At 38.7% G+C, this 106,170-nt stretch overlaps 13 protein-coding genes and 1 pseudogene across 30 annotated transcripts; 8 read left to right on the forward strand and 6 right to left on the reverse strand.

Moving 5' to 3' along the window:
• The first annotated feature begins 2,277 nt into the window (after positions 1-2,277).
• Positions 2,278-3,774, forward strand: LOC135627878 (WRKY transcription factor WRKY71-like). 2 transcript variants are annotated; one of them, XM_065134286.1, is made up of 5 exons: positions 2,278-2,505; positions 2,577-2,831; positions 2,902-3,018; positions 3,115-3,386; positions 3,468-3,774. In XM_065134286.1, the coding sequence occupies exons 1-5, from the start codon at positions 2,413-2,415 to the stop codon at positions 3,502-3,504; spliced, it is 774 nt and encodes a 257-aa protein (XP_064990358.1). In that variant the 5' UTR covers positions 2,278-2,412; the 3' UTR covers positions 3,505-3,774. The 2 variants fall into 2 exon arrangements, with proteins under 2 accessions (XP_064990358.1, XP_064990359.1); XM_065134287.1 differs by having other exon boundaries at positions 2,378-2,505; positions 2,567-2,831.
• A 353-nt stretch (positions 3,775-4,127) lies between these two features.
• Positions 4,128-10,888, reverse strand: LOC135627876 (two-component response regulator ORR24-like). 2 transcript variants are annotated; one of them, XR_010492723.1, is made up of 7 exons: positions 10,220-10,888; positions 9,778-9,930; positions 9,151-9,549; positions 8,920-8,996; positions 7,230-8,489; positions 5,294-5,476; positions 4,128-4,380 (listed from the first exon to the last, which is right to left on the reverse strand). XR_010492723.1 is itself a non-coding variant. In XM_065134283.1 (6 exons), exons 1-6 carry the CDS (start codon positions 10,344-10,346, stop codon positions 4,309-4,311), a joined length of 2,088 nt encoding a protein of 695 aa, XP_064990355.1. In that variant the 5' UTR covers positions 10,347-10,888; the 3' UTR covers positions 4,128-4,308. The 2 variants fall into 2 exon arrangements, 1 of the variants encoding a protein (XP_064990355.1); XM_065134283.1 differs by lacking the exon at positions 5,294-5,476.
• A 5,599-nt stretch (positions 10,889-16,487) lies between these two features.
• Positions 16,488-17,105, reverse strand: LOC135627880 (mitochondrial import receptor subunit TOM9-2-like). Its single transcript, XM_065134299.1, has one exon. It carries the CDS (start codon positions 17,036-17,038, stop codon positions 16,691-16,693), a length of 348 nt encoding a protein of 115 aa, XP_064990371.1. The 5' UTR covers positions 17,039-17,105; the 3' UTR covers positions 16,488-16,690.
• Positions 16,488-20,960, reverse strand: LOC135627879 (uncharacterized). 9 transcript variants are annotated; one of them, XR_010492724.1, is made up of 7 exons: positions 20,750-20,955; positions 20,183-20,313; positions 19,457-19,659; positions 19,142-19,330; positions 18,372-18,431; positions 17,827-18,074; positions 16,488-17,738 (listed from the first exon to the last, which is right to left on the reverse strand). XR_010492724.1 is itself a non-coding variant. In XM_065134296.1 (6 exons), exons 2-6 carry the CDS (start codon positions 20,274-20,276, stop codon positions 17,934-17,936), a joined length of 633 nt encoding a protein of 210 aa, XP_064990368.1. In that variant the 5' UTR covers positions 20,277-20,313; positions 20,750-20,960; the 3' UTR covers positions 17,749-17,933. The 9 variants fall into 9 exon arrangements, 8 of the variants coding, with proteins under 8 accessions (XP_064990368.1, XP_064990362.1, XP_064990367.1 ...); XM_065134296.1 differs by lacking the exon at positions 16,488-17,738 and having other exon boundaries at positions 17,749-18,074; positions 19,142-19,276; positions 20,750-20,960; XM_065134290.1 differs by lacking the exon at positions 16,488-17,738 and having other exon boundaries at positions 17,749-18,074; positions 20,783-20,956.
• A 456-nt stretch (positions 20,961-21,416) lies between these two features.
• On the forward strand, positions 21,417-23,887 carry LOC135582442 (LOB domain-containing protein 15-like). 2 transcript variants are annotated; one of them, XM_065134298.1, is made up of 3 exons: positions 21,417-21,872; positions 21,974-22,220; positions 22,311-23,886. In XM_065134298.1, the coding sequence occupies exons 1-3, from the start codon at positions 21,859-21,861 to the stop codon at positions 22,698-22,700; spliced, it is 651 nt and encodes a 216-aa protein (XP_064990370.1). In that variant the 5' UTR covers positions 21,417-21,858; the 3' UTR covers positions 22,701-23,886. The 2 variants fall into 2 exon arrangements, with proteins under 2 accessions (XP_064990370.1, XP_064990369.1); XM_065134297.1 differs by lacking the exon at positions 21,417-21,872 and having other exon boundaries at positions 21,879-22,220; positions 22,311-23,887.
• A 1,012-nt stretch (positions 23,888-24,899) lies between these two features.
• On the reverse strand, positions 24,900-28,910 carry LOC103970703 (pentatricopeptide repeat-containing protein At3g09040, mitochondrial). Of its 3 annotated transcripts, XM_009384594.3 has the most exons (4): positions 28,315-28,910; positions 25,862-28,209; positions 25,596-25,733; positions 24,900-25,488 (listed from the first exon to the last, which is right to left on the reverse strand). In XM_009384594.3, exons 1-2 carry the CDS (start codon positions 28,763-28,765, stop codon positions 26,342-26,344), a joined length of 2,319 nt encoding a protein of 772 aa, XP_009382869.2. In that variant the 5' UTR covers positions 28,766-28,910; the 3' UTR covers positions 24,900-25,488; positions 25,596-25,733; positions 25,862-26,341. The 3 variants fall into 3 exon arrangements, with proteins under 3 accessions (XP_009382869.2, XP_018675728.2, XP_018675727.2); XM_018820183.2 differs by having other exon boundaries at positions 25,905-28,910; XM_018820182.2 differs by having other exon boundaries at positions 25,862-28,910.
• A 2,908-nt stretch (positions 28,911-31,818) lies between these two features.
• Positions 31,819-51,217, forward strand: LOC135627881 (sorting nexin 2A-like). 3 transcript variants are annotated; one of them, XM_065134301.1, is made up of 7 exons: positions 31,819-32,967; positions 34,083-34,292; positions 34,400-34,657; positions 35,905-35,991; positions 37,254-37,330; positions 50,698-50,738; positions 50,952-51,217. In XM_065134301.1, the coding sequence occupies exons 1-6, from the start codon at positions 32,023-32,025 to the stop codon at positions 50,729-50,731; spliced, it is 1,611 nt and encodes a 536-aa protein (XP_064990373.1). In that variant the 5' UTR covers positions 31,819-32,022; the 3' UTR covers positions 50,732-50,738; positions 50,952-51,217. The 3 variants fall into 3 exon arrangements, with proteins under 3 accessions (XP_064990373.1, XP_064990372.1, XP_064990374.1); XM_065134300.1 differs by having other exon boundaries at positions 50,698-51,217; XM_065134302.1 differs by lacking the exons at positions 50,698-50,738; positions 50,952-51,217 and adding an exon at positions 40,855-41,293.
• Positions 51,218-53,072: 1,855 nt separating this feature from the next.
• On the forward strand, positions 53,073-55,946 carry LOC135626183 (ferritin-4, chloroplastic-like). Of its 2 annotated transcripts, XM_065131304.1 has the most exons (8): positions 53,073-53,520; positions 54,067-54,150; positions 54,243-54,303; positions 54,380-54,467; positions 54,902-54,963; positions 55,049-55,114; positions 55,440-55,503; positions 55,604-55,946. In XM_065131304.1, exons 1-8 carry the CDS (start codon positions 53,087-53,089, stop codon positions 55,654-55,656), a joined length of 912 nt encoding a protein of 303 aa, XP_064987376.1. In that variant the 5' UTR covers positions 53,073-53,086; the 3' UTR covers positions 55,657-55,946. The 2 variants fall into 2 exon arrangements, with proteins under 2 accessions (XP_064987376.1, XP_064987377.1); XM_065131305.1 differs by lacking the exon at positions 55,440-55,503.
• Positions 55,947-56,849: 903 nt separating this feature from the next.
• On the reverse strand, positions 56,850-63,247 carry LOC135627883 (protein TIC 56, chloroplastic-like). The gene is made up of 5 exons (XM_065134303.1): positions 62,471-63,247; positions 60,647-60,844; positions 60,117-60,399; positions 57,948-58,110; positions 56,850-57,293 (listed from the first exon to the last, which is right to left on the reverse strand). Exons 1-5 carry the CDS (start codon positions 63,150-63,152, stop codon positions 57,057-57,059), a joined length of 1,563 nt encoding a protein of 520 aa, XP_064990375.1. The 5' UTR covers positions 63,153-63,247; the 3' UTR covers positions 56,850-57,056.
• A 2,262-nt stretch (positions 63,248-65,509) lies between these two features.
• On the forward strand, positions 65,510-68,916 carry LOC103970948 (ubiquitin-activating enzyme E1 1-like; annotated as a pseudogene).
• Positions 68,917-69,046: 130 nt separating this feature from the next.
• Positions 69,047-70,306, forward strand: LOC103970707 (uncharacterized). Of its 2 annotated transcripts, XM_065133269.1 has the most exons (3): positions 69,047-69,787; positions 69,920-69,980; positions 70,072-70,306. In XM_065133269.1, exons 1-2 carry the CDS (start codon positions 69,359-69,361, stop codon positions 69,944-69,946), a joined length of 456 nt encoding a protein of 151 aa, XP_064989341.1. In that variant the 5' UTR covers positions 69,047-69,358; the 3' UTR covers positions 69,947-69,980; positions 70,072-70,306. The 2 variants fall into 2 exon arrangements, with proteins under 2 accessions (XP_064989341.1, XP_009382876.2); XM_009384601.2 differs by lacking the exon at positions 69,920-69,980 and having other exon boundaries at positions 69,071-69,787.
• Positions 70,307-78,597: 8,291 nt separating this feature from the next.
• Positions 78,598-81,918, reverse strand: LOC103970708 (ran-binding protein 1 homolog a). The gene is made up of 4 exons (XM_009384602.3): positions 81,717-81,918; positions 81,481-81,632; positions 81,281-81,406; positions 78,598-79,070 (listed from the first exon to the last, which is right to left on the reverse strand). Exons 1-4 carry the CDS (start codon positions 81,857-81,859, stop codon positions 78,868-78,870), a joined length of 624 nt encoding a protein of 207 aa, XP_009382877.1. The 5' UTR covers positions 81,860-81,918; the 3' UTR covers positions 78,598-78,867.
• A 5,375-nt stretch (positions 81,919-87,293) lies between these two features.
• LOC135626377 (probable DNA helicase MCM8) lies at positions 87,294-90,223 on the forward strand. Its single transcript, XM_065131612.1, has 6 exons — positions 87,294-87,513; positions 88,188-88,328; positions 88,417-88,534; positions 88,625-88,847; positions 88,936-89,099; positions 89,913-90,223. The coding sequence occupies exons 1-6, from the start codon at positions 87,328-87,330 to the stop codon at positions 90,221-90,223; spliced, it is 1,143 nt and encodes a 380-aa protein (XP_064987684.1). The 5' UTR covers positions 87,294-87,327.
• A 5,391-nt stretch (positions 90,224-95,614) lies between these two features.
• Positions 95,615-105,266, forward strand: LOC135627502 (probable DNA helicase MCM8). Its single transcript, XM_065133627.1, has 18 exons — positions 95,615-95,834; positions 96,509-96,649; positions 96,738-96,855; positions 96,946-97,168; positions 97,257-97,420; positions 98,234-98,494; positions 99,741-99,836; positions 99,981-100,133; positions 100,378-100,448; positions 100,543-100,661; positions 102,481-102,610; positions 102,806-102,857; positions 102,929-103,085; positions 103,172-103,346; positions 103,979-104,149; positions 104,238-104,351; positions 104,868-104,936; positions 105,026-105,266. The coding sequence occupies exons 1-17, from the start codon at positions 95,649-95,651 to the stop codon at positions 104,916-104,918; spliced, it is 2,382 nt and encodes a 793-aa protein (XP_064989699.1). The 5' UTR covers positions 95,615-95,648; the 3' UTR covers positions 104,919-104,936; positions 105,026-105,266.
• The last annotated feature ends 904 nt before the right edge of the window (positions 105,267-106,170 follow it).

Genomic DNA, 106,170 nt, shown 5'->3' on the forward strand with positions numbered 1-106,170 from the left:
TTTAATACAATAATACAAATTTTGACATTTAAAGAATTGATAAATATTTTTAAACTATAAAACTATCAACATTTAAAGAATCAAAATAAAAATTAAAACTTTTATTTTTAAGAAATATAGGGAAACATACTTCTCGTTACGGTGTAACTCATCGTTCCTCTCGTTGTTAGGCTTGGCTAAGTGAGTAACGAATAAGAGAAATCTCTCCCCTTAAATAGGAAGAGGTGAACCTCTATTAAAGAAAATTTATTTTTATTTTTATATTTATTTAATATAAATTATTTCTATTTAACATACTAATAAATATAATATCATCCTATTTGAAATGCTTAATAGTTATTTCCTAATTCATATTAACAAAGAAAGAAATACATTAAGATTTCATAAATTACAATGACAAGTAAAAAAAAAAATAATTTTTAACTTAATTATTTGATTTGATTACATCAAATCTTAACCCTCTAGACGAGAGATGATCAAAATTTATATTCTTATCAAAATTTATATATTCTTATCATAAAAAAAAATGAAATTTGAATCGTGTGCACGTGTGTGTGATATGGTAAAAAAGTTTAGAACTCTCACTCTGATATCAACTATTACTATCCCACTTATTTCGAACTAATATCACCTTAAATATTTTATGGTTAAAAGCTAAGTCTTTATATCTATTCACTCGTATTCTCCCTAATATAACGTGTTATTTATTATTGAAATACCTATATTTATGTCTTAGATTAGTGCCTAAATTCTTACATCATCTTCGTTGATCGATATTTCGTTTTAAGAAAAATAGAAGAAATTTTCATTATTTTCCCATTTTTTTGACACACGGATTTGGACGTAACAATATACTAATCGATGATATGTATTGATGCGCCCTTCCATATTGAGAGTTAAATTGGTTTTCTCCTCAATTGTTTATCTCCATTGATAACAAATCATTGGAATCTCAATTTAAACTTCCTAACTCCTAAAGTCTTACTTCGCTTAGATATCAAAGTGAATTAATTCTACATGGTTCATGTTTTTTTTCTTCTTTTGTTGCAACTCAAATATCAAGAAATTGGAGAGACATATGGTCGTCACACTCCTCCTCGTGAGTCAAGACTTTGGTGGTTTAGGTTGGAGACTTAGACAGTGGAGGTGTGCTTTCTAAACACAATTTGCATGAGCCAAGGCATGTAACACATTTTTAGAGTGATTTCCACAACTTTTCTTCTCTCACGATTTGTTAGTACGATGGAAGACTCGAAGCAAATCTTTCCAACTCCTTGAATATTCATTCAAAAGGAAGAAGGAAAGTGACATGAGATCCAATGATCTTTTGCTTTGTTGTGACCACTTGAATTGATACATCCCAAGAGGAAGAATCTCTTATAGGGCACGTTACACATTTTCAATGTGATTTCTTGCTACTTTTCCTGAGTTTTATTGGGATTCTTTTGTCGAAATGATGGCCTTTTCTTTACTTAAAAAAGGTAGAAGAATTGAGAACAAATCACTTTCAGAGCAAAGGAAAGAAATAGACATGGAAAAGATATGCCTAACATCTCAAGATTAATAAATCACTTTCATACGATAAACTTGTATGGAAATTTTCAATTTAAAATTTAAAATTTATTGAATTATTATGATTTTAAGATCAATCTTCTACCTTATTATAATTCTTCATCGAGGCGAGGATTATCATATACCTTTCTCGTTTCTGATCTTATAAAATTTTAATTCACTCTCGAGGTTAGATTAATCTGTTATATTTTTTTTTCTAAAAAATATAAAAATAATTAAATTTATTTATCATTTAAAAATATTTAAAAAATGTGATAAATTAGTTGACAATACAAGTTATTATAAATCATTTTGATGCGTAAAAGGTATATCAATAAATATACAGGAACCCAAAAAAAACGTGCTCTAATCCACGTGGCGGAAGGTCCAACGATCACCGACCGGGGGCCCCGCCCAATGCTTTTTTGCAGCACGTGCTTTTTTAGCACGTGTTATTTTTTTCTGACCTTTTCCGCTTCTTCTCACCCACTTGACCCCTGCCGTGTTCCGCGGGTCCCACCCGTGTCTTTTATTCTAGCACGTGGGTTTAATTTTGGTGTGCGAGTGCGTCGGCTGCTTGCTCTTGTAGCTTTTTCTTCTTCTTCGCCTTCCTCCTCCGGTCCCATCACCGTCCACTATTTCGAAGAAGCACGAGGCAAAGATAAGTATCCTCATCATCTCATTCCTAAATAAGACACCATCAAGAATCCACATCTCAATACTACTACGCAGGCAGGCAAGTCTCATACCTGAAGAAGACAAGCTCTCTCTCTGTCTCTCTCAATCTACCACTGTATATATAAGTGTGTATATATATATATATAGCTTCAAATCAAGGGGAGGCTTACCAGTCGGCAAATCATGGACCTGACGTCCTCCGTGGATCTCGATCTCACCATCGGCTCCCTTCGGTTCGACGGCGAGAAGCTCTCCGTGGAAGAAAATAAGAAGGAGGTGAGTCAGCATCTTCATGTTCGTCAGTAGTCGATAAAGATCTGATTTGGTTGCTCTTAAGTCCGGTGAAGGCATTGGAGGCCGAGCTCGGCCGCGCCAACGAGGAGAACAAGAGGCTGAAGGAGATGCTCTCGGACATGGCGGCCAGCTACAGCACGCTTCGGAGTCACATGACTGGGGTGGTGATGCCCAAGACCTCGTCATGCAAGAGGGACGATGCGAGGAGCAGCTCAAGCGAGGAGTCGTCCAAGCGGGTTAAGGAGGAAGAGCGTAAGCCGAAGGTTTCGAAGCTGTACGTTCTCACTGATCCATCGGATTCGAGCCTCGTGAGTTCCCCAAACTCCCTCACATGAACCTACGAGCTTCTCATTGCTGACTCGAATCGATCTTGTTTAGGTGGTCAAAGATGGGTATCAATGGCGGAAATATGGTCAGAAGGTAACCAGAGATAACCCATGCCCGAGAGCATACTTCAGGTGCTCGTTTGCCCCAGCTTGCTCTGTCAAGAAGAAGGTGATGGATGAATCCGGAGAAGAAATGAGAACTCCTCCCTCCATCAAAATGCTGTCTACTGATCTCGCTTGATGATATCGTGTTGTTGCCTTGCAGGTCCAGAGAAGCGCGGAGGACGCGTCCATGTTGGTTGCGACGTACGAGGGCGAGCACAGCCACGGCCAATCCTCTCGTCCTGAAGCTCCGGACGCATCAGGCCGCAGTGCTCCTGCACCACCGAGGCGGCCGCAGGAAGTAGAGCCGCCGAATCCGCAGCGCAGTTTGGTGGAGCAGATGGCTGTGTCCCTGACGAACAATCCAGATTTCAGAGCTGCTATGGCTGCTGCCATTTCCGGAAGGATGTCTGAGACATCTCCTCCTCCAACCAAGTAACAGCCTCATCGTTCCATGTGTCTTCTCCATGATGATGATGATGATGATGATAATGATGAAGAGCTGGAATGTTTCAGCAAGAGAAGATATTTCACTGTAAGATCGGTTTCCTGAGGAGGCGAGAAAGGGATGATGATGCTGAAAAGGAGGAGAATCACATCACACCAAAAGAAATCCTCATGGAAATGCTGTATTGATGCAGCATTTGAAGGATCGTTTCAACTGCAACAGTAGATATGAGAAAACATCATTGAGGTCATCTACTTGATCTAACCCTTCATGTGACTGTGATCAGAGAAGGCTATGTATTCCTGTGCTCAAACATTGTTGAAAGTTTCATATTGGATGCTTAATCTAATGGTTTGGGAGTAATGATGATTTCGATCTCAATCATTTCGATAATCTATCAATCAGTATATGGTGATACTTGGACCGATACGTACTGTGAAACCATAGACAGAGTAGCCACATCACAATCAATGAACTTGTAGAGATGAGTGGTAGATTGAGGAGAGACTCTGCTCTCAGCTTGCTTTGGGCAGTCGTTAGAGAGAGAAATGATGAACCAGCTACATTATAGCTCAGTCAATTCAATAACCAGATGAATGAAGGGAGAGTCAAACTAATACATTAAGAAGCTCAAAATTCTTAATGGCCATCTCAAGCCATCAAAGGGAAGAAGAAAAACAGTGGCAGGTAGGTCGAAGAGAACAAGAAAAGCATGCAGCAAGAACAGGTGAAAGACAATGGTCGGTATCATTATCCACCCAACATAACACACTCCTCAGCTACACTCATGTTCATCGTTCTAGGAAAAATAAATATTAAAGGATAAACAAGCTTGACCGTGTGTCGGTCGTAACAATGCCCTGCCTAAATTCCATCGATGATTGATGGAGATCGTTTGTGAAAAGACCTTCACATGCAAGTACCTAAAGCGTAGACATCACATCCCAAGTCCATATCCGCGAAAGCAATCTCGTCGCGCTCCTGAAAGGCAGAGAATTAAAAACAATTACACATCTGAAAATATCTTATTCTGGTATATAACATGATTAGATATAGCACCAAAAGATCTGAAATTGTCCACAAACCCAATTTACATACTGTTGTAGAAAGAAAAGACGAGAAAAATGGATTTGATGAATGACTAAAAGAGCATGGCCAAATTACTTCTACAAGATTTGTCGAGGAATCTGGGTAATTATGTCTGTCGAGGAATTGGGATTACAAGCTAGTATAAGAGACACAATCTTCCTCTTCCGATCCATTTCCTCCTACTTTAGATTACAGTACAAGACAATTTCAAGTTCTTTCCACTATTTCCTGTGTCTAAAAGATTTGAAAATTATGAGATGAATTTATGGGGTGTGACATGATTTGGAACCAATATAGGTAGTCAAACTGATGAAAAGATGTCCAAGAATACAAAATCTAAGAGTTCAATTGGTGCAGACAAAGGATAAGTATCTACATACACAGATGACCAAATTCACAAAAGCTACCAAATGTTCGCCATGTGCATAGGAAGAGATACAACCAGCAAGAGCTAGACAAGTGCATAGGAACTCAAATAGATAGGGAGTAAGCAAAGGGATAAAAACAAAGAAACAAGGGAGAGAAGTGCACATGGCGTAAAAAAAAGGATGCACAAAGCACCATTAACAGAATCGAGCCCCTAACCATGCAAACCTGTTACCTATTTGTCGAGCATGTCAAGTAGCTGAGCTTGTTCACCAAATCATTAATCTCAAGATATCACTTCGGTTCAAATAGGTGATTATTTTGTTTCTGGAGTGAAAGAAAAAAAACCAAATGTATGTTGAGTTCATCACCATCTATTATTAAATCCATCTTCATAATTGCTAGCAGAGAAAAATGAATATCTCTATTCAGAAATAACCTGTTCTTCATATTTGAGGCTCATAGTCTGCTTCATACAAAACCTGGTAGCAAAGACTTTCATAAATTGTGTCATATTCTGATAAATGATAACTCTCCATGTAACCCAAAATGCCCCATAAATGTTCCACATTCAGTTATTCTCTGCTTTAACTCAACAAACCCATTCCTAGAGTTATAGATTCTGTGAAAAGGAAAAAAAAGACAGTTAGTCCACTTGCTATGATTGGCAACTTGCGTTCTCACCGTCATGCAATAAAGATATCAGCAACATTCTGAGTGAAGATTGTTATGGAAATAGATGACAGACTGATGATCAGAAAAGAGATGTAGGACTATAAGAGGTTCCAATAATTGATGAATAGATAGAGATATTCATAGACCAGAGTTTTTTTCACAGGTGATATAGACATTTCCATCCTTTTATTGGATGCAAATCCATGACACTCCCTCTTTAGTTGAAAAACCCAAGCTTGCCCTAATGTATGTTGGTTTCAATAAACTAGTGGTTATTATCTATGGCCAAACAAACATAGGTAATATGTTTTACTTAAATGACAACAATGTCGCTGCTGATAACATTATCTTTTTTTAATTACTTACCTCAACAACAATCGCATCTTGAGATAGGCCATTTATGAACTTGATCTACCATGCCACAGCATATTCCAATTTTGAAGATCTAATTGTTTATATATTGTAGTGTTGTTAGTAGCCATCACCTATCCCAGTGTCCTTGAAAATAAACATACAATTGCCATATATTAATGCACATACACCTTCTTTTCCACTTCATCGGTTACCATATTATCTTTGTTTTTCTTCTTATGTTTGCTTTGTTCCTTCTTGTTTTCCTTTTTCTTTTTTTAAATTACTATAGGTAGTGCAGTTATAGTGATTTGATGAAGAAACTTGTTGGGAAATTATAAAAAAATGATCTAAATCTTATTGTAGTATGAATATTGTACTGCCCTGGTGTAGGTGGTATAGATTAAATATCCTGGCAATTGGCAATATGGAGTTGAAGGACAGCTGTAAAAGAGTAGTCTCAACAAGGTCATTTGACCCAAAAACAGTGAAGCAGCAAGTTCTTTTTTGCTTTCAGGAACATTAGATTGAGCTCTTATTGGAGTCAGTTATTTCCTAGGGTTTACATGCACAAACAGGGAAGAAATGTACAATTCAGTTGGCTCATCAAAGAAGAGTCACAGCTAAAAATACAGAAAATGGAAGAAGGGATATCGAGAATCAGCGAAAGGAAGAGAGTGGGAATTCTGGATGTCATGATACTAACTTTCAGTCAGAAGATTTCAGAATTACGAACACTTTAGATGTAGCTCCTGTCATTAGAGGGTATTCAAAAGGATGAAACTATTACTGTGTAATGACAAGGAAAGATAACCCTATCATAGGGATGCTTTATATTCAGAATCAGTCAGCTTTTTTCATGGGAGATGAGATATTCTATAGCTTACTATGTACATATACTAACATCTTTGAAGTAAATACATTCAGTAACTCATATTAGAAACATTTCATGCAAGGTGCCTATGCTCAGCAATAACACCGGCAAGTTGTTCTAAAATCCCCTTAGATATGGAAAAGACTAGAAGTTTAGATGCCTTATTCATCATCATCTTTCTAACCATCTCAAGGTGACTAGAACTTCATGACTGCTACATTTCACAAAAGAAAACTCCATGGATAGACAGTTCTGAATTCTGATGTGATTATGACATTCCTGAACCAGTGTCATAACCAAAGGGAAAGTGGTGTCTCACATATAATACCAACCGTGTAATGCTGATTGTAAACACCCTTCCATCTAGGTAATTGAACATTTGACTAATTTAGTCCATCTATACTAGCATTATCATAAAAATAAAGAAACAATAATACAAAAGATTGACTCAAGGGTAAAGGGAAAAGATACATACAGGTTTAATCATGGCATTCACGAGATCATCCAAGCTGCAACCAGCAGAATTTAGTCCACTCTGAAAACTTGTGGAGCCGTATTCACCCTTAAAATTCAGCTGACTCTCACTAGTTGGCTTATCAATCATGCAATTCTGTGTTATGAGTGGAGAACCAAAATTCACTTGGCCTATTGAATCAACATCCAAATTTTTATTAGAAAAGACAAATTCTGATGTCTGACACTGAGCAGTTGCATCAGTAATCCTAAGATTGGGCAATGAAGAACTTGAGGAAGCACTTGAAACGGCATTTGGATTAAATGTGTAATCCCATTTCTGCTGAGAGTTGCCTATTATATTGAAATTTGAGAACTTTGGATCTTTGTCAAGAGCTGTGGGCACTGAGCTCGCACTAAGCAAACGAACCTGGTTTACACCATTACTTGTAGTTGGATTACAAAGAGGTGCAACAGCCTTAATGTTTGGAGATTCATCAAGAGTCCTGGTGACTGGATGTGAAGTTACCGTAGAAATGTTTCTTCCAACATTACCAGGAGGTATATCATTATGATTATAAGGAGCAAGTATAGGCAAGGGATTTGCAGAATACTCAGTTGATGCAACAGCACCCTGCCATGAGCCATCACATCTACTGATACTGGAAAACTGAGAAGCATCTTGAAGATCAATCTCAAAAAGCTCTGAGCTCGAGGAAGGCATTCTAACTATTGAAAAATTGTCTAATCCTCCTGATTGATTGTGTTGCTTGTTAGCTTGCACTAATAGAGAATTGTTAGTAACATTAGGAAAAGAATTACTGCAAGGACCAGCAGCAAGTCCACTATCAGATAAGCTTGCAGGGAAGTGGCTTTTTGCTTCCTGCATTAACTTAGGTTGTGGAAATCGCTTTAACTCCAAAGCCGTGGGCACCCCCTGAAGCAAATTGACTTGATGATTTCCTTGTAAAGTGATCCCTGGTATCTTCCCTAAATCATTGCATGGATTGCTTGCATTTTTGTGTGCACCACCAAGCTGAACTGTCTGAGAAGGTAGTAGTGCATGCATTCCTAGCATAGGACTATTCATTCTACCAAACCCATTCTGTTGAAGGGATCCAAGGATTGGCAGTTGTTTTGATCCATTGATTGCACAGTAATTTCTGAGACCATTGAAAGAGGCCATATGAAGATAGGATGGATTTCTAACTCCGACAGCTGCAGTGATGCTAGCTTGATGGCCTGCCACTGCGCTGAGCCTTTTCAGATAGAGCCTATACTTCTGCAACCACAAAGATAGGAGAGTTAGAAGAGAAACAAACAGGCACGAGGAAGTGTGATTTTTTACAATACATATTCTGATCCATCAATTATGAGCTTGATTGCAGAGTAAAAGGGTCGGTATCAACATTCATATATACATATTCTGATCCATCAATTATGAGCTTGATTGCAAAGTAAAAGGGTTGGTATCAATATTCATATATATTTTAGGCATCCAAAACAGACTTTCTAATTAGATAATTAGATCGACTCGTGTAGATCCATCTTCAGGTTTCTGAGAACTAGGTTCATAAAGTGTTCACGACAGAAACCAGTGAGGAACCAAAACCAGGAGCAACTCTTAGTTTGGTAGCCTTTTACACAACCAGGACTTGTTAATAAAACTTACAATGAATCTTGTTTGTAATAATTTAAAGCAAGAAACATGCCTGTAGATGGCTTGCAACATTCTCCCTTGTTAGTTTTTCCACATTCATGAGATCAAGTATTTTCTTCGGTACAGCCTCTGCAAAAGGAAGAACAAGCGGAGAAATTATTTTTTAAGTAATTGCCAAGACAAGCAAATGTCAACAAAACATTTGTAAAGCACACGCCCATTTTATTTTATTTTTTCACCTTTATTAAAGAAAAGTAAAAATTATGGCTGAGACGATACTTACTGTCGACACCCAGTTGATTAACAGCAGCAACAAATTTCCTGTGCAGCTCAACAGTCCAAACAACCCTAGGCTTTTTCTGGGCAGACGGGTCTTCATTATCTAGCATGTTGTCTTCACTATCATCTTCATCCACTTCACTCTGATCCTTCCGTTTCTTGTTGATTTTTCCACTGTGATCAGCTGCCCCTTGGCCATCTTCGGACTTTGCAACTTGAGACTTTTGGCCATCCTCCCTACCGTCAGGATCGTTGTCGCATCGTCTTTCAAACTTCCTCCTCCTAATGACATGCTGCCATATGTTTCTCAGCTCCTCGATCCGCACAGGCTTCAGCAGATAGTCACAAGCTCCATGAGTGATTCCCTTCATCACAGTTTGGGTTTCACCATTTGCAGACAACACTACATCATAAGCTCAATTTTGTTCAGAAACCACTCACATCATCCAGTAACAATTAATTATTATTCTACATTTGATTTAACAGTATCAAATGTCACATATAAACATTGAGGGATGAATCATTCAGTTATAAAGGATAATCCCAGATGCAAAAGCATATACTACATGACAGCAAAAGGTTAGTCTCGATGGATAACCACAACCATCCAAAGAAAGTTTCTAAGACTTACTAATAACTGGCAGGTCCATCTCCAGGCCGACAAGCTCTAAGAGCTTGAAACCATCCATGTCCGGCATGTGGACGTCGCTGATAACCAGATCGAACCTGTCTCTGTTCTCCCTCAACAACTTCAATGCGGTGATCGCTTTATCAGTCGTCGTAACTGAAGAACACAGACAGACAAACACCCATGATTCCATAAGCTCCGGAACTTGTCCTCAGACTTAACAAGATTCAATTTTTTTTCTTCCAGGTAACACGAAGGACTAATCAAGAAAAGAAAACCAATATTTTCAAACAAAAAGTAGCAGAGAATTAGGTTTAAATGATAGGAAAGAAATAGCACGATCTAGAAACACGAGAAACAATTGTTCTCGAGAGGAAACGATATTCGATCGGATAAGAAGAATGCTCGAACGAAAAAGGAAAAAGATGCAAACTTTGGCACAAACCATTGTACTGGCAGCGGCGCAGCAGGGCCTCCAACAACCTGAGACATATGGGATCATCATCCACCGCAAGAACACGCATGCCCACGGGGAACTGATCTCTGGTCCCCATGCTTTCTTCAATAGTCATGCTCCCAAATCAACCCTTTGCCAACCCAGAGCAAGTCAAACAACACACTTATCCCAGGAACTGCAAGAACACCCCAAGGGACACACACTGCGGTCAAAGGTAGGAGGAGACGGCCAAGAACAGGGAGAGGGAAAGATGCAAACTTTGAAGAAAGATGTAAATAATTGGACGGTGTAGAGACAGAAAGGAGTGGACTTTGGACGCGCGCGCGCGCGAGAGAGAGAGAGAGAGAGAGAGAGAGAGAGAGGAAGTCAAATAGGGCAAGAAGGAATGGCAGAGGGTGGGAATCGGAGGAAGGAGAAGAGAGGGTGCTGCCTCAATTCATGCACCCATCAAAATGGGAACTTTCCTTTCTTCCTCATTTGGAGGCTCACTCCTTTTTGGCCTTATCTCCACTTTGCCATGAATGAGCACCAACGATAGGCGTCGATGAAATCTTGCAGGGGCTGAGATCTATGAAAACTATGGTAGAGATCAGACCACCTTCTTGTCCTCACATCAACTTTTGGCTGCCTTTCTTCCTAATGCATATGTGCAGTAAGTAGTCTTGCCATGGATAAATATGTTGCTTCTTCTTCTTCTCATTTAGTTTGCTAAGACGATCTCAGCTTTCTCTTTGATAGCGACTTTTGTTAGTTAGTTTCCTTAATTCTTTTTTTTGTTTTAAAAAAATAAAGAAAAATCAAAATCTTTATCGACTAAACTACTTAAGTCTTCAATTAAAAATAAATAATATTTTTTTTATAAAATAATAATAATAATAATAAATATATATATACATCATAAATTAATATTTTTATATACTAATTCTTTGTAATATTGGGCGTAACATAATTCGATTAAGACGAGCATTGTGGGGGATGGTTTCATTCGACCCCAAACCTTTCCTAATATTGGGTTCATGACATCTTTGTAAGAGTCGCTTGCTTGCAGTGGAAGTGGGCGGCCCCCACCTCATGGCGCCAACCAATGTCTCTTCTGCTTCGGTGGGTGAATGCCACCAACATCGCAATGGTGGAGATATATCTATATATGCAAGTGTTTGTCTCATGTTGGCCAAGACGAAGAAAGGCTCATCGAGAAGCCTCATGTGTGCGATGTAGTGTTGTGCGTGGACAGGGCGTAACTGATCCGATAACATGAAATGGATCCGTAACTGATCCGATAACATGAAATCGTAATTGTCGCCGAGTTGTGGTGGCATTATTACCGTAAGCTCGATCGTGCGGCTGAAGTTGACGCTGCTCTTGAGGAGGCGATCGGACGGTCGTGCCGTCATCCTCTCCGGCGTGTGGATGACAGCTAATGACCCGTGACGACGCGTTGCGCGAGACCACTGGCCGTCGCTTGTGGGACCCACGACGCTTCGGGCCTTCTTTCTCCCCACTAAAGATAACTTAATTTTCGCTTTTCTTTTATTATTATTTTATAAGGCCTTTATAAGCAACCCATTTTTTTATTAGTAGCATTTTTATTATCATATACAAGAATCCTATTTGGGTGATTTGCCAAAAAAAAAAATTAAATTAAATTTTTAATATTAAATTTAATATTATACATTAAGTAAAACATGTAAATCTATTCAGAAACAATTGTAATGATGTAATCTAAACATTTTGAAAACAAGAGAGGCTTTAATATTAAAGATAAATTAAGAAAAAATAAAAAGAGGTCATTTTATGGCAACTCAAACCCACAATTAGCTCAATTTAAAAAAGCTAATTAAGCTAAAATCGCTATGCATAGAATATGGTAAGTGTTATTAGGCTTTACACACTCTATAAGTGTTATTAGTAATAAGATCATGATCATATAGGCTAATTATATAGTATCCTCTATAATTACATTTTTTTTTTATATTTTACTTTTTATATTAAAACAATCATATTAAGATCTTTATATTTACGAAAGTAAAATATTTAATCTTATTATTTTAATAAAAAAAATTAATTATATAAAATTATCGATTTTAATATTTTATTTTTGTAAATATAAAGATACTAATATAACTTTTAAAAATATAAAGATCAAAAAATTAAAAATAATATATAATTAGCTCCGTGACCATAGCACCTTTGCTTTCCATCCTTTGGAAAGGATAAACCGATTGACATCGGTATTGACAGCGCAAAGCTCCCATCTTCAGCACACTTTCATGTATTCAACGCCCCAAAGCTCGGTGGCTTTCTCAAAATCGTGACCGCAACACCTTTGCATGGCGTAATTTTAGTCAGGTGGTGCTTAGGTAATCATTTCGGACCCAAAGATGGCACGAATCACGACGCGAGTTAGCACCATAACAAATGGCGAAGGGTGTGCGCATCGAACCTCTCTCATCCCTTAGTATATAAAAGCCCTTTAGATCTTTGGAAGGGGTGGAGGAGGATCTTATCATGCCTTCTTTTTTATTATTGTGTGGCAATGGGCCCAATTCTATGTCTCTATTGTTGCAACGAGGAGAGAGAGTTATAGCGAAGAGGAAAGCTTGGCATGTTTTCATGTTGTTGTTGAAAGCAAATGAATTGTTTAATATGTAAATTAATGTCTCATGGCTGGATTTTATATTATGGTGATTGTTTTATCTTTGTGGTGACTGAGTGTTTACTTTGTCTTCTTATGTTGGGAAATTTTATTTCCTTATTTTTTGTTAGAAATTTATTCATACATACATATATATATATATATATATATATATATATATATATATATATATATATATATATATATATATATAATGATTTTATAATTTCTCTAACTTTAAGTTAGAATTTATATATGGTTGATATTATAATTAATATCCATATATTGAAACTTCAACTAACATCCATAACCTCCAAAAAATACAACATAATTATCCCTTCTAAATTAGCATATATATATATATATATATATATATATATATATATATATATATATATACACACACACACACACACTCCTAAAAAGAAAGAACTAATAGTTGATTAAAAAATAAAGAAAAAGTAGTAAATTAACTCTATATGTTGATAAAGGGCATTTAGGTAATTAAAAGAAAAGAAAAAAACCTCAATGGCAACCATGATTGGTAATAGTTAACTTGAGTTTAAAGTGGTAAGGATGGAGGATTGCAATATTTAAAGTGATACATACATATGTAACATTATATTTGAAGGGATGTATATATAAGTGAGTGTGTGTGTTATGTAAAAATATGAAGGGGCAAATAAAATATGCTTATTTCCAACTGGAAAGGATAGATATGCAGAACAAACACCAAAGTAAGAACAAACATACATGGCTCCCTTGCTACCATGTGCTGCACATACTTTCCAAGAGATTCCCAAGTCCAGCTTCTTTCTCTATCTACTGCAGCCACCACCAAGTTGGGTACTTCAATCTCTTTTTTCTTTTATAGGAATTAAATTGTTCTGTTCCTCCTGTTCGAATGACTCTTACTAACATTCGGGATAGCTCTTCTCTCACGGCCATGAAGAATTCGAATTCGATGAGCTCACACAGCACACTTGATCCATAGAATTAGATGAGCTTTGAGGCTGATCCGTGGAGCTTATGCTGGTTATTACACTTGAAGACATCAGAGAAACTTTTGAGATGCTGCTTGCGCTGTCTCTTACACGATTGCATTTTCTTTTTTTCTCTGTCTCTTTCTCTGAGAAGATCCAATGGGTTGAAGCTTTGACAACAAGCAGGATGATGCTGTGCTGTGCTCAGTTGGGCTTAGCGTATGTATTGTATGCTTTGTTGTCGGAGTTGTCTTTGGAGAACACAGCAAGTCCTTCACATGTAACCAACCCTGCAAGTCGATCTACCAAAGCAAACTTGTGGCTTTGTCTAATCAAAGTTAGTAGTCAAACCTGTGACAGGTGTAGTGGTTGCTGCCATCAGTTTAATATTTGATCCATGCATCACTGACCCACCACCGCATTATAACAAATGTGCAACGAGTCCTTCACATGACATTTAGTATAATGTCATCATACAAGTAGATTTGTTTCTTCTTTTACTTCCTTGTCCCCTTTAGATCATTTTGTCCATGCAAAGTTGATTGCATAATCCCAAATAACACTGTTTAGATTTAATCTAATGAAAATAGTTTATACTTAAAAAGACATCTCTAAGCAGCAACTATGGTGGAAAGGCACCGGTAACCGACCACCCATCCAACGGAAACCCAGTGGTGACTTCATGCCGTGATGAGTCTCTAGTCTCTATCTACATAGAGGTCTTTCATACCTAAATCCTCTCATCTCATCGTGTCTTAATACTAAGTTGGTCCGATACCATTTGATATCAGCAAATCTCGATTCATTTAAGATGATAACATCGTGGTTAAGTCTTCATGTTGCAATACATGAAGATCTAATATGAATTTGTGATAACTCTGGACCTAAAATTATCATCCTACAGATGATGACATTGTGATGCTTACCTTTTTTTACATGCATGCAATTTTGATAATGATTGTTGGGCTATTTCAAGTGTGTGTTGCATATTTGCTTCCCCTTTTTATACACTCTGAAGCATACAACAGTGACTGTAACAGTTGAAATCCTTTTGTGTAGCCCTCTCTTGTCCTTTCTCACTATCAATAGGTTCTCTTCCCTTCCCTGATCTTTCTACTCCCAAGTATTCCTTCCATCACCCTTCCACTATAATTTCTGCCACTATAAGAACAAGTCTGTTTACTGCTAGTAAAGTGATTCATTCAGCTTTCTTTTCTTTCCTTTTACAACTAAAGATAAACAGTATATTAGCAGCAATCATACTATTATTTTGTGTCATCAACTACAATTTCTGTGCTTTGGAGAACAGCCAAGACTGAATAGATTGGACCACCATGATGGTATGTGTTCTTAAGACACATGACTAGCTACATTAGAAAGGTAACAATGAAATCAATTCACCCACAGCACTGAGGATGAGAGGTAGGAAGTGTGAAGTTGAGCATGAAGAGTTCAAAGATAAGATTAACAAAAAGTATTAAATCATAAGAATAGATGGTGAAAACATTTATTGATGAAATAAAGACTTGGGGTTTGCTAACCAACCAGAGGAAGAATCTGAACCCAAAAATCCTGAACTCATTATCGCTAATAATATGTCCGAGGTTGCAGAAAAAGATTCTGAAGCTACAAACTGGAAGTGTTGGAGAAAATTAGAAACAAAAGATGTGATCACAAAGTATTCCAACATGAAAGAGCCTATGTTACACCAACCGACACAGGAAAGACCTGAAATCGTCTTTAAAAACCTCATGATACTCAAACTTAATTTCCAAATAGGATTTCTACCTTTGAAACAAGAAATCTGAACACTTCTAGGGCTACTTCAAAAGAATCAAAAAATCACAACGGAATTTAAGTGAATATATATATAAACCCTAATCCGATGAATCATAGCTCATTAATTGGCTTTCTTAACTACTTAGCTCAGTCAAGCCTACAGCTCATATGACTCGATCTAAACCTAATGTAGGCACACTCTCTATTAAAGATCCATCAGATGGAACTTGTATGAATAAGAGATAACATCACACAGTAGATGAGGGATCAAAACCGGTTAACAAACAAAGAAAAGAAAAGAAAAAGTATATCAAACTGGTGAACACTCTAGACAGACAACGTAGTTAACCGAAGCTATTGAGTAATTCAGAGTGCAGAAAAAACAGTGGTTGGAGAAAGATATCTGGCAGTATTTCCTGATAATAATGATTAAAACAAGGCATTTGTTATTAGCCATCAGTCAAAGCAGTAACAATCGTCAGAATCAAGCAATTAGGATAGGCAAAGATCAAAGACACCAAGAAAGCATTCGTGACCAAGTGACATGAGCCACAAAAAAAGGCATAGAAGAGGCCTCGTTTATTCGTAACGATGCTATCCTTATAAGGACTTCTTTCAAATGATTTGTATATCCATGCCTACTAAAATCTAAGGTAGAGTGGTAAAGGATTTCAACACCAAACTTCAAGTATCTGCTTACAAGAAGATGCATGCAGGTAAATTGTTGATGCATCAAAAATTGACATTGATCCCTTTTAGCAATGTACAGGTAACCACCAAAGATTCAGTTAATTCTGTAGTCCGCATACCATTGCTAAAAAAGCATATAAGATGATTCTCCAACATAATTGCATCATCATGAAACCAAGATGAATATTTTGATTCAAAAAGAAAGAGAAATTTACCAGTTCCTAACAAAACCCTAATTCATCAAACCGACACATGATAGTTCCTTATTTCCAAGACAAGAAGATGACCGCCGACCTAAGCCCCAAGAAGAAGCATATGATCCGCAGCGGAGATCAAGGGGGGCGAGATCGGGCGCTGACCTGATCGTCGTGTTCACTTGGCGGGGGCCGCGGAGGCGTAGGGCTGAGGCGGCGTGGGGGTGCCGAGGAGGGTGGACTGTTGCATCTCGAGCTCGTTGAGCTGCTGCTCGCGGTCCATCTCGATGATGAGGGGGACGACGAGGACGAGAAAAGTGGTGCCGGCGATCCAGGCGGCCTTGCCGGTGCTCCGGAGGAGCTTCTTCGCCACGGTGCCGGTCTCGGCGGCGGCCGCCTTCCCCCGGGCGACGATCCAGGACTGCGAGATCGAGCTCGACACGCGGGCCAGGACGCCCTCGCTGGCGCCGTCGGCGACGCCCCGCCGCGGAAGCGAAGCCCTTCGACTCGAAGAAGACGACGACATACTACGATTCCTTCGGCTTCGGTTCGCGAGAACAGGCGGGGAGCGGCGGCTCGACCTAAAGAGGTCGGGCTGTTCGTTGCCTGATCGGATTTCTATCGGCTGATCGGATCCACGCGTACCCGATCCGTTTATGGATCGATGGGAACATGATATCATGGGATGGTGGAGCCGAATTCCATGCCCAACTCTAATCGGGTCGGATCCGACCCGAGCCGGAGGAGGTGGGAGTTGACGGTCAAAATAAGTCACATAGGAAGACTGTGTTGATATTTAATAGAAGATACACATGATATTGAAGTAATGATCCAGACTGACTTTGTCAGACACAATGTCAGATTAAAAAAAATATTATATATATATATATATATATATGTTTGTTTTAATAATAATAATAATTTATGAGAGGGTAAAAATATGCAATGAATATGCTATCATTTACAAGTCGATGAATTTGTATGGGTTAGATTAGCTGAAAGGAAATTTAGGACACATTTATACCAGTCAATATGGATGGAAATCTGTTTTTGTCTAACATGGAGAAAGACTCATACCCTTCTCCGTATAATAAGTGGCCTTCTAATGTAGCCAAGGAGTATAGCTTGAAACAACCTCATTTGTTGTGCTTCTCAATACTTTGGATCTGTATCTTCAGTAGATGAACAATCAAGCCTCGTGAGATGGATGCAAACCCAGGTCACAACTAGAAGAGATAGACAAAAACAAGTTTAGTGAAATAGAAAACTGAAGGTTGCATCCCAAACATACAGCTTACAACTGAATAGACAGACAATTATCTTTGATAATCGGTTAGCTGGGTCCATGCATCTTCATGATTTATCATTTCACATTTTCTCCATGTGGGTACGTTGTGTGCAGTATCATGCTATAAGGATGTTTATGCCACCAAGGCAGTGCTGACGAGTTCTGCTTGGCTGGTCTTGCATGCGTGCATGGCAGCACAAACATCTGTGCTCTCTAGGAATTTTTCGCCGTCGACCAGTATCAGAGGGCCATAGTGGAGGACCATCTTCTTACACTGTTCAGTGAAGAGGAGAAAGGATAAACAAGTAACAAGTTTATTCAGTTAAGATGATTGGAAAACCAGATATAGGCGTGATGTCCATATGAAAGCTAGTGAATGACAAGATCTAGTCAAGTACCATGAGAGAGAGATGCTGATCTATCAAAGTGAAATTCCGAAACTTTCATGTGTTGAAATAAAAATACTAGGTTGGTCACAATACATGACCATTATTTCAAGTCATACATGTTGATTTATACTGCAGGTACCTTTTCTAAACCTCTTACAAGCGTTTAGTGACTGAAAGCTTACCTCTTGGACATAATTCTCCACCTTGTTGCATTCCTGAAGTAGCATTTTAATCACCTCGAACTGTCAATTTATTAAAACATTAATATTTAGTTAGCATTTGGAGGTATTAAAAAAACTATAATTTGGAATTTTGCAGTATAGTATTAATCTGACAGGGTATCATATGCCAATACCACTGTGACTGACCAGACACCAGCATGGAACAATTTTTTTTCAGATGCGACAATTGGTATTGGACTAGCAAGATACCAGATTAGCATTTTGAACCTTGGCATATAAAACAGAGAATCTAGCAACAAAAGCCATAGTGGAAATTTCTTACAAGTCTAGGTGCGTTTGTGTCATGTTATGTGAGGGACGATAGTGCAAACATGTAAAAAAGGAAAAAGAAAGAACTCATCCAGTACCAGGGGGCTTGCATGAATTTGTAGTATGAAAAAGAGTCATTTGCTACATGCAAACAGATCACAAAAGCATGATATAAATATTTGTGTACTGTTAAAATATACTCGTCCCCTGTTGAAGAAATGATATTGAGTCCAAATGCTATTTCAATTAATCTGATGAAATAATACCGGCATTTGATGTAAATTTAGGCAATTTATCATTAAAAAAATCCTTACAGTAACAGTTGCTAGTCAAAGAAGTTTATTCAAAAATGATTTTATTACCATAATCTCCACTCTGGTATTGCGGACACAGGGTAGAATGAAATGAAGAAGCAAATGGAGTTGGAACAACAAAACTGACACAAAAAGTCCCTCAATTACCTGTGTGTCAGGATCTTGCAGTTTCATAAGTAGTTTAGCAACAACACCATGACACAGAGAGCAGGCATCATCACTCTTGACAGATAATCTCTCCTGACAAAGACTGAACTTTGTGCAGAACTCCTCCGGATGTATCTTAGAGATCTCAACAAAGAAAAGTGAGGCATAGTAGTCGACCAACAGAATGCACTGCCAGAAAATGTGATGCAAGCCAAAAAGGAATCAACTATCATGACCACATAAGCAATGAAAAACTTCCAACTGGTCAGGAAATTCTAACCTGCAACAATTTCTACTCATGACATCAAGAATTACCTGATCCTTGAAAGGCTTCAGCTCGGAACATGCTTGATGAAGTGTCTCAATTATCTCAGTTTGAGTCTTGTTTTCTCCAAGATATTGGGTAGCCTGTGCAGTAAAGTTCTCACACAACTTGCACAGTTGATCATAGCCCTCGTCTACTTTGGCTACTTTACTCTGGCTTTGAGGTCTCTCGATGCCTGCTTCTGTGATGGGAACTGTCAGATAAAGATTACTGTTTTCCTTTTTTAGAAGCTACAACCAATTCAACTTTTACAAGTCATAGGCGTTTGGCAGTAGATAACTGCTGGAAAGCAAAAAAGGTAGCTTAGGAAATCCAATCATATAAAGGTCTGCTCTCAATCAAAATCTTAAAAACACAAAACAACAGAGTAAGCGTAAGTAATGCTGAATGAAAAAGCTTCATGAACAAAAATGGTTTTACTATGGCCGATTCCTAATCTTATCATCGGTCAGAAAACTTTGCATACAGAACCTGTTACAACATAATTCTAAGCTCCCATTGGGCTATAATTCTATCTGCAAGTTCTTCATGTACGACTCTTATGTTTCACAGTACAAAGAAAAAAAATTCAATACCAATTTAAATCTCTTGCTCAACAAAATTACATGAATGTCTACCAGTAGTGTTTATAAGACTGGCAAAAAGAAAAATGAGAGTAGAAAAGACCAAATGTTATCTGCAATAAAACAAAGGGAAAGTGTATCATCATGCCATACCCATAATATCAAAATTGTTCAAACTTCTGGCATCAGCACTTGCCCAGCTCATAACAAGTACAAGAAGAAGGAAGAACCCCTCTCTCAAAGCCATCGATCTTGTCTATAACCAAATGCACCTGATACAAAACCTGATAACCGAGTTATAAGTACCATTAAACAGTTCAATTCCATGCCGACAAGACCACAAAAAGCAGCACGTTAGCAATGTCTATAACCAAATGCACCTGATAACCGAGTTATAAGTATCATTAAACAGTCCAATTCCATGCCGAAACGACCACAAAAAGCAGCTCGTTAGCAAACCCTAGTGAATTTCTCATCGGCCCCTTTAAGCCAACTCATATGCCAAATTCCCAGTGGAAGTCACCAATTCATGCCTCAATTACGGTGATTTACTTAAATCAATAAGAATTAGAAGCAACAAACGAATTTCATCGGATGAAAGTAGAAACAAACACAGCAAAAGACGAAAAAAAAGGGACGAAATTAGAACTCCAATCGTAAATTAATCAATAATACATCAGGTATAACGAGACGAAGAGGGGCAACAGGGTGGGGAATCACCGGTCCGCTCGATCAGATGAGGAGAGGACGTACGAGAAGAGCGAAGAAGGTTTCTTGGCGGCGGCTGCTCCGCTTCTATCTTCCCTCTCCGATCCGAGTTCTTGACGGGGATCGAAGGAGAGAAGCGGACAGGCCGTCGAGGGGCGATCGCGAGCACGTCCTCCGATCGGGACGGAACACGAAGCACAATATGGAAACGGAACAGCGGTGCAAATCCGTATTCGACTCGTATCACAACAGGTTTATAATTCTCGTGTCCCTTAAGAGGCAGCAAACATGGATAACGGCCTCTAATCTTTGCACAAATGTAGCGGGGACCGCTGTCCACTGCAGATCGGAAGATCCTAACCGTTGAAAACTGTAAGCTATCTGTTTGCTGATCCCCACGCTGAGCCTATAACCCGCCTCGTTAGTGGAGAAAGATTCTGGACCCACGTGGACCCCATGGTAACTATCCTCCGAACACCTTCTGTCCAAGTAATCACCGTCTAATAAACCGGCCGGGTCGATCGAAAAGATTAGAGATAATCAAATTATTTATCGGTTCGGTTCGACTGCAGGAATCGGATTGAACCAAATCCAATAGATTGGGTTCTATGAAATATTGCCTCTCTTATCATATTGCGTCTGTAGCAATCATTCTGAATTCAATGCATGTGTCTTTTTGGTATACCAATTCCTTTTACAGAGAGTGCTTCCAAGCTAATCGTATGTCTCTATTCATTCCACAGAAAGAGATGGAAGAGACCTCTCAAAAGCTGAGCATCTGAGACTTTTCCTTTGGTTTCTTACAGAAGTCAACGTCGGAGGTGGCATGACAGATTAAGCACACCTCTCTCTCTCTCTCCTCATAAGCAGAAACATCAGCAGCTGCAACCAAACAAGAAGCCAGCAGTCCTTGTTCTCACCATAATCTCACTGTTGTCTTCCCTTTACGTATCTATCTATGATTTAAGCTTCGGTCCAGTGTCCTCTAATACCTCGCTTCCAAGTACTCCTTCCTTTGCTCATATTCCACCTTTGTGCTCTCACATTCCCCTTTCTCTTTGCCTCCATTCTTCTTCCTCCCTGTCCCCAACTCCATAGCCAGCGCAAAGGAGCATGCCTCAATGTCCACACCAAGGTGAGCAGAATAGGAGAGGGGAGAATGAGCCTCCTTCTTCAAGAATCTTGCACTAGAAATTGATGGTGTTCTTGTTGTTGGTTTATGCCGTTGCACTTCAGGGAGAGGATGGAAGAGGTCGGCAAGAAGATCAAAAGAGAAGCTGACGGCATCACCGATCGGATCGGCAGGCAAGTAGGCCCCGTCGGAACCCTAAACACCATCACCCCATGCGCCGCATGCAAGCTCCTGCGGCGGCGGTGCGCTCAGGACTGCCCCTTCTCTCCTTACTTCTCGCCTCACGAGCCTCAGAAGTTTGCCCTGGTGCATAAAGTCTTCGGTGCAAGCAACGTCTCCAAGATGCTAATGGTTGGTCACAGCCAGCTTCTTCTCTTCCTGCTCATGTCTCTGCAGGTTCTTATGCAAACCCTGTGTGTTGTTGTCGTCGTCGTCAAGCAGGAAGTTCCCGAGCCCCAGAGAGCTGATGCAGCCAACAGCCTTGTGTACGAGGCGAACCTAAGGCTCAGAGATCCCGTGTACGGGTGCATGGGGGCGATCTCGGCGTTGCAGCAGCAAGTCCAGGCCTTGGAGGCGGAGCTGCAAGCGGTGAGGGCTGAGATCTTGAAACACAAGTACGGGCAAGCAGGTGGTAACATCATCCCCACCTCTCACGCTGCTTTGCTTCCTCCGTCGGCGGCGGTGTCTGTGGCTGCACCACCACCTGTGCCATTGCCATCGCTGTCTCCGGTGACCGACGCCGCCTCCTCTTCCAACTACACTTCCCTTCCTTCCAGCTCCACCAACTACAGCTCCATTACCACGAACCACAATGTCGCATACTTCGGCTGAGATTGCTTGGCACATGCATTGGAGAGAGGTAACATCGTATTGTTGTCGAAGGGTGATCCCAAGTGAGGGGCTTCAATTATCCCTTTTGTATTATGTTAATTTCTGCTGCCAATCCATTCTTGACTAGGTTACTGCATAACTGATGCAGCTCCATTATGAACACTAAGCTTTACTGTTCTTCTCATTTTGGTGGGAGATGAGATGTGGATCTATGCTTGGAATAGTGTCGAGTAGGTTAGATCACGAGCTTTCCCCCCACATGTCAAGAGTACAGAAGTGGTCTTCTGCTAGGAACAGCTGGTCATGGAATCCAAGCTTTAACAAGATAAACAATCTTTTTTCCTTCTTTCTGTCAATGGTTCTTCTTCAATGAACAAGTGGAACAGGGCCTTCTCACATGTTTGTCTGTACCTTTAACTCTCCCTCTCTCAAATCCCAGGGGGGACAGGAAGTATGCTTGATGGATCCTCCCTATGCGAGAGAGAATAGAAGCTTGTGAGAATTTGGTCATGTGGCTAACCCACTCACACTGGGAATCTTCACAGCTAACCTGACCTCATACTCAGAAAGGTCATCCTCTTTGATGTATCAACATGGAGGAGTAGGTTTTGATCTATCATTCTCGGCAAAACCCAAGTCTCTCATCCTGTGATGGAACTGTTGCCTGGTTGGTCAATGGGATTTGCCAGCTACTTGAATTCTAAAACCAGGTGTGTTTCCTTGGCTTGCAGACTTCCACAAGCACAACTAAAATACTCATGGGGAACTGTGACTTCACAGTCTCCTAGCTTTCCCATCCTTCCTTGCATTCTTCTCCTTCCACTGGTAACCCTAATATATTCTCACAAGGGGTTCTACTGATGTGATGGGATTTGGTCCACCGCCATGGTTGCTTCAGTTTGTCGCATCAGGACCTGTCTTCACTCTCAATACACCAGCAGCAACAGTTAGACTCTGCAACAATATTAAACCATGTCATGTTCTTAATTTGTGTTCAAGATAACAGCTCACTCCTCATGCAGCAAAGTTTGAAATGTAGACTTGAAGCCACAGAAATCAATGGCTTTGTTTGGGTTGTAGGTTGTGAAGACTTTGTGGATGTTCTGTAGGGTGTGGTGTAGTGCAAGCTATTGTCCTTTATATTCATTATATATGTACTGTTTTCACTTAATCAAAGAGAAAGGAAGGGTTTCATCAACCACATTGTTAAATCGTTGGGCAACACATGGAGATTTTAAATCATGCCTCCACTGCATCAGCATTTATGTGAGGCATTGACTTTTCAGGGAGTTAATAGTGCCTACAAAGGATTCAGATGACATATATAACCAGAACTATACTTGTTTGACCTTAATTTCATCCAGATATTTAGTAAATATTGTAAGAGTATTTGCATTGATTGTGCACATATCACTGGAAGTAATTTCTTGTAACTTTTCTTTTGTGGAACATGTGTTCACAAATTATTCAGTGTTTCATGACAGAAGTCAATGCAGCTTCAAGCTACCTGAGGAAGAGAATCCCTAGGTTCATTTGAAGCCACTTCTGAATGAATTCTTTAGGTCAAAGAAAACCAGAGTTGGATACCTAAATCTTTGGTGCATTTACCCTAGAAAACAATATTTAGAGAGGAAAAGATCTCCAAATAATATGGCTTAGTATATTACCAACATCTCAAGGACAAAGATGAGAGACAGTAGTAGTAGAGTTTGCTATGTTCACCTTGGTGAGAGGAGTTCGTAGAGCAGGTGGCGATGAGTGAATCAGTGGATCCTCCATTGAAGAGCTGCTGTTCTGAGTGCAACAGGCCCTTCTTGTTCACCAAATACCTGAAATATATATTACATCTCTGTAGTCATTGGAATGATACCCTTGGCAAAAAAATTAGGGTAGACATACCTGCTTTGTTGTGTTTGCTGATAGTTTCAGATCCCCCTTGCTGAATGAAGAACACCACACTCATATTCCAAGAATAATGGGAAGAGTAAGAGTTCATTTATGACAATCAGATGCAAGTTCATCCAAATATACATTCTTCTTCACAACATGGTGACTTAGAACTGCAGTCTTCTCTCTGGTAAAGCTGGATGTGCCATTCATCAAGATTGATCCATCACAACACTCTTTGCAGTCATTGAGGACATCATTTTTCCGTTATTCTAAGCAGTTCAAAAAAGATAACTCATATAACCTTGGAGATGAAAAAAATGGATTCTTATAGCTACATTAATTAACTTGTAAGCCTCATATTATATTCTATGCAGAAGAGAATAATCAACATAAATAAGCTTCGGAATGGATTGTTAGGTCATGTGTTATTGTCCAACCTTTTTGAGGTTATCAAAAGTTTAGTTCTTCCAACTCCAACTAGGAACTGACCCTATAGATCCTGTGATGCATATAAAGCGAAGGATGGAAGATACAAGGTATGGCTCCTAATCGATCTTGCATTAACAGAGAAGTCATGGAAATTTGAGATTAGTGAAAGCACTGCATTTCGTCAACAAGCTCAGGCGCTTTGCTCAACTGCAGTAGTGCATGGTGACTTCTATTTGCACGTCGCCCAAACTTGGAAGCTTCTTCAGCTGCATTAGCTGCCTTCAATCATGTGTTTTATAATGCTTGGTGTCTTAACATCTTGATTTACTTTGCAGTCTGTTGTTACTCGATCAGAGTGGATATGGCATTTGACATTGCTAGCTCAGTTTCACTGCATGCTTGAAGGGACTCCCAGTTATGGTGGATCGACAAAGAAGTACATCCTTTTGACTGCTTTTCTTCTATCTTCCTGACATGGTGCACAGAAAAATCAAAGAAAACGATCTGATGAGTACCTGCAATGGACACTGCCGAAGAATTTGACAGTAAGATGTACCTTAGTGTTAAGTAATTTACCTTTTGGCCAGTTGCAGGAGAGAGTGCAGCCCAAAGAATGATCTCTCTTGGCATGTCCAAATATATGACATTAGAGGCCAAAGAAATCCTAGCACTTGGAAGTGGGGATATGGTGAGGACAGCAGAAACATCTTAAATCTTGCATAAGAAGGAATATAGGAATATGTCAATGCAAGTCTAAAGAGTCAGTAAATTCTGCTTCCAGAATCTAATCAAAACACATAAAATGATTGCTAAAATTCCTAGGAATGATCTAAATCACCTACATGTCTTATCGGCATTGGGTGAAGACAAAGGATTGAGGCAAACCTTCGTAATCACCGTTTTGGCAAACTTTCCCAAGTATCTTTTGTTTGGCTGGTGCAAGGGACACCAACTTAGAGACTTTGCAAGAGACTTTAAATTCTAGTCTCTTTTGTCTTCAAAGCTAATTACCATTGAATAGGCATCCTCTTGTTGAAGATCCAGCCATCAGCTGATTCCTAAGCTTTTTACATCAGCTAAGAATATACATGGGGAAGTAATGTTCTGCAGGCAACTTGTTCACTGTTATAGCAGTGTCTCTGACACCAGTTGATCAACCTCACGACCAAGAGCATCTTTTATTAACTTCAACTGATAACTTTAACATATGAAGGTAAAAAGTTCCATAAGCTGCTCCTTTGCAAAATTCACCTCTAATGACATCTCTGAAACACTGAATCCACATGATTGTTTGCAATAATTTGATTAATCAGACCTGTGGCTTAGGTGGAAATTATACTATATCCACATGCCTTCTGAATTCTGTTCATTTCCATTTTGATCCTCATTCTTTCAGCATCCTTCCATTTTTCATCTCCTGCATATACATTTGCCATTAATGCATAGGCACTGTCATTATCTGGCACTAACTTAAGGATCCGTTCAGCAGCCAATTCCCCCATCTCTTTATTCCCATAACTACGACATCCACTTAATAGTGATATCCAGATAGAAGGCCAAGGTTCAAAAGGCATGCTCTCAATGACATCTTTAGCCTTTTCAAGAAGTCCATTTCGTGCAAAAAGATCAACCAAGCAGGCAAAATTACCTTTCGAAGGTGACATCCCATAAACATTGCTTATGGATTCAAACACAAATCGCCCTTGATCCACTAGACCCAGATGACTACAAGCTGCAATAACTGCTACAAATGTGGCTTGGGTAGGATACGAATTAGCATATTTCATTTGTTCAAAGATTTCAATGGCTTCTATTATGAGGCCATGATGTGCAAAAGCAGCGATCATGGTATTAAAGAGGATGGCGTCAATACAATCTCTTGAGATGTTCTCAAAGACCTTCTTAGAGCTTGCAATGTCTCCACACTTTGCATAGGCATCTATGATAGCACTTGCTACACATAAATGCTTCCCAAATCCTCTCTTGATTATATGTGCATGAATGCATGTGGATTGGTCAAGCAAAGCAATATTAGCACACGCATTTAGAGCACAAGACAAGATGACATCATCTGGCTTTTCACCTGAATCTCTCAAGCAATTTAGAAATGAGAGGGCTTCACTGCTGAAGCCAAGTTTTAGAAATGCAGAAATCATGGCCCCCCAAGACACCAAATCCAATGTTCTAATATCTTGGAAAATCTTAAAACAGGATGTAACCGATCCAAAACTAGCATAAGCATTAATCATTGAACTGCATACAGAGCAACACGAATCAAAACCCAACTTGATGATTCTGGCATGGATCTGCTTACCTGTGTCCTGATGTTGGATCCCCTGACAAGCACCCAAGACGTTTGAGTATGTGAATTCATCTGCTTCAATATCTGATTCAATCAAGCTGCAAAATAGTTGCAAGGCCTTTATGCCATACCCATTTAAGTTGTACCCTGCAATCATCTCGTTGCATAGGATGATATTCCTAGAAGGGTGACTAACGAACAAAAGATCAGCACTGTCCATCAAACTGCATCTGGAGAACATGTTTATCAGTGAGTTGACAACCAAGTCATAATGGAAGTATCCAAGATGGTAGGCAAAGCAGCAGAACTGAAGCCCCAGCAGAAGACCATCTGTTGCACCACAAAGCCTGATTATAATGGAGAAAGTAACATGGTCTGGTCTAAAACCAGCTAATAACATACTAGAGAACAAATTCACAACTTCACTCACATCCTCCTCTTTGGCAAGGCCAGAAATTACTGTGTTCCAGGAAGAATTGTCTTTATCCAGTACATGGTAGAAGACATTTAAAGCAGAGTTCTTCCTGCCAGTTCTGAAGTACATATCAATAAGAGAATTCATCACAATGGTATTTGATTCAAACTCATTTCGCACAATCAAGCAATGAACTTGTTGCCCATAATTCAAATCCCCCGTCACTATGCACCCTTTCAAAGCACTAATGTAAGTAACCTGGTCAGGAATCAGCCCCTTCCGGATCACAAAAACTAAACATTGTATCACATTGTGGCTATAGCCATTTAGTGCATACCCCTCAATGATTGCATTCCAACAAGCCAAGTCTGGCTCATCTATACTCTCAAAAACAAGCTCCGCATCTTCAATGTTCCTGCACTTAGCATGCATCCAGAGCAGCGCACTACCGACAAATCGGTTTGTGTCCAGTCCTAGCTTCAAAGCAACACAATGAAGAGAAAAGCCAAATTTGATTTGGTCAATGATTGCACATGCACTCAAGACACTAGCAAGAGCGAACTCGTTAGGAATGAAACCTGATCTCATCATCTCCATATATAACCCTAGACCCATCTCAAGCTTATTGTTATTGACCGATCCCGATATCATGGAGGTCCAAGAAACGAGGTTCTTGTCAGTCATTTCATCGAACAAGTTGGATGCACGATCCAAAGCCTTACATTTGCAGTACATGGTCAGCAGGTTATTCTGGGAGTAGGTGTCCGGGGAGAACCCGGACTTGATGACCTGGGCATGGATCTGGGATCCCAGGATGGACGAGTTGGTCCGCCAGGAGAGAGTTAGAGCATGAGAGAGGGTCTTTTGGTCCTTCCGAGCATAGAGGTCGGAGATTGGCACAGGGATGCGATGCGGATGACTGGTTGAGCACGAACGGGCACGGAATGAGGAAGAGAGTTGGAGCGATTTGGTTGTGGAGAGCGAGAATGGATTGTAATTCGAGGGTAAACAAATCCTGATCGCTCTCATTGCAGGAGAAGGTTGACAGAGGTCTCATGACCGAGGCAACTAACGCGCTCGGGAGGGGAGAGAGAGAGAGAGCCCAATACCTTCCCGCCGAACTTACCTAACTCGTGCTTCCATAGAAGATGTGGGGCCCGCAGAAGCGAGAGAGATAGAGTCAGACCGAGCTCGACGACTTCTCCTCCACCCAACTTTCTTTATCTCGTGGTGATTCGGTGCAAGATGTGGGACCCGCCGACGGGAGAGAGAGAAAGCCGAACGCCTACCGCGACCCAAATTTCTTGTCTCGTGTCGATTTGATGCAAGATATGGGGCCCGCAGAAAGGAATCAGAGAATGAGAGCGACCCGCAAAGCGATACCCACCCACCTTTCTTATCTCGTGTTGATTCGACGCAAGATGTGGGGCCCACAGAAAGGAAAGAGCGACAGACGGAGTGAGCGACGCGTGCCGCGCCCAAGTTTCTTATCTCGTGGGGATTCGATAGATAATGTGGGGCCCCCATAAAGGGGGAGAGAGCGAGAGAGATCGAAACGCCTTCTCCCGCCAGGCTTACTTCTCCCCTGTTGATTCGAGAGAAGACGTGGGACCCTCTGAAGGGAGAGAAAGAAAGAGAGAGAGAGAGAGAGCGCAACCCCTTCCCACCCGACGATCACACAGCCACTTCCCCACCTCGTGATTATTCGAATGAAGATGTGGGTCCCATAACGCTTCTCGGATCAAGTGTGGAGGGTACGACGAGAGTAAGTTGCGTCTGGTGACCGATATTGCCAGTGTAGGAGAGGACAGAGACAAGGAACATAGTTTTTGGGGGTCTGAGGGTACCATAAAAATGTTATGTGTGCGTGCCGATAAGTAGTTCAAAAATATATGACTACATATAGCCCCATATAATTACGAAATAAATATGGAACTACGAGAGAGAGAGAGAGAGAGAGAGAGAGATGGCAATGTCGACGTTTGGAGCTTTGGAATGATGTCAATGTCATCTCTTTGTTTTTTTCTTTTTCACCCTTTTCCTTAAAGTGATACTGTACTTGTGATCTTTCACAAAGAAGAAAGTGATATCCATTATGGTATGATTGGTATGGACGTCTACATGGATGACGTATAACGATATGTCATCACAATAGCACCCACTAGGGTGAGTGCAACTCCTCTACGGCATTGTCCATGGAGAACTCTACAATGCGACACTTTCAAATGAGTCTAAGTCGTCACCCAAAAAAAAAAAGGAAAGAAAAGTGATTGTTAAAAGATAAAATTGTGTCTTTGTTATGACATCTCGATTGATACTATATTATCATATAATATGTTTTGATAAGTCTCATCTTTGAATTCATATAAAATCATCTTGTAAAAAAATTAAAAATATTAGCAAAATATATAAATAGATATTATATATAAAAAAAACATTCGTCTTTGTCAAAAACTCGACATGTAACAGTCTAATCAAATCGAGATGACCAATATGATTGAGTCACATGAACATTAACCGAATATCAAATATTAATTATAAAAACTCGTTAGCTCACTGTATTTAACATTTACTTGAAATCTTCACATTGTTTTATTACTAACTTGAATACCTAAGGGATCATATTGAATACCTCACAAAATCTTAATATTTACACGTGTTAGCATCCGATAGATTTCTTGTTCGTACGAGTTTGAAACAAATCAGATTGATCCAATATTCACTGATATTTTCCCATATCATTCATAATATTTTAGCACTTGTATCATATATTTCATATTTCATATATATATATATATATATATATATATATCTATATATACGGTAATCATCGATATAATTACTTTAATTTTTCGTTAAATATACATATATAATATAAATTTAACTATTTTTTCTTCTTAAGAATGTGTAATATTTTTAAGGATACTGAAATATATCTAAATACCTAAATTGGAATTGAAATATTTATGAGGTTTAGAGTATTTTAAAATAGAAAAGTGTGTTGGTTCGAGTTTGTATAATAACAATATCAATAAAGTCACAAATCTTAATTATTTAGGATCGATTACATGAATATTGTATTATCGTTGAGATCCATAAAGAATATTTTTAATTAATTTAACAATAATTTAATATTGTGTATCATTTATAATAAAATCTTTTTAGTCTCTCTTAATCTCTCCGGCATCAATCTTTCGAGGTTGGAGTTCGTGTACTTCATAATTATTTTGAAGTCTGAATTCAGGTATATAATCCCCATCATTCTTAATATAAGTAAGAGATGATAGATTTTTTTTACAAATATATAAGTTTATTTATTCAAATTAAACAAAGTTTAGGAAACCTTTAAGTATTTTTAGATTAATTAAGATAGGATAAATGTTAATTTTTCTAATTATTCATGTATTTTTACAAAATATAAATAGTAAAAAAGGATGTTCAAATCCTACATTTTATGATATATTATTAAAATATTTACCAATTAAATAAACACACCTTTGCAAATGATGAATGTGCCAACCCTTAATTACATGCAACTAAATATCACATGACTCACCATAATAGTTTGACATGCTATGTTAAATGCTACAAGCATTTTTGCCGGAGAATAACTTCAATTATTAAAGATGGAAGCCCCAAATTGTGGATTCCATCTCTTAATGGCTGTTCAAAAAATTATTTTTTTCGGTGAATAATAGCTCGTACTATAATTAAAACTAGAGAGAATATTACATATTTAATACTTAATTAAAAATAAATATACTAATTATACTTTAACAGTAATTAAAAAATAAAAACAATTCTATTTTACATCCCATAAATCATATCAGGCAAAGCCATATATATATATATATATATATATATATATATATATATATATATTATATATATATATCCATGGTGGGCAACGTGATGCTACATTGGGTCAAATACCAAACTCTAAATAGAACCAATCATGAACAGAGATCTAAGTAAATTACCTATTTTCTACCTGGGGTCTGATTTGCTGGCGTTATTTGACTGGTCAATTGGTCGACGATGGAGACAACTCATGATCCAATCCGTCCCCCGTCCGTCTGATACACTATCCGGCTTATTCCGTTCCCCGTCTTCCCTAACCCGACGCTCCGTCTTTAGATCTCTTCGCCGCCGTTATCCGGAACGCCGTATTCCGCCTTCGTTACGCCCGCCCTATCCCGCGTCCGCTATCGACAGCTGATGTCGTCGCTGTTCTTCTGGAGTTAATTTAGCGGAGCAGAGGGAACGAGCGATTGGAATAAGGAGAGATGGAAGCCCTACCAGTCGCCGGTGACCGGCGAGGCATCCTCTCCGCGGTCCCCGCCGCTCTGAACGGTGGCGATCCCCTCCTGCACCCCTCTCCGGCCCCCGATTCGCCGCCGCTTCCCTCCGCCCCTGGCGCCCTTGACCCCGACGCCATCTTCTCCCTCTTTGACCCGTCCGAGAATGGCGGAGATGACGGCGATGACGGCGGCGACGCCCCCGTCTCACCCCGCGGCAGCGATGCGCCTTCTCGATCCGCCCGATCCTCGGCCTCCGAGTACTCCAGGATCACCGTCTCCGATCCCCAGAAAGAACAGGAGACCACCTCCTCCCTCGTCCCCGGCTCCGGCTTCTATGTCACCTACCTCATCACCACCCGGTTCGTCAGCGGCAGCGGCGGCGGGCTGGTGGAGATCCGCGTCCGGAGGCGGTTTAAAGACGTGGTCGCCCTTGCTGATCGCCTCAGCGAGGCCTACCGGGGGTACTTTGTCCCGCAGCGGCCTGACAAGAGCGTGGTCGAGGGCCAGGTGATGCAGAAGCACGAGTTCGTCGAGCAGCGCCGATCCGCCATCGAGAAGTACCTAAACCGGCTGGCTGCTCATCCGGTGATCGTGAAGAGCGATGAGCTAAGGGTGTTTCTTAGGATGCCGGTGAAGTCGCCATCGCCGAGCACGGAAGTGGCATTGAGGATGTCGGATGGGGTGGGGGCACTATCAAAGCAGGTCTCGGGGGAGACGAGAGGGAGGAACGTTGCAGTGGCGACACAAGGTGTGGTGCAGCCGGCAAAGGGAAGGAGGGATTTTATGAGGATGTTCAGGGAGCTGAAGCAGGCAGTGACCAATGATTGGGGAGGTGTGAAGCCATTGGTAGTGGAGGAGGATAAAGAATTCTTGGAGAAGAAAGGGAAGTTGCAAGATTTGGAGCAGCAGCTCACAACTGCTTCCAAGCAGGTATGTGTTGACTGCTTATAATTAGGGAGGAAAATTTTTAGTTCATTTAGTTCCCTTGACCATATGGAAACTGCCTCCTTTTCAAATTTAGCTTCTTAGTAGAATTTAGGTTGACATGTTTATAAGTTTGTTCGAGATTTTGTGAAATTGTGGAACTTACCTTAGAGTGAGCGGTTTGCATTGCGATAAAATTGCTCGCTATTTAATGTTTTAAATGTAATGACCATGGTGTACAATATTTAGTCATGAGTCATGGTGAGTATACTTTTTGGGATGTCTTTAGTACTAAAAATGAACATAGCACCTATTGACTAACTAGGCGTGCCTGAATACCAGCTGGAGGAGGAGAATTAACTAAGCAAGTAACAAAGGTGTCCCAATTTTGTGTAGAGAACACATCTACACATCCTCTACTTAGATCCTTTATTTGAAGTTCAGAGAATCAGTTGAATATGCACAATAGTGATCTTGACATTCTAGATGGTATAGAGAAATATTATGCAATAAATCAAGAGCTTAATCTATTCCATATGTGAAAGGTACGTGAAACTATCGGTGTGTGGCTCATGACACCCATGTGTGGCAACCACATCAATCATGCCTTGCCAAACTTCATGACCCCTATGTGTGTGGTTTCTGTGATTGACCTGACCATCAACCAATTTGAGCCTGGTCTAAAATGTAAGGATGAAGTAGCCTTGACTCAGTCGATCAATACAGTGTAGCCTTGTTCTGAGAAAGAAAAGCACAGGGTAGTGTTGCTGGATTGAGAACCCCAGACAGGGTGTCAGTCAATGAACAAAAAAGGAGCAGGGTTGTTATTTGCAAGGGCATTTCGATATTATGTAGTTTTCCTAGGTTAGTAGGGTATTGATAACAGAATAACATAAGTTAGTCTATGAGCTACTAAACTACATTAAGAGTGCTATTTTTCTGCAATTTTCAACTACAAAACTAGTTTGATTTACTCTAATCCATTTTCTTCTATTCCTTGAACTACAGAACCACTAGTAAAGAAGCATATCTTTAACATTCAACTTATGTTCCTGCATGTGTCCATTTTTATAAGTTTTGTTGAACTAGAAGAAAGGTTTGCTTCATTTGTTTCTATGCAGGCTGAGGCACTTGTGAAAGCAAAACAGGATATTGGAGACACAATGGGTGAGTTGGGCCTTACATTCGTCAAACTTGCAAAATTTGAAATGGAAAATGCCACTTATCATTCGCAGAGATCACGGGCTGCGGAAATTAAACATTTTGCAACTGCTGCTCTGAGAACAAGTAGATTCTATCGAGAATCAAATACACAGACGGTCAAACATCTGGTAGTTTATTACAGAGCATGTCTTTATATAGATACAGATACCATTGTTTGACGGAATATTTTTCTTGATGTTGTATGATTACATGTACCTTATCATCTTATTGGCAGGATACTCTCCATGAATATTTGGGCCTGATGCTAGCTGTTCACAGTGCATTCTCCGATCGTTCAACTGCATTGTTGACAGTACAAACACTTACATCAGATTTGTCTTCCTTGCTTGCAAGGGAAGAAAAATTGGAAGCATCTTCAATGAGATTTGGTGGAGACAAGTCCAAGATCCATAGAATTGAAGAGTTGAGAGAAACAATCAGAAATACTGAAGATGCTAAAATCTGTGCCATAAAAGATTATGAGTGTATCAAGGTAATCCTGTTGTTGCTATTGTAAGCCCACAGAGTTGAATAAGGAGTTACAGCATTCTTAAATGACAAAATAATTTAACCTTTTCCCTTTTAAATTGTTTGATATATAATTGTTTGACCCTTTTGATAATCCTAGAATCGCCAATATTTTGAAGTGAGAGAAAGTTTAACCAATCATTTTAACTTGTTAGCAGTTTTTATGAACATGATAAAAAGGACACTGTAGCATGTCGATATCTTGTATGCATAAAAAAGATATGGTGTCTTTTCTTCTTTTTTTTTTCTGTGCCACAATTTCATGTTCTGTACTAAATTTTGGAAACGATTCAATGCATAATGACCAGTACGAGTCCCAGCATTGTTATATACCTTTGAAGTTCTAAATGTAACCAAGTTGCTCTAACTGTGATTTGTCATGATTTAATTTTATTGCATATGGCTACCATTTTGTCTGCATTCTAATCATACTAGAAATATCACAAGTTATTCAATTTAACCTTTGATATTGTTTGGGCTGCTGTTCTGTCAACACAAAAATTCTTGCATTTTAATTTTGTTCCATTTTATGGTTCTTACTGTATTTTAATTTCATTCCATTTCTTCAATTAAGGATTTAAACACTGATCTTGTTCTAATTTTCTCATTAGATGAATGCATACTAAAAGTTGAACAGATATTGTTGCATCTGTTTTGTTATTCAAGTTGGAAAATCTTCTATTACCATCAAAACCACCTATTTTTTATAACATGTTTTACATAAGTTAGTATGTATATTTGTTTCTATGGTTTAAAATAATGTAGATCATGCTTCATGCCATTGATCTGCAATATAGGCTCTCTGTTTGATTTTAAGGATTGAAATTCAATCCTCCTGTTAGGGTACTAGCTCAAATCTACAGATGCACCAACACATATTCATCGAGTTGCTCCATGTTTACATTGTGGAAACTGACATAAGAATGTTTGTTTCTACTTGCATCATGCATTTTTAAGTTCTGGAGTTATGTTTGATATACTTTAGGATATTTGAAAAAGGATGTTGTTCAACAAAATATCGTATATTCTACTGGCTTCATTTTTCTTCTAGCTATCTGAGGTCTGCTTTAGAAATCTAGACTGTAATTTATCCAGTTCATGAATTCATTTGAAACTGCAATTTCTACTGCAGCATGATTTATGGTGTTTGAGTTGAAGTGTTTCCTATAAACTTTAATGGATATATCTTATTCAGTTATAGTGGTAATACAGGAAAACAACAAGAATGAACTTGAGAGGCTAGACAGGGAGAGACATGAGGATTTTCTAGTGATGCTTAAAGGTTTTGTCAGTAATCAGGTACACTCACTCTTGATTTAGTAATATCTATCGTTGTCAGAGAATTTTAACTACCTAATAAGCTTGTCAAGCTTTCTTTCAAATATTTTGTGTGGACTATGCGTATGAGTAGTGAAAATACAAGTTGTGATTGAAAGTGACAATAAATGAAGAGAGCAAATCGGTAATTTTTCATTATTTGTGTTTTGGTCTTAAATTGCTTTATGAAGTCGCTCAACATTAAGGAATATGAATAATTCTAGGAAATATTGTATGAATAGCAAATAACTTAACCTCACCAACTCCGATTATTTCAAAAATGTATGGAATGACATTTGTTCCTGAGTTGCTATAAGACATAATGCCTTGTCTTACAAAAAACTATAGGACCTATTATTTGAGCATGTAGGAGTAGGGTTTGCCTTTTTGGGTACGGGACCCCTTCCAGCAAATTGCTGGAACGGTGCATACTGGTCTGTACCGGTGTATCAAGACACGGTACACTAGCGTGTACACTGTACTAGTGGCTCCGCAACGAAGAAAAAGAAAGAGAAGTGGAAGGTGCGATAGAGGAACAAAGGAGGAAGCAAGAGGGAAGAAGAGGAAGAAGTGGAGGAAGAATGAAGAATAAGAAAGAAGAGGAGGAAAAGAACGGCGGCAACATACCTAGGAAGCAACGACAACAATAGTGAGGAGGCGCCATCTTACGCGACGGTGATGTGATAGCGACAGCAGTAGGGAAGTGGCGATAGTGAGACGGTAGCATGTTGCTCAACGACGAAGCAACAACGACAGCAGAGGCAAAGTGTTGATGGCAAAACAAAGACACCTTATGCAATGGCAAAGTAGTAGCAGCAGCACAGGCGAAGCAGCGACAGTAAGGCCGCGACACCTTACACAAGAAGAAGGCTTGTGTTCGCGAGCCCTAATCTCTTTTTTTAAATGCTGATTTGGACATGGGTCCCACCATTTCTTTGAATATTCTATTAATTTAACCGGATTGCTCGGTATAGGGTGGTTCGCATACCACTTCTTTGTCGGACTAGTACATACCGCCTATACCAAGCGATAGACCGCCGCATCACAAACCATGTGTGGGAGCCTTGTTAACATCATGCAACATCCTTTATGGTAGTAAAGCATCAAGACATCGTCTATGCAAATGATTTCAATGTTTTGTGCTTTTTTTATAAGAAGATTAACTTTATGCACGTCAAATGAGATTGTCACTTGGACATATTTCCCTTTCCTCTATGGGTACTTATGAGGTCATGATATTTCAGGTGATTTACGCAGAAAAGATTGCCAATGTGTGGGCAAATGTTGCAGAAGAAACAAAAGGATACACAAGCCAAAGCAAGTAAGTAGGAACATGTATAGTTCAGATTTCAGCACTTTTCTTTTGTACTCAAGCATGTAAACTAGCTTTTTCTGGCCAGCAACTCCAAATAAGCACATTTCCTTGGAGATCGGTTTGTGCAATTTTGTGATTTTTCAGATCTGTACCATTGGGTCACTAGATTTTGAGTGTGACCTGGCATCTACTATAAACTGTTATTTTTATTCAGATCACCGCAACATTATATGCAATATTTGATATTAGAAATATTAATTTGGTGGATTATGTTCAGACATCAAATTGCTATGATATTAGATCTGTGCTTAAGCAGAATTCAGAGGTTTCACTGACATTACAGATACGTGCACTAGATAAGGCATGGGATATCAATTAATTTTAACATAACTGATGATTATATTAATTAGTTAAATATATCTTGTAGAAATAAATTTATCCATCTCTACTTTCATCCATAATTTTATGATTTCTTTGATCCCCTTATTCTCATCCACGCCCAGAGCTAACATGTGTGTGGAAGAGAACACTGGAACTTTGGAAATCAAGGTGGAATTCTCTCCCTTCATATATTATTATACTTATTCATTATTATTTTGTCAATAAGTATAGATGGTGTGATGAGAAAGTAGAAAAAGACAAGAAGAGACTCTCTCCTCAGGTCTCTCTCTCCTTGTATGAATCAGGATTTTCTAGTTTCCCAACTTGCTAGGCAGCTTACCAAGTCTTCCAAGTCGACAATACTACACTGGGTGAGTAAAGGAAAACAATTTAGATATGTGACCTGACATGATTAAACAATCAATGAGATCATCCAAGATGTGAGAGGAAACCAGTTGAGATTAGAAACTTAAGCTAGATACACAGTCAACACTTTGGTCTTCCTCTTCTTCGTTTTATTAAGAAAAGGATTTAGCAACTCTCTGTCAGGGATACAATGATGCTGAGGGAATATTATCAAACTCTTAAGATGGATCAAAATGTAGCAGTTCATCTATTAGCAAGTCATTCTGATGGTGATTCATATCTCTTTATAAGGCAGTGTTAAACAACTTTTCTCATTCGTTTTTCTCTTTTGAAACTTGCTCTTCATTCTCTTTTCCATTTGGCTTTAAATTATTCTCATTTCTGCACTTTCCTTGTCATAAAAATAAGAAATATTTAAGTGGAAGACAATTGTTTTCTTATATTCACACACACTGCATATACTAAAATATAGAATTTAACTAATCTGACTTTAGGAATCATGTGGCAATAATTGGTGATTTTAGTTGTAGAAGTTGATCCACTAAGTAATAACAAGGTAAGAAACTTGTGCTTCTTAGATCATGCAGATCTTTGAAGAGTTAAAAAAGATGACTACATGGAACAATATCTATGCAACATTCTGGCAAATATTACAATGTTCTTTTGTTCATGCTGTACAAATAGTTCACTGCAAACCAGATGTTTTTTGTTCATGCAGTACAATAATCCACTGCAAACCAAATGGTATTTATATACCAAAATAGGCTGTATATATATTGATATATTGGGATTTTAGTAGTAGATTAAAGACCATGAAAATGATGTGATCATTTCCCGAGGAAACGAAATGAACACCAAGTTTCTGTGAAGTCAAACTTTCTTTTGTCTGGAAACCAACTTAGATAAAGTCCCAAGATTGTGAAAGAAATATATCTGTCAAACACCACTTAATTTTAGGTTTTGGTCATTATCTGACAACAAGAAAATATGGCATAAAATGAAGTCATGACTCCACCTTCATGATCTGATATGAGCCATGTCCCAAGGAAGAAAGTTTGAGATATGTCTCTGTCAAACGAGGCTTTGGTCATTATTGACAACAAAAATAAAAAGTCATGACTCCACCTTCATGATTTGATATGAGTCATGACTGCTTCAACAATTTAATACAAAATGGACTTCTTGATTGAGCGTTACTAAAGTCTTATCAGGAAAATTGAAAGTCTAATCTGCCTGCATTTTATCTCTTGAAATATATGCAGTTCTTGCTTTCAAGTATTCAAGGTAAAAAATCATGGATTGACTTGCATTTTATTTTCTTCCTTTTACTTTGTTATATTTATGTTTCTTCGTTTAGAAGTGGATTGTCTTGTATTAGTGTGTGGATGGATGTGGAACTATTAAGTGTTAGGACATGTCTTCACTCATTGTATTCTCATTTGTTCTCTCTTCTAAGCTGCCAAAAGTTAGATGAAACCATATGGAGATCATCATATATATATATATATATATATATATATGAATAAGAACTATTGAGATGCTTTAATGCCTAAAAATGACTAGTAAAAAGGTAGAAAATTTGAGTCTTTGCAAGTATTTTTATAGGAGCTGTTGAAGTCGAAGCATGGTAGGAAGTGAAACCAACACACTATTTCAAAACTTTGTTTCTTGTGGACAATTTGTAGGCATCAACAGGGTAGATATTTTCTTTTTTTTGAATGAAAGAAATTTAACTTAGATTAAAGAGTTCATACAAGGAGCTAGGAGGCATATCGCCACTCCAAAAAAAGAAACATTATGTAGCCTTGCAAGTTTTGCTAAAATGTGAGCCATTGTGTTCTGCTGTCTTGGCATATGATTCCATTCTATTACATTAGTCTTCTTCACAAAATGGAAGATGTCTAGTGTCAAGTTTGGGTCGAAGGGATTTTGTTTGATACATGCGGGGTGTGAGAGAGAGAGAGAGAGAGAATGAGTTACTGGAACTAATTATCATGATCAACTTATATATAGAGAATAATATTGAAGAGAAGAAAGAAGATTTTACCAAGCCATCAGATGTCTCGAATAGTAAGGAGAAGCCATGAAGCTCAGGATGGATAGCGCATTGGATGAGAACTTGGGAGTTCCTTCCTCATCTTCTATGGCGCTATCCCTCCTGAGCTTTACAGATTCTTCCATACTTTTTTCATACTTCATCCTCACAACCCACAAAATGGCCTACTATATAGTCATGAGGGTGATATGGTGCAGGTCTCTCCACTAAACTTGAGAAATCAGGGAGAGAGAGAGAGAGAGAGAGAGATGATTGAGGAAAGATTGTGACCAGGAGGGTCTATTTATAGTTGAGTCCATGTGTGGGTGGTGACTGGCGAAGAGAGATGAGAGAAGGGATAAGACAAGAGTCACGCCTCATGGGCATAGGAACCTAGTATTCAAACTATTTAAAATGCATATACTCTATGTAGAGGTGTGGCCGGCAGTCCTCCTCTCTCTTTTCTACAGGGAGAGTAAACTTCTCTCCTCCTGTGAAGGTTCTGCAACCAGTAGGAAAAGCTCTACGGCTTTTCTCCCTGGACGATTGACATTACTATGCTCTGCATGAGGTCTATGGATGGGTTGGTGGAAATTTAAGCTGCACCAATCATTTCCAAATAGATGACTGATGCCTCATGGTAGATGGTGGGAGTTTTCTCTCGACTTTAGTCCTTGGAAGGGCCAGGCATTTCATCAGAGAGCTGAGCTTTGTGAGATCAATTGTTTCTTTTGTTTTTTTTTGTCAGATCAAGTTGAACATGTGGGCTTTACAAGCTTTGGTGCTTGACCTTTGGGTCCGTCAGGACAGTAATCTGGCAATAATGAGATCATCAAGAAATAGATCTTGTAAGTGGTTTCTGAATCTTCGTTGTGTTTTCCTTTTTGCCTTGTGCTTCAGACTACACCAGAATACATCATTGCTAGTTTTCCAGGTTTTTATATGGTTAATGTTGAGCTTTAACCCCTTCCATCTCTGAGATGTTTCTGTGCAGTCTCACTCACAAAGTCCTTGGTCCTCTCACATGTACCAGGGGAGTGGACAACTCCTACTTAGCTCAACTTATCATCACTATCCTACAGAGATACATCAAACAATATGTGAGCATAACCATGAAGTTTTCTTTCTCTACCATTCGCATATATGAAACTCATTTTTGCTACTTCCTTTTGTTTGCCTTGTTCTTCATAGTAAAATCCAGAACACATCATTTCTAGTTTTCAAGATCTTTTATGGCTTTCCTTCCATCTCTGAGTTAAATTAGTTCCTTCGTTCTTAACATACCATTACTGTCACCATGAGTTTTCTTTCTCTACTGTTTGGTGTCTTTGTTCTTCAGGATACACCAGAACACATCATTACTAGTTTTCCAGCTCTCACATGACAATGCTAATTTGGACCTCTTTAACATGTACAAGGAGAGTGAACAGCTCCTATATTTAGCTCACATCACAACATAACCATGAGTTTTCCTTCTCTGCACGATATCAAGTCATTGCAGACATTATCATTGTCAGAGAGAAATAGATGCCAAACTATTGCTGATAAGAAGAATGGGAAGGGGGGTGAACGGTAGAATATAGTATGTCCTCGGTAAAAGAAGAGAGCCTTCTACATAGATGAGTGGGGTAGAGACAGGGATGAGAGAGTCAGGGGGCAAGAAATGGGCGTTGTTCCCTTGAGGACAAGCTCCCTGTCCTCGGACTGTCTCTCGGGACTTGGGGCACCTCCGTTCCCGTGGCTCGTCCGGCTCTTCTGACCCCGTCGTACGTACCGCCTCCGCCTACCCCGGCGTCGTCATCAACACCGAGGACGTCGCCGGAGTGGGAAGAGGACATACATGCCTGCATGCATGAAGGCAAGCCAAGTTGGCCCCTACGCCGCCCCCCTCCCCTCGCCTTGCCTATCTTTCCGCTGACACGCACCAATTATTTATGCGCCTTTGGCTGCACCTATTTGGACGTTCTTGACCTTTGCTGTTGACCCATCTTCCCTCCTTCCCTCCCTCAATTTATAATTGAAAAAAAAGGGAGATAATTTCCCTTTTTTTAACAAAGCAAAATTAATCCATCATGAGATCCAAATTTCGATCGCTATTTCTCTCTCATGAGTCAAACTTGGGCCCGTTCTTATCAAGTCCAAGCTAGTTAGATGTTTTGTTGATCGAGGTAAGTCAAGTAAAGTTACAATAATAGTTGTCAAATTGGGTCGAACCAAATTACTGTTCACTGAATTGATTGAGATAGACCGAGTTGAATTGAACTATGATTGACATCTATCGATATATCATTTCCGAACGAGCCGGCTCTTTCTAAATCTTGTATATGATTTTTGTGCTTATCTCGTGTATGGGTGGAGGATCATAATATTTGCAAATTCATATGCAAATTTTAGAATTTTATAGAAATAAATATGTTTTTTTTCAAACTTTAGGAGGATAGAGATGTAAATTACAGGTTATCTCTCATAATTAATTATATTTAATATCTTAAGTCCTATATTTTCAAGAGTTGTATTAAGATCTTTATATTTATAAAAGTGAAACATTTCAGTCCTATTACTCTAAAAAAATCTCTCATGCTCTTAATTTTTAATCTTATGAAATTATATTTTTTGATTTTGTATAAGAATCTCAATGTTTTATTTACGTAAGTACATAGATACCCATATAATTTTTAAAAATATAAGGATCAAAATATTAAAAATAATTAATTATAAAAAATAATCTGTAATTAGTCCATTAACCCACATGGACCATACTACATAGTGGGTCGGATTCAGATCGGGTAAAGCTCACGGCTCAAGAAGAAATTCTGAACGGTGAGATATTGCTGTAAGATTTGCGCTCGATCAGGTGCTGCTCCGGACACGGTCGGAGAAGCGGTACGAACCCTATACCTCTTCGGCCGATCTTTTGCTCCCCCGTCGAGTCGTCTTTTCCTCTGGTCGCGCTCGAGGCCCAGGGTTCCGATTCGCAGTGCGAGGCATCGTATTAAGCGGTAAGCAATCATCTCCCACTTCAAATTTTACGTGAATCGGATCAACATAGCTACTGCTCTCGAGTAGATCCGTGCGATTCATTGAGAAAAAGCAGGAATCTTATTTCTTACTCGGGTCGAGCTCGTGAAACGTGAATCTTGACACCTTGTTCTTGTTATAATTTCATTCAGGTTTTTCGTTCAGTAATTCAAGAAAGTTCGAATCTTGTTCTTGAGTAAAACCCTCATCTCTATTGGTTTGATCGAAACTAGAAATACAAGAAGCAGGATTTTCTCTGCTCCTTGCGCTCCCATTCCTTTAGTTTGGCTTCGAGGCAGACTCTTTAATGTTCTTCCTCATGAACCCAGGAAATGGCCACCTTCTTCTCTGGTAATTGGCAGCCGTTCTCATTCTTTCTTATGCATCCATCTTCGGATATTGTCTACTACCAAATCATTTTACTTCACTTAATAAAGCTCAGAATTTTGGGTGAGTAGCTGATGCAGAAGTAGGTTTTCTTTTCCACTGCTTTGGGTGCAATCTTATTTGTTTAAAGATTTCTCTTCTGGCGCCACTATATAGCTTTTTTGGATTTCATGTCAGCTTTAGGCTCATCTTGAGAAGAGTTGTCTGTGTCAAAATCCATTTGCATTTTTTCCCTGACACAGAATTTTGTTTTCATGCTGAAGCATATTCCCTTTATAGAAGTATTGCTTTTAATATTTGAAGGAGAAATTCATTTACTATTTGAAGACCAAGTTAATCTTGAATTTTGACGATAAAACCAATTGATAATGTTATGATCTAATATGTGTTTTGAATGACGTAGGACTAGCTTCATTCAGAAAAGGTAAATTGAATAAAGCAGAAGGAATCATATGTTGGACTGAAGTTAAACATGTCAGAAAATTGAAGGGTCGATCGATGTATCGGCAAAAGGCTTCATACCGTGAATTCGGGCATCGAACCGAAGGATTGGACATTGCGCCAAGGAGATCGAAAGTTGCAGGTGTCAACATGCCAATTGGGCAATACGCCGAAGGAGAGGACGATACGTAGAAAGATCGGACGAAGCGTCGGAAGAACCAAAGATATGTCGAACAACAGATGATTCGTGCTTCATAATAATTTGTTTAGATTAAGTTAGTTAAGGTTGGTTTAGAATGTAATTAAGTTAACTCAAATAAGGGCCAACTTGGCCCAACGTGGAGCTGTTTTGGGCCAAAAGAAATGCCCATTCACTGACCCAAAACTTGGGTCAGGCAGTGGTACCACCAGACTAGGCGGTACCTTCAAGCGGTGGTACCGTCCAGACACAATCTTCTAGACTGTGTCAAGCGGTGGTACCACCCAATGTCAGTGCTGTAGGCGACAGTACCGCCCAGCACAAGTGGTGGTACTGCTAGGACCGGGGAAACCCGAGATGAGACCTTTTTTGGCTCTCATTTTGAAGTCATTTGGTGTCTATAAATACCCCAGCTATTTCTGCATGCAGAAGCAATAATTTGAGCAGAAAGGGGTTATTATTCTAAGTTGAAAAAGTGCTAAGTGTCCTCCTCCTCTTTAAGTTTCGGGCTTAGTCTAAGAGAGGTATAAAGCTTGTAAGGGTTGTCTCCCAAACCCGTGAAAAGGAGAAAGATTGTAAAAGGGTGGTTGGTCTTCGCATATTAAAGGAAGACCGGTAGTGGAAGCCGGTGGCCTCGAGTGAAGAGGAATCTGGAGTGGATGTAGGTCACGACGACCGAACCACTATAAATCGATTTGCATTTCTATTTTGCTATTTTCCTTTATTCCAAACTGCTTTACTTCCTTATTACTTTAGCTACACACTCTTACGAACATTTTCAAAGTTAAACATTGTCGAAACGATTTTATCGTACGAAGATTTTCGACTCAACGTGATTTTTACGTATGCATTAATTCACACCCCCCTCTCTCTCTCTCTCTCTCTCTCTCTTAGTACTGATTCGATCCTAACAGTTGGTATCAGAGTCACGTTTTTCTCATTTGATTTAACACCAAAGAAAAATGACTCTTTTGTATGAAGCCAAATGAAACTATTGTTGACATGTACACCTATTTTACGGATGTCGTCAATTATTTAAAAGCACTTAGTAAAAGTTTTTTAAATCTTGAACTTGTCAATAAAATTTTACGTTCTGTTCCTAAAAATTGGGATCCTAAAGTAACTACAATACAAGAGGCAAAAGACTTAAACAAGTTCTCACTTGAAGAACTTATCGGGTCATTAATGACCTATGAAATGATGTGCAAGACACATGATGAACTTGATGAACATGAGAACAACCTTTCAAAGAATAGGAAAGATTTGACACTTCAAACAATAGAATACCACTTGAGTGATAACTCAAGTGATGATGATGACGACTTTGAACTTCTCACAATAAAGCAAAAGTTCTTAAAACAAGAATCAAAGAATAAAAATAAACTTAAAAAAGAAGAATATGCCAAAGAAGAAGAAAGTTTTCAATGTTGCTTGGGATGAATCGAGCTCATTCGAAGACGAGAATCAAATCAACAAAGACAAGGTGACGAACTACGTCTTAATGGCTTTCGACAACGAGGTAACCAAAACTCCCTTAGTTTACTATGAAATTACTTGATGCATTTCATAAGTTGTTTTTAAATTAGTATATAAAATACGAAAAAATAAATGAAAGAGGATCATGCTTTTCTTGCTAGTGTTTTTGAAAAATTAAAAAAAATTAATTATGATATTTGCATTTCTTTATGATAAAGAAATAAAATGTTAGATTTAAATCTAATGCTTGTACAGCTAATAAGATTACTCCTATGTATGTTTTTAGGAAGCAATAATGTGTATCTTGATGATTTTTGTATTGCTTTTTAATTTTGATTGAAAATGCTTTATGTTTAATAAAATGATGTTTTAATGATGTAATGAAGTAATAATATGTATATTCTCATATTGTTTTTCAATTATAAATAATGATGCATGGTCTTTGTATGAAAAACTAGATAATGAAATCAATCACAAAATTTGAAACTAAAAGAACTTGAATTATTTTTAATCTTATAGGAATCTATCTACGTTGTTTTCATTTAATTTTTTGAAAAGTAATTTTGATGATGATTCGTTTTAATAATGAGATGGTATATATCCAATCGAATTGTTTATTGATGTTTGCGACATGAGATGTATTTTATATGAAATATTTTTTCTTGATTCACGTATGATTTACTTGTCTAAGAGAAGATTTATCCAAATGAATCTTGATTCTTGATATTAAGAATTTAAGATTTATTTGAATTAAAATATCTTATTTGATCTCCTATGATTCTATTCATTATTTACTAAAAAAGAGATTTGTGAAGATGAATCATTCACAAATTGATCTTTCATATTAATATCTTTCATATCATTATTTTTATGACTCATTTATAATTATGATTTGTATATCTCATGATATAATTGAATCATTGATTAAAAAAAAAGATAGATTAATAAATCTATCTGTTTTTTTAATAAATCTCTTGAAAATAATTTTGATGATTTGATGATTTAAATTTGAATGAGTCTTATCTATAACATGATCTTGATTTTTTTGGAATTATAACATGACATTTTTTATGAATCAAGATCATTTACTATAATTCTTTTTTTCGCTATTTGAGTCATTAAAAAAGAATCATAATTTTTCTCTTGAGTTTTCGACATTCACAATTTGAAATTTGGTTCATGACTCTATTCATGAAGTATATATCTCATCATCCAATTAATTTTTTTTTATATTTTTCATGTGATGATATGAAATTATGCATGAAATACTCATAATATTATGTTGAAGCATATAAATGAGAAGTTATGATCTATGCACGGTAGGATGCAATGTAATTTGACATTTTGATACCATCATGATTTAAAATATTTATGATTTGGAATGATGCATACAATACTTATGATTTTTTTATGAAATGATGTGAAAGTCAACAACTATCATATTCTGAAATGATACCTTATTTCAATATGCCATATTGAAATAAGATTGATACTTTATCTTTCTCATGATTTAGAATTTGATGTAAAGGGAAAAGAATTACAACATTGTATTCTTCCCTTCTTTTTGACAATGATAAAAGAGGAAAAAATTTTTGCTAACTTGCATATTACAAAAGGAAAACTTGTTAGGAAGCAAATTTGCTAGATTGCACTTCTCAAAAGAGAAGAAATAACTTGCTATTTTGAACATCACCAAGAATTACTAGATTGCAATATCAAGAGAAGTAAAAGTGTTATCTTGCTTATCTTAAGAAGCAAAACTTGTAAACTTGCATAACTCAAAAAAAGAAGCTAAATTTATAAACTTGCACAACTTAAAATTGTTGCTAGTTTGTATGTTGTAAAACTTATACATCTTAAAAACTTACTAGATGCACTTCTTCTTTTTGTTGATGACAAATGAGGAGAAGTAATGATGATGATTTGAATCATGTGTGGTATGATGTATTTTTATATTTTGAAATATTGCATGATTTTCTGAATTTAAAGGTTCATATGACGTATTTATAGGGGGAGTTAAGGTTAACTCCGTCATCAATTGGTTGTCATCATAAAAAAGGGGAAGATTGTTGAATCTTATATTTTGATGATGAAACCAATTGATAATGTTATGATCTAATCTGCATTTTGAGTGACGCAGGACTAGCTTCGATCAGGATAGACAAATTGATTAAAGCAGGAGGAATCGGATGTTGGGCCAGAGTTAAACATGTCAGAAGATTGGATGTCGGGCCGGAGGATCGGTCGACGTGTCGGCAGAAGGCTTCGTGCCAGGAATTTGAGCATCGGGCCGAAGGATTGGACATTAAGCCAAGGAGATCGGAAGTTGCGGGTGTCAACATACTGATTGGACAATACGCCGAAGGATTAGACGAAGCGTCGGAAGAACCAATGACATGTCGGACAATAGATGATTTATGCTTTGTAATAATTTGTCTATCTCGAGTTAGTTTAGGTCGTAATTGGGTTGGTTTAGAATGCAATTAAGTCAACTCAATTATGGGCCAATTGGGCCCAAAGTAGGGCTGTTTTGGGCCAAGAGAGACACCCATTCAATGACCCAAAAATTGGGTCAAACGTTGGCACTGCTAGTGGCTCAGTCTCCGAGACATAGTCTCCAAGATTGTGTTAGGCGGTAGTACCACTAGACTGAGCGGTGGTACCACCCAGACCACCGCCTAGTATAGCGGTACTACCGCCCAGACATAGTCTTCCTGTTGAATCTCAGATTTTGATGATGAAGTCAATTGTCATTTGTTATCTAATCTATATGTTGAGATAAGTGTGTAGGATTAACTACGATGAAAGTGAGACATGTAGCAGGAGTTGCGTCGGAGTCAAGACAATGATCACGTTGGGAGTTCGAGAGTTCGACCGAAGTTCGGACAGTCGTCGGATCTGCGGGAACAAATCCGAGAAGTCCATAAGCTTGCCAAAGAAGCTCGTCGGAACTCGCTAAGTGAATCGTCGCAAGTCCAGGAGTTTGCCGGAAGTCCGCAGGAGCATCACCGAGGGTTCATCGGATGATCGACGGAAGTTCGCCGGAAGCTCGCCGGAAGAAGCGATTGACGCACTGGAGCAAGTTGCAGTAAATGTCTTAGGAAAAATCGTAGTTAGCACATTGATTAAGTTGGAAATGGGAGGTGATCCCATTAACTTAATCTTCGGGCGATTGGGCCCTTGAAAAACCTAAATTGGGCCGAATGGATCAACCCATTCGGACCCTGATTTCTGCCAAGCGGTTGAACCACCCACGGCAGGAGGTTGCACTGCCTGGGCTCAGTCTCCGAGCGAGACTGGGAGGTGCAACCGCTCCAGCCAGGCGGTGGCATCGCCTGGGGCTCAGTCTCCGAGCGAGACTGGGCGGTGCAACCTCCCCTGACAGGAGGTGGCACCGCCTGAGCTCAGTCTTCGAGCTCTGCCAGGCGGTGCTACCGCCTCAGTCAGGAGGTGCAACCGCCTGAGCTCGGTCTTCGAGCTCTGTCAGGAGGTGCAACCGCCTGATCCCGGAATTCCGGGAATTGACAGTTTTGAGCTCCAAATTTGAACTGGGTTGGGGCCTATAAATACCCCACCCATTCAGCACTGAAAGGTAGCAATTTAACACCGAAATCTTGATCCTTTTCTGTGATTCTTAGAGCTCAAAATTGTTGTAAAGGCCAAAAGTTCTTCTCCCTCTGTTCTTCTAAGTTCTGAGTTGTAAAGAGAGGAGAGAAATTTCTATAAGGGTTGTCTCCTAAGCCCGTCAAAAGGAGTGAAACTGTAAAAGGGTGGTTGGCCTTCGCCTATTGAAGGAAGGCATCTAGTTGACGTCGGTGACCTCGTCGGTGGAGGAAGCCAAAAGTGGAGTAGGTCAAGATTGACCGAACCACTCTAAATCTCGGTTTGCATTTACTTTGAGCATATTATCTTTTACTACAAACCTCCTCTGAAGCTTACTGCTTTCTGCGCATATACGATCGGGTTTCAAGCCTTGCACTTTCCGAATCAGCGTTTAGACGTAAATCTGCTTTTTCGTACGATCATCATATTTCAGATTGCGTTTACGTTTTGATTTCTACCATAACTGCAAACTGCCTTTATACCCTTGCTTAAACTGCATTTCGCCTAATCAAGTGATTTACGAATCAACATTTAGACGTAAATCAGTTTCTTCGTACAAACGTCGTATTTCAGTTTGCGCTTACATTCTGGTTTTCATCATAACTGCAAACAGCCTTCATAGATTGACCTTAACATCATCTTGCTTGATCTTAAGTTAAAGTAATCTTAGAATCGGCTTTCACACAGAAATCGTTTTTATCGTTCGAACGCAATTTCGTTTTAATCGTAGAAAGTTTTCCGCTGCACTAATTCACCCCCCCCCTCTTAGTGCTCCTGATCTTAACACTTCCAAATTGTGTCAAGCGGTGGTATCACCTAGTGACGCCTAGTGTCAGTGCTGCATGCAGTAGTATTGCCCAGCACAGGCGGTGGTACCACCAGGACCTGGGAAATCCGGGATGAGAACTTTTTTTACTCTAATTTTGAAGTTATTTGGGGTATATAAATACCCCAGCTATTCTTGCATGGAGAAGTAAGAATTTGAGCAAAAATGTATTATTATTCTAAGTTGAAAAAGTGCTAAGTGTCCTCCTCTTTAAGTTTCGGGCTTAGTCTAAAAGAGGTGTAAAGCTTGTAAGGGTTATCTCTTAAACCCGTGAAGAGAGAAAAAGTGTAAAAGAGTAGTTGGTCTTTGCCTATTAAAGGAAGATCGGTAGTGGAAGCCGGTGGCCTCAGGTGAATAGGAATCAAGAGTGGATGTAGGTCACGATGATCGAACCACTATAAATCGATTTGTATTTCTGTTTTACTATTTTCTTTTATTGCAAACTGTTTTACTTCCTTATTACTTTAGCTACGTACTCTTACGAACGCTTTCAAAGTTAAACATTGTCAAAACAATTTTATCATATGAAGATTTTTGACTCGACGTGATTTTTACGTACGCACTCCCCCTTTTTAGTACCGACTCAATCCTAACATAGTTTTTTTTCTCTTTTTCTTGGGCATCCTTGTTCAATGAACTAGAAGTCATGCAATGCATCTAAATATTCCACCATGACCAAAAGGTATGACTCTTCATCTTGTGCTTCAATTTCTCCACTAATTGGAATGAATGCCTGCTTTGACGCCTGAGATTCTAGCATATCATTAACCCACCAGTCATCGGTTCATTGCGGAAGTTAATATTGTATGTTCTTTTAAGAAATTGATGGTTGGGCATTTGCTCAGCATGTTTTGCTGTACTTTATGGACATTAATAGCCTGTGTTGTTTCTTTAGTGCTTGACAGAATTTGTATCCATCAGTTTACTACTACCGGTTGTTTCAATCTTATGTTCCCTAAAGCAGCCAAGGATATATCTGATGCTCCATAGAATCAAACTAGTATCATCCTGATGCATCTGTATAGGCCAAGTCTGATGCTTTTAGTTTCTGGTTTTGCCTTCTCCATTTGTCTCCTGTATTTGCCTGAGGTTTTACATCTCAAAGATGATTGAAATTTGATGAGCCTAAACTACTAAATCAAAGTTTATTTACTATAGTCATCTAATCCTATAAACCAATTCAGTTTATCCTATTAACTAATATCTGTTCTGATAATAATTATCATAATCTCGATTGATGAGATAGTTGATTTATCACCATGTTGCGTATAAACCACTCAAGTTGAGATAGTTTCATATAATTCCTATAACTTAATTCAATTGTTCTCTCACATCTGATATGAAGTTTAAATTGGAGTATCACATCAAATAAGTTTAGTTATGTTTTTTCTGTTATATATTCAGAAGCATTTTCTTTCTTATTTGTTTTGTTTTCTTAGTTCTTTTTTAGGTGTAATTCTGGTTGGAAAATAAACTAGATATAACTTTACGTAGGATTTTGGGGGATATGTATGTATGTATGTTGTATATACATATATATACACATACATATATACATATTTATGTATATGTGTATATATACATGTATATGTATGTATGTATATGTGTGTGTATGTATATATATGTATTTATGTATGTATATATATATATATATATATATATATATATATATATATATCATTGATTCTACGATGAACTTAAAATATATTTTTAAATATTAAATATCTGAAAATATGCGTAAATTTCTTATGATTTCGATATTAAATAAAATTTGTTCGCTTTTGTGATTGAAATCCAACATCAATCAATTGATGGACATTATTAGCTACAAAATTTTGTATATTATATATATATATATATATATATATATATAATAGGTATATTTATTTAATTTAACTTAAAAAAGAATCATGGAGTCACGAAAAAGGCAACAATTATCATTAAAAAAAAAAAAAATATATATATATATATATATATACACATGTAAAGTAATTAAACATGAATGGATTCAAAGCTTCCCTCCGGTCAAATCAATGGCCAGTTGCTTGACGAATAACAAGAACAAAGCTTTCTATCAAGCGCTAGAAGCGTATCATTATCTTGTATACTCCAGTGGCCTTTCTGTCTTTTGTCTCTTCCTCCATGGGCGGTGGACGCATGAGCGTGTGGAGGGCCACATGCCCCGCGGAAGAAACCTCCCATGAAGGCAACCACCGAGGGAAGGCCAGCCGCGCAGTGCGGTGGCCAGCGACGTGCCCCACATGCCAACAACCGCCCGCACGGCTCCTTGGACCTCACCGGGCGCAAAAGTTCCTCAGCAGGGCACGGGGCGTGCACGCGCCTTACGTCGAACAGCTTATCCGCCTTACTCTGCTGTTTCGGTCATGTCCACCAACCCTCAATCATATTGGCTCTTCCCTGGAAACATTTGCATCTCCATCTTCACTGTCCGTTTGCCGTCGACAATAAAGGGCAAGAAAGGAATATCTAAGCTTTAAATAATCAATTTGGTAATTTTTTAATGGGTGGAGAAAATAATAATCACCAATAAATCGTGAAAGTTAAATTTGTATTAAAAGCCTTTAGTTACACTTTTTCTCTACAAAATATTATATATTTTTCACTTTTTTGTATTTTACTAATTCCTTGATATGGGTAAAGAAAAACTTGAATAGAACGGAGAAACAAAAGATGGAAAACAAGAATTGCATTCTGAAACCCTAAAATTGAGGGTTTTTCTCTCTATAAATCATCCAAAAATCTAAACTAAAATTAATATATATGTTGCTATTATATCAAATTAATAAATAACTAAAATTAATATCGGATTGGGATTTAAATCCTTACCTTTAAAAAAAAGGAAATAAGAAATACAGCTCATAAAACAATTCAATTTTTCGAGAATATTGTAACCGTACGTACCAAAAAAAAAGAGGATATTTTGGGAAAGATACCCCATCCGGAATCCACCCCCGACCCCACCCGCCAATCACGAGACGGCCACAGCCGTGTGATTGCCACGAGCCCGCCATGCGCACCTGTTTCCAACCCCATCGATCTCCACCGTTCGCTTCGTCTCCCCGTCTCCCTCCTTACTATATCAACCCTTCGTTTCCGGTGTTCCCTCATCCCAATCCTCTCCCTTCTCGATTCACCGGCGCTTCCTCTGACACTATGCTTCTCAAGGCTTCTCATCCTCTCCCTCTCCTCTCCCCCACATCCTCGGAGGCCTCGCCGCCGCCTCCTGCTTCCCTCCGCCTCGCTCTGAGCCTTCCGAAAGTTCAGACCCGTCGCGGGCGCGTGGTCGCCGCTTCCGGAGGCCACGTCATCACCGGCGTCGTCTTCGAGCCCTTCGAGGAGCTCAAGCACAGCGAGCTCTGCCTCGTGCCCACCGCCCCCGATCAGTCCCTCGCTCGCCAAAAGTACGCCGACGACAGCGAGGCCGCCATCAACGTTCAGATCAAGTATCCTCTTCCTCCGATCCGTGGATCACTTCTTTCTTCTCTCTCTTTTCTCCATTTTCGTCGTCTTTTCCTTTGATATTTCCTCCATAAGATCGTACTTTTTTGCAGTCTGGAATCTGTAGCAAAGAAGATCTAATTTTGTTCTTTACCGGCTGGCCTCTTTCACAATATCTCTAATCTTTGCACGGCAATCTCGATTTACTATGACTCTGAACAGATCACGTTGATGATATCCCCGGAGATGTGGCGTTCTACTATTCGAAGAGATCACAGATGCAACCTTTGTTTCTATGATTTATGGCGCCAATGTCTCTGAGCGTGTTTTCTTGACGCTCTGTTACTCCCGAGAGGAAGAATCCATGTTTTTTTTTGTTAAAGTATTTGTTCTATTATTTTGATTCTGAAATCTTGAAGCTAAAAAGACTCCATTTTTGTTCTTACTCTGTTGACTGGTGTTTGAGAAGCTCGTAATCTTAGAAGAGTGATTTCTAGTTGCTATGTTACTGACCTTTTTGTTGGTCATCCTTTTGGGTGCTTTAATCTCAGCGTGGAGTACAATGCATCGTATGTGTACCATGCCATGTTTGCCTACTTCGATCGGGACAATGTTGCGCTCAAAGGCCTTGCCAAGTAAGTCTTTGGCGAACCTAAAACCTCTTCTTTAATTCATCTCCTTTTGGGGGTGCAAAAGGGTGAGATCAGTTGTGCTGCTGCTTGTTCAGGTTCTTCAAAGAATCGAGCGAGGAGGAAAGAGGCCATGCTCAGAAGCTGATGGAGTATCAGGTGTTTACCAATCTTCTAGTCCTCCATAAACACTCATATATGTGTTTTATATTAAGATGTATGTTTTGTGAATCAGAACAAAAGGGGAGGGAAAGTGAAGCTTCTGCCAATTATTTCGCCTTTGACCGAGTTTGATCATCCTGAGAAAGGCGATGCACTGCATGGTGAGTGCTAATTCACCGCTATAATTGGTATTTTCTACTTGTTCGAGATACAAGATATGTCTTTGAATTCTGTGGCATGGAACTTTTAGATGCTTATTGATATCAGCTTTTGCATAGATCTGCAAATTCACATGTACCTAAGTGTACTGTACATGTCAAACAGCCATAAAAAAGTGAAGTTGTAGGATTTCAGATGCATTTTGTTTCTGCGAAAAAAATGTGATCGAGTTCACACATGCTTCTATATTCGACATAGGTTGCCTTTGCTAAATACTTATTCGACATATTAAACAGTGTAAGGCATGAGTTTCCTAGTGATTCATTGGACATGTTTGTTTACGGCTCGAGTTTGGTTATGTCTTCTTCATTTCATCTTTAAATCTTTTCCAATCATGCACCTGTGAGAATACCATTTGTGGTATTATCTGTTTCAGCAATGGAATTGGCTTTGTCTATCGAGAAGCTGACAAACGAGAAGCTACTGAGTCTACACAAAGTGAGTGACTCTGTTCTCGAATGCATTGGCTGGTTGTTTAGCACTTGGTTTGTTTTATAATTAAGTATGAAATTTGGATGAACAGGTAGCTCAAAAGTGTAATGATGCTCAGATGGCAGACTTTATCGAGACCGAGTTTCTTGGTGAGCAGGTGAGGCTTGCTTCCCTGTTTCTCTCTGGTTGTTGCCTTTTAATTATTGTCTGGCAATACTGCAGTCATATGGAAACTTAGTTCTTTAAGGGCATTTAGGACATTCTGACCCCTGCAGCTCTGAAGCTTTTGGCTTATTCAATGGTCTCGACCTTATGTTATCTGGTCCCTAACCACATCCGATTTAATTCGGATGGTACTAACAAAACAATGAATGCAAGATTTGGATTCTTGTGAATGTGAGGCAATGGTGTGATCTTACAGTGCACATTTAGGATTTCACCTATTGGTTTCTGCTTTTTTTTTTTTTCTTTTTTACTTTCAGGTGGAAGCAATTAAAAAGATCGCTGAATATGTTGCTCAGTTGAGAAGAGTGGGAAAAGGACATGGTGGGGACTTACTCTGTGTGATACTAGAGAAGAAGATATATCGTGTATTGAGAATAATTAAATCTGTGTTTCTAATGCTCTACTATGAACTATCTTTCAGGAGTCTGGCATTTTGATCAGATGCTTCTCGATGAAGGGGCTGCTGCTGCATGAGCTTCGCGAGGAACACGGGTTGTGTCGAGTCCGCCATCATCGAAATCGCCTTAGTCGTGTCTAGTCCATCATCATCCTAGGAGGGTTGTAATTTCTCTCTCATCTTTGTTTCTAATGTGTTTTGGGTATTTGGCAGTGCAGTAATTAATGTGAACAAAAAGAATGAGAGTAGAGAAGTCAGAGACTGAATCAATGTTCTTGCTCCAGTGAGAGTAGTACTACCTTTTCAGGTGCAGTAAGTATGTTGTTGATAAGAATCAGTTAATTAGTTACCACTTAGAATTTTGCCAGTTTTGTTGATCTTTTAGTCTCTCAGATGTGGCTTTCTTTCTCTGGAGATCAAATCAAATCAACCTCCTAACTACCACCATTTATTTATTCTTCAGATTCTGTTTGTCCCCCCCAAAAAAAAAAAATCATAATTAAGGATAATGTTTGATCATATGATCCTTCTGGTTATGTCGAATTTAAAATAAAAAACCAAACTGATTTTTTATGTTTCTTCGATTAATTATTTATAATTTATATTATATTTTTATCGGTTCGAAATTAAACCATCGAGCTAACTAATTCTAGTTGGTTATTGATTCGATTATGTATGTTCTTGTCCGGTTTTGATCGATTCACTTTGGGGTGGTATCGATAGGAAGAAAAGTCTTTGAGAGGGATGACGCGAGAATGGTCAACAACAGGCACACCAGCGAGCCGCGCGAGTCCTAAAAGAAACAAACAGCCCTAAAAAGTGCAAACATCATATGCCCGTTTATCGAAAAGAATTAAATCGGATCGTCCGAAATGGGACAATCCGAGCCGGTTCAGATCGGGACCGGACGAGCGTTAAATACATTCCGACCGATCCGGACGGATAAGCTAAGTTAAATAGAAGAAACCCAAATCATGTGATAAGGACTAATAATATCCGTCGACCAATTATTATCAGAGACCAAACTATATGCTGGCCAGTTGTCTTTGGTATTAACAATCTCAAGTAATGTAAATTAGCAGCTTATTTTTGTGCTTATATGTAATTTAAAGGACTCTCACCTTTATTGATTGAAAAGGACAACTAAATGTCTTGACCTTTGACTCATGCAATCAGCATGACTCTGTTTGATCTTTTTTTTTCATGGGTTAGGAGATGCCTACATAATTGATTTTGGCCATATTGAATTTTATTGGTTTGTGTCCCTGTCTTGAGTCAATCTAATATCATAAATTATGGGAGGAGATTGTTGTACCACTTGCAATGTATGTATCCAATAAAAAATTTGCAAACAGATAGAATAGCAATTCTGAGAAGGTAAAGAGTTGATAACCCACACCTGGAACAGCAAATTCTGTCTGTCATCAAGAGTCTTTGCTGTGTTATGTTCACCTCGGATCAAAATGCTTCAAGAAACCTAAGGACTGACACCAGCATCCGTGCCTCGGCTATGGATCGCGGATGAGACTCGTCGGCCATATATGGCGGCTTCAGTCTCAGCCCTCTTCTGCGCTTCCCTCTTCGCTCGACGCCGCTCATCCCGTGCGGCTGCGTCGGCATGCACTTTCTCCATTACTTGGATAAAACCAGGAATCCTCCGCACAAATTTGTTGTACACTCTGTAGCTCAGGTTGTAGAAGATTGTGAACAACCTCTGCGGATAAAGACAAACATATTCAACAATGAGTTTGAAGTAATCACTGTTTTCTTGTGCTGACAGTGTGACCTGGTAAAACTCTTCTTAGGCATCCACGTTAGTTGGTGAACTAGACCTCGATCAGCAGCTGAATCAAAGGTAATAAAGATTCTAAACAGCCTCTGAAGACAACCATGTTGGGCACAAGACTGACATGATCACTAATTTATTTTGCTTACCGCCTAACCGTGATAAAACTCTTCTTAGAAAGATGAACTGACCCACGACTAACAACTGCATCAGATGGCATATAAAAGCAAATATATCAAACATGCAGGACACCAGATTCAAAATGCAATCAAAGTCATGACTTGATCGGGTCATGACCTTTTGGCGTTCTGAACACCAGTACTTATTTCAGATTGATCTTTTTAAAGTGCATGTTACATTATTCAATTTCTTGTATCCCTGTGTATTTTCCTATTATAGCTGTCTAACATAGCACAAAGACCTTAATCAATCAGCCTTCATGCCATTGTTGTGAAAAAACCAACATGATTGGATAACTGCTACTACCTCATCAGAAAAGAAAAGGTTAAGTTGAAGAATGACAAAGATTTCAAGGTGAAGGCAAATGAAAAAAGAGCTTCTTCTCAAAACAAATGAGGCTACCTTCACGTCGCTATTCCACTGCTTGAGATATGGTGGACCTGTGGTGTATGAACCAAGAGGTTCACGGTACCAGTCTCCGTCGTATGTTATTTGGTCCATGGCCTGTTCTACACTTAAAACTTCCCAAGGCCTTAATCCAGGGATTACTTTTGCAAGTCGGTACCTGTACATGAGATCAAGATCTCACTCAAAAACTTGCATGCCTTTAAGAAGATTAAGAAATAAATTCCACCAAGAAAAACCAACTCAAGCAGAACATAAGATTTATATTTCATGAAGTTATTGCAGACTAATTCAGAAAAGAATGCACTGCATGTAAATGTAATGAAGAAAGATAATAAGCAACCAATAGAACAAAAAATCTTCCACGGCATACTAGAAATAGGAAAAAGAGGAGTGTAACCAAACCATGTCCCTCCGCAGCAGCTAAAGGAAGTGCAAAAAAATCAGAATAGCAAATGACTAACTGCTACTATCTCTTCCTGCATTTATACCAACAACTGCCTGCATATCACTCCTTTCTTTATGATAAGTAGACACTCGAAGGGGAGGATAAGAAAAGGTTTACTTGCTACTAAGACTGAAAAAAACAAACATACAAGAAGGGATCATTCGAAAAGAAAAATGCAAAGGACCACATTTATAGATATATGATTTCTATTAAAAAAAAATTGAAAATCTTAGAGACAAAAAGTTGGTGTACTAAAGCCAAAATGGTCTGCAACATCCTAATTTCGAGGGACATGGTCTGCAGCCAAAATGGACTGCAGAAATCTTAGAAACATGGTCTGCAACATGTCTGTGGCCAACAATCTTAGAGACATCCTATTTAAAAGATATATGGTCTGCAGCCAAAAATCTTAGAGACATCCTATTTAAAAGATATATGGTCTGCAGCCAAAATGGTCTGCAAAAACCTTAAGAGACATGGTCTGCAACATCCTACTGATCCAGGAATGGAATAAGGTGGATCCAATCATGAAGTCTACTAATTTCATGGAATCAGCTGTAGCTTGGTGGATACTCAATTATATTCCGCCAATTTTGACCACATTCCGCTATTCAGATGGAGTTTGGCTTGTTCCTAGCAATTCCTGTTAGTTTCAATTTCTTTAGGAGGCCGAAGAAAGACTAGTTAGCCTGATGCTATATGATCTCTGTGGGAAAAGTTCCCGACCACAGCTTCAATCAAATCTCAATTTGTTCCAACTGATTCCAAAACCAACTTATAATCAATTCTGGTTATTCTTTCGAAGTTTTCAGCAATCCCTCTGATTCGATTGATCCAGATAATTTATCCTAAATGTTTACTGGATCAGATTTGTGAAATTTGACAACTTACATGACAGTGAACCAATGGAACTACAGTTACCACAGTTCCTGCAATTCAACAAATGTATAATAAGGTTCCTGCCCAGTGGCATCCAAATTTTCTATTCTCATTCTACGAATTTGCTTAGAGATGACAATTGAGTGGACCAACTACAAACACAAATTAGTTTAGGCCTTAACTAACAGACAGGATACAAACAAGCATTAGAATAAAAACTAGAGGTACAGTATTGAGATGAATGAGAAAAAGAATAGTGATTCCACGGCCATTTAACCAGGGTATCACACTGAAAGCAAAGTACCCAGCCAAGTCCTATTGACGTACATGATCAAAGTTTGTGGTGCTTAGAAACTTAATTTTGTGACAATGTGGTCTAGATGATTTCTAGTAAGCTTCTCAAACCTATTGTACAAAATAAAATAAAAGCTTAAGAGCACCTTTATAATTTAATTATATTATGAAGCCTTTAACCAATGTGGCATGCATTGGTATAATGGTAAATTTGCTCTTTTGTAACCTGGATGAATTGAGTTTGGCTCACAGAAATAACCTGTCTGCAAGTAGAGATAAGACTGACACCCCATACCATGCATTAGTGTGAAACTCCTACACTGGACCCGTCTTTTTCTGGTCTGTAAGCATCAAACTCAATAACAAAGCAAGTAAAATACAAAATTGCACAAACTCAATCCATCAAAAGTTTCAAACAACAGGCACTGCCTAATACAAAACTAAAATAAAGAAATGATATGTGAAGAATGTGGAAAATGATATATAAACCGAAAGGGAGGATCTGATTCAGAATCAACGAAGAAGAGAAATTAGGAAGGTGATACCTCATCTCTTTGGGAATATATTTGTTAGGCATGTGATCTCTTTCCAAGATTGTAGTGAGTTCGGAGCCACTAGCCCAAAGAAACATCGCATGGCTAGGAGTTCTTACACCAGGCCATATGCCACCGTTGGCTTGAAGTACTGCCATGTCACGTTTTTTGCTCTCAATAGCCTCTTCTTGTAATTCCTTGTAAGTCTTCTTTTCAAATCCCTTTAGAGGAGTCCAGGGAGATATGCCTTTCTGTAGTTTGTGAAGGAAAGCTGTTGCAGCAGCACCTAGTCTGACTGATAAAAATGAACAATGCATAATTCAGCAGCAATTAATCAAAATACTACCTTACAAACTATTCAGTTATGATAAATCATAGAGAAGAGTCAAGTAATTAACATTTAATCTCTAAAATGCTATGCATGAGAATTCTTGGGTTGGGTAAAGCACACTTAACTAGTAAGCATACAAGCTCATCGCGTTCTAATATTGCCTACAAAATTATCAAGCAAACCATAATAACTCTGTCAAATTTGAACTAACCTTCCCAAGTGGCAATTGCTTTCTCTAAGCCATAGACCATTCCGATAGGTGCCCACTCATCCATGTCTTCGCCCCAGATAAATGTGTGTGTATCAATTATCCCAGCAGCCCATGCAGTTTTAAGAGTTATAAGCTCTAATGGTCCTCTGGTACGTCCTAGCCTGTCCTTGTAATACCAGCCGCCGCTTCTCATGATAACTATTGCATTCAGAATTGTGAATAATTTCAAGAAATGGATATAAAAAAGCATAAGTTAAGAACAAGAACAAACCCACATGTAACCAAAATCACATACCAAGAGATAAAAGGAAGATAGCTTATCCAAGAACAATCTAGAAATACCAAATTACCATACATATAACAATTTATAGAGAATTAATGACCATTATTCTCCACTACTACTATTACATTAAAAAAAAAATCAGAAAGGAGCATGCCAAGGGGCACATGATATAAGATGAGCCAAAAAGAAAGTTTATAAATAAAGACCCATTTAAACTCAATCAACCACACCAATGAATTGTGCATAAGAGAACATTATACTGCGATCAATTCTTCGGTGCATGGTAACACAGAGTGGATGGCTTCATAATTATCTCAACATTGGCATGGAAACCATTATTTACATGTTAACAAGACCATAACAACCATTCGTGAAGAAAGGCACTTGAAAATGCTTGTTCTTATTGTGTACGTGTCAAACACCAATTTGTTGAATACCTTTAAGACCTTTCAAAAATTAGGACAAGTCCATCATCCAGACTTTTGTTAACATATAATATATAGGACTCATAAAATCCACATAAGGCTTCTAGACATGTTGAATATTGGAGATAAGCATGTATTTTGAACTTTTTAACTCAAAGTGACGGTACCTATCTCCTTAACCTTTTGCATACATGTTTGAATTCTATGGCAAATGGTTGTTAGGTAATGAATATAAGTATACAATGGATGTAAGTTGTCTAATTGTGTAAAATATATCTTCATATACAAATTGATTACCAATATATAGAAGATATAAAACCACTGATTCTCGTCTTGTCCAATGTTGACCTCGGAATATCGCGTTGTGCCAGTGACCCATGTCCATGACAGAATTCCTTAGCAAGCATTATTACCCAAAATTACATAGTCTGTTAGCTAATAAGTAGAAAATGCAACATTTTACAAACAACTTTAAGCAAACTATTTTAATCTTAATGCAACTTTAGAACTTCAAACAAATGAATCATACTGACTATTACCTTGCAAACCAAATAACAGCCAGCAGAGCCGCTACCAGATTTAATTGGTAATAAGCTTCACTATAACTAAAAGCCAACACTAGTGTTCACTAAATCTAGTTGAGCCTTTTACAAGTTTCCAATAAAATCTAAAGCACTAACTAAAGGGCTAAGTATCGTGCCCATAAAAAACCACAAATGCAGAACCCACGCCCGCACATGCACGCACAAAAAGAACCCTGAATCTTTCTATTTCAATGCTGGATATTTTCATCCCTAAAGATTTTGAACTCAAAAACAACTTGCCAAACAACCACCCACGATCTGATATTTTCATCCCTATAAGTTTTTGAACTCGAAAACTACTTGCCAATTAACTGTTTACAACCTTATATTTTTCATCCCAATAAGGTTTTGAATTATAAAACTACTTACCAATTAACCATTTACAACCTATGTTGTCCCTCTAGTCTCATCAGTCCACAAAGGGGTTTAACACCAAATAAGTAGCAAACAAATGAGTAAAATGGAGAGTAAATCACATCAGGATCAAATTGCTAAGTTGAATTTGTTGAATGCACCAAAGCTTATGACTTACAGTCATAGTACCGCTTCTCCAGCCGCTTATACCCGATCGCTTGTGCCACATCGATGGGCCGCCCGGGAGGGTACGGACGCTGCTGGAAACCCCACAGCCCAAAGAAGAACTGCCTGGCGAAATCCCAGAACTTGTCGTCAGACTCCTTCCTGGTCCTTATCGACTTCCTCGGCATCGGCCGCCCGTCCAACCCAGGTACATGGGGGAGCTTCTTCCACAGATCCCGGTCCTCTCGCCGGTAGGGGTGCTTATTTTTCTCGAGCTCCAGCTCGTTGATCCTGTCGGCGATGACCTCGGCGCGGCGCAGGAACTCGACCACGGGGTTCTCGTTGAACTCCTCCCACCATTCCCGGTTCTCTTCGACCTCCTCGGGCGTGGGGTTTTCCTTCTTGTCGAAGCAGGTGTCGTCGGCGAGGATACGCTCGACCTCCGGCGTGTGGCGGAAGTCGGGCCGGTGATCGCACTCCCAGAAGAACTGGTCCAGCATCTGGGAGTACTTTCCAGGGGCCTCCTTGGTATCTGCGGGGGCAGAGGAGGAGGATAAGGAGGCGGTGGGGTTGGATTTGGGATTGGGGAAGGAAAAGTTATGGCTGCCGATGCAGGCGAAGAAGGGGGGTTTGGAGGGCTTCGGGGTCTTCGGAAACCAATTGTCGCCGATCCATCCGAGGTTGATGGACGCCATGGATGGGGTGATTAGGGTTTTGCGAGGTGGGGATTACGGCGTCGGGCCTCGCCGCGGGAGGTTTCGAAGGAGAGCAGAAGATAGGGTCGAGTCGAAAGAGTTCAGAACGAGACAGAGAAAGAACGATACTCGTTCGAAGACCTGCGTTGCCATTCGACACAGGGTGGGACCCAAGTGAGAGCTTCGCGAAAGAGATAAATTGGGGTAAAACTGTTTCAGAACTATGCGGGCTGCGCTTTCGACGCCCACAGAGAGAACATCACTCCTCGAGATACCAGCATTACTATTGGATTTACAGTGGGACCCGAGGAATACGCGGGCTGTGCTTTTGACTCCCACAAGGAGAACGGAACAACAAAGACAAAGAACATGAATACGTTACTCGCAAGTATACCTGCGTTATTATTTGAGGACAAGTGGGACCCGAGTGAGAGCTACTCGAAAGCTATTAATTGGTAGGAAACTGTTTCGGAAATACAAGGGCTGTGCTTTACACGCCCAAATCATACCCAGAAAGCCAACCATTGTGAGATCGGCGTCGAGTAGAATTGCTGATGGCGTTGACGGCTAGGATTATTCGGTATCAGCACGGGTCGTTTACTTTTGTGTGAGAAATCATTTAGCTTGATTAATATGCCATGATACATCCCACAAAAGGCATTAATCAAATGCATCAACTATATAAGTCATATTATTAATTTTTACTTTTTTTTAATATATAGTGTTCTCCCCCCACTCTCATCATCTTGCTAATTTGTGATCATATTAATCACAAATAATGATCCAATCCATATCCCTATATATCAATTCTCTTTGTGAAAAAAAATTCCACTCATGTATTTAAAAATTAAATTATTTTAAAAATATATGATAATATGTGTATGTAGATATCACTATATAAAGTCTCGCATGCTAAATTTGATTAATGCTTATACTGGATTAAATCTCAAGTTATTACCAAGCTAAGTCTCAAGTTATACATTATATGCACTATATTTATATTAATGTTTGATTCTTAGTTAAGTTGGGATATGGCTTTATTATAATATTTGATTTTGAGTTAAATTGATTTAATGTGGGATTAAATTAGGATATTACATTAGCTGAAAAACAAATTAAAGCATGTCAATAACAAATTTTAAGTAGCTTTAGGTGCACTGTATAAGGCAATGAATGCCCCTTGGCATTTATAATCATTCAAGTAATGGATGCTTATAAAGATGATTTTTCTTTTTTTTATTGTGAATGCTTATAAAGATGTTTTCCTTTTTTTCCCCCACAAGATGGAAGTCATCATAAATTATTTATTGAAGAGCTTTTTTTTCTCTTTTTTTTATGTAGCACTTACCTATCTATTACATTAGTAGGCTAAAAAATATTTTCCAAAAAATAACATCACAGAAGAGTTTGCCTGAATAAAGCAAACATTATCTGAAATATAACAAATAATAACATATTATTGAGAAATTTAAGATTTTCTGAATCATGATTAATTTTTAATCATCATAAAAATGACTAACTCATTAATAAACCGAATTAGCCGAAATCGAAATTTAATAATAATAAACGTGACTTTATAAAATGAATGTCTCTCTATCTATGATAGATGTGAGACTAAATTGGAGTATCAGAAAAGAACCGACGAATGTAGATTACAATGATACATAACAGAACCATAATTGCATCGATTTGGATATTTTATCAAGAATCAAATATAGTTAAAAATAAAATAGATATAATCCATAAGAAGAAGAAAAAAAAAAAGTAGGAGAATCTCTCCAAATTAGTAGAGCATTAGGGTATCATTGCACCCACATAAATTATTGTTGAATCATTTAGCTAACATATATAATTTATTTTTAAAAATATTTAATTAATTTTAGTTATAAAATATTATCTATTATTTATTTATGGTGAAGATTTTAGCTTATTTCTTTCGCTTCTTTTTTCACCTTTTTTTTTCCTCTCTATTATGAACATATCTCGAAAAACTAGTACCATTTTTACATTATCTAATTGATGAATTCTTGAAAAAATTTATAGCTTTATGTTTTTCATACATATCATTGTGTTTTAGGTTTGAAAAATTCTAACATAACGAATAAATTATTTTACCTATATAATATTTAAAAAATATATCATTTTACCCTTAGTTGCTCGTGCTGCCAACCGTTACACATTAGAGCTGTGAGTGACGACAAGAACTCTTATGTGATGATCATAAGCAAAGGGGGGCGACCTCACACGATAAACTCTGGAGGGTCACAAGTAACAATAGGATGACAAAGATTGATACCTGTAGATTGATAAATCCTTACTTAGGGTTGTAAGCGACGATAACCCCTCGCACAAGGGCTATGAGTCATGACGAGATTGCAAGGGCCGACGATGAGCAATGGTTAATAACAGAGGACACTAGTAGATGAAGGACAAACGGGTAAATATACTTATTTTTCTGAAAAAAAAGTTTCACTATTAATGTTTTCCATGAATTCGCCCAAATCTAATTACTTTTATTTTCTTCCCTGACCCTGGAAGCATACGGGGATTCCCCACCGGCCTTGTAACCGGTTGCTGTGAGCTCCAATGGGTTCCACCCTGACTCAAATCAGAAGGCAGGTAGTTATTGTGTAGGTTGCCGTAGGGTGGAAGAAACAAACAGTTTTTACTATCGTTCAAGATTAATTCTTCGACCACCTATTTTTACTCATTCCTGTCTTTATAGTTGAGTTTTATGTGGACCCCATATGATATTTGGTCCAATCAAAGGTCAGGTATTTCGAAGGATAATAATAAACAGGTGGGAAAACATCGCCTTCTCTTCCGGAACCGTCGATTCTCACGCCATGATACTGAGGCAGTGTTGGTGGTGACATGAGACCGGTCGATCGAGGGCGATGGGATTCATCAGAGTCCAATCTAGAAGGAGGAAGAAGACGAGGCGCGCTTCCGACCCCTGCGGTACGTCTCTGTTTCTTCCCTCTCTCTCGATCGACCGATCGAGTTCGGATTTCCGTTTGGGTTGGTTTCGCGGTCGTTCTTGAGACCGGGAACTGTTTTTTTATATATTATCGTTTCTGATTTGTTGGGTTGTGAGCAGCGTGCCGCTCTATACGATTTCGAGGAAAAGAGCAGTGGAAGCCGAGATCGACGAGGACCAGGCTGCAGCAGCGGCGGACGAGACTTTGCTGAAGAAGACGAGGGGTGCCTCCCTGATCTCTTCCGCGGCTGCTGAGGGTGCATCGGCGATGGATGAGGAGAACAGCCAAGCAAACGGAATGGAGGTCGACGTGAACGGTTGCAACCAGGCCGAGATCGACGAGGACCTCCACAGCCGGCAGCTGGCGGCGTACGGACGGGAGACCATGCGCCGGCTCTTTGCGTCGAACGTTCTTGTTTCGGGCCTTCAGGGCCTTGGTGCTGAGATCGGTAACGTTTCTGGATCACCGATCTGATATTTTTGTTTGAATTCTTTAGCACTTTTTCTCTGGATATAATTCTGTTATCTGAAGGACCTCATATTCTCATCATTAACGATTCACGGAAATGCACTGTGTTTCTAGTCATTGTGTTTGTTGAACAATAACTTCTGTTGCAATATTCATCTTTGTTAAGTTTTTCTTCTTGACAATTTGCAGATTTGTAATATTTGCATGAACACAAGTTGAATTGTCGAGGTTATTTGATTACACCAATATATCAAAGTGGAAGGAGCGATGGGGATATTAATTTTTTTTTTCTTTATTCTTTTGAAGTTTGTTTTAATTGCTTATAAAAAATTAAAAAAAAATATCTTTTTTAATATGAAAATTAAAAAACACCCAAATGCATTTTAGATAGAGTCAACGCATTCCTATCTAATCCAAATGCATATGCTGCTTCTACGAGGAATGCTGGTGATGGCCAGGCTAGGGAACTTCTTGAACGTGTTCTCGAGTGCCTTGATATGTTAACTGGGCGCGACTAAGGTTACCCTCAGCATCTTCTCTTGTTCTTTTCGAGGGGGAATTTCGGACTCTTATATTGTATATTACTAGGGCTTTGTTTTATATGTATGTCTCGATGGCCACTGATAATGATTTTTATTCAGGCAGAATTTGGTATCTGATACTTTTGCGCAGACTTCTTTTTTATCATGCAATTATATTCTGTTCATGTTTTTATTTTTTATAATAGTGTCCTCTCAGGTTTGAAGATTGCTTCTCCAACCGTGTGAAGCAGTTGACATTTACTATCCCTGAGGATGCCACCACCAGCACCGGTCCACCTTTCTGGTCTGCTCCTAAAAGATTTCCACGACCATATCAGTTCTCATCTATTGATCCCAGCCACCTTCAATTTGTCATGGCTGCTTCCATTCTTAGAGTTGAGACATTTGGACTCTGTTCCTGACTGGACCAAAAATCCAGAGAAGTTAGCTGAAGCTGTTCATAAGGTATTAGTCCCTGATTTTTGGCCCAAGGCAGATGCTAAAATTGTGACCGATGAGAAAGCTACTAACCTGTCCACTGCTTCCAGTTGATGATGCTGCTGTCATCAATGACCTTATTGCAAAGATTGAAGAGTGTGCCAAGAAGCTGCCCCCAGGATTTCATATGAACTCAATTCAGTTTGAGAAGGTTAGTCCTCTCTCTCTCTCTCTCACACACACACACACATATATATGGCATCTCCTAAGGATATATGCACATATACTTTTCAATCATGTTGAAACTTCAGGAGTTCAATTCATAATGAGATTTGCTCTTGACTTGCTTGATTTCTCTTATGATGGGCATACTTTGCATATTTTGAAGAGTCATATAATGGTTTCCTTTGGGTCAAATGATTTTGATACCATTCAATACTTGAAATTTATATTGTTTTGTACACAAAAGGAGTTTCGCCCTGGGAACTTTGGCTTCTAGATGACCCAGTTTTCTGTAATCACATCTTCCCTTCTTGTATACTTTCAGACCTTTGTTTTGTTGAAATGGTTATAATTTTAGTCACTTGTTGCATTGAAAGAATGGATTTCATTTGTTGTCATTTTGGTTCCACCTTTTCTTTTCACTATTGTTCCATTTTTGTTCCATCTCTCGTATTATTCTTATCAACCACTTTTTGGTTTATTGTTCTACTTGGTAGTCTTTAAAGTCTGCTTTTCTATGGCGATTTATTGTGGTTGTTGTATTCATAGTCAGTGTAGCTGAAGTGATTGTGGACTTGCAATCCTGTATCGATTTGTTAAGCTGACATGTTGTTGGTCTCTGGAAAGTGGTCCATTCTCTAACTATCTTTTGCATTTACTGGTAATGTACAGGATGATGACACAAGCTACCATATGGATTTTATAGCTGGGCTACCCAACATGCGTGCAAGGAACTATAGCATTCCCCAAGTAGATGAGCTGAAGGCAAAATTCATTGCCGGGAGGATCAACCCGGCGATTGTCACGTCAACGGCCATGGCTACTGGCCTCGTATATCATCACGTCAACGGCATGAGACTACTACTGCCGTTCGCTGGCTCCTCCTCTGTTGCGTTTATGGTTCCGTTACGTGTTCTCAGGACCATGGTAAATGTATATTACTCTATCAGTGACATGTTTCATCATTGACAATAACCCCCAAGTTCTCTCGCAGCTTAAGATTGATTATGTCTCTGAGATCCAAGACCTTTTTCCTCATTGAGCCATTCATATCTGTCATCCCCAAACCGGCCGTGTCGCCTTCCACCACCCCGTTGAAGCTTCAGCGGGAGGGCTTTTACGAACGAAGAGTCGGATGTCACGCACATGAATTTGACAGGGGCTGGCTTTCACTTACGAACTCTCCCTCCCGTGTTCGGTAGTTATCAATCGGTATTGTTCGATAAGCCTGTGAATTTGGTTGTGATTTCTCCCGTTTGTTCGCTTTATTCTTCTGAAAAGTCTTTTATTTCACATGGGGGTTTCAGCAAGCGACGTCCATCTGCTGAGTTGGTATCATGCGGTTGGATACTGACGTGGTAGATCAACAGCGACGCCCCGCGACCGGAACCGGCAAATGGCCTACGTCCATGGCGCCGGAGAGCTCGACGCGTGTCCATGAATCATCTGCTACGTGCACCGAGCTCCGCAAACCTCCACCTGTTGCCTCAAGCTCACGAACGCAGGCCTATTAATCCCGACCGTCGTGATGTAGCTTCAATCGTCTTGCAGCGGGAAGGGAAGGGAAGCGGTCACGATGGCGCAGGAGACGCTGAAGCTGGTGTCGCCCTCCATCGGCAACGAGGGGCGGCTGCCGCGCAAGTACACGGGGGACGGCCAGGGGGCGCGCAAGGACATGTCGCCGCCGCTGGAGTGGTACGGCGTACCGGAGGAGGCGCAGTCGTTGGCACTGGTGGTGGAGGACGTGGACGCGCCCGTCGACTCGGACGGCCCCGGTGTGCCTTGGACCCACTGGGTGGTGGTCAACATCCCGCCGGGTCTCCGAGACCTCCCCGAGGGCTTCCCAGGCAAGGAGGAGGCTGTGGGCGGGGAGTACGCGGGCATCAAGGAGGGCAACAACGACTGGAAGGTTCCCGGGTGGCGCGGCCCCAAGCCGCCCACGTCCGGCCACCACATCCGCTTCAAGCTGTACGCGCTCGACCAAACCTTACGTCTTGGCAACAAGGTATTTATTTATTTATATACGTTCCATTTATTATTATTATTATTATTATTTGGAAACAAGTTCGAAAAATTCCTGAAAACAAATTTAAAAAATAAAGAAAAGAAACGTCGTCTTAAGAGCTTTCGTCTATAGACAAAAGAAGCGGACAGACGAGTTTGAAACGCTATTTCTTCCACCTTTCGGCGGAAAAGAGGTTGTAATTTTCTTTACTGTCGCCTTCTGACCTCTCTCTCTCTCTCTCTATCTATTCTTCCTCCTTAGTTGTTTGTGCACGTTTCTGACAGGTGACAAAGGAAAGGCTGGTGGATTAGATGGACGGACATGTTGTGGGAGAAGCAGAGTTGGTGGCCATGTATTAGACTACGAAGCTCTGGTGGTTGCTGGACGCTACGGTTCCCTCACGTTGGTTCTCTTTTCCTTTTTCTTCTTCTGAAAACGATACAAAGGGAAGTGTTGTCTCAATGCAAATAAAGTCGTATCAGATTCTCCCTCTCTCCTCCTGTACAGGAAGGGATATCAGTAGGTGTTTCAAGATCTGCTTCTGCCTCGTCGCTTAATAAATAAAATATAAGATAAATGTTTATACAAAATGTTATTTTTGAAATTTTTTAATAATTTATTTGAACTTTCAAAGACATTTTCGTATGATAGTTTTTCTTTACCATTGGTTCCGTCGAACTTGTCATTATCTCCGTCGGATCTTTTCGTCGTCGATGGGATTTGCAGAGACAATGATAGAATTGAGGGGGCAAAACAGAGGGGAGGGATAATGAAGATAAAAAGGTAAGTTAATTTTTTTACACAACAAATGTAAATTAATCTTTCTACATAAGAAGCGGTGTTGTGCCCATGGTCAGTGAGTCGCTGTGTATCGTTTATAGTCGACACGTCTACGATAATATTAGTATGATCTTCATCGTCGATCGTAAGAACATATGTTTTCTCTTCTCTTTAATGGTGATAATAATTTAGTGTTGTTGGATCCGTAGACGTCCAACATGCAACAAAGAACTTACGTTTTCTCTTTGATGATGATAATGAATATATGTTTTCTATTTGATGATGATAATAATTTAGTGTAGTTGGATCTGTGGAGGTTCGACATGCTCTTGGAAAGAATAGATGCTCTTGGAAAGAATAGAAGATAAGAAGAATTATTGAAGAAGTTTTATTAAAGAAGTTTTATTTAAGAAGTAAAAAAGTTTAAATATATTAACTATTATGTCCCCGTAAAATGGTGTTTTTGTTAAGGATATCAATCGTTGCTGTTGCTGCGGTTGCTATTGCTGTTATTGTGGCTGCGATGACGATGACTGCTAAAGGAGAAAGCTACAGCACTGTAGCAGAGAAAGAAGCCACAGTAAAGGAGGAAGCTGCAACAAAGGAGAAAGCTACAACAATAGAGGAGAAAGCTACAACGATGTTACGGTGATGCTATAACAGTATCAAGGAGGTGAGAGGTGGGTGATTACGGTGGCTTGAGTTCATGCATGCAGCAACGATCCACGCGGTGTTGTGCGTGGCACGACTATACGTATATGCGAAGGAGAGCGCATCGGACTATTGAGTCCCGGCATGCAGACTGTTGAGGGCACAGACATTCCCTTCATTCTTATCAAGTCCGTCGATTGTTGGCAGATCAGCGAAGACTACCGTTGTGAGGAAAATGAGGATTGATCGCATAGCCTTTTAGGAATGTGGCTGTAGGGCGTTGGTCGCTGGTCGGAGGCAAGGCGAAGCTTCGTTTTTCTCACTGCTCTGATACCATGTTGAAAAGAACAGAAGATAAGAAGATTTATTAAAGAAGTTTTATTGAAGAAATTTTATTGAAGAAAAAAAAGTGAAGAAAACGAATTTATTTATTTTTAAATGGTGGTTATATAACATGAAATTCAAATATCGGTGCACTTAAATTGTGCACGGTTCAGTTGATAATTTTATAAAATTTAATAATATTTAAAAAATATTAACTAGAAATTATTAAGAATTTATAAATTAAAAAAATCATTGAAACACTATGATCATAAATTAATTATTTATCATAAGTTAATATCAAAATAAAAACTTAATATTTTAGCTTTCAAAATATGAGAGATTTTTAATAATTATAATAACTCAAACCAACTTATAATTTTAAATAACATTACAAGTAAGATGTTATGTATAATAATATTCTATTAAATTATCAAAAATATATCATAATTTTTTAGTATTTTATTGGTAGTTCAAAATTAAAATGAATATAAGTGATAAGAAAAAATTAAAATTTATGTAGCAACGAGATTATCATATCCATAGAGAATACGAATAATATAGTAAAACATTCTGAGTGTAAAGTTTGGATTTAAAAATTAATAAATATCATCTCACTATATTATACTTCATAAGAGAGTAAAAAAATAATATATGAGCTTATCAATAACAATAAGAAGGAATGAGCTCAAAGTGTAGTCATATTTAATATTTTATTTAATTTTATTGATATCAAAGAAGTATAAAATAATATATAAGATCACGATTTAAGGTATGAACTAAGAGTCATATTTGATAATTCAGTTCATTAATAACATGAGAATAAAGAGTAATTTATGAGCAAGTCATTCGGGTGTTATATTTGATATTTCATTTGATTCGTGATAACACGGGAATAAAGGGTCATTCATGAGCAAGGATTCAAAGGTATGAGTGTTATATTTGATTCGTGATAACAAATAAGGAACAAGCAACGAACCGGTAAATCAATATCAAAATATAAGGTAATGAGTAATTATATTTGATATTTAATTTAATTTATTTATATGAAAGAAACATATAGTAACAAATAAGCATGTCAGAATCATATCAAAGAAATATAAATTATGAAATAAAGATCATAATATATCACATACAATCAATTTCTTAGTAAATATAGCTTTTGATGGCTCCATAACATTGCTGAATCTTGAATTTTGATGATGAAACCAATTGATAGTATTTATCTAATATGCGTTCGAGTGATGTAGGACTAACTTCGACCAAAAGAGACAAATCAATTAAAGCAAGAGGAATCAAACGTTAGGTCGGAGCAAACATGTCAGAAGATTGGATGTCGAGTTCGAGAATCGGTCGACGTGTCGGTAGAAGGCTTCGGTCCGTGAATTCGGGCATCGGACCAAGAAGATCGGACATTGTGCCAAGGAGATCAGATGTTGTGAGAAGATAACATGCTAATTGGGCAATATGTCGAAAGAGAGGACGATGCATCGAAGGATCAGACGAAGCGTCGGAAGAACCAATGATATGCCGGACAACAAAGGATTCGCTTATAATTGACTATTTCTAGATCAAGTTAGTTTAGAGTCTAACTGAATTGATTTAGAATGTAATTAGACCAACTCAATAAGGGACTAACTAGGCCCAACTTTGGGCTGTGTTGGGCCAAGTGAAAATGCCCAAATAGTGACCCAACAAGTGGCACCGTCATGGCACAAATCTTTGAGACTGTGTCAGGCGGTGGTATCGCCCAAACATATTCTCCGAGAGATTGTCAGGCGTTGATACCGTAGGTTTGGGCGGTAGTACCATCCAATGATCGGGTGTCAGGCAATGGTATCACCAGACTGGGTGATGGTACCGCCCAGTGTCAATGCTGTAGGCGATGGTACCGCCCAGCATGAGCGATGGTATCACCCAGCACAGGTGGTGGTACCGTTAGGATTCGAGAAACTCGGGATGAGACTCATTTAGGCTCTAGGTTTGAATCCATTTGAAGCTTATAAATATCTCTCTCATCCATGGATAAAGTACACAAGAATTGAGAGTGAAAAAGAAAGAAAATATTGTTGTAATCTTGTGTGAACTCCACTCAAACTCTATGTGTTAGTAAAGTTTAAGATAGGAGGTTGTGGGGGTTGTAAAGGTTCTCACCTGAATTTGTCAAAAGGAGGATAGAGTTATAAAGAGGTGATTGATCTTCGTCTATTGAAGGAAGATCGTTGTAGATGCCAATGGCCTCGACGAAAAAGGAATTGATGGAATGGATGTAGGTCACGATGACCGAACCACTATAAACATGCATTTCTTTTAAGTAATTTATTTTAAATTGCAAATTGCTTTCACTGCTCTACTTTCTCATTACATGCTTCTGTACGCTTTCAAAGTGTAGCATTTTCGATATTGGTTTTCATCGAACGTACAAAAATTTCAGAACCGACATAATTTAATCTGTTGTACTAATTCATCCTCCCTCTTAGTACCGACTCGTTCCTAACAATTGGTATCAGAGCCACGTTATTTCTCATATATATATTCGATCACGAAAATTGTATATTTTGTAATAATGCTTGGACATCAAATAATATTAAATTCTATGTATGTTTTAAGAAGTAATAATGTATATCTTGATGATTTTCGTATTGTTTTTTGATTTTGATTTAAAATACTTTATAAAATCCTGTTTGATGATATCATGCTTAATGAGTTTATAATTTGAAATTATGCATGTTATATCTTGAAAACTTGAAACCATGTTTTGATGTCATGCCCAAAGTAGTGATGCATAATGATCATGCTTAATAAGTTTATATTTTAAAATTATACATAATGATTTTTTGTGATTCCTAGCTTATCGATCTTTGTCGCATTGAAACTTACTTTTTTTTTGTTTTAAACAAGATTGATGGTTTTCATATGAAAAACTTGAGCATATTTATATTATATATAAAATAAAACACATAATATATATATATTATCATTAAAATTAAAATGATAAATCAAATATCTTGTTTAAAGAAGTCATATGTTTAATGTGTCGTATTTTTTTGTCATGATGATAAAATTTGTTGTTCGATCTTAAACAATGATACATATTTTTTTTGTATAAAAAAAAGATAAAAAGACATAAACAAAAACTTAAAATGAAACATCTTTATCTTATTGATTTTTCGATAAAAGATTTATGAATCCATATATATTATGCTTTTGTGAATCTCTTGGACTATGAAAATAATATGAATTTGAATTAGTTTTATTGAAATCATAATTTTTTTGAGACTTATAACATGAAATCTTTTATGAATCAAGATCTCTTATTAGATCTCATGTTTCTCTTTGGCATTTACTAAATAGGAAAATAATCCAATTCATGATCTTGAATTCTTGATATTTGATACTTGAGATTTTTCTATGAATTAAGATCTTGTATTTGATCTCCTATGCTTCTTCTTGTTATTCACTAAAGAGGAAAATTATGTAGATGAATCATGAATTTTTTTTTAATTATAATTATTATTTTTTAATTGAGACATTATGTATGAATCAAGTTCTCATGTGAATTTATCTACGTTGCCTTCATTGAATTTTCTGAAAAGTGATTTTGATGATTTGAATGAGTTTTATCTATATCATGATCGATCTTGAATGTTTGAAATCAAAACTTGATAGTTTCTTTATATGAATCAAGATCCCTCACTTTTTATTCTCGAATGATTTCTTACATTTTTATTAAAGAGAATATCTTGAATCATGTCTTTTGGTATTGATATAATCTTTCATGATATGATTTTTACTATGCAAGTATATCTCATCACCAAACTTTTATTGTTATCCTTTATGTGATGATTTAAAAATTGATGTAATGGTGAAGTTTTGCATTATTGTAATCATCCTTTCTTTTTGACAATGACAAACGAGGAGCAAAACTTGCTAGCTTGCTCATCTTAAAAGAGAAGTAAAAGTGCTATCTTACCTATCTCAAGAAGCAAAACATACTAACTTGCAAATCTAACAAATTTATAAATTTATAAAATTTAAAATTTGTTAGCTTGTATATTCTAAAATGGTGCATTACTATTTTGCTAGCTTTCATATTGTAAAATGATGTAAAATTTTACTAGCTTGTGCTTTGCAAAGGAAGCAAAAAATCACACTTCTCAAAAGAGAAGAAATAACATGCTATCTTGAACATCACAAAAAATTGCTATCTTGCCTATCTTAAGAAGCAAAAATGTAAACTTACAAAATTTGTAAACTTGCACATCTTTAAAATTAATGATGATTTGAAGATTATGCATGTTGTAAGGTGATGAAAAAATTTACTAGTTGTATGTTATAAAACTTGTATGATGATAAAACCGGAGATTATATTTATCATGCAATGATTTGAACTTGTATATCTCAAACACTTGATAGTTGTATTTTTGTTGATGACAAAGGGGGAGAAATATGATGATGTTATGCATAAGTTTTTTGATAAAATGTTGCTTGGATTTTTGAATCCAAGAGTTCTATCAAATATGTCATATTGATAGGGGGAGTTTGTTTAAATTCCGTCATCAATTGGTTATCATCATCAAAAAGAGAAAGATTATTGAATCTTTAATTTTGATGATTAAACCAATTGATAGTGTTTATCTAATGTGCATTTGAGTGGCGTAGGAGTAATTTCGATCAGAAGAGTCAAATCGATTAAAGTAGGAGGAATCAGACGTTGGGCCGGAGCAAATATGTCAAAAGATTAGACGTCGAGCCGGATGATCGGTCGATATGTCGACAGAAGACTTCGGTCCATGAATTCGAGCATCGGGTCAAGAAGATTGGACATTGTACCAAGGAGATCAGATGTTGTGAGAAGACAACATGCTGATTGGGCAATACGCCGAAGGGTCGGACGAAGCGCCAGAAGAATCAATGACATGCCGGACAACAAAGGATTCGCTTGTAACTTGATTATGTCTAGATCGAGTTAGTTTAGAGTCTAATTGAGTCGATTTAGAATGTAATTAGACTAACTCAATTAGGGGCCAACTAGGCCCAAGTTTGGGTTGTGTTGGGTCAAGTGAAAAGGCCCAAACAGTGACCCAACAGGTGGCACAGTCTCTGACACTATGTCGGACGGTGGTACCGCCCAGACACAATCTCCGAGAGATTGTCAGGCGATGGTACTACCCAGTGGCAAGGTGTCAGGCGGTGGTACCACCCAGCACAAGCGGTGGTACCGCTAGGACCCGAGAAACCCATGATGAGACTCTTTTAGGCTCCAAGTTTGAATCCACTTGAGACCTATAAATACCCCTCTCATCCCTGGTTAAAGAACACAAGAATTGAGTGAAAAAGAAAGAAAACGCTCGTGTAATCTTGTGTGAACTCCTCTCAAACTCTAAGTGTTAACGAAGTTTAAGAGAGGAGATTATGGGAGTTGTAAATGTTCTCTCCTGAACCTATCAAAAGGAGAATAGAGTTGTAAAGAGGTGATTGATCTTCGCTTATTGAAGGAAGACCGTTAGTGGATATCGATGACCTCGACGGAAGAGGAATCAGTCGAGTGGATATAGGTCACGACGATCGAACTATTATAAAAATTTGATTTGTATTTCTTTTAAGTAATTTACTTAAAACTACAAAGTACCTCGACTGCTCTATTTTCTCATTACATATGTTTTGAAAGTTTAGTATTTTCGATATCGGTATACGAAAATTTTAAAATCAATATAATTTTATCTGCTACACTAATTCCTCCACCCCCCTCCTCTCAATGTCGACTCATTCCTAACAAACGTAACACAATCTTCTTTTTATTTTTGGCTAAGGATCCAGAATATTTTATAAAAAAGGATGTTATGATAAGAACATAAAAAAAAATGTTATGGCAAGAAAGTAAAAATATATCGAAAACAAGTGTAAAACAACAAAAGCATAAACTTTTAAGGATAATTTGAACATACTCATAATTCATTTAATTATAGTCCATGTCAATAAGTAAATGATAAAATAGTTTAATCGATAATATGACTTTAATTATGAGAGGATTCTTAACTTAAATCAAGTTTTGAAAGGTAGATGCAAGAATTACAACATTTGTAAGGTAAATTGCATGATGTTCATATAGCAATTGTGCTCCAATTTATTCGAGAAAGATATCATTGAAAAAATATATGAGTTTATTTTTTAATAAAATAAATCTTGTGTAAATTAGAGTTGTCTTAAAAAAGATAATTTGATATAGATAAATCAAAACATATCTTTGTAGAATTCAAGAGATCAAAAGAAATAATCATTTGGATAGTCATTTATATTTCAAATCATTCAATAGGTACTAAATAAAAATTATAAGAGTTTAAATTTCATTGAAAAAAAATTACTTGATTTAGAATCTTATACGGATCACTAATTAAAATAACGTAGATAGGTTAGATCATTTTATTTTTATTTTATAGAATTCGAGGGATCAATTGAAATAAACATTTCAATAGATAATTATACATTAAATCATTCAAAAAAGGCAATGATACAATGATATAAGAGTCTAGTTTTCAACCAAAAAAAGGAATTTGTTCAAGTACTTGTAGATAGGATACAGATAGATAGGTGGTTAAAATTCTTAAAATTCACACATTGTAAGCTTACAGCTCAATTGAGGTTAATGCTATGGGAAAGAGACAAGGCTTTACAAATTATTTACAAATAAGAAAAAAATCAAAGATAAAAAAAAAAATACTATAGAATGAAGATTGAACACTTGCCATAATAAAATCAAATTACCAAAGTGTTCAAAACATGTCAGCCAAGGCGAGAAGACATTTTTTGACACATTGACTCTTCCTCTCTTTTTTATCTTTCATATTTTTTTCCCTCTATTAATTTAACATAACATGAAAACTTTCACAAATCGATTCATAATTAGGCCTCTAGCATTAATCCTCTAATATAATATCACTTAATATAAAAGTTATAAAATAAAATTTATAATTTATTTAATATAACATTGCTTCTGTCTACATCATGTACTCTTTTACGCGAGGAGAAACTAATTGAAGATAGATGAACAGAGGAGATGACACACCACATAATTCGAATAATGACCGATAAAAACAAGACAACATTGCCAAAGAGAATGACTCAAAAACCTATTTTGAGGAGCCAACCATGGCTTCCGCAAGCCAAAATAAACAACACCCACAATGACCGACTTGACTTGCGGTCACTTATACAACTATTCCAACAACAATGCCAAACTTCATATAAGCGATGATAACATTTTCCAGCAGAACCGACTCTCCCATCAAACAACAACAACACCCCTCGGACTTAGTTGATTCCTCAGCTTAGGGTTTTTCCACCTCCGATGATTCTTCTGCCTTGACAGAAGTGGCTGGAGCTTCCTCTGAAGCTTTCTCTGTTTTGCTTTCAGCAACGCTCAATTTCTCCAATAGTCCAGCAGCTGCCGAGGCATCCTCGCTCTCCTTCTCTTCGCTCTTTCCGAGAGTTTCTGTAATGCTTTCAACCGTCTCCATGAACTTCTTGCAGTCTGCACCAGATGACCAAAGCCAAAGGTCACAAGTCAAACATAAGTTGGGACAGTAGGGAAGAAAATAAATAGAGAAGAGAGGACAGGTGATAATTAATTATTTTTAATCCACTACAGTAACAGGGGAAGCTATGACTTGAGAGAGAGAGAGAGAGACGAGGACAACAAATTTATTCTGCATCTTGAAAAATATAAATGTTTTGTTTTGTCCCGGATAAGTGTCATGTGAAGCTGGGTGCAAAAACTTGCAGGTCTAATTAATTTCCTGCCTAAATGCTATCAAGCACACATGTCCCAATGTTTGGCATGAAAGACACAGGACGACGTGCTTAATGAAGTAAATTTTGCAACAAATTTAAGAATAAACAGATATCGAGGTTGAATTGCATGAGCACACACATCCAAGAAAATAGCTACAAAAAAAAAGGGAGAAAAAGGAGAAACTCTACATATGCTTCGACTGACCAACAAACAAACAAATATGGAGTTTAATCATCACACCAATGCGGTACATCGACTAATCCCACTTTGAAGTTTGAGAATAGTTATGATGGTGTCTAGGGCCTCGAGCATTTTTTTTTACTACATTCCAGATTGAGTTATTAGGCCACTAAGTCCACTGAACCGAATAATGGATTATGACAACACAACCACAGTTTTAAGTATTTATTTCACACTAAATGCTCAAAGCCATTTACTATTATCACAGAATAATTGGATATACCCACCATCTCTCTCTCTCTCTCTCTCTCTCTCTCTCTCTCACACACACACACACACACACACACTCACACACATAATAATTCAATTTGACCCTTGGCGGTGCATTGCCATGGAAGCATAAAAGAACCCTGCTCATTAACGTACATTCTTAGTAAAACTTTGGACTGTAGGTGTACCAAGAGAACTTCTATTTTCAGATAATTTCATTTGTCAGATTACAATAACATAGGAGATCATCAAACGGATCGATAAAATATAATCATGTGCATGTATAAAAAAAGTGGGTTGATGGTCCATCTTGGCATTATAAGTGAAATTAACGTGCACTCTTAATAAAACATAAGTGTTTCAATTTAAGTCACTCCATCTTTTTTTGTTCAAAATTCAAGAAATTGACTAACTAATCATATTTGCTTTGTTTATATCATGAAATACTTACATTTTCGAATAAAAAATTTGGTGGGATTCATCAAAGGCGATTAGCCACACTTATATCTGATACTTAGTGACGAATGCAACATAAACTCCATCTGCTACAACTTATAACTTCAATATAAACATTCAAAGAGCTAAGATGTAGATATTACAAGTTCAAAAAACTAATAGAATGCAAATGGATAGCAAACTCCCTTTCTTGAAAGGACAATGTAAGCACCCCAGTGACTCTACTACCACATATAGTAGGTTTGCTTACAAATACCACCATGATTATGGTGACAGCTCAACCTAGGCTAACAATTCCGTGGGGGACAAAAAACAATTACCACAACTACAAATATTAAAATCAAGTGATCTTAAAAAAAAGGCCTAGAGATTACTGGCATAAAGAATTCTTTCAGCGTACACACAAAAAATGGCAAAAATAGACAAGTAGAAAATAATGGAAAGAAGGTAAATCACGCATATGCAATAACAACACAGCTAAAATACCCACAAACAATAACTTTGATACGTATATTAGATCTAAAAAATCTAAGATTGGATGATGTTTTCGAGTCTGCAGCACACAAATAATAAGAACCGACCCTAATTGGACGAAAGTGGATGAACTTATGCTATACTTGTTTCACATCTAAACAAAAAGATCTAAGCAGCCTCTTCTCCCAAACAGTAAGAATTACAGTATAACTACTTAAAAAAATTTTGGTATTCTGGTTAATGAACCAGCAAAATCAGCACAACTCAGAAATTTTCAGCAAAGTCCTCTATGACTCGTTACTGAAGCAAGTCTTCTATAACTCGCTACCTGAGGCAAACGAACAACCATAAATCAGTGACCATGTCTTGGTAATGTTAGGACGACAGCACGATGAACAAAATCTCATCGGGCCTCTGTGAAGCTTAAAAACCTCATAAAGGTGTCGGATATGGTATCAGCAAATCGAACTAAAGCAGCAACTACTAGCGCAAGGAATTAGAATGAATTAATTTCGGTTAGATGGAGTTAGAATAGCAACTTGCGAACAAAAGAAGATGAAAAAGCTCACTTTCTACTGAGCCGAACCGAATGCAGAACATCTCCTCCTTCAGCTCCCCATCAGCGAAATCCGACGCATGCCACACGCACGACTTATCATTCCCCGCGTGCTCCTGAATCTTGATCGACGGAATAACTGAGACGGCAACAAGGAAATTCCAGATCCAACCAAACGAGAACCAAGAACCAAGAAACCAACAAGAGCTCCACCTAGATGGTTGGCGCAGATCTTGAGGGTCTTCGCCTGGCGCATCACCAGCCGCACCTTTCCCGTCTCCCGGTGCTTCAAAAGCTTCACGCTCCCCGTGCCCCTCTCTTTCCACTGGTTCCCCTCCTTATCGAACCGGTACAGCTTCGCCTTCCTGAAAAGGACGAAGGCAAAGCAAATCAAACCTCAAGATCTCGAAGAGTCCAACAGGGCGATCAGGAACAAAGAAAAAGACTACAGATCGAGCAAGGCGTCCTCCTCCTCCTCGCCGGTGGTGACGGCGACTTCCGAGAGGGTGACGATGGGGGCGATCTGCGCGCCAGTGTCCTCGTCCTCGCCGGCAACGGCCTCCTCCTCGCGATCTGGATCGTTGCTCGCCATGGAATTCCAATCGGGTGCGAGACGTGATGAGAAATGGATCGATTCGAGAAGTGGAAAGCCATTAGGGTTTAGGCCCTTATATATGGGCTTTAGCAAGGTGGGGGCCGAGGCGGTGAGTGGGAAAGCGGAAGAACACGCAGAAACTTTATGCACGGATCTATATCTGCCGTCTATTTCCACCTGTCAAGAGATCTGACCCGTTGGATTAAGTGCCGTTTAGGGAAAATGGACGCTTTCAGATCGACGAACTATTCGATCGGACGGAGACGGACGATTTTACATTCTTATCCTCTCCAAGTTTGACAACAGGGAACATATCTGCCGTCAGTTATATCCTGTGGAGAGATCTGAGCCGTTTGATCACAACTGCCGTGTATGAGAAAATGGACGCATGAGATCGACGAACTATTTGATCGGACGGAGATGGACGATTTTACGTTCTTATCCTTTCCAAATGTGAGAAAGGCATATCTGCGTACATTCGCGTCGTGTACATGATGGCGTCTGTACCCCACAGGTGGGTCCCGGAGAAGCCAATGTCGATTTCGAATCACCGCTTGGGTAGGAAAGTGGGCATACATATTGGAGATCGGAAACGTAAGTGGCCGTTCCTTTCGAGCTTCAAGCTTACGACCGTATCTTTTTGTCTCGTAAAAACAAAAAAGGAATCCTCCCAAACAAACATTAAGCAAAATATTACAGTAAATTATCGTCGAGAGTCATTCGGACGTAGTCCAAATTCAAAGATATAAAAGTGTCTAAAGTAAATTTGAGGTGATTGTTGAGCGGCCCTGAAGTGGGGGCCGAGCTTTCGAGGCGTCATCTACATTAAAAATACTTCAATTCCTCTTTTGTATCACGATAAAAGTGATAGTACTTATATTCGTTCCTCCTCTTTAATAGTGTCTTCGTAAGTTGATAGTCTTTTAAGAGCTTTTTTTTATTATATGTAAAAAGACTTCGGTTCTAATCATGTTTAAGTGAGTCGACTCTAACCTTGAGCAAGGCAGCTTGGGTCAATTATTTTTTCTTCGCCTCATATTCTTTGTCGGGTTGGTCATTTCTTTCTTCGTCGTGGTGACCTTAAGGTTGGGATTGACGGTAACCGCTCTTGTCGCGATCTCTTGTGCATCTTCTTGTGCTTATTTGAGACCATTGCCTCCATCACTATGTATTAATTGGTCCTTTGGAGGACCTCAGGTACCATCATCTGTCGCCTCTTAACCAATGACTAGAAAAGGCGAGAGGCCCTGAGCTCCATAATGAAGGCTCGAATCACGAGTGACGAACGTGCTTCTTGCATGCCATAGATTTCGTTAGTGAATTAAGTGACGAAATTAAAAAGTGTCGCTTCCTCTCCTTACCTAAGTCTGAATAGCATCGTTGCCAATGGCCTCGAGCGTATATTCTCGAAGAAGTACATCCCGAACTCTTTTGCAAGCTGAGCAAATGAGTAGACCAAGAGTGGCTTCAAGCGAGTGTATCATTCTCGTGTCAGGTCTCTTAACGTTGTTGGGAAGGCATGACATGCATCTGAAGTATCATACAATGACATTTGGACATTAAAAGTAATAGTATGCTCTATCATTGGTACTGTCGTTAAAGGGCTCCAGCAATAGGATGCAAAAGTTTATTGGGATTGGTTCCTCCTAGATGTTCTAAGTGAATAGGGATCGACCTAAGGTGGGATCAGTTGGACTCTTCCCTATGGACTGTTGAAACTCCCATCACATCTCATCTAAGTGTTGGTCAATTTGTTGTAACCGGACCTTTAGAGAGTCATCCATCGAATCCATTGATTGAGTCTTAGATTTGGGTAGAGCTGAACGAAGGTGCGGTGGTGCATTGAACTCCACAATTGGGGAGTAGGGCTCTCCTTTGGTTGGCAATTCTATAAGCCTGGGGCGATCCTAAAATGTTGGCATCACATTGGTCGGGGGGATCTCGATGGGTGTCGATACTAGTGCAGTTAAGGTGTCGACCGTGGCTAAGATAATGATGTCACTTGTTGGGTTAGCTAAGGTGAGAACGGGGTGATAGCATGTATCATGCTAGTAAGTGTCTACACTAGAGAGATGAGATTTAGAAATATCTTAGCGGATACGAGTAGGTAGCTTGAGTTCATCACTAAAAGTGAGAGACTTGGGCCATTGAACAAATACTAGTACCTCACCGACATTTACATCAAAGTGGACGCATCCACATGTGAGAAGAATATCAGTTGTCTCCCTAATTAAAAATATTATAGGTTAGAAGCAGGACCTCCTCATTAGAGCATTTGTTGAGAGGATTAGCGAATGAACATTCTAGCACTGAAATGTTAAGGTAAATCATTATTAACGTTCTAGTCCAAGGTTCTTTTTGATATTAGTTTTTCTCAAAAAAAAAGAGTTCTCGCGTTGGGATTTCCTTTTATATTTGGTCTTGGAGGGGACAACTTGTAACATCTTCAATGTCCCTCCCTTACATTTTACCCATGTGGGCGATAAGAGGGAGACAAATTTTTATCCATATGAGGAAATGAGAGGAGATTGACTTAGACCTTTTTCTTTCACGATGACTTTTATGTGATGCTTATGTGTGATCGTTAACATATTCTGTATCATATAATTTAAGTAATATGCTAACATACCATGTGATTTAGAGAGACGATAAAAGAGAACGACAAATAATATCAATTAATTGAGGTCTTTTTGGTTGACAGAATTACCTATGTTTATAGATGATGTAACAGGGCGGTCAAGTGTGCAGCCCAATATGATACAAACTCTAAATTTAAACAGACTTGGGTAAGGGAGTGGCCCTCCAATCTGCTCTTTTTGTTAGGCACTGATGCAATAATGGGTGGATTCCACACCTGATATAGTAAATAATATATTTAAAAAAAATGATATGTTATTGGCCAAACATTTGTTGTTACGTTAAACGGGAAAGATGCAAAATTCTAACTGATTATTAATTAATTATAAACATTTACTTATTTTTACCCTAATTTGAAAGTTCGGTGCGATTTCGTAGAAACTCGTTCTCCCGCTCGATGCCTTCAAGTCGCCCATCAACAAACTCCCAACAGAGTCACTGGAGAAGGATCCGATCACCACAATGGCCTCCCTCGAGCAGCCACCTCCCGCTTCGGTCCACGTCGACGCCGCCGGCGCCTCTTCCTCTTCCCCAACCCCGCCGCACCCCCGCCGCATCCCCTCGTGGCGCCACTCCCGGAGGCTCCGCATCGAGATCGACCTCCACCTGCCGCGGTGCGGTCTCCGCCCCAGCAAGGTCCTGATCCACTCCTTCTGGATCTCCCTTGTTGGTCTCTTCCTCATCCGCCTCTCCACCGCCGTCACGACGGCCACCGAAGTCAGGGTCTTCTCCATCGCTGGCGCTGTCGCCGCCTTCCTCCCCTGGCTCCTCCTCTTTCTCTCCTCCTCCGCCATCACCGTCCTCCTCGAGACCGGCGTCTGCGACCTCACCTGGATCTTCTCCGGCTCGGGGGGCGGTCCGCCAGGAGGGGAGCCTCGCCTCGTTTCCGGCCATGGCGACGACGATCGGGACGGCGAGGGCATTGGCGGAGGCGAAACTAGCTATGCGATCGTGTCATCTACCATGGGGACCGACGCGTCGACGTTCTCCACTACGCAAAGAGAGACAAGCCTCGTGGGCATCGGCGGAGGCGAAGCGAGCTATGGGATTGTGCCGTGTACCATGGGGACCGACGCGTCGACGTCCTCCACTACGCAAAGAGAACCAAGCCTCGTCTCCTGCCAATGTGACGGTGACCGCGACGACGAGGGCGAGGGCAGCGGCGGAGGCGAAGCGAGATATGGGATTGTTTCGTATACCACAGGGACCGAGGCGTCGTCGTCCTCCGGTACGCGAAGCGAGCCGCGGCTCGTCTCCGGTCCGGGTGACGAGGACCGTGACGACGAGGGCGAGGGCAGCGGCGGAGGCGAAGCGAGCTATGGGATTAGCTCCTCTTCCGCGGGGAGCGAGGCATCAACCTCTTCCGCGACGCCTCCAGCGGTGCTGCCAGAGTCCGTGGAGTCGGCGCCGCCGGTCTGATCCCTTGCGCCAGCGAGCTCAGTGAGACTTGTCTCCATTTTTTTTTGGGTTTTTAATCGCTTCAATAATATAATTTTTAATTATTCTTCATTGGCATTTCTACTTGCCACGTCTATATTTTTATAGGAGATTTATGCATTAGAACATTTCGTTAAATATTTAGTAAGCTGCTTGGCATTGTAAATTCCTTAACACCATGAGCAGATTAGTAGTTATAGAATTTAGTTTGTATTTCTTAAAACTATGACAGCAGATTTTTGCTGTCATAGGGGTTTTGCAAATTTCTAGCAAATTGATTCAACATATGAATTAATTGAATATATATATATATATTAATATTAATATTAATATTATGAATATGATGTGGATAGGATTTGAATACAAGACTTTTGGTTATGAAATCGATTTAAATTAAATCTCAACCGCCCATTCTATTAAAAAAAAATTATTTGAAGTACCAGACGAACGGTCAGGATTTAGAGGGAAAGTGAAATGGACGGTAGTGAAGATTCTTTTGTTCTCTCTAACAAACTGGATGATGCTGTGTCGCCGATCCAATCCCGAATTGCATAGAAAATGAATTATCGGGTATGGATCTTTTCATTTAACCCGAACCCAATCGAGATGAAAGCAATACAATAGTGTCAACCGAATCGGGCTATCGGTTTTTCGGGTCCAAACGCGTATCCACGATTTCGCGATGACAGGTTCAAATCCAAAGGAGCACGTTCGTTATATCGCCATAAAGACAAGGGTAACTTGGGACTTTGGCCCTCTCTCTAAGTTGGCCTTCGAGAGCGATCAAAACCTACAAATTAGTGGATATTGTTAATATCTTAATCCGTTTGTGGATAATAAAAATATTATAAGGATCAATAAAAATTATTTACAAAAAAAATAAAGATGAAAAGTTTTGATCTTAGAAGTCCAATAAAATAAATAAAATCAGTTAATTCTCGGATATATATAACAAAAAAAAATCTTTCACTAATACTTGACTGATATTTCTCAACACATATTGGCACTTAAGAACATATTATGACTCTAATATCATTAGCACTTTTTTACTTATATCATCTACAGGGATTGTGTGTATAAATAGGATTTCTGAAATTAATGTTTTAATTTTTTGTTAAAAAACATTTTCAAGGATAAGCATTTGCTATTGTCATGCTGCTTATAAATAATTCTTAGTCAGTCCCCACAGAAGAAATTAGATCCGGACCCGAAACCTCAAGCGGGTTATATTTGAGACGGTTCGGGTTTGAATCGGATCCTGCTTGTAACCGATCGGATCCGGGTAATCGGGTTCTTGGTGTCATCCTCATAAATAATTACTCAATTTCAAGCAGCTTGTATCCCCTTCGCGCTCCCTCTTTTCTCCTCTCTCTCTCTCGATCCCTACCGCGATGTTTGCCGAGGGCGGAGAGAGGGGCGTTCCGGGTGGCCGCCCCCTGGATCTGAGTGCGGCGTCGAGGATTTGGCCCAACTATTTCCCGCAGGTGGAGTTCGCCTTGGAGGATCGCAAGGTCAAGCTCGTCGCGTTGCTTGCTGATTTCTTCTGCACACCCCAGGCCGATCCTTTCCTTTCTCAGGTCCTGAGATCGTATTATCCCTGGTTTCTTCTTTGACTTAGGGTTTCTTGCTCTGGGTTCTTAGGTGTCAGTACTAATCTCTAATGGTAAATGATCTACGGTGTGGAAGTTCGTTTACTGGGTAAGGTTAGTCGGTGGTAAATTGCGGGTGGTGCAGAAGTAAGAGATCACACAGTTTGAACTCAAGTCGTGATGCTTATCCCGAGAGCAAAATAAGCTATGATGAGTGCAATCTGTCCTGGATGCGTATACCGAAGATAAGGTCTGTCACTATGAATATATGGATCGGAATGCGTGGGAATTAGTGCCACTGAAAAAAGTTGGAGAAATTGATCTTTGTCATTTTGTTTTGCCCCCAGGAAAATAGTTTCGTTAGGTTGTAGGCTCTGATTGAATGGTTTGCTTCCAACGTTGATGATTGTATTTGCGTTATTGACTGCGCAAGCTACAGGTAGATTGCGTTGAGATTGACCTAATATTGAAGTCCTTGGAGAATGGGAACCACAGGGCATATGATTTCAATTTTTGATCCGTTGTTTTATGTTATTTATGTTGTGTCTTTCATATTTTGACCCAGTGGTCAACTTAATGTCTTTACTGAAAGAACTGGATGATGCCCTCTTTTGAATTTTCTACCTTAATTTCCACATTAACAGCTTTCTTTTTTGAAGCAGGTGCAAGATGATTGTGGCAACTTCTTTCTCCCCATTGACATGCAGCATTTCCAGAAGGCATGTGGAGTTGATGAATATTATGCCGTTTTGGAGGAAGCACCTAAGGAAGCTCTGTCATGCATGGGTGCTGCAGTTCACATGGTACGTCTCATAAAATCATCTAACTTTATTTGTTCTACTTTTATATTGTTATCCATACGTTTACCACCAGTTGTTAGACCGTGAACAGGTTCTCTCAACAAAGAAGATTAATTATCATTTGGAGGACGCAGAGAAAATAAACATTAGGCTATATAACCACCCTGATTCAATGATCACTTTAAAGAACTTGAAAGCTGCATATATAGGTTGTGTTTTATGTTTCTGACTATTTTCCCCCTTGGCCAGCCATAATTTTAGTGCACAAAGATTGAGGTCTTTACATTATTGTTTGACAGGGAAGCTAGTTTCAGTGCGTGGTTCTGTTGTCAAGGTCAGCACAACCAGACCTTTGGTTCTGCAGATGGAATTTGCATGTGGAAAGTGTGGAACTGTTATTGCGCGTGTATTCCCTGATGGAAAGTTTTCTCCTCCAGTAGCTTGCAGCATCCATGGATGCAGGAGCAGAACTTTTATGCCAAATAGATCTACTGCAAAACTGATAGATTTTCAGAAAATAAGGTATGCCTTTTTTCTCTCAATTGGAAGTTACAGTTTTATCTTATGCAGCTGCAAACTGAAATGTTGATGTTATCTTTTCCCTTGTCAGAGTCCAGGAACTTCTTAAATCTGAAAATCATGAAGAGGGTCGGGTGCCTCGAACTGTTGAGTGTGAATTGGCTGAGGATCTTGTTGATTCTTGCATTCCTGGTGATGTTATAACAGTTACTGGAATTATAAAAGTAATTAATAATTACATGGACATTGGAGGAGGTATAGTATTTGCCTGCCGCTATGCTCCTAGAAATTGACTGTCCCATTCATGTTTTCGCTTTTGGAATTATACTCGGCAATCATCTCATATGATATAGGATATAGTGATAGATATAAATTAAACTGATTGATTGGAACCAAATGTTAAAAGAGAATTTGTTGAAACATTATTAAACAACATGATTATATTTGTATTATAACATTTTGTAAAAAATGATTTCTGTTGTAATATTTTTGATCCTTGTGACTGATTTAATTTGGAAACTTAGTGTAGTAGAAGAGATCAATGAGTTTGTAGAAGTTCAATAATGAAACTTCTAAGCTAAAATTTTATGTGATCGATCTCACAACACTGTTCTCCTTTGAACAAAAACATGCAGCTCTGTGGCTGGTGCTTCCATCTTGCCCTCTGATTCTTAGTGTGTGCAGTTGAGATGGTTTCTGCTTGGACTGCTTGCGTACTTCAAGAAGTAAAACCATCACTACAACCTTATTGTTCCATGAATTATTGCATAATTTTGCATATTCCAAGTGACATTTATACACAAATTGTGTTTAACACTGAATTCTTGTTTTCATGTGTTTTCCTAAAATTCTTAATGACTGCTATTGTATTTGCTGGATATGACATGGTAATTTCGTGACATAATAACTTTTTATATATCATCTTGTGCTATGTGGCTCATTTTCTTAAGAATTTGGAAATTACACTCTTCTTTCTTTCTCTCTTGGGAAGCAAGAGAAGCAATATATTATTTGTTTCTTCATGTTTTGGTGTAGATTGAAATAAAGTGAACTTCTGCAATTTTCCAGGAAGGTCCAAAAACAAGAATCAGGGGCTGTATTATCTATATCTGGAAGCAGTTTCTGTTAGAAACTCAAAATCTCAGAGTACTGAGGATGTTCGTGTAACTAATTCTGAAAGTGGAGCTTATATGCTGTTTGATTTTTTTTCTTTTTCACCCAGAGATCTTGAATTTATTGTGAAATTCTCTGAGGAGCATGGTTCTGACATATTCCGTCAGATAGTTCATTCTTTCTGCCCCTCTATCTATGGGCATGAACTTGTGAAAGGTATGCTTATTTTCATTGACGATATGTGCTGTTATGCGGAATTATTCTAATGCAACCTTTTCTACTAAAAGATTCTTTAAAGTCTTATCTTTGTCAGTATTTATTGACAGATTATTACATTCTATAATGGTTACTTATCCTAACTTCCATTGACATTACCAATTATTATTATTATTATTATTTTTGACAGTGATGCATTTTTTGTCATTTATTTTTTGACCAACTGATCATGCGGTCATGGAGACAAGAAAAGAAATCAAGAGAAAATACCATTTTTATTTGAAAGATACCAAAAGAAAGAAAACCTGGTTAAAATTTCTTTAGCATGTTAAAAGAAATCCTTTCCACAGGATCTAAATTTCAGATAATATGAATATATCACACAGTTCAGGCATTTTTCCTCCATCATCATTGAAAAAGAGTGCAACCACCACCAATAATACACCATCATCTCTAGGTCACTTTGATTGGCAACAACAAACCCAGTTGTTCAGTCTTCTCATTTCTCAGGTGCAGGAAAAAAATGCTTTATTTATTGCCCTGTTTCCTTTTCTCAGTAACTGAATTATTTTACATCTTTTACCAATAAAACTAATATGACTGTTTGCATTACAAGAAATGTCACAGTACTAAAGATTAAACTAAAATTATAGAGGCATGCTTTCTTAGCTAGAACATCCGAAAAGCTCTAAGAAGCATGCTCAAGGTATGCCTCAGTACAGCTTATAAGCCTCATCTAATGCAAGAACCAAAACTTAGTTCAGTGAGCTTTATGCCTCAGGTGTTTCTAATAAGTCTGATTGTCACAGTCATTACTCTTTGCCACAACTAAATAAATGTTATGACAGAAAGCTGCTCAGTATGAGGCAAGTATATTGTCAATTATAAAGAAGCAGGTGATTTGAGTTGACCTGGCAGATATCTATCCACCAAAATTATCAGACCAAAACCTCTACCATGCTACTTGACACTTCCCTTTTTAGGTCTATTACCTTTGTACAATTATTGCCACCATTGCTATTGTTGATTACACACTTACTACTGCTTCATCATCCTTATCATTGTCATTGTACAATCATACTTGTTTGTCTATACTATCAGCATTGACGGTAACCGCTCTTGTCGCGATCTCTTGTGCATCTTCTTGTGCTTATTTGAGACCATTGCCTCCATCACTATGTATTAATTGGTCCTTTGGAGGACCTCAGGTACCATCATCTGTCGCCTCTTAACCAATGACTAGAAAAGGCGAGAGGCCCTGAGCTCCATAATGAAGGCTCGAATCACGAGTGACGAACGTGCTTCTTGCATGCCATAGATTTCGTTAGTGAATTAAGTGACGAAATTAAAAAGTGTCGCTTCCTCTCCTTACCTAAGTCTGAATAGCATCGTTGCCAATGGCCTCGAGCGTATATTCTCGAAGAAGTACATCCCGAACTCTTTTGCAAGCTGAGCAAATGAGTAGACCAAGAGTGGCTTCAAGCGAGTGTATCATTCTCGTGTCAGGTCTCTTAACGTTGTTGGGAAGGCATGACATGCATCTGAAGTATCATACAATGACATTTGGACATTAAAAGTAATAGTATGCTCTATCATTGGTACTGTCGTTAAAGGGCTCCAGCAATAGGATGCAAAAGTTTATTGGGATTGGTTCCTCCTAGATGTTCTAAGTGAATAGGGATCGACCTAAGGTGGGATCAGTTGGACTCTTCCCTATGGACTGTTGAAACTCCCATCACATCTCATCTAAGTGTTGGTCAATTTGTTGTAACCGGACCTTTAGAGAGTCATCCATCGAATCCATTGATTGAGTCTTAGATTTGGGTAGAGCTGAACGAAGGTGCGGTGGTGCATTGAACTCCACAATTGGGGAGTAGGGCTCTCCTTTGGTTGGCAATTCTATAAGCCTGGGGCGATCCTAAAATGTTGGCATCACATTGGTCGGGGGGATCTCGATGGGTGTCGATACTAGTGCAGTTAAGGTGTCGACCGTGGCTAAGATAATGATGTCACTTGTTGGGTTAGCTAAGGTGAGAACGGGGTGATAGCATGTATCATGCTAGTAAGTGTCTACACTAGAGAGATGAGATTTAGAAATATCTTAGCGGATACGAGTAGGTAGCTTGAGTTCATCACTAAAAGTGAGAGACTTGGGCCATTGAACAAATACTAGTACCTCACCGACATTTACATCAAAGTGGACGCATCCACATGTGAGAAGAATATCAGTTGTCTCCCTAATTAAAAATATTATAGGTTAGAAGCAGGACCTCCTCATTAGAGCATTTGTTGAGAGGATTAGCGAATGAACATTCTAGCACTGAAATGTTAAGGTAAATCATTATTAACGTTCTAGTCCAAGGTTCTTTTTGATATTAGTTTTTCTCAAAAAAAAAGAGTTCTCGCGTTGGGATTTCCTTTTATATTTGGTCTTGGAGGGGACAACTTGTAACATCTTCAATGTCCCTCCCTTACATTTTACCCATGTGGGCGATAAGAGGGAGACAAATTTTTATCCATATGAGGAAATGAGAGGAGATTGACTTAGACCTTTTTCTTTCACGATGACTTTTATGTGATGCTTATGTGTGATCGTTAACATATTCTGTATCATATAATTTAAGTAATATGCTAACATACCATGTGATTTAGAGAGACGATAAAAGAGAACGACAAATAATATCAATTAATTGAGGTCTTTTTGGTTGACAGAATTACCTATGTTTATAGATGATGTAACAGGGCGGTCAAGTGTGCAGCCCAATATGATACAAACTCTAAATTTAAACAGACTTGGGTAAGGGAGTGGCCCTCCAATCTGCTCTTTTTGTTAGGCACTGATGCAATAATGGGTGGATTCCACACCTGATATAGTAAATAATATATTTAAAAAAAATGATATGTTATTGGCCAAACATTTGTTGTTACGTTAAACGGGAAAGATGCAAAATTCTAACTGATTATTAATTAATTATAAACATTTACTTATTTTTACCCTAATTTGAAAGTTCGGTGCGATTTCGTAGAAACTCGTTCTCCCGCTCGATGCCTTCAAGTCGCCCATCAACAAACTCCCAACAGAGTCACTGGAGAAGGATCCGATCACCACAATGGCCTCCCTCGAGCAGCCACCTCCCGCTTCGGTCCACGTCGACGCCGCCGGCGCCTCTTCCTCTTCCCCAACCCCGCCGCACCCCCGCCGCATCCCCTCGTGGCGCCACTCCCGGAGGCTCCGCATCGAGATCGACCTCCACCTGCCGCGGTGCGGTCTCCGCCCCAGCAAGGTCCTGATCCACTCCTTCTGGATCTCCCTTGTTGGTCTCTTCCTCATCCGCCTCTCCACCGCCGTCACGACGGCCACCGAAGTCAGGGTCTTCTCCATCGCTGGCGCTGTCGCCGCCTTCCTCCCCTGGCTCCTCCTCTTTCTCTCCTCCTCCGCCATCACCGTCCTCCTCGAGACCGGCGTCTGCGACCTCACCTGGATCTTCTCCGGCTCGGGGGGCGGTCCGCCAGGAGGGGAGCCTCGCCTCGTTTCCGGCCATGGCGACGACGATCGGGACGGCGAGGGCATTGGCGGAGGCGAAACTAGCTATGCGATCGTGTCATCTACCATGGGGACCGACGCGTCGACGTTCTCCACTACGCAAAGAGAGACAAGCCTCGTGGGCATCGGCGGAGGCGAAGCGAGCTATGGGATTGTGCCGTGTACCATGGGGACCGACGCGTCGACGTCCTCCACTACGCAAAGAGAACCAAGCCTCGTCTCCTGCCAATGTGACGGTGACCGCGACGACGAGGGCGAGGGCAGCGGCGGAGGCGAAGCGAGATATGGGATTGTTTCGTATACCACAGGGACCGAGGCGTCGTCGTCCTCCGGTACGCGAAGCGAGCCGCGGCTCGTCTCCGGTCCGGGTGACGAGGACCGTGACGACGAGGGCGAGGGCAGCGGCGGAGGCGAAGCGAGCTATGGGATTAGCTCCTCTTCCGCGGGGAGCGAGGCATCAACCTCTTCCGCGACGCCTCCAGCGGTGCTGCCAGAGTCCGTGGAGTCGGCGCCGCCGGTCTGATCCCTTGCGCCAGCGAGCTCAGTGAGACTTGTCTCCATTTTTTTTTGGGTTTTTAATCGCTTCAATAATATAATTTTTAATTATTCTTCATTGGCATTTCTACTTGCCACGTCTATATTTTTATAGGAGATTTATGCATTAGAACATTTCGTTAAATATTTAGTAAGCTGCTTGGCATTGTAAATTCCTTAACACCATGAGCAGATTAGTAGTTATAGAATTTAGTTTGTATTTCTTAAAACTATGACAGCAGATTTTTGCTGTCATAGGGGTTTTGCAAATTTCTAGCAAATTGATTCAACATATGAATTAATTGAATATATATATATATATTAATATTAATATTAATATTATGAATATGATGTGGATAGGATTTGAATACAAGACTTTTGGTTATGAAATCGATTTAAATTAAATCTCAACCGCCCATTCTATTAAAAAAAAATTATTTGAAGTACCAGACGAACGGTCAGGATTTAGAGGGAAAGTGAAATGGACGGTAGTGAAGATTCTTTTGTTCTCTCTAACAAACTGGATGATGCTGTGTCGCCGATCCAATCCCGAATTGCATAGAAAATGAATTATCGGGTATGGATCTTTTCATTTAACCCGAACCCAATCGAGATGAAAGCAATACAATAGTGTCAACCGAATCGGGCTATCGGTTTTTCGGGTCCAAACGCGTATCCACGATTTCGCGATGACAGGTTCAAATCCAAAGGAGCACGTTCGTTATATCGCCATAAAGACAAGGGTAACTTGGGACTTTGGCCCTCTCTCTAAGTTGGCCTTCGAGAGCGATCAAAACCTACAAATTAGTGGATATTGTTAATATCTTAATCCGTTTGTGGATAATAAAAATATTATAAGGATCAATAAAAATTATTTACAAAAAAATAAAGATGAAAAGTTTTGATCTTAGAAGTCCAATAAAATAAATAAAATCAGTTAATTCTCGGATATATATAACAAAAAAAAATCTTTCACTAATACTTGACTGATATTTCTCAACACATATTGGCACTTAAGAACATATTATGACTCTAATATCATTAGCACTTTTTTACTTATATCATCTACAGGGATTGTGTGTATAAATAGGATTTCTGAAATTAATGTTTTAATTTTTTGTTAAAAAACATTTTCAAGGATAAGCATTTGCTATTGTCATGCTGCTTATAAATAATTCTTAGTCAGTCCCCACAGAAGAAATTAGATCCGGACCCGAAACCTCAAGCGGGTTATATTTGAGACGGTTCGGGTTTGAATCGGATCCTGCTTGTAACCGATCGGATCCGGGTAATCGGGTTCTTGGTGTCATCCTCATAAATAATTACTCAATTTCAAGCAGCTTGTATCCCCTTCGCGCTCCCTCTTTTCTCCTCTCTCTCTCTCGATCCCTACCGCGATGTTTGCCGAGGGCGGAGAGAGGGGCGTTCCGGGTGGCCGCCCCCTGGATCTGAGTGCGGCGTCGAGGATTTGGCCCAACTATTTCCCGCAGGTGGAGTTCGCCTTGGAGGATCGCAAGGTCAAGCTCGTCGCGTTGCTTGCTGATTTCTTCTGCACACCCCAGGCCGATCCTTTCCTTTCTCAGGTCCTGAGATCGTATTATCCCTGGTTTCTTCTTTGACTTAGGGTTTCTTGCTCTGGGTTCTTAGGTGTCAGTACTAATCTCTAATGGTAAATGATCTACGGTGTGGAAGTTCGTTTACTGGGTAAGGTTAGTCGGTGGTAAATTGCGGGTGGTGCAGAAGTAAGAGATCACACAGTTTGAACTCAAGTCGTGATGCTTATCCCGAGAGCAAAATAAGCTATGATGAGTGCAATCTGTCCTGGATGCGTATACCGAAGATAAGGTCTGTCACTATGAATATATGGATCGGAATGCGTGGGAATTAGTGCCACTGAAAAAAGTTGGAGAAATTGATCTTTGTCATTTTGTTTTGCCCCCAGGAAAATAGTTTCGTTAGGTTGTAGGCTCTGATTGAATGGTTTGCTTCCAACGTTGATGATTGTATTTGCGTTATTGACTGCGCAAGCTACAGGTAGATTGCGTTGAGATTGACCTAATATTGAAGTCCTTGGAGAATGGGAACCACAGGGCATATGATTTCAATTTTTGATCCGTTGTTTTATGTTATTTATGTTGTGTCTTTCATATTTTGACCCAGTGGTCAACTTAATGTCTTTACTGAAAGAACTGGATGATGCCCTCTTTTGAATTTTCTACCTTAATTTCCACATTAACAGCTTTCTTTTTTGAAGCAGGTGCAAGATGATTGTGGCAACTTCTTTCTCCCCATTGACATGCAGCATTTCCAGAAGGCATGTGGAGTTGATGAATATTATGCCGTTTTGGAGGAAGCACCTAAGGAAGCTCTGTCATGCATGGGTGCTGCAGTTCACATGGTACGTCTCATAAAATCATCTAACTTTATTTGTTCTACTTTTATATTGTTATCCATACGTTTACCACCAGTTGTTAGACCGTGAACAGGTTCTCTCAACAAAGAAGATTAATTATCATTTGGAGGACGCAGAGAAAATAAACATTAGGCTATATAACCACCCTGATTCAATGATCACTTTAAAGAACTTGAAAGCTGCATATATAGGTTGTGTTTTATGTTTCTGACTATTTTCCCCCTTGGCCAGCCATAATTTTAGTGCACAAAGATTGAGGTCTTTACATTATTGTTTGACAGGGAAGCTAGTTTCAGTGCGTGGTTCTGTTGTCAAGGTCAGCACAACCAGACCTTTGGTTCTGCAGATGGAATTTGCATGTGGAAAGTGTGGAACTGTTATTGCGCGTGTATTCCCTGATGGAAAGTTTTCTCCTCCAGTAGCTTGCAGCATCCATGGATGCAGGAGCAGAACTTTTATGCCAAATAGATCTACTGCAAAACTGATAGATTTTCAGAAAATAAGGTATGCCTTTTTTCTCTCAATTGGAAGTTACAGTTTTATCTTATGCAGCTGCAAACTGAAATGTTGATGTTATCTTTTCCCTTGTCAGAGTCCAGGAACTTCTTAAATCTGAAAATCATGAAGAGGGTCGGGTGCCTCGAACTGTTGAGTGTGAATTGGCTGAGGATCTTGTTGATTCTTGCATTCCTGGTGATGTTATAACAGTTACTGGAATTATAAAAGTAATTAATAATTACATGGACATTGGAGGAGGTATAGTATTTGCCTGCCGCTATGCTCCTAGAAATTGACTGTCCCATTCATGTTTTCGCTTTTGGAATTATACTCGGCAATCATCTCATATGATATAGGATATAGTGATAGATATAAATTAAACTGATTGATTGGAACCAAATGTTAAAAGAGAATTTGTTGAAACATTATTAAACAACATGATTATATTTGTATTATAACATTTTGTAAAAAATGATTTCTGTTGTAATATTTTTGATCCTTGTGACTGATTTAATTTGGAAACTTAGTGTAGTAGAAGAGATCAATGAGTTTGTAGAAGTTCAATAATGAAACTTCTAAGCTAAAATTTTATGTGATCGATCTCACAACACTGTTCTCCTTTGAACAAAAACATGCAGCTCTGTGGCTGGTGCTTCCATCTTGCCCTCTGATTCTTAGTGTGTGCAGTTGAGATGGTTTCTGCTTGGACTGCTTGCGTACTTCAAGAAGTAAAACCATCACTACAACCTTATTGTTCCATGAATTATTGCATAATTTTGCATATTCCAAGTGACATTTATACACAAATTGTGTTTAACACTGAATTCTTGTTTTCATGTGTTTTCCTAAAATTCTTAATGACTGCTATTGTATTTGCTGGATATGACATGGTAATTTCGTGACATAATAACTTTTTATATATCATCTTGTGCTATGTGGCTCATTTTCTTAAGAATTTGGAAATTACACTCTTCTTTCTTTCTCTCTTGGGAAGCAAGAGAAGCAATATATTATTTGTTTCTTCATGTTTTGGTGTAGATTGAAATAAAGTGAACTTCTGCAATTTTCCAGGAAGGTCCAAAAACAAGAATCAGGGGCTGTATTATCTATATCTGGAAGCAGTTTCTGTTAGAAACTCAAAATCTCAGAGTACTGAGGATGTTCGTGTAACTAATTCTGAAAGTGGAGCTTATATGCTGTTTGATTTTTTTTCTTTTTCACCCAGAGATCTTGAATTTATTGTGAAATTCTCTGAGGAGCATGGTTCTGACATATTCCGTCAGATAGTTCATTCTTTCTGCCCCTCTATCTATGGGCATGAACTTGTGAAAGGTATGCTTATTTTCATTGACGATATGTGCTGTTATGCGGAATTATTCTAATGCAACCTTTTCTACTAAAAGATTCTTTAAAGTCTTATCTTTGTCAGTATTTATTGACAGATTATTACATTCTATAATGGTTACTTATCCTAACTTCCATTGACATTACCAATTATTATTATTATTATTATTTTTGACAGTGATGCATTTTTTGTCATTTATTTTTTGACCAACTGATCATGCGGTCATGGAGACAAGAAAAGAAATCAAGAGAAAATACCATTTTTATTTGAAAGATACCAAAAGAAAGAAAACCTGGTTAAAATTTCTTTAGCATGTTAAAAGAAATCCTTTCCACAGGATCTAAATTTCAGATAATATGAATATATCACACAGTTCAGGCATTTTTCCTCCATCATCATTGAAAAAGAGTGCAACCACCACCAATAATACACCATCATCTCTAGGTCACTTTGATTGGCAACAACAAACCCAGTTGTTCAGTCTTCTCATTTCTCAGGTGCAGGAAAAAAATGCTTTATTTATTGCCCTGTTTCCTTTTCTCAGTAACTGAATTATTTTACATCTTTTACCAATAAAACTAATATGACTGTTTGCATTACAAGAAATGTCACAGTACTAAAGATTAAACTAAAATTATAGAGGCATGCTTTCTTAGCTAGAACATCCGAAAAGCTCTAAGAAGCATGCTCAAGGTATGCCTCAGTACAGCTTATAAGCCTCATCTAATGCAAGAACCAAAACTTAGTTCAGTGAGCTTTATGCCTCAGGTGTTTCTAATAAGTCTGATTGTCACAGTCATTACTCTTTGCCACAACTAAATAAATGTTATGACAGAAAGCTGCTCAGTATGAGGCAAGTATATTGTCAATTATAAAGAAGCAGGTGATTTGAGTTGACCTGGCAGATATCTATCCACCAAAATTATCAGACCAAAACCTCTACCATGCTACTTGACACTTCCCTTTTTAGGTCTATTACCTTTGTACAATTATTGCCACCATTGCTATTGTTGATTACACACTTACTACTGCTTCATCATCCTTATCATTGTCATTGTACAATCATACTTGTTTGTCTATACTATCAGCATTAAATTTTTAAATTTGTCCTAAAATGAAAATGTGTTCCATTGGCCATACCTGGTGATTACTTATTTCTGATTTAATTTAGTGGGAATTTGCATCTACAAGGGATTACTGTGCTTTCGTTGATAAGTTTGATCCTCTCTGTAGCTGGCATTGTGCTTGCACTGTTTGGGGGGGTGCAAAAGCATTCGGTGGATCAAAACAAGGTCCCAGTTCGAGGAGATATTCATGTCATTATTGTTGGTAATTGCAATCTACACTTTGTTTACTGAATTCTTTCTGGCTTGTCTGTTTTGTAAATTTACTGCTAATTTGCAGCTTGTGGATTTATCATTGTATTTTGGCATAAAACACTTGTTTATATAGGCTTTATCATCTTTGTTGTAGGTGATCCTGGATTAGGTAAGAGCCAACTCCTGCAAGCAGCAGCAGCAGTTTCCCCTCGAGGCATCTATGTTTGTGGCAATGCAACTACTAATGCTGGCCTAACTGTTGCTGTCGTTAAAGATCCTATGACAAGTGATTATGCATTTGAGGCTGGTATACATGAACTTTTGGCATATTTTCGGTGTTAACTTTTATATATCTATTTCCATGTTCCATTTGTCATTAATATCTCTGTGAGGCTGCAAGAAAACTACATTTCCAGCCTTCTTTTAATATAACCTTCAGTTTAAGTAATCATTACAAAAGGCAGCTGTCATATATGCAGGTGCATGTGCACTTGTATTCATATGTTGTATACTATATATCTTGATGATTAGCATTGATGGGTCTACCACAGGTGCCATGGTTCTTGCTGATCGTGGGTTATGCTGTATTGATGAGTTTGATAAAATGTCTGCGGAACATCAGGTACGATGATAGTTATATGATGATCCATGAAAAGGTGCCTTCATCGTTGGGCTTATGAAGAATTTGGAAATCCTAATTGAATTCAGTTTCTTAGGCTTTACTGGAAGCCATGGAACAACAATGTGTCTCTGTTGCAAAGGCTGGATTGGTGGCAAGTTTGTCAGCTCGTACCTCTGTTTTAGCAGCAGCAAATCCTGTTGGCGGTCATTATAAGCAAGTTTCTCCCAGTTGCTTCTTCAGACCTTTTAGATTATTGTCCTAGGAAATTTCATTCATGTGCCTCAATAGTGATATATCATGTGTGAGCTTCTATCTAATGCTCAAATGAAACTTCTCTTATTCTAGTTACGCAAGTCAAAGGAAATGTTAGTTACTAAGAATAGTGTCCTACGATTTCCTAGCTACAGAAACTCTTCATTATGAAGTCTACTGTTCCTTTCAAATGGAAAAGAAGAGAATGATATCACTGTTAATGTTTCTGGTTGCCCGTGGACAAGTGTGAATATGCTCAGACCAAAATTTGATTTTCGAAAGGAAAATTAAATTAAGGCATAATGTTGATGGAATATATTTTCAGGAAAGACCTAGGGATACATGTTATGACGACAGCACACTGGATGTGAGAAAAAAGTAGTGTTTTGTTGTAAGGGATAAATTAAGTTGTATAACCAATTCTTCTGGATCTTTTGATGATTGTAGGTTTTGTTTTTGTTTATTCATAGACGTCCTGGGGTTTAAATTATAGAAGGGTTTTTCATGTATAACACTCATTTTGCTGTGAAATCATAGAAAATCCCCTCTTTATTTATATCTGGAACTCAACATGACTTTTACATAATTATATCTTGAATATCTCTTTGTTTTGTATGCTATATTTAGATTTGGAACTCAAGTACTTGAACTACCCTTGTCTGTCTCTTTTGCTCTTAACCTTCGCCTCTATATTGTTCTTGATAGTGGTAGTTCTTGAGGATAAGAGGCCAATAATGACAAAGATAGTGATGGCAATGGTGCTGAATTTGGGGACTGTGGTTGTGATTGACAAGGATGGACAAACCATAAAACCACAGTGCTGTGGAGTGACAAATGGGTGGAGCTGGGTGGAGCATGGTGAGGAAGGTAACGTGGTAGGTGCAGTTTGTGACATGGCAATAATCATGGTTTCAAAATGGAGCAATGACGCCATGAATGTGAATGATGGAGAAGGCGGGGGGGGGGGGGGGGGAGGAGGAGGAGATGGTGGCGGTGGCTGTGATGGCGACAATGTGATGAGTTTAAGTGAAAGAAAAGGTGGTGGTAGTGGTGAACACAGGAAAAGGAGCTGGTCTCAATTTGGTATAGCATAGGGATAGCAGCAAGTTGAGTGGGTGAGGATTGTTTCATAATTATGTTTCAGATTTATGTACAAGTATATTACAAAGAAAGGGTATTTTCCAAGACAATATGAGTTATTTGTGGATTAGGTGCATGGGAGTTTTATGTAATTTTGGGACAATGCAGGGCTTATATGTGAAATCCCTTAAGAAAACGTAAACTTTTGAGTAAAGATGGCATCTTGTTAGAGAAACTTGTTATAATTTAATTGCTTCAAGCTTATCTGTCAATAAATGATATAATGTTCCAGATTGTGTTTGTTTTTTTAACAATCGTTAGAAATTCTACCTTAGTTGCAATAACATTGATCAAATAAGACAATGTAATGGAAGCAGTCTTTTTTTCTATGATTATAGCAACATTAATGCACTAGAAAATGTCCAAATTTTACTCAAGAATCAATTGTCCATATTTCTCATATTATTGATACTTTTTCCTCATAAAATTCTTTATCGTTATCTTCACTTTCGTAAACTGCAGTATTGTCATGAATCGCTTCAATTGTTTTGGGTTTCTTTTAATTCAGGACTACAAAAGTATCTTATTTTTCCAATGGTTTGCCTTCTCAAATTTGCTTGAACTTACTATTTTAAGTTATTGCATTGTTGGTCTGTCATCTATTTGAGCAGCTTTCATTTGTTATCAATAATCATTGCAGCCGGGCAAAAACTGTCAATGAAAATATAAGAATGAGTGCTGCTCTCCTCTCACGATTCGATTTGGTTTTCATTTTACTGGACAAACCAGATGAGCTGCTGGATAAGCGTGTCTCTGACCATATAATGGCAGTAAGTCACCATACTGATTGTAATTGCTGTGGGGCTCTGTTGTATGTGCACCATCAGATAACGTTCTTCATTTTTGTAAGCATAAGGATGACATGAAATATACTACCATCAAAATTTATGTACCTATTTTTCATATGAGAGAGCTGATCCATATCTTTGTTAGATATTTGATAGATTTTAAATCTCATATTGCAGCTTCATACAAGGAATTCAGAGCATTTGTTTTCTACCAAGAAGCAACGCACAGGTACTATCTCTCTTTTGTTTATTAAAAAAGTTGAAGTTCATGTGACAAAAAAATTAATATAGCTTACGCAGCTATGCAACCTGACAAGAACATGGAGGTAGGTGTTCGTATTGGTTCATTGGGTTCAAGGTTGAGACTGGACCCGGTGAAAGACAAGGACTTTGTTCCCCTTCCTGGTCCTCTTATTCGCAAGTATATTGCTTATGCAAGAAACTTCATCTCCCCTAGGTAATTAATTTATGTTAAAGGTTGTGTCACTTGTGATAATTTTTGTGTGTTGCTGTCAATGAGCCTTGTTTCTTCTTTTTTGTAAGGATGTCTAGACCAGCAGCTGAGATTTTGCAGAAATTTTATCTGCAACTTAGAGATAATAGTACTTCAGCTGATGGCACACCTATCACTGCAAGGCAGTTGGAAAGCCTAGTGAGGCTTGCAGAGGCTCGTGCTCGATTGGATCTCAGAGAAGAAATTACCGTTGAAGATGCAATGGTAGTCTTCTGAACTGTTTGTCCTCGTGAACTCTTATATTTATGTTCAGTGCATGTCATGCATGTTATTAACTAACTCGATTTATGGTCTTTTTCGAATTGTGGCTGATTAGACATCAGGAAGGAGTAACATACTATAAAGGGCATTTGAATACACGAAACTTGATATATCCTATCAGAAATAAAAAGGCAGATAAATCATCTTCGGAAGCATTAATTTTCTACTTTGTCTTCATCAATTATTAATTACAATAACAGGTTCATTTTAGGCCCTCGATTAGAGGGCTAGCCTTGGTATCACAAGAAGATTACTCCTTTGCAATCTAGGTGGCCAGGGCTTGGGTTATGGAATTGGTTTCTTGGCTTGTAAATTAAGACAGCATTTATTGACCCTTTCTAAATATTGCTTTTGCGGGTGTCTTATGTACTATGCCACCCTTTTCTTTGTGTCTTCTCTGGATGTTACATGAGTTTCTAATTATCAAAAGTTGGTTAAGTGTACTGTTACCATGCAGCAATTTGTTGGTGTCCAAATAGATACAGTTGGTAGCAGAATTTTTGTTCTGCCGCAGATATTGCTTTGTTATCAGAAATTCATTAAATTATCATTATGCCACTTCATGTGGTTGGCAGGACGTGGTCGAGATAATGAAAGAATCCTTGTATGATAAATATGTTGATGAGCGTGGTTTTGTCGATTTTGCACGAAGTGGTGGGATGAGTCAACAGAAGGAGGCAAAAAGATTCCTGGGTGCTCTTCACAAACAGTCCGAGTTGCAGCAAAAAGATTGCTTCTCAATTTCTGTAAGCAGCATAATCCTTTGATTGCATAAAATGTGGATGGTCCTCATTTCTCTTAATTCATGACAATACCTTTTATTTGTTTTCTCAGGAGATATACAGCTTGGCAGACAAAATCAGTTTGCGGGTTCCAGATATAGATACATTTGTGGAAAATTTGAACAGTGTAGGATATCTGCTTAAAAAAGGACCTAAGATGTATCAGGTAATTCCATTGCGACTTCATGATTTATAAAGTGGATAAAGAAAAAAAAATATTTAATGGACATAATAGCAGTAGTTGCTTTTGAAGTCAGTGTAAAGCAAAGTGTCGGCAGAATGAGACAAGCATACAAGGGTAGTTGTAATTTAAGATGAGAAACTAATCCCATTAATGGAATATCCTGCGAGTAGTGACTAGTATTCTGAAATTTGAACAAGACTTCACTGTAATTCGATAAGAGAAGAAAGATAATTTTTAGATGCTGGGTCATATAGAGTGAAGGTTTGCTCATATAGAGAGACCTCTCATGCCTACACTCTCATCATTCTATTTTTCGCTTATCTCCCTTACTTACCATTGGTGATTTTCTCAGCACCACCATGTGGTGGCCATTAGCAAGAAGGCAAAATCATAGGATTAGCAAAACCTACAGGTCTTGAAACAGCCTGTATATTTATAATTTTCAGTATGTTTGAGCTCATGAATACTTTATTTTAGTCAAGAAACATTTCTGTGCAGGTTTTGTCTTCGTCATACTCTCACAGTCAGTCAACAAGATCAAGATGCTAATAGTTGCTTGAACATTTAGTAAGTCTCACCTATCATGCTCGTTGAAAGTCTGTTTTGTGCATGCAGTAGCAGTTTACTAATCGAAGCATCTTATGTTCCACCAATAGGATTGTGGTAAAAGAGTTTCAAAGAGGACAGGTCTACCGATATATTGCCAGGTTTGACAAAGCTATTCTTCTGTTATTATTGGCTATGCATTCATGGGTAATAGAATCATTGGCTTTTGTCAATTTTGAGTTATATGTGATCATCGTACCACATATTTGTTATCTTTTACAAATGATGTTTCTTGTTTGTCTCATGGTATATAAAGATCATTCAAGAACTTCACATTCTTTTTTGTTGATCTCCTGCAGTGCAAGGAATACAATATTAGCTTGCTGAAAGTGTATTCTGCGCATCACAGTTGATAGGGCTTAGCTTAGCCAAATTTACTCATTCATGCTTTTCTGTTCAATTCTCCATCGTAAGTGTATTCTGCTGCTCGTTTTTGCATGAAAGATCTGTATTTTTCTTCTCCACCCCACCCAAAAAAAACTTCTTGATTATTTCCATCGTTAAGACTTCTACCATCATCCATCTAAACCCATATAAACCTGAACACAAAAAGAAATGTCATGATTCAGCAAGCTTCAAGAAGCTGATTTCATTTCTTTTTTCTCTCTGGGTTGTCATAACATTACCACTATTTATATTCCTTTTCTCTTTATCCATCGTCACTCATCACCATTACAATAGCCAAAACCATCTCCACTTCTGGACAGAGAGAGAGAGAGAGAGAGAGAGAGAGAGAGAGGTTTTCCTTTGGCAGCTCATCTATAGTAATAATGAAATTTATATGGCTATCGTGCCATGTGACTATGCTCGGCACTGCTTTGACGCTCTTTCATTGACCTTATTTGGGTCCAACGAAGTTCTTGAAACGGATAGTTATTCTGAATCCAATTGTGTTACGATGTTTTGGACAACCGAGTGACTTTGGAGTTCAACTTGATGCTCCGCAGCACTTTTACTCGCACCGACTGAAGTTACAATCAGTCACCATAGACAAGCTAAGAAAAATATTTTTGTTTGCAATGATTAGCCCATGCACTGACTGGGCTAATAATCATGCTGACAAATACATTTCTCTTTATCATTGGTTATGCGGTTCAATAGAATCTGAACGTCATATATTTTAGTAGCAAGTACAACATCGGTTTAGTAGAATTGATGAGACTATAACGTTGTTCTAAAGATGCAACCACTAGAA

Source organism: Musa acuminata, chromosome BXJ2-11, assembly GCF_036884655.1.
Source record: "Musa acuminata AAA Group cultivar baxijiao chromosome BXJ2-11, Cavendish_Baxijiao_AAA, whole genome shotgun sequence".
In the NCBI taxonomy this organism is placed as follows: Eukaryota; Viridiplantae; Streptophyta; class Magnoliopsida; order Zingiberales; family Musaceae; genus Musa; species Musa acuminata.

Excerpts from the sequence above, each read along its gene's own strand:
- LOC135627878 (XM_065134286.1), top strand. The coding sequence starts at position 2,413 with ATGGACCTGACGTCCTCCGTGGATCTCGATCTCACCATCGGCTCCCTT. Across the intron at positions 2,506-2,576 it reads TGGAAGAAAATAAGAAGGAG|GCATTGGAGGCCGAGCTCGG; the intron begins GTGAGTCAGCAT and ends AGTCCGGTGAAG. Across the intron at positions 3,387-3,467 it reads ACATCTCCTCCTCCAACCAA|CAAGAGAAGATATTTCACTG; the intron begins GTAACAGCCTCA and ends GGAATGTTTCAG.
- LOC135627876 (XM_065134283.1), bottom strand. The coding sequence starts at position 10,346 with ATGACTATTGAAGAAAGCATGGGGACCAGAGATCAGTTCCCCGTGGGC. Across the intron at positions 9,550-9,777 it reads GATGGACCTGCCAGTTATTA|TGTTGTCTGCAAATGGTGAA; the intron begins GTAAGTCTTAGA and ends CTTATGATGTAG. Across the intron at positions 8,490-8,919 it reads ATGTTGCAAGCCATCTACAG|AAGTATAGGCTCTATCTGAA; the intron begins GCATGTTTCTTG and ends TTGTGGTTGCAG.
- LOC135627880 (XM_065134299.1), bottom strand. The coding sequence starts at position 17,038 with ATGTCGTCGTCTTCTTCGAGTCGAAGGGCTTCGCTTCCGCGGCGGGGC.
- LOC135627879 (XM_065134290.1), bottom strand. The coding sequence starts at position 20,276 with ATGGCTTTGAGAGAGGGGTTCTTCCTTCTTCTTGTACTTGTTATGAGC. Across the intron at positions 19,660-20,182 it reads GAACAATTTTGATATTATGG|TTCCCATCACAGAAGCAGGC; the intron begins GTATGGCATGAT and ends TTTATCTGACAG. Across the intron at positions 18,075-18,371 it reads TGGAGAATTATGTCCAAGAG|TGTAAGAAGATGGTCCTCCA; the intron begins GTAAGCTTTCAG and ends TTCACTGAACAG.
- LOC135582442 (XM_065134297.1), top strand. The coding sequence starts at position 21,957 with ATGCCGTTGCACTTCAGGGAGAGGATGGAAGAGGTCGGCAAGAAGATC. Across the intron at positions 22,221-22,310 it reads ACGTCTCCAAGATGCTAATG|GAAGTTCCCGAGCCCCAGAG; the intron begins GTTGGTCACAGC and ends GTCGTCAAGCAG.
- LOC103970703 (XM_018820183.2), bottom strand. The coding sequence starts at position 28,765 with ATGAGAGCGATCAGGATTTGTTTACCCTCGAATTACAATCCATTCTCG.
- LOC135627881 (XM_065134300.1), top strand. The coding sequence starts at position 32,023 with ATGGAAGCCCTACCAGTCGCCGGTGACCGGCGAGGCATCCTCTCCGCG. Across the intron at positions 34,658-35,904 it reads AAGATTATGAGTGTATCAAG|GAAAACAACAAGAATGAACT; the intron begins GTAATCCTGTTG and ends GTGGTAATACAG. Across the intron at positions 35,992-37,253 it reads AAGGTTTTGTCAGTAATCAG|GTGATTTACGCAGAAAAGAT; the intron begins GTACACTCACTC and ends ATGATATTTCAG.
- LOC135626183 (XM_065131304.1), top strand. The coding sequence starts at position 53,087 with ATGCGCACCTGTTTCCAACCCCATCGATCTCCACCGTTCGCTTCGTCT. Across the intron at positions 53,521-54,066 it reads GCCATCAACGTTCAGATCAA|CGTGGAGTACAATGCATCGT; the intron begins GTATCCTCTTCC and ends CTTTAATCTCAG. Across the intron at positions 54,151-54,242 it reads GCGCTCAAAGGCCTTGCCAA|GTTCTTCAAAGAATCGAGCG; the intron begins GTAAGTCTTTGG and ends CTGCTTGTTCAG.
- LOC135627883 (XM_065134303.1), bottom strand. The coding sequence starts at position 63,152 with ATGGCGTCCATCAACCTCGGATGGATCGGCGACAATTGGTTTCCGAAG. Across the intron at positions 60,845-62,470 it reads GGAGAAGCGGTACTATGACT|TTATCATGAGAAGCGGCGGC; the intron begins GTAAGTCATAAG and ends TGAATGCAATAG. Across the intron at positions 57,294-57,947 it reads AGTGGAATAGCGACGTGAAG|AGGTTGTTCACAATCTTCTA; the intron begins GTAGCCTCATTT and ends CTTTATCCGCAG.
- LOC103970707 (XM_065133269.1), top strand. The coding sequence starts at position 69,359 with ATGGCGCAGGAGACGCTGAAGCTGGTGTCGCCCTCCATCGGCAACGAG. Across the intron at positions 69,788-69,919 it reads CCTTACGTCTTGGCAACAAG|ACAAAAGAAGCGGACAGACG; the intron begins GTATTTATTTAT and ends TTTCGTCTATAG.
- LOC103970708 (XM_009384602.3), bottom strand. The coding sequence starts at position 81,859 with ATGGCGAGCAACGATCCAGATCGCGAGGAGGAGGCCGTTGCCGGCGAG. Across the intron at positions 81,407-81,480 it reads GATCTGCGCCAACCATCTAG|TTATTCCGTCGATCAAGATT; the intron begins GTGGAGCTCTTG and ends TTGCCGTCTCAG. Across the intron at positions 79,071-81,280 it reads TCGGTTCGGCTCAGTAGAAA|ACTGCAAGAAGTTCATGGAG; the intron begins GTGAGCTTTTTC and ends CATCTGGTGCAG.
- LOC135626377 (XM_065131612.1), top strand. The coding sequence starts at position 87,328 with ATGTTTGCCGAGGGCGGAGAGAGGGGCGTTCCGGGTGGCCGCCCCCTG. Across the intron at positions 87,514-88,187 it reads CCGATCCTTTCCTTTCTCAG|GTGCAAGATGATTGTGGCAA; the intron begins GTCCTGAGATCG and ends TTTTTGAAGCAG. Across the intron at positions 88,848-88,935 it reads ATAGATTTTCAGAAAATAAG|AGTCCAGGAACTTCTTAAAT; the intron begins GTATGCCTTTTT and ends TTCCCTTGTCAG.
- LOC135627502 (XM_065133627.1), top strand. The coding sequence starts at position 95,649 with ATGTTTGCCGAGGGCGGAGAGAGGGGCGTTCCGGGTGGCCGCCCCCTG. Across the intron at positions 95,835-96,508 it reads CCGATCCTTTCCTTTCTCAG|GTGCAAGATGATTGTGGCAA; the intron begins GTCCTGAGATCG and ends TTTTTGAAGCAG. Across the intron at positions 100,134-100,377 it reads TGATTATGCATTTGAGGCTG|GTGCCATGGTTCTTGCTGAT; the intron begins GTATACATGAAC and ends GGTCTACCACAG.